We start from the raw sequence: 144,179 nt of genomic DNA, 5'->3' as shown, positions 1-144,179 counted from the left end.
TCTGTCCCTCTGATCTGGTGGTGACCAATTTGTTCCTGATGCTCCGGGGAATGCTGTTCGGCTGGGTTTATCATGAAAATATTCCCGCAAGCGAAGATTTCTGGCAAAATTATCCAAATCCTGATAAAACTGAAACTCATTAAATTTACCGCTTGCCGGACAGAATGTAAGGCCTTTAGCAAGAAGACTAATTTCGGAGGCCGTTAACCGGGCAGATGAAAGGTTAACTACCGTTGTTTCTACGCTGTTATTACTTGTGGTGGTCGCAGGGACGTTCGCGCTGATGGAAATCGTCTGAGGTATGCCATCCCGCTCTAACTTCCGACGCTTACGCTCTTTTGTCTCCCCTATTTTCCTATTTTCATACTCAACTAGGTCGTTTCCCTCTACGTCACTCGGCGACCGACGCAGCCACGGCAGAACTGACAATTTCAGGGTTCAGGTACGGTCCGCTCCCCTAAACCACGGTCACGTGCATTTCAGCAAATCAGGAAAACGATTGAGAAACGCGTAAAGTACAATCTTCACAGCACGACGCTTAAGTCATATGCAGCTTCTAATTTGGTACCAAAAGGCTTGTGTCTAAAGCTAAATCCGGCAATGACAACACTAGATCGGCATGAGCGGGCACAGTGGGACAAAACACTCCATGAAGCGTCGCTTAATCTCATGAAAATAATTATTGACCACAGTGAACGCAAATCTCACGAACTTGAACAAGCTGAACACTCACTGAAATGCAAATCAGATCTCAGCGAAATAGAGGGAAACGACCTAGTTGAGTATGAAAATAGGAAAATAGGGGAGACAAAAGAGCGTAAGCGTCGGAAGTTAGAGCGGGATGGCATACCTCAGACGATTTCCATCAGCGCGAACGTCCCTGCGACCACCACAAGTAATAACAGCGTAGAAACAACGGTAGTTAACCTTTCATCTGCCCGGTTAACGGCCTCCGAAATTAGTCTTCTTGCTAAAGGCCTTACATTCTGTCCGGCAAGCGGTAAATTTAATGAGTTTCAGTTTTATCAGGATTTGGATAATTTTGCCAGAAATCTTCGCTTGCGGGAATATTTTCATGATAAACCCAGCCGAACAGCATTCCCCGGAGCATCAGGAACAAATTGGTCACCACCAGATCAGAGGGACAGATATTTGGAAATGTATATATCCGCCGTCCAAAAAGATATCATGAGAGCATGCTCAAAAGTGAAACCCTTTCGACAAAACTTGTCGTACGAAGAGCGCAAATCGTTGGACTCACTGAGCCGTCGATCAGATGTTGTAATTAAACCTGCGGATAAGGGTGGCGCAATAGTAATATTGGATAAGGTCGACTACCTGAAAGAAGGATATCGACAATTAGAAAATAAGGAATTCTATACGGAACTCACAGAGGACCCCACTAAATTGTTCGAATCAGAAATATGCCGCGAATTAAATTCACTGCACAAGGAGGGGAAAATATCTAAAGATATGCTTAAAGCAATGCTGCCGATTCAGCCAGCCCCTGGTCGTTTTTATTTGCTACCCAAAATCCACAAAACTAACCACCCCGGTCGCCCTATTGTCTCAAGCAACGGCACGGTAACAGAAAGAATTTCAAGTGCCTTAGACTTCATAATTAAGGACATAGTCCCGACCATTCCATCTTACATTCAGGACACCAACCAATTTCTTCGCACAATAACTGGACTAGAGATCCCCGAAGAAAGCTTCCTGGTGACAATGGATGTAATATCCCTATACACAAACATACCACAAGCAGAGGGCATTGGCGCGACAGTCAACTGCTTACATGAACGCAAACACGCCTGTAAGTCTAGACGAGGACACGCTGTCAACGCTACTGCGGTTAGTACTAGGATACAATAACTTTGAATTTGACGAGAAACACTTCCTCCAGATAAGCGGAACGGCAATGGGCACGAAGATGGCTCCTAATTATGCGAATATTTTTATGGCATCACTTGAAGAACCTTTTCTTGCGGCCAGACCTTTGAAGCCGCTCATCTACAAAAGGTTCTTAGACGACATATTCTTTATTTGGCACCACGACGAAGAAAGTCTCCTTAAATTTGTAGCAGATTTTAATTCAGTTCATCCGTCAATCGCTTTCACTTACAGCTATTCTAAATCAGCTGTAAACTTTCTTGATGTCACGGTACAAATTAAAGATAATCGCATATTCACAACCTTATATAAAAAGCCAACAGACCGCCACCAATATCTTCATTTCAAAAGTAGCCATCCACAACATTGCAAGAAAGCCATCCCGTATTCACAGGCCCACCGATACCGCCGCATCTGCTCTGACGAGAAAGACTTCCAATGTCATGCAAAGGAACTCAGAACGGCCCTGGTGGCGAAGCACTACCCGGAACGTATTGTTGATGATGCTATAAGCCGAGCACAAGCCTTAGACAGAAATGAAATTTTGACTGGCTCAAAGCCCCGCCATCCGAAAAACCAAACCAACCTTATCCTCACCTACTCATCTACATTACCGCACGTGAACAACATCCTAGCCAAACACTTTAATATCATTCAGCAGAGCACACGTTTGTCTTCAATTTTCACAGAGCCACCCCGAGTTGTCTATCGCCGGGGAAGAAATCTAAGAGATATCCTCGTCAGAGCTAGGACAACCACGGTTCAAAACATAGAATCAGGCTGCAGACCTTGTGGTAAACCCCGCTGCAAGGTCTGTAAGCACATGACTTCAACCTGTCTTGCTAAGGCTACTTCCTCTGATTTCGCATTCAAAATTAAGGAACCTCTAAATTGTGACAGCAGCAATGTGATTTACATGCTCCATTGTGAAGTCTGCGACCAACAGTATATAGGCCAGACTGGAACCGCGTTCAGACTCCGTCTAAACAACCACAGAGCTCACACCCGCGCACTACCACATCTCCCATTCTCAAAGCATATCAGTCTGCCTGAGCATTCATTTGATAAAATACGTGTCACTCTTCTCCAGTCAGGCTTCCGCTCTTCTCGTGAACGGGAACAAAGAGAGTCATATTTTATCCACAAATTTAGAACAATCACGCACGGCATAAATGAACACATGGGAAACCTCTCGTTTCTTTGTCCATAAGTTAAATTAGCTAAAATCAGAACATCTAAACCATCCCCGCATGGGCAAGCCGAACACGTGTGTGATGTCGAAAGAATGCCCACTACCGCAGTGGGGGAGCGGACCGAACCACCCACATTATTGTGCCTTGCTTTTTAATTTTATGCTTATTTTGCCACGCTGTTACTATTATATTTGCAGGTTATTTCTTCTTGTTTCGTGTTTCTCGTGTTTTGCCCTTGCTTTTCAATTTCAACTTCATGCTGATTTCGCCAGGCTGTTACTGTCATATTTGCAGGCTGCTTCTTCGTATTTCGTGTTTTTCCTGTTTTGCCCTTGCTTTTCAATTTCATGCTGATTTCGCCACGCTGTTACTACATTTGCAGGTTATTTCTTCTTCTTTCGTGTTTCTCGTCTTTCGCCCTTTACTTTGTCTGGCACGACCAGGTCTTGGTGTCTTTCCTTTAACTCTCCCTTTTTTTTTTTTTTTTTTTTTTTTTTTTTTTTTTTTATGCTCAACTTAACATGACAGGCGTGTCTGCCAATTGTGCATGTGTAAGACGCTTACCAGCGACCTTGCCCTAAGCTTCGTCTGGCACGACCAGGTCTTGGTGTCTTTCCTTTAACTCTCTCTCTCTCTCTCTCCTTTTTTTAACATGACAGGCGTGTCCATCAATTGTGCATGTGAAACACGCTTAACAGCGACCTTGCCTTTTGCTTTGTCAGGCAGGACCAGGTCTTGGTGTCTTACCTTTAACTCTCCCTCCCTCCCTCCCTCCTTTTTTTTTTTTTTTTTTTTTTTTTTTTTTTGCATGTTCAACTTAACTTGACAGGCGTGTCCGTCAATTGTGCATGTGAAACACGCTTAACAGCGACCTTGCCCTTTGCTTTGTCAGGCAGGACCAGGTCTTGGTGTCTTACCTTTAACTCTCCCTCCCTCCCTCCCTCCTTTTTTTTTTTTTTTTTTTGCATGTTCAACTTAACTTGACAGGCGTGTCCGTCAATTGTGCATGTGAAACACGCTTAACAGCGACCTTGCCCTTTGCTTTGTCAGGCAGGACCAGGTCTTGGTGTCTTACCTTTAACTCTCCCTCCCTCCCTCCCTCCTTTTTTTTTTTTTTTTTTTTTTTTTTTTTTTTTTGCATGTTCAACTTAACTTGACAGGCGTGTCCGTCAATTGTGCATGTGAAACACGCTTAACAGCGACCTTGCCCTCTGCTTTGTCTGGCACGACCAGGTCTTGGGGTCTTTCCTTTAACTCTCCATTCTTTTTTTTTTTTTTTGCATGTTCAACTTTGTCATATATCTCTCTATCTCTCCTTTCTCACCTTTTTTTGGCGCCTTCTTTCTCTGCCTGAAGATATAAAAAGACTGTTGCAAGATTTTCCTGTATCCCTTGAAAAAGGTCGGTCCACCGACCGAAACTGTTGGGAAAATATTAAACCTAAGATAACCGCGAAGTTGTGCTTCTGACTTCTGATGAAGGCGAAGAATGGGAACCGAGGGACCCGATTATTATTGATCATATCATAAGATGCCATAAGTCAAAAGAGTTTCGGGATATGTTTGTGGACAACCCAGACAGGACGTCTGTACTTCCGCACGACATCAAACTAACGTCCTCAAAGGCAATGTGGTCCAAGGCGTACCGCGTTTCACAGCGTCAGCGCGACATTATGGAGGCCAAGCTGAAGAAAATGTTGGAACTGGGAGTGATAGCGGCTTCCGAGAGCGACTACAGCTCGCCTTTAATCTTAGTTTAAGTACTGGTAAGAGATCCGCCTCGTTGCGTCAATTACCGCGCGCTAACTCCATCACACATGATCAAATGTATTCTATTCCCAGCATTGAAGAGCGCATCGAGCGAATAAGCAGCGCCCAATTCATTTCCACTCCAGACCTATAGTCGGAGGTTATTGGCAGGTCCCCTCGCAGAGCAGGTTTCCAGATAGGCTGCATCCATTCCGCCATTGGGTCCTATTCGCCCTAGAGTATTGAGTTTTGGCTTAAAGAACGCGCTGTACTGCTTTTAGAGCCTTAGAGAGAATGTTGCGTGGAAAGGAGTTCACTATAGCTGATCTTGACGACATACCGGTATTTTCCGCTTCCTGGACTCAGCACATGCATTATCTGCGGGCTGAACTGACGCGCCTACACGAAGCAAGTTTAACGGTCAAGACTCCGTAATGTCAGCTGGCGCAGGCAGAAGTAATATACCTCGGACACGTGATCGGATGGGGCCGTCGCCGTCCCTCCGACTTGAAGGTGGCCACGATGCCGGATTCTCCGCCGCCGTGCGCGAAGACCGACATTCGGTCGTTCTTAGGTGTCGTAGGCTACTATCAGAAGTACTATCGACCAAAAAAGTTGGTCGGTAGACTTAGGTGTGTCAGACTGAGGGGTCTCACATATAGTCGAGTATCTCCGCAGCCTCAAACGCAGCCAGATATTCCCATGTCCAGCCTCTAGTGGTATATACGAACATTATGATGTGCGGTTTCACTCGCTACTTTTAAAGGCTGCTCAGATATTTAGCGTTTGCTGAGATCCCGTGAGCCGTACACTTTATTGCTCGATAGTACATTCCAAGGTACGCGTACCTGGCAAGTTATCTAACCGATGGCCACAAATCTTTCAAGGTACGTTACAATTTTAGCGAAGAAGAGACGCTAGTGGGTTCAACGCTACTGGATCAAAACGCTAGTGGGTCGAGCGCTCTTGATCGGCAACGGCTCTCGTGCTTGAAAGCTGTTACTGCGCTGACCGTTGACGTTGCGCTGCTCCAAGCTCTGCCGAATAAACACCTTTAGAATTGGTGGAGGTGCGGGGTAACCTCAGTATATCATCCTGGAACTCCGATCCCGTACCCTACCATCTGCCATGCCCCAAGATGCCTCCGAGCAAACGCCTCATGCCACACCCACTGCGTGTCCCGGGGTACCTCGACACCGCGACCCTCCGATCTACACAGGAGCGGACGACACTGACGTGGACGAATTGCTCACGGCGTATGACAGGGTAAGCGCCCATAACAAGTGGGACGAAGCGGACAAACTGCGCCATGTTCGGTTCTACCTTGCTCGTGTGGCCAGCCTGTGGCATAACAACCATGAAGCAGAGTTCCAGACATGGTCCGAATTTAAGACTTCCTTCGCCGATGTATTTGGTCGCCCTGCTGTTCGCAAGATGCGTGCCGAGCAGCGTTTGCGAGAACGAGCTCAACAGCCAGGTACATTCACCAGCTACATTGAAGATGTCCTCGACCTATGCCGGAAAGTCAATTCGACTATGGCGGAGTCTGATCGACTCGAAAACATACCGAAGGGCATTGATGACGACGCCTTTAACATGTTGCTGGCCAAAAATCCGCGCTCTGTGGCCGAAATTATCCTGCTGTGCCAGAGCTATGAAGAACTCCGCAGGCAGCGATCACTTACCCGTCGATCTCTACGGGACGAACACCTCGCTGGTTTGCCTGCCATGTCCGACCAGACAGCTTTGCTCGCAGAGATGAAGGCGTTCGTCCGCGAGGAAGTTGCCCGGCAACTCTCGTTGATGGATTTTGCACAGCCGCAGCCGGTACACGCGCCAACGCCGAGTTTTGGGCCTCCGCTTCGCCGCGCCATAGCGCAAGAAATCAACGAAGTTTTGCCTGAACACCACCAGCACGTTCCGGCGGCTGCACCACACAGCTACGCTGAAGTCATGGCCAGACCCCGACAGATCCCGACGGCTGTACCACTCAGCTACGCGGAAGTCGTCACCCAGCCCCAACAACTCCCTCAACGGGGCCCTCTCACCTACGCCAAAGGCCTCGCTATGCCTCGACCACAACCTGCCATGCAATCACTTCACCAGCCGCCCCGTCCAACCCGCCCTCCCACATGGATGGGACCTGTCGCAGCGACTCGGTGGCGTACAGCGGACAATCGGCCGATATGTTTTGCGCGCGGCTACGCAGGCCACGTCGCACGCCACTGTAGTCGCGTGCAGTCGCCTAGCGCTACACCATATGCGCCAAGTCGTATGGTGGATTCACCGCGCCCATATTACGATGATGAACCTCGTGTTGCGTCACCACCATTCCGCCGGTCTGCCACCATCCGCCGCTCACCTTCTCCACGTCGACGCTCCCCATCACCAATGCGGCCTCGTCCCGAAGATCGGGAAGAGGAAAACTAGTCTTCGCAGTCCATGAGGCAAGGGCTGCGATGCCGTCGAAACGCGAAAGTCCTCAACGTAGCCCGACCAATGTGATAGAAGTGTTAGTTGACGGTGTGCGCATATATGCCCTCGTAGACACCGGAGCCGCTGTATCAGTTATGGACGCAAAGCTTTGTCGCTTCCTTCGAAAGGTCACGACCCCCCTTGCTGGATTCTCCCTCCGCACAGCAGGCGCACAGCGTATTGACCCGATAGCGGCGTGCACTGCTCGTGTTATCATCGAGGACGTTGTATACGCCGTCGAATTTATTGTGATTTCATCGTGCTCCCACGAAGTTATCCTGGGGTGGGACTTCCTTGCCCGCCACAATGCCGTCATTCATTGCGCACGGGCCGAACTAGAACTGTCGCCGATGTCAGGTATGACGCTTGCCGATAATGCTCCTTTTGTGATCAAACTACTCGTCAGGCACGACACCAACGTGCCTCCCAACTGGTCAGTGATTGTCGCTATGCATTGCAGCAGCCTCTCCGACGCCGTCGCACTACTTTCTCCATCCGGCCGCATTTATAATCGAAAAAGTCTGCTGCTACCTTTTGCGACAGTGAACGTGAAACAGGGCTCTACTGCTATTTTCGTCTGTAACCCCTTGCCATACCCTGTGATGCTGCTTCAAGGCGAATGTCTTGGCTATGTGGAAGCGATCGACGCCGTACAAATTACGGATGCTCCCGAAGACACGTCCTTAGCCAGTTACACCACGCTCGGTTCTATCTCCGACCCTTTACCCACAGCCACAGATGTGTTCGATTCATCTATTGCCAATGGTCTCACCCCAGCTCAGCGTTCTCAGCTCCTGCGCATCTTAGAAGAATTTCGTTCTTCTTTTGATGTTGGGCAACCTTCCCTGGGCCGGACGTCTGCTGTCACGCATCATATTGACACTGGCTCCCAATCGCCATTGCGGCAACGCCCATATCGCGTCTCTGCCGCAGAACGTCGTGTGATTAGTCAGCAAGTCGACGAAATGCTTCACCGCGAAGTAATACGACCCTCAAACAGTCCTTGGGCATCTCCTGTCGTCCTTGTTACGAAAAAGATGGCTCTGTACGGTTCTGTGTAGACTATCGGCGCCTGAACAAGATCACTCGCAAAGATGTATACCCACTACCGCGAATTGATGACGCTATCGATAGCCTACAAGGAGCTGAATTCTTTTCATCTCTAGATTTACGCTCCGGCTATTGGCAAGTGCCCATGGCTGACGCCGATAGGCCGAAGACAGCCTTTGTCACACCCGACGGCTTATACGAATTTAACGTCATGCCGTTTGGACTTTGTAATGCGCCAGCAACTTTCGAACGCATGTTGGGCACAGTTCTGCGCGGCTTGAAGTGGCACACATGTTTATGTTACCTAGACGACGTGGTTGTTTTTGCCCATGACTTCACCACTCACCTTCAACGCCTCCGGCGTGTTTTGACGTGCCTAACAAACGCTGGCCTACAACTGAACCTAAAGAAGTGCCGATTTGCAGCGCGGCAGCTCACGATACTGGGTTACGTCGTCTCGAAGGATGGAATCCTCCCCGATCCAGCCAAACTTCGTGCCGTCGCCGAATTCCCGAAACCGACGTCCGTCAAAGAACTGCGCAGTTTCGTGGGCTTATGTTCCTACTTCAGGCGCTTCATTCGTAATTTCGCCGCCGTCATATCGCCCCTGACGAAGCTCCTTGGAAGCAACGGACCCCTCCATTCGTGGTCATCCGAGTGCGACGAAGCGTTCGCAGAGCTCCGTTGTTTGCTGACGTCTCCCCCATTTTGCGTCACTACGACCCAACGGTACCTATTGAGGTACACACGGATGCCATCGGTATTGGCCTCGGCGCTGTCCTAGCGCAACGCAAACAAGGCTTTCCTGAATGTGTTGTGGCATGTGCAAGCCGTACGCTTACTAAGGCCGAGACCAATTACACCGTCACGGAAAAAGAATGCCTGGCGATCATCTGGGCGCTTACTAAGTTCCGGCCCTATTTGTATGGTCGCCAATTTGATGTCGTCACGGACCACCATGCATTATGCTGGCTGTCGTCATTGAAGGATCCCTCAGGCCGTCTCGCCCGCTCGGCACTTCGATTGCAGGATTACGATATCCGCGTACTTTACCGCAACGGACGCCAGCATGCTGACGCTGACGCCCTCTCACGTTCTCCCTTGCCTGACGACAATGCCTGCGGCTCACTATCCCAGCTTGACGTTTCTTCCATCGACATTGGGACCATCGCTTCCGGGCAGCGCAAGGACACCTGAATTGCCTCCATCATAGACTTCCTTGCTGATCCGTCATCGCAGCCAACCACTCGTGCATTGCGCCGTCAAGCTCGCCATTTCTCCATTCGCGATGACCTGCTTCACCGACGCAATTACACCTCTGACGGAAGCCAGTGGTTATTAGTACTACCTCGAAGCCTCCGTTCGGAAATCTGCGCATCGTTCCACTCTGATCCACAGTGTGCACACTCGGGACTTTTCAAAACTTACCAGTACATCCGACAACGCTACTACTGGCGAGGAATGTACCACTACGTTCAGAAGTTCGTTCGCTCATGCCCCGACTGCCAGCGCCGGAAATCTTCACCCCAGCTCTCGCCAGCTGGTCTGCAGCCTCTACCCTGCCCTAACCGGCCGTTCGGTCGCGTTGGAATCGATCTGTATGGACCACTTCCTTTGACATCAGCTGGTAACCGCTGGGCCATTGTTGCAGTCGACCACCTCACGCGATACGCCGAAACGGCCACCCTTCCGGCAGCAACAGCGCGCGACGTTGCCACATTCCTGCTTCGCCGATTCATTCTGCGGCATGGTCCACCTGAAGAACTGCTCAGCGATCGCGGACGCGTCTTCCTGTCGGAGGTAGTTGAAGCCATCCTGAAAGAGTGCCACGTTGTTCATCGCACAACTACGGCGTACCACCCTCAAACGAATGGCCTCACGGAACGCTTCAACCGTACGCTCAGTGATATGCTTTCAATGTACATCGCCTCCGACCAACACGAACTGGGACGCCATCCTACCCTTCGTAACCTACGCGTATAACACCGCTACGCAGACCACCACTGGTTTTTCACCATATTTCTTACTGTATGGTCGGCACCCTTCGCACACCATCGACACAATTCTGCCGTATCGGCCGGATGCATCAGAGTTCGTGCCTATCTCTGCCACGGTAATACATGCACAAGAGTGCCGCAACCTCGCTCGGGCATTTACTACCGAAGATCAAGAGCGCCAGAGGAGCACTCGCAGTGACGCCACTTTCAAGCTCACCTTCGATCCGGGAGCGCTCTTGTGGCTCTCAGTCCCTTTGACTGCCCCTGGCCTCTCATCAAAACTGGTTCCGAAATATGAAGGCCCTTATCGTGTCATCGAACGGGCATCTCCTGTGAACTATGTAATAGAACCAGTCGAGCCATCTTCCGACATGCGCCGCCGTGGACGAGACATTGTCCATGTCGACCGTCTAAAGCCTTACTACGACCCACTCATTGTGACGAACTGTTAGGTCGCTGGACGGCTCCCTTATCGCTCCCGGGGGTGATTGTAGCGAAGAAGAGACGCTAGTGGGTTCAACGCTACTGGATCAAAACGCTAGTGGGTCGAGCGCTCTTGATCGGCAACGGCTCTCGTGCTTGAAAGCTGTTACTGCGCTGACCGTTGGCGTTGCGCTGCTCCAAGCTCTGCCGAATAAACACCTTTAGACAATAAAAAAGGGGACTCTCAACGGCAACGCCGATGGCTTAAGTCGAATCCTCTAACGCAGGAATGAGATTCGATGATATCTACCGTCTTTCTTCCCGACTCAAGTTTGGGAACATAAGCTTTTATTTTACTCTCTTCGATGAGAAAGCGTTTGGCCGGGCGGCTAATTCATGTGCGATTTTAGTGCTGCCGTGATATTTTGACAGATTAGCGTGACATTGGAATGAGGAAATAAGCCTGGTGAAGCTTAGCGAGAATGTCTCCTCGTCCGCAAGAAAGACTCCGGCGGTGTGCGTGCCATTACCTGTGCTCTGCCAGTGGCGATTAGAGCAACCGTTGAGCTTTCATGCGGTGGCCTCAAGCAAGGAGTGTTCGCTCTCTCCTTCCCCTGAGCGAGGGCGTTCCGGACTCTATACAGCCCGCCCCCGCCAACGAACTTCAGCATTCAGCTTTTCGGCAAGCTTGACTGTGGGTCGTTATCCGAGTGGAGGCTTGTAGAGCTGACCGCTCCGTAAAGATGTATTAAACCTTTTGTTACTCTGTTACGTGGATCGCCTTTCGTATTTGCCTGGGCGCCTTCATGCTGGTCGAGATCCACTCTGCTATGCCCGCGCCACCTCCACTATGCTGGGTGAACGGTCTTTAACAAGGCTCATAGAAAAATGTCTTACAAATAAGAAACAACACGCTGTACTCTAGCAGTGTTTTAACACGAAAGTGTTTTATGCCGGGGTCCACCAAGACTTCACTGACGTATTTCCGTCACGGAAATACGTCAGCTTACAATGTACACGAACATAATACAAAGAAAGAAACCAGAAGAAAAAGTTCCACAAACATGCAAAATTTGGAAATCGAACCCGCGACCTCTCGGTCCGCGACGATAGATCGCCGAGCGTTTAACCCATTGCGCCACAAACGCATTTGCAGAGAGCTACACAGACGCGCCTTATATATCTAACACTCCTCCGTGTACCCGCGCTCTTGCTCGGGGCGGTGCCGCCGCCTACGAGCAGAAAAGAGAAGTACTGCATTATGACACTAACGCGCACCGACAGTGAACGCTTCGGTGGTCTCAGCACTACGACGCCTCGATGCCAGCATTCGAAGGGATGCTGGCATCAAGAAGCACTACCAACGCCACCTAGGTGGCGTTCACCGTACTCAGCACAGCGGAGCGTGGCCTCCGCAATTAGCTCTGAAAATGTTTCTGAAGTTGATCGCGGAGGCTGCAATTACGACGCGCTGTACGCGCTGATTTGACTCGGTGACGATTCAGTTACGTGCTTTGTCTTGCGCGTTGTATTAGTGTGTCAGTTACGTGCTTCGTCTTTCGCGTTGTGCTAGCGTGTGCAGCGTAGTGCAGCTTCCATATGCACGACGGTTGCTCATGGTCATCGACGTTGGTAGTCGTGATGGAGGAGACGTGCCACCAGGCGTCAGCGTGGGTGCATCAACGCCTAAGGGCGCTTTAGCCACAAAACACCAATAGACATTATATATCAATGTGCAATAAACATTACACTACTTCTGTGAAGACACGTTTCACTTTCGTGTTCTATACCGATTCCTATATAAGAGGGATCAACCACATTTTTTACGGACACTGATAGTTTTTATTTCTAGTGATCCAACTCAAGTAAATTCATAACGCTATAAAAATAATGAAGAGAATGATCTGTGTTGGGAACGTTGTAAATAGAGGATATCAACAGCTAATAACGCTGCCGTTCTCTTATCTAAATTTGCAGATATCTTGCACAGTTCGTTGCGTCATAAGTGATTGCAGTATCAAATCACTCTGATGTAATTATTGCGATCTCCGAGAGAGCAAGAACGATGCCGAGAAGCACAAAATGCAAAAGATGTTTGACTCAGAAATTAAGGTATGCGAGAATTACCACTGACATTCTTTTCAATTTGTTTCATTTTTTTTGGTCGTCTTCGCACTCATCATAGCCGCGCCATCGCGCATTGGCACTGGTAAGTACCTTAGTCGAGTGTCCTACTTGCAAATGTCTCCCCATACATTCATTGCGAGATGCTTGAGGACACTCACAAACTCTGTATTCAAAAGACGAAGGCATACTTTCCCTTCTGCAGCACGGTGTTAGGATTAGGTTTCCTGCAGTCATACTGTTGGTTCACGCTCTTGCGAGGATCCTAGATAAATCAGGACAGGTTTATTTATTTTGCTTGGTTTTAGTGATCACTTCCTTGTTTCACATACTAAGCTCATTCAGAAGAATTGACAAATCATCCCCCATTCCTAGTTAATTGGGTTACAGCATATTTAACTATAACCGCGCGCACTTTGCTGCTAATAGTTTTGCGTCTCGCCCATTACCCATTTCATCTAGCATCCCTCAAGGAAGAGTTCATCAACCCTTACAGAATTTTTATTTTTTAATAATTACAATGTTTACGTAGTTGAACTATAGCAAGTTGAAGTCATGATCTTTGCGGATGATTGTAGTTTGTATTCTGATAACTCATTACCACCAATCATCAGCTACTTTAGGCACAGCCTTCCGTCTCGAATTCTATCGGGTTGATGAACATCAGTATCAAGGTGCAACGATAACCAGCGAGCTAAGTTTGAACGCGCATATGTCTAATATTTATGACTCAGCGTGTCGCAAACTTTGTCTTCTAAGGCATAAACTAAAGCATTCTCGTGCAAAACTAAACCTTTAGCCTATGTGTCCATCATCAGATCTAAGTTGTAATAGGCGTACATTATTAGGGAGCCTTACACAAAAACTAGCTTCGACGAAATCGAGATTATATAGCGCAAAGCTGTTCATCTTACCAAAATATCGACAAGCAGGCTCTGCCACACCACTAATGAAAGGACAGGGCGTCCGAACACTCCAGACAAGGCGTAAAATTTATAATAATTCTAACTTCATACAACTAACTCCATGTAGCTAGAACGGCATCAAGCTCAGAATGCTAAATATGTTCGAATCGGAGATTAAGATATGCAAGAAATATCACTGATGTCTGTCTCATTTGCGTCATTTTATCTGTCCTTGTCCTCTCGCTCATCATAACCGTGGCCACAGGCGCACGCACGGGTAAGCACACGGGGTCAAGTGTGCTACCTCCAAATTTCTCTTTATGTACTAACGGAACCTATAGCGCGGCCCAAACTCCAACGCCGCATACTCCAACAAATGCAAAACGCTAAACTTTTCTGAGGTAACCCCGTGGCCGAGTTTCTACTGACTGCTGGAAGTGTCATTTTGATTTATGGCCGAAGCTCATACAGGAGCTTGTATAAAAAAAATATTCGTCCAGCTAGACAAGTTTAACTGTCAAAACTTGGACAGAGTTCCTTGCCTTTACAAAGAACTCTAAACGATTATACAACAAGCACATAAACGTTACGGTACAGCACACAAGGTGTGCGAGAACATTGTGTGCTCCGCATTACTTTTATGGGCATTGGTGACGTCAAAATTAGTTTCGAGGCGTCATGAATAAAAACAGCTGCACAGAGAAAAGCATTGGGTCAATTTTGCAATATTCTATAACAGATGAGGCAACGTTAACATGTACGTTAGAACGCGAGGTACTGAATTTTTTTGATGAATGCCTTGCAGCATGCATTTTGCTTCGTAAGGTTACGACTAAAGACAAAACTACGGCGATATCGTGTGAATGATACTGACACACAGTCACGTGAAGTTTGAGCTCCGGCCCAGTGCCCGTGTTGGTAACGGCCTATACCCTGCACGGCTGCACTGACATGCGAAATACTGGTTTAATAAATACCAGTAATAGGAACAGTGTTAAGCTATTCAACTTTCAGTGTTAGCTATTCAAGTAGGCACCGCTCTGCTGTCATGGGGGCCCCTTTTAACATGTTTCACCCAACAAGTTTTAGCCCAAAACCAACGAAGCATTGATCGTGTTAACCCGCCGTGGTTCCTCAGTGGCTATGGTGTTGGGCTGCTGAGCACGAGGTCGCGAGATCGAATCCCGGCCATGGCGGCCGCATTTCGATGGGGGCGAAATGCGAAAACACCCGTGTACTTAGATTTAGGTGCACGTTAAAGAACCCCAGGTGGTCCAAATTTCCGGAGGCGTGCCTCATAATCAGATCGTGGTTTTGGCACGTAAAACCCCATAATTTTTTTTGATCGTGTTGTTGCGTACGCCAGTCGTCTGCCGCAGGCAGAATGTCTCTCTCGTAGCGATATAAAGCCCTACTGGGTGGGCTACATTTTTTTTCAGTGTCTTTAGCGTCCAAGAACTGTTGCAAGATTATCGCTTGGCTCAAGATACGCCCGCATGTACTTGAAGTTCCCAGAATGTTGTCACCTATTCAATATCGAGACAGCCTTATCTATTAGGACTGCTCGCGTGAACTGAATACTGGCGCTAATTCTCGGCTACACGTGAGGGCTCAGCCATTGAGTTAGAATGTACAAGCATTCTGATTAACCGACGTCGTGACCCGCACATTTGACTCCGTTGACGGACGTCATTGCGCGTAGCCATGCTTGTGCCTTAGCGTCACGTCTTTTCCACTAGTATGTCTTGTAATGAGTTCCTTTCCTTCTTTCTTGCATTCATCGTAGCGGTCCCATCTTGTGGCGCCACTGGTAAGCATTTCCATCGCCTCGCCTGAATATATATATAATTTTGAAGTCACATGTCACTATCAGCGACGTCACAGCACGGACATACATGTACGCTACAGGCTCACTTCCGCTTATACGTCACCTCTCGGTTTGGGAGCGCGGCGCTCGCGAAGAGAACGGCAAACCGCACTTGGTTTGAAATTTAAGCTGTTTCTGCGGTGCGTAGCGATGTAATACATATCAGACACGACCGTTAGTGCTCGTTGTATGCACTGCGCGTCCCCGCTCACGATGGCCTGACCTGCATGGTGAGAGGCGCTGCTGTTCCCCTCTCATGGAGGCACTACCAAAAGTTCATCAAGACGGCATAGAAATGACGCCGAACTTTTCGTACTGTAGTAGCCTCCATGAGAGGGGCACAGCAGCAGCGCTATATATATATATATATATATAGAGAGAGACTGCATAGAAATGGCGATGAACTTTTGGTAGTGTAGTAGCCTCCACGAGAGGGGCACATCAGCAGCGCCTCTCACCATGCATATATATAGAGAGACGGCATAGAATCCTAGATTTTACTGAAGCTTTCGACCTTGATTCACATATTAAGCTAATTCAGAAGACTGTAAGCCTTCCCCATTCCCAGTTCATTGGGTTATCGCATACTTAACAGACCGCAGTTTCTTGTTATTGATAGTTTTGAGTCTAACCCATTGGATTAATCTCCGTCCCTCAGGGAAGCGTTCTCTGGGCCTTACATTACTTTTACAATTTAATAACCGCGTTGTTTACGTAGATGATGAACCACTTAAAGTTCAAGTCAGTCAGGCTGTTTGCGGATGATTATAATGTTCCCTGAAGTCACTACCGCCAATGATCAGTGCAGCTTTCCGTGTCTTGAACTCAGTCAGGTTGACGAATACAATTATCAAGGTCTAACTATAAGCAGAAACCTAAGTTCAAACACGCTTACGTCTAACAATTATGACCCAGCGTTTTGTAAACTTTGTCGTATAATGCATAAACTAAAGCGAGGCACCATCACAGCCACTCCACACATCTGACTCCATAAAGCTAGAACGGCATCAAGAAGCACGAAATGCTAAATATGTACCACTCGGACAATAAGATATGAGAAAAATGCCATCTTTTTATTCGTGATTTTTTCTCGTTGTCGTTTCTCGTTACTTATCATAGGGGTGGATGCGGCTGCGCGCACAGGTAAGTACCCTGGCACGAAGGTCCCACCTCCGAATTTCTCTTTTATAGTAAGGAAGCTTTAGCTCGTTCCCAACTCCAACGCCACCTGTTACAATACAAGTAAGCGCAAAAATGCTTTTCTGAGATAGCCCCTGGGACACGATTTTAAGCAAATTTGCCTTTTGCATCAGCTTTTTAGTCTTTTTTTAGCACATGAAAATGTGCATTACTGCCGATATGACCAACATTTGCCCCATAAATGAATAAATATTTTTATAAAATATAAAGATAGAAAAAAGAGATAGGTGCGAATATGGGGGCATTTGAGATAAATTCTAGTGACTGTTCGAAGCACGAAACAAATCCGCAGCTCTGCATTTAGAACAAATGTCGGAGTTGTGTGAATTGCATCCTTCAAAACATCCAAAGCAGACAAAGAAGGTTTTGCCAAAGTGCTTATTACTTATTAGTAACATACCACTTATTGGTGGTGTATTTGAGATTCGTGTATCTTACGTCCACTTTATCCGGTTTGGAGGTACTATTATATGCAACTAAGAGAATTATTATCTTAATTTTTATTACTCAGAGTTGCAAACATGATTGTTTCGTTGTCTTGAAATTGGAAATTTTCGAAAGTTTTATTTTAAAAATCCGCTTGGAACATTAACCTTTCACTTTGTTCTTTTAATTGCAACGAGCCAGTCTTTATTGGGCCAGTTTTTTAAGATTGGCGCAGTAGTGCAATAAACAACACAAGGATTACACGTTTGTCGTTATTTTATGCGGCTTCACAAACCTGCACGATGCACGACAATGTCATGGGCATCCTAAAACAAATGCTTGAGTACCTCGTGCCTGCCGGGGTTAGCTTGTTACGGGGTGCAGCGTGAGCCTATGAATGCGACCTGCGTTGACAAGCGGCGACCTTTCTCAAGAGCTGCTGCACAAACATGCGTTTTCCGGCTCCCCAGGCCTTCCAAATCGCTGTGCTATATCGCTGCAAGGAAAGGGAAGAGGAATATTTTTGAAAATAAGAATCTTCCAGCTGGTGCCGAAGGAAGCGCCGCGGTCGGAATCGCATGCCAGTGCTCTTACTGCTGCCTGTCGCGGGGCTGTTCCTCAGTGCCCTATTGGCGCATTACTACGGCCGCCCTGCATGTGACTATTGGCCCATAGCTCACTCTAGTAAAGAAGGGTGCCTATCACTGCGCTTCCTGCTGTACATCACGAGACGTGGTTAACTAGACAGGCTAAAGTAACTGAAATTGTGTGTTCCGAATTTTGATAAGGACTTTGCGCCTCCGGAAGAAGCCTGCTGTAGGATGCTAACACTCGGACGCGCCCGCCTACGGATACAGGAATGAAACTTTCACCTCACGACTTATCAGTGTCGTGAATACCCTGGTGGAACCACGAAGAGGGGTTCCCAGTGCAGTCTTTTTCTTTCTTAAATGTGCAGATATCTTGCACAGTTCCTTCAATCATAAGTGATTGCAGTATATCAAACCATTGTGATGTGGTTATAGCGATCTCTGAGAGTGCTACAACGGTATGAAAAAAGCGCGAATTCCTATAAATGCTACAAATGCGAGAATTAGCACCGATATTCCTTTTAATTCGTTTCATTATTTTTTCGTTGTCTTCGCCCTAATTATAGCCGCGCAGACGGGTGCGGCTACGGGTAAGTACGTTAGTCGAGTGTCCTACTTGCAAATTTCTCGTTACATATTCATTGTAAGATGGTTTTGCACACGGCGGAAAACTTATAAACTTTTTCCTTGGCAGCACTTTTTTAACCAAGTGCTTTCCGCAGTCACCCGGTTTGTGTGACGGTTGTTCACTCAATTTCGACTAACCTAGTTAAGGCAGGACAGGTCGATTCATATTCATTTATTTTAGTGAAGCTTTCTACCTTGTTTCAACATTACGCTCATCCAGAAGAATGTATGAGACTTCCTCCATTCCTATTTAATAGGTATACAGGATATTTCACTAACCGCGCGCAGTTTGTTTTTATTGACAGTGTTTCGTCTAAGCCTTTACTGGTTTCATGGGGCGTCCCTCAAGAACGCGTTCTCGTACCGTTGTATTATTTTACCTTTTCACTAATGATATTGTTTACGTAGATGAACCACTTTAAGTTCAAGTCGGGGTGTTTATGGATGACTGTGTTCTTTTCGGTGAAGTCACTTCCACCAATGATCAGTTCGGTCTCTTGAACTCAATCATGTTGGCTAATACAAGCAACAAATTCTAACACTAATCGGAAACCTATTCGTATGTGTCAAAAAATTCTGACTCAGCGTTTCGGAAATATTGTATGCTAAAGCATAAGCAAACACTGACGCACTAGAGGACACAGCGAAAGCTGTTGTCCAAATATCGACCAATCGGCTCTCTCACGCCACTAATAAAGAAACGGCGTCCCAACGCTCCAGAGATGCTGTAAAATTGAGATTAAGGCGCTTCTTCCAGCTTAAAACAACTTTTCTTAACCCAGAAGTACAGCTCCATATAGCTAGAACGGTATCAAGAAGCACAAATGCCATTAGATGTTCTACTCGGAAATAAAGATATACGAGAAATATCACTAGAGTGTTTTAGTTGAGCGTCTTTACGGTCCGCTCCGCTCCGAGTTGCCCCGCTAAGCCATAGCGGAGCGGCGGGCGATTTTCACGTTTTAGTTATGCGTGTAGCGTAGCGGAGCGGGCCTTTCGTAGTTGCAGCGCCCTCTGGCCAAATTCAGCGTAGTGAAAAAAAAAAAACCCGTTTTGTCACTTTTATAAAGTAAAACGAATATATATAACTTATGTGTTCATGAAGTATCTAGACGGGTGCTTGTAATGCGTAACCGCTCCATTTTATCGTGTGGAAAATGAAGCGTCGACTTGGTGAACGCCACGTGATAACCAGCAAGGTTGCATTTCGAATCCAGTCCAATCTTTTGTGACGCCAATGCACAGGAAACGTTTTTGTTAGCTGTGAGGTTCACTTTATTTCCTTAAAGAACCATTTGGAGGTGCATTACACAAGTTATTCGCGCTCGCGCGACTAGTACCTCGATGCAAGGTGCTTCGATGCACGCGCGAGAGAGGGCGCGTGCATCGCCCACCCTCGCTAGCGAAAGACGGCAGCAACGCTCCCCGCTCCGCTTAGGCAGCTTGTAAGCGGACCGTGTTTCTCGCTCCGCTAGCCCGCTTGCGGCTAAGCGGAGGACGCATGCGCATTCGTGCTTCCGCTCCGCTCAGCAGCTAAGCGGAGCGTAAAAACGCTAAACTAAAACTGTCTACTGACATTTCGTATTCGTTTGATTTTTTTGTCGTCTCAATCATTATAGCCGCAGTGACACGCGTGCAAACCGGCAAGTACCCTGGCAGGAGTGTCCCACCTCCAAATTTGTTTTAACACGAAAGTGTTTTATGCCGGGGTCCACCAAGACTTCACTGACGTATTTCCGTCACGGAAATACGTCAGCTTACAATGTACACGAACATAATACAAAGAAAGAAACCAGAAGAAAAAGTTCCACAAACATGCAAAATCTGGAAATCGAACCCACGACCTCTCGGTCCGCGACGATAGATCGCCGAGCGTTTAACCCATTGCGCCACAAACGCATTTGCAGAGAGCTACACAGACGCGCCTTATATATCTAACACTCCTCCGTGTACCCGCACTCTTGCTCGGGGCGGTGCCGCCGCCTACGAGCAGAAAAGAGAAGTACTGCATTATGACACTAACGCGCACCGACAGTGAACGCTTCGGTGGTCTCAGCACTACGACGCCTCGATGCCAGCATTCGAAGGGACGCTGGCATCAAGAAGCACTACCAACGCCAGGTGGCGTTCACCATACTCAGCACAGAAATGGCAGAAGCGGCAGAATGAGAGAAATGGCAGAAAAGCGGTGGGCAAGGAGAGTTTTCAGTTATTTGTACATGAGGAATGTTGATACAAAATGGAGGAAGCTGACCAGAAAACTGTCAATCAAATATTTGGACTGCAGGAGGGGTGCAAACCAGGAAACAGCGGTTAAGAAAAAGGTTAAGGAAACAGAGAGGGGTCTGTGGAAAGCAGGGATGCAGACGAAATCAGCACTGGGCACATACCGAACTTTCAAGCAAGAAATTGCCAAAGAAAATATCTACGATAATTCTAGGGGAAGCTCTTTGTTGTTTGAAGCCAGGACGGGAGTATTGCGGACTAAGATGTACCGAGTCAAGTACCAAGGTATAGACACGTTGTGCTGTGCGTGTGGAGAAGAAGAGGAAACGGCTGAACACCTCATACTTTTCTGTAAGGGGCTTAACCCTACAGTGCAAGGCAACGGGGCTGATTTTTTCAAAGCATTGGGGTTTAGGGACAGTGAAGGCAAAATAGACTTTAAGCGGGTAGAGATAACCAAACAGAGGTTATCTGATTGGTGGATAAAATTAAGGCAGGGGTGAAATTTCACCCACCACAAAGTACAAATTATGTTGATAGCCATGGCTAGGTGGCGTATGCCACCGCCCGATTTAAAGGGTTGAGCCTCATCCATCCATCCATCCATCCATCCACAGCGGAGCGTGGCCTCCGCAATTAGCTCTGAAAATGTTTCTGAAGTTGATCGCGGAGGCTGCAATTACGACGCGCTGTACGCGCTGATTTGACTCGGTGACGATTCAGTTACGTGCTTTGTCTTGCGCGTTGTATTAGTGTGTCAGTTATGTGCTTCGTCTTTCGCGTTGTGCTAGCGTGTGCAGCGTAGTGCAGCTTCCATATGCACGACGGTTGCTCATGGTCATCGACGTTGGTAGTCGTGATGGAGGAGACGTGCCACCAGGCGTCAGCGTGGGTGCATCAACGCCTAAGGGCGCTTTAGCCACAAAACACCAATAGACATTATATATCAATGTGCAATAAACATTACACTACTTCTGTGAAGACACGTTTCACTTTCGTGTTCTATACCGATTCCTATATAAGAGGGATCAACCACATTTTTTTCTACTAAGGAAGCTTTCACTCGGCCTACTCCGCCTATTCAAATACATGTTAACGCGCAAATGCTTTCAGAGACAGCCCGTGGAACAATTTTAAATTTGTGGATTTCATAAGCTTTTTAGTCTTCTCAGATTTATGAAAAGATGCCAAACCGTCAATATGATTTGAGCGAAAATGCTACATTCTCGAGACTGCTATAAGCGTAATTCATATTTATGGCCTGACGTTTTTACAAAAATTGCCAAACGTTCGTGAGTATGAAAAAAAAAGCACGAAGTTTACAAATCCAGAGCTCTGCACCTAGAACACATGTCGCAGTTCCGTGAATTGCTCACGCGAGAACATCCAAAGCAGACAGATGTGATATACGAATTTGTATCTGATGTGAATTCGTTGCAATGTTTAATATTTTCCCGAATACTCACCTTTAGTAGTGCATTTGAGAGCCATGCATCTTACATTTTATCCGCTTAGATGTACGGTGAGATGCAACTGAGAATTGCGATATGGTTTTCCATCGTTAAATAAGAGTTGTTACTCTGGTTTCCTGAAACCTTGCGACTTTCAGCAATGTTAACTATACAATTCACGGTCTAAATTAAAGAAATCGCCACCAACAGCATCTAGATATCATGTTTTCCTTTTAGATGCAGTAAACATCATGAAATGTGGTGCGGTCGTTGCCAAGAAAAGCAATTTCTCCGTTCAACACAGATGTACGAGATATCATTTAGGTGAACTTAAGATATTCTTAGCAATTGAGCTGCAGCGAATACGTGCTCATGCCCAGCAATTTCGGACATTGCCCGTGGGCATGCTGTGGACCTTCACCGCAGTGCGCCAGAGTAACTGATAGAGCCCAATATTGAAGGAATTATATTTTAAAATATAGGCCGAAATTCACATAAGCACTTACGGCATTTCCTCGCAACATTCCTACTGCGTCGGAGCAATCTTTCGGTGACGGATGAGTGGTGAAGTCACTCTAAAAAGCAAGTCGTTTTGCACCCTCCCGGCAGAGGCTGCCTTGATTTGAAGATGCCCCAAATCTAAACCGTAAAGCGATTTATTACAGCTGGAGTCGGAACACGGTATGACAGAGCGAGTGCCATCCTGTGGTTTTGCGCGCGCACAATTTGAGGGGCGGCAGGGAGTGAGTGATTCCGCGCCTGCGCGCTTTGAGCGTGCTTGAGCGTTCTTGCCTGGGTGTCGTCGCACGTATTAGGTTATGTTAGGTTAGGTTAGGTTAGGCATAGACAAGGGGTGTTCATGCTTTACTGTCAGAGTAACATAGCAAAGCATGTCAATGCGATCCCATGAGCGATGTCTGGATCCGCGGAATGCTCAGGAGCTCATCGAGAACATATGCGAAAAAACAAGTGAACAACAACACTGATACGACTTATTCCTTTTTTTACCTCCATTCATGCCTCCATCATAGTGGCTGCGACGATGGCACCTGGTACTATGTGCCCATGACAATTAAAAATCTAGTGTAGAAAAAAATGTACCTGAATGCTCCTTTCTGTCATTAAAAGATGCAGGTAAATGAAGACAAACTTCCGGTCAAAACCGCCCGTGTGCTTGCGTTGTAGTGCACGTTAAAGAACCCGACGTGGTCAAAATTAATCCGGAGCCCTTCACTACAGCGTGCCTCATAATCAGAACTGGTTTTGACACGTACACACCCCCCCCCCCCAAAAAAAAAAGATAAAATAATAAAAAGATAAAAAAATAAGAGTTGTTACTCTGGTTTCCTGAAACCTTGCGATGTTTGAAATCTGTTTGCAAACAGAGTTCGTGGGGGACTTCCGGTAAAGCTCCCTGGAACAACACCAGTTACAATAGCTTATATATTTTCTATGCTGGCACTAGTTCGGCAGTCGAGTTGGAGCGATCGAAAAGTTATTAACCTATTTCTTAACTAGTTATTAACTTTTTTAGTTATCGAAAATAATTTTATTAACTCCAACAAAAAGCACATACATGAGCTGGACGCATGACACACGTCATGATAAGTCATGTCTGAACACACCAAAAATATGTGCCTACATTATACTATGTGACAGAATACTACTTTTGTCCAGGACAAGAAGTTTTCTAGGGTCTTGAACACACTGCTGCCACAAAGCGGATAAAAGGGTCCATAGTTTGAAACGCAGCGCGCCAGTCGTCAGCGATAAGATAACGAACAGATATCATGTTGTTTTTTTTTGGCTTCGCAAATACACTTGCACCCTTTAAATTATTTACGCGATAATTTCCTTGCGAGCTTTGAGATTTCGAGGCGAAGTTAATTATGGCATAAATGTGAAATATGCTTTTTTTTGCGTAGTCAATAATGCTTGACATTTCACCTGGTAATATCGCTTGCGAGGATAAAGTTTCTTCTATAGGTATATCTTTTTGACACATGACGCAATGGCTTTTTGCTATAAAGAAGTGGTAAATAATTTAAATTGAGCTGATACCTCATTGTCAGCTCAGCGTCGTCGTATCAATGCAAATAAGAGCTAACAAAACACCAACATTGGCGGTACGAAGGAAAAAAAAAAAGATCTCCAATGGACGAAATCTCCACTGCCAGCATCCCTTTCAGTGCATGAGCGTTGTCGTAACTCAATATCCAATAGAAAGCGTCATAGCAAAGGTGAAGCCGTTGCGGCAACGTCCATTTACACTGCAGTTATAGTGCATTTTTTGACCAATTTTTTCGAAATACCTGCAACATTTATTCCAATTTCATCACAAAATATGCAATATCTATGCCGCAAATATATCTCCGGTACATGTTTATTCAAAAAATTTAAGGCAGTCGTCAAATTTTGCAATGAATTTTTAACTTAAAACTGACGATGTAGACGGGAAGCACTGGTTGTACACTGCATGTATCTACGTCAGGTAAACATTGTTAGATTTTTCAGAAAGCTTCAATTAACGATTCAGAGTTCCACGCGTAGTGCATCATGGTTGTGGAAAAGTTGCTGTGCTTTTCTACTGACATTACTAAAGGAAGAGTGCCAGCGCAGACAGTCACAAAAGTATGGTCAAACAAAGTGTTTCAACGCGATTAGCAAGAATGTCGGATCGATGTCTTCAATCACGCACTGCGGAAGGGTTGATCGATAAATTTGACATGTAGAACAACACGACAAGCTTGGCATCGTCAATAGATTTACGCGGCAATTCTTGCTACGCGCACTATTTGTTTGTCACTAGAGCTCACGTGTGGCTCAGTCTGCGGGGACAACGAAGCGGCTGTCATGTTTTTGGATTGCAATTAAAATTCACCATTTGCAAGGTGCACCTTAATTCACTGGGACACCCCAGATGAGTTTATTTAGAAAACCAGTGTTAACCTGTGTCATCGATTGTGATTTCTTAGGCGCACTGCGCAGGTACGTTTTTGCGGTCATTTTTGGCGTTGTGAATTGAATTGCGCGGCAAAAATCTGCGCTTCGTCGCCGCTTCTCGTGTTGTTCAGCAACAGCAGCGCGCCAGTCATCGGCGTTGATATCGAGGCAGCTGTTATGAATCCAATTGCCCACTTCGAATTCGCTTAGGAATTCGGACCTTGCTTGCTTGTGAATTTAATTGCAATTTTTTTTCTTCTAACTTAAACAGCCGATATTTGCTGATGAGATAATACGACGTCTCAGGGCTGCGGTGGCACCATGCTGAACATATCTGATTAAGAAATTTCACCTTTCAACAGCGACCGCTTTTCACCGGCTAACAAATGTTAAACGTTATCGCCCGCCGCAGGACGCGCCTGCATGTATCGGGAAGTTTCTCGAACGTTATCGATGCTTCAATCCGTTGTCTGTTGTCGCCGACGCTTACGTAATCTGATTGTATGAACGACGCGAATTGTCTAGTACTTTCTGAAAGACTAGGGACGCGATCTTGTACGCGTTCCAAAATGGAACGGAGGCGTTCCGTCCCATCGAGCCGCACACGATTGGTCAATTTGAACGTCGCGGTTGAAATTGACCAATCGTGTGCGGCTCGATGGAACGGAACGCCTCCGTTCCATTTTGGAACGCGTACAAGATCGCACCCTAGGGCACCAGGGATTACCGTGGAACCTTCGATGACTCGTGTAGAAAAGCCGACGCGTTTCGCCGCTGATCAAATTTAGACATCGCGGGATGTGTTCGCCGCTATCGTTGTGCTTCGAGTGCAGCTTGCTTTTGTGGGCACAGGTTCGCCCAATAAAAAATCAGTTTCGTCATACGCAGGTTTACCACTGTTTACGTGCAATATGCAAATGCCATCGTAATCTCCCTCCTTATGCTCTTATTTCTCTCCCTTTTTTTCTCGCATCCATTAAAGCCGCCGCAGCCGCCGCCGCCGCCGCGCCCCCTCCAACCGGAGGTACGTACATTGGTCAATAAAACTGCGGTATCATCTCTCCTACCTCAAAATGATCTGCATTGGTGTAATAGCTTTCATCACAGCAATGGGGCACTTTCCATTGCTTGAGAACAGTTGCACACCACTGCCACTTATGTGTCATCAGATTGCCTCATGCGGCAGGCGTACTGTACAAGTCATGTTTTTACGGCGATTTTGTTATTGTGAATCAACTTAGGCGACATTCACCGTACGCCCGAAATAGTGGAGCTTCAACACTGCTTTCGCATTATTATGGATTTTTACTGACGTCATGTTTATAACGGGTTGGTGACAGCTAATGGGCCGTTTATTGGGAATTCGCTGTCTTAATGACACACTTCAGCGTCGTCCTATTGATGGTGCTCATCGAGTATATCTGACGCCGACTCCGTGCCAATATAACTATGTGCAAATATTTGCTTCTTTGCCGCTAGAAGCTTGCACCTCAGGTACAATGCCTAAAACAGTGCGAATGTTGTTTAAACAATGCCAGACCAAGCCTGTCATAGTATTTGGGTCTGCGCTACTGATACTATTCCTTCCAATAAAAAAATGTCATTAATACAGGAGGAAAAAAATGTTGCATTTATTTATTTCTGGTAGACGGTGTGGGCAATTAGGATAAATAGTTCGGATATATTCACTGCAAAAGTACACTGCTTAGAAGGGTTGTTTTATGCATATCGTTAATGGAAAACGTTTGCCACAGTCACAGCAGCATAACTGTTATATAAATATGAAAACATTTCACAAATCTGACGCTCGAAAACAAGTTTTTTTTATGACATCTGCGTTTTCGAACGATTTCTTCAAACCAGCAGCACTGGAAAAAAATCTGCTGAAATGTTTTTGCCTTCTTGTTTCTGTTTTCTTGCATTCATTACAGGCGCCCGGGAGCCCGCGCGTGAGTACCTTGTCAAACAAACCACGACATTGAAAATCCAATCTCCCGAACATTGAAGGACAGAAGTTATAAATCAGCATAGCACGCCAACCTGAAATAGCGCTAAAAGCCTAGTTAGCCTGAATACTGTAAACTGGGTGATGCATAACTTTTTCCCTCCTATACTCTACATAATTTTTGTGCCATGGTGATTGAGACTCCACTGAAAGAAAATCAAGCTGGTAGAATGACTCTTCGTGCATTTTGTGATGTCATCATAATTAGTCATGCTTCATAAGGAAGACTGAACCACCCGCTCAAATAACATGCAGAAGTTATTTATTGGTCATAAGCATTTCAAGGAAGAAAAATATTTAGAGCTTGCTACCGACATGCCGCACGTCAAACGTCACGTAAAACACGGTAGTGACTTCACCAAAGTGGTACTTTGTAACGATACAAATTAGTCGGAAGCAAAATGAAAGTAATATAGGTTAGCAGAATGTTGAATTTACCCTAAGCTTAACGTTCGTGCTCTATTCCTTGCTATTGCTGCACAGAAGTGGCAAAAATAGGTCGGGTCCACTAATGTGGATGCCGTATGTGAAGGGGATAATTAGGAGCACCCTAAAAACCAGCAATACAAAAAAAAAAAACCCTACTGAAACGTGTTTGCCGTTTTCTTATCTCTTCTTGCTTTCATTACAGGCGCGGAAGCCGCCGCGCGTGAGTACTTTTGTCAAACAAACCATTGCATTGAAAATCCACCCTCCCGAACACTGAATCAGCATAACGCGCAAACAGCGCCCTAGAATAAGATCTAAAAGCTCCGTTAGCCTAAATACTATAAACTGAGCGACGCATATCTTAGGCCTAACATAATAGCCCATTTTTGACTAGTCCTTTTAAAGAGCCTTTCACCAGCTTCGGATATTACAAAAAAAAAAGCAATAAAAGAAACTCGGTCGGTAGATAACGCAGTGCGAACCGCGGCTACAAATATGAAATGGCTGCGTGTTGCGACAATGCTCTAAACTGGTCCTTCTCTAGGGAGCCGCAGTTCCAGCAAGAGTGAGTCACACGCACAAATGCCTCAACACGCGAAGCACCACTTGCAGCCTCACTGATTCGCTTATTAATCCACTGCGGTGTGCGCAATGCCAGCTCTGGAAATGCACCGCGAAGCAACATAACAGAAGAGAGAAGAAATAAGAAAATATTACTACCGAAAATATAAGGGGCAATTATGGTGGTGCTAAGCTGAGCGTTATTTCCTCTTTATCTGTTTTATTATGGTAGCGCTGTGTATGTCTGGTTATTTGTGGCCCCTGACGCAGAAGCAATGCTCACCTTTTCTGGGTGGAGCACTTTGCTGACTCTGATGTGGCCGTGGTAACCAAAGGACCAGTGGCGCACCAACGCGGAGCGGGGGGGGGGGGGGGGGGGGGGGGGGGTTGCACCCGGTTACAACAGAGCGCAACGTGGAGCACGACTGAATGACGAAGTAAATTTTGCGGCCCGCCGGCATTGAAGCGCTAGCGACATCGACGACACAGACGCTCTTTTTGCGGCCAGTTTCGGTTTCACGGAGTCTGCCAAGGGAAACTAATTGTTCGCGTAGCTCCCCCATGAACTCCGCTATTCAAGTTTTCATCGTTGGGATAGGTAGTGTCCAGGACGTGCCCCATAGTACTCATTTGCTGTAGCCACCTGCTGTTGATAATTTGAAATTACCGTAACTTCGCTAATTACGCACGTAAGTGCGGAAATTGCTCTGTATCCAGAGGCCGCCAATCCGTACACTCGAATGCTAAAGATAACGTGACCACGATTTATACGTTTCTAAGTTTACAAATTTGGTGCAGCTAAAAAAACAAAACACTGTATATTAGAAGGCCTAGTTTATTATTGCTACATTATTTCGCCGGATTGTTAAGCGGGGAATTCTGTCAATTCATTCCAAGTGGACACGCCTGACAAGCTCACCGGCTACAATTCGTAAATTGCAATATGTGTCGTAATGTAATTCACTAAGAAGTTAGTTAATGAATGTTTGTTAATTAATATGTGTTTCGATTGCTTGTGCTTCTAATGTCCGCCTCATCGAATAACCTAGCTCAATGATAGGAGTTATGCCGGCTGCCACAGGCCATTCTTGAAAATTCTGTAAAGCTTAAAAATGAGTATGTGCGTGTGTGTTGCGGGGGAGCGGGGGGGGGGGAGGGGCAGTAAACGTTTTAAAAATTAAATTATGGGGTTTTACGTGCCAAAACCAGTTCTGATTATGAGGCACGCCGTAGTGGGAGACTCCGGAAATTTGGACCACCTGGGGTTCTTTAACGTAAATCTAAATCTAAGTACACGGGTGTTTTCGCATTTCGCCCCCACGGGCAGTAAACGTTGTCGAGCCCTTTCGGCACGTATACGACATCGCTTTCCCGACTGTTCTTTGCTGAGGATCCGTTTCAACGTCATTCTTGAGCTTCCATTGCTTGCCGCCCCGATTTTTCGACCAACCACCGCAATCTAAGTAACCGAAAGCGGACCAATCGGAGACCGCGGCACCACCCTCTTCATCCAGTTATCTATTTTCACTGCGCTCCTTCGGCACAATCAAAACCGCCTCTACTTGAGCGTGCTCCTCGCCTCTTGTCAGCCAATTCGATAACAAAAACCGCTTAGTGTAGGCGATGTTATTCGTTTTGGAAGCGAACAAAGGTGACCCCCTCTAAACGAGGACAGTGTTTGATTAGGCTGTTCAGACAACGCCGCGGGTCACCACCCGATGCCTGCGTCGGCGGTTACGTAAATTTGACGTCAGGAGATTGAAATAAAAGCACATTGGATTAGTTTTACGTTATAGGACCCCAGGAACGTGACGCGCCTGAAAACCTGTTAGTTAATGAATGTTTGTTAATTAATATGTGTTTCGATTGCTTGTGCTTCTAATGTCCGCCTCATCGAATAACCTAGCTCAATGATAGGAGTTATGCCGGCTGCCACAGGCCATTCTTGTAATTCTGTAACGCACGCGGAACTCATGCCAACATTGGCCTTGGTGGCAAGATTTGTAACCGCCTGAACGTCGGCGATCTCCAGCTGAAGATATGACAGCATCGCATAATTTAAGCTTTGCATTGCGCATCAGAAAATTTTAAGCGTCATCTGCCATTGCCATAAGCAAATTCCCGACTTTGCCTTTCTTAGATATTTTTTCGTTTACTTGCTTACGTGTATTCAATATCTGCTCGACCGGCCTCTACAATAGCCAACGTGTAGCGGCGCACTCTGCGTTAGTGTCTGCTCTACACACTTCATTCATTTTTGCGTCCAAGAGTTCAAAACATCCTATAGCCTTTATTCTATGCCAGAATTGACGGCTACACTCATAGTCGCCAGAAACCTCGAGCATCTCCTTCGTCGCACGTGTCAGCAACAGTTTACTCGCGAAATTTCAAGCCCAGAGAGCCATCTACTCCGGCGGGATTCCGGTGCTTCCGTGTCAGCAATTAGTTGTGTGCACCCATCAGCCCTATTTCACCTGTTTCAATTCCTGCATCTGTCCTTTTGTGCTTGCGTGGGCAGCACATTAAGGTTGTGTGGTGTCTCAATAAACACACCCGTGAAATCAGCGCGTTTACTCCCTGCACTAATTTTAACACCATTTTTGCTTTCGCAGCTTGTGAACCGGCGCAAGCCCCAGTGCCGGAGCAGTAAGCACCATTTGCCTCTTGCATAGGCGCGATCCTTGCAATATTGTCACATTGAGATGCCATATAAGGTAGACCATGGGATATAATGAGTCCCGTCTATGCCATGCACGGGTTTAATTCGCACTGTATTTCGTTGGTATGACTTGATACTGCAGCCCACTGCTTCGGACATAGCGCGGTACGTTTTGTGTAAAGAGAATATTTATGTCGTAAGTGGTTGAAGGATGGCGCCATGGTCCTGTGGATCGCTGTTTTGAAGGAGTCCCAAAGTGTCCTTCAAATTCAGAAACATCAGCACATCAGGAACCTTACTAGGTAGGGAAGGCGCTAATTTCGCAATGGACGCTATAATAAAAGTGTTTTTATACGAGACTGGCCCAATCGCCTTCACAAGTATGTTTGCTCTTATGGTTAGGTTTTAGTGGACCGAGCACGATTCCTGTAATATAAGGAGAATGACGATTCGCTGGCGTCTATCCTTTTACAAACCGGTGCTTACTTACAAACCCCTATGTGAATGTGACGAACGAAGTAGTGGGGGATTCCAAATTAATTTGGAGCAGCTGGGCTTGCTTACTGTTACACAATGCACGGTGCAGAAACGTTATTACAATGTGGCCCTACGAAAATGTGGCAGACGCAGTGGTGAATCAAACCCGCAATTTCCGGCTTACCACTGCGAAGCCATACCCACTAAACTACTTCGGCTCGCTTCACAATGCCTCTAAGCGGCTTCTGCGTGAGCCGGCGTTCCGTGCGTAGCCAAACCACGGCACCACGGCCGTGGATTCGAAAGCCTTAATTCTACCTTTATTGACTATACCTTCACCTTAACACCCCCTGTGCTCCAAGGGGGTGTTAAGGTGACGGTACATTTAATTAAGGTAGAATTAAGGCACTCGAACACACGACCTTGCGTTGTGCGAACCTTGTGACGAACAACGTTGGTCGCGTGACGTTCGCGGCGTTTGTGCTGACGTGTCCGCTCGGGTCACGTGACTCCGCCAGTGGTGCCCCCGGACATCGCCGCGCTTCTGCAGACGTGGTCGCAATGCTGTCGCATTCGTCCACGTAGGGATAACTTAAGTGCCTCTTCAGGTATTTTGCTTACCTTCCACTTTTTTATCTTCTTTGTACAATCTATCTGGTTTACTACTCTTTTTTTCCCATTTCATTCATCTTCCACGGCGGCCTGGGTTAACCTGGTGTTAGGTTACCAGCCTTGGTTACAACATAAATGGTTATAGTGACAATGTACATCGGCAGGGCTTGCTTCCCCACATAACCTGCCGTCTCCCGTCATTGGGCTCCTTGTTAGGTAAATGGCACTGACCTCGAATATCCGATACATTTTATGAGATCTTCCAAACACTTCTCCACTGATCATTCCTCAAAAAAAGGGGGTGCATCGATGCTACATTCCAATTATTTTTAGAGAACACGGAGACATCCCCAAAATAGGACAAGAAAGCCAGAATGATTTTGCTTTTTGCTGTCCCATTGTCTCACAGAGACCATTGTAAGTTACTATGAAGCCACCGAGTGAGCCAATGGGGACATTATACCTAAAGTCGGAGACCAATCGCCGTGCGTTAAGATAACAACAAACCTTGTGTCCTTTGGAGATGCCCTTATCACCGTAACAACACACCGAGTCCTGAATACTGTCAAAGGCGTAAATTCAGAGAATGAGCTGCTAGTTGATTGCGTTGTCATCCTTGCAGGAGTTCCTGGAAGGATGAAAACGCAATCTACAAATGATCAAGATCAGACTCGACGACTAATAGCTGCCAACTAACTATTCAATCGTCAAATTTAGTTCTAGCAGATTGCAGGAGGCAGAGAAACAGGGTACATACTCCAAGGTCAGAGTACGACTGTACATTCCAAATCGGTGACAATAGTTTTAAGCGCCAGTGTTTTGGCCATGCTTCTCCGGTCTATCGAGGGTAGCTTACCTGTCCGAAATGTGGTATTAAGGAGCATTCAGCTGACGATTGGGATACCGAACTCCATTACATCAATTGTGATGGTGGCCATGCTGCATACTCTAGATGATGTGCAGTTTGAAAGAAGGAAAATAAGATAATCGCATTAACAAAGCAAATGAAAACATAACGTCTGAGAAGCACGACAGCAACATTTGCACAGAGCGCATCCTTCGCCACAGTGGCGCATCGGGGGGCAGCATCACAACGGCAGTTGGCTGCCATCCGGGTCACGCTCAGCGAAGCAGGCGGCATCGCCAACGGCCTCCACGGTAGGAGCAGCCGAGGCTACCCTACCTTCCCAGGACTACCCCACACCACTGGCCTCTGCTAGCACTGGTAGCACAGCTCAGAGGCTAAGGTGTAGGGGTGTGCGATTAGTGCACTCCTTCATCGATTTGAGCATAGCATATCCTACACTAAAGCCGTACCTCAGGAGGAATGTAAGATCCTTATCGCAGCGAATACTTTACTAGAGTGCTGAACACAAAGTAGGATAAATGATCGCCACACGTCCTCGGTTGAAGGTCGAATTCGCTGACTGGAAGCTGTTCCGAGAACTGGCACATTTATCGAGGGATGACAGTTGCGCCTTAAGGATAAATGTTTTTGCATACTTCACAGCTTTTGTTACTTGTGCTGCAGCGAAATACGTACATCGCAGAAAGAAGGTAGTGGCTACCAGAGGGCGAGTTCCATGATGAAATGATGAATGTACGAAAGCGCAGAAGCAGGAAAACGTGCGGACGCTTTCGTAATTTTGGAACATTGAAAAACTAGCATGGTAAAATCACGCGGAAAAAGTCACCCCAATACGGTAGGAGGCACAACTATCTCCGGTACAAATACTTATACGGACAAGTGAAAATTATGGAATAGAGATAATAGAAACCAAGGCCAGCAGGCAAACCTATTACATTCGGTGAATACGGAAGTAGATACGGAAGATCCGAGGTATTTTCCGCGTGTACATTTTCAACACGCGTGTACATTTTCATCTCCAGCGCCTTGAACTTTTCCGGAACAATCCTGAGCTCAATACACACAAGCAGAACCGTAGTCTTTCGAAAAAAAAATGCGCACCAATTGACACATACAACGATGCATAAGCTTAGCGGAGCCCCAGACATCTTGAACTGCTGTAACACTGCTCCATTATCCCGCCAAATTATTGATGTAATAAGACACCGATACACTGAACCCCAGGAAACTCTCCGGTCTCTTATCAACGCCATATGGTCTTCAGAGTATATCCCATCTTCTTGGAAAGATATAATCCCAATTCTCAAAGAGGGCAACGGCCATGAATCTGGTACCAGTTTTGCTTGAAAAAAACTAAGAAACTATTGACAACGAATCAGGGACACTGAAATGTAAAATGAGCTGCTTTTAATTGATCCGGATTGGGAATGTTCATCTCCAATAACAAAGAACGACAAACTGAGCTAATTTTGTCGCGACCTTTTACATATCGGCATATTGCACACGCTCTTACTTCTTGAGTAGTGAGGAACCTCCTATCTGTGGCAAGTGTGACTATACGTTGACCGTACTCCACGTCTTGTTTAAATGTCGGGAAGCAAACAATTAGACAAAAAAGGACTTGCTTGTAACTTAACGACAGCAAACTCCACTACATCCGGCAATACTTGTTGGCACACAACCTTTTTTTTTACAGTGAAGCAGCTTTGAACTTTACGCACGGCAACTGCCGATTTTACCTTGGCTTCCGCGAAGTGAGGAAGCAATGGTGTGCCGCTTAGGCTTGGGCGTTGCATTCACCAATGCATATACGTGTTTCATTGGAATGGGTGATAGCGCCAAGTGCAATCCCTACAGTGTCGTTTAGAACATCTACTGTGATACTGCCCATCTTTTGCAAATGAAAGACATCTGTACAGCTCTGAATTACTTGGGTAGACAACAGTTCACCTTGAACAGGATCTTGGGACCATGACCTCCAATAAAAAAGTACGATTGGATCGTTGCTCGCTTGAAAAGCGCTGCTGCGATGTTTAAAAACTGCCGTATTGAGTGGCCGTCTGTGATCCGGACTGGGTGACTGGAACGTATATAGAGCAGAAAACTGTTACCACGTCGGCGATATCCACAGTGGATTTTCTCTTTTTCTCCTAATCTTTCCCTCCCCTTTTCCCTTTCCCCAATGTAGGGTAGCCAACCGGGCTCAGTCCTGGCCTCCCTGCCTTTCATTTATTTTCTCTCTCTACACGAGCAAAAATATTCGGAACAGATGTTCTCACTGAAGGCTGCTGCTACGATATAACGCTTTGTAGTTCATGTGCTTCCATGCCCTTGCGTTCAAGGGTCCTGCCTAAGCGCATATGTTTTAGTATCTCATCCCATCGTTGCATATCCTTTATATGTATCACACGTCTCGCACCTCGCGTGTGATTTTCATAGTGTTATTAGCTATTTTACGCACTTTCCAGCGAATGCATTTAGGCCTCTATAGAGCCGCGTTGCATCTACCCATCGAAAATCATTTCATGCACCACTGGAATGACTTACCCTATGCATTTGAATCATCATCACCTTTGCATACATATAAATATCAACTTTAAATTGTATAAGTAGTCGTCCTCTTACACACTTTGTACATAAAGTGTGTACTTCATTTGTTATAAAGTTTGTACAATTTGTATTGATAATGTGCGTAATTTTTATTTACATGTATGACTCCTTGTATATAATCGAATCTATTCATATCCACTACTACGTTCACAATATATTTACTTGTAGATTGCATATTATTTATACTCCTCTATCAATCATTTTGTAATCTTGTTAACCGAGGGTCCCGCTGCAGTCATTGGACTTTGAGAACCTCGCCTGTTTACTACTAACAACCAACCATGCATCTTATATCAATAATAAACTGAAACTGACAGCTAGTCGCCATAGACTTGGCGCTATTTGGCCATATTCGCCCTTGCACTTATAACATCAATAATCATCGCCAATGCTTTACGAACGGGGGTCTCAACTTCCCAGCGTCCTAAACAGTTGAGATCTCCTTGTCTAGTTTAATGGCCCAACGTAATACCGTCGGTACATGAGAGGGGGCGGCTAGATTAAGATTCATTTTGCATGCATAATGCAGCCTCCGTCGAGAAGTGTTGCAAGCTAAATTAACCTACTGTTGTTAACTGGCAATGCAGGGACCGGTCACAGTACGTGACCTGCACTGTGATCGTACTCTGCCTGGTAGCCCTGGCACTGGGCTACATTTTCGTGACCACCGAACGTAAGTGAAAAACTTCAAGCTTCGTTAAACGGCGTTATGCGGCATTGACTGAGAGGTAGGGGGAATGAAGGAGGGGAGGGTTATACGACTTAAATACTGCGTGTCGCTTGGTAGACTGCGACAAGTTTCTGCACATGAACTTGTGCCACGATAACGAGCGCAAATGACGCTCTTACATTCTGTGCTTACGAAGGCTTTCAAGAGTATAGAGCGGGCTGGGTTTTATGGAGGCGGGTGTATCTTTACAAAGAAGGCGCTTTATTCCTGTGCACATGCGCTATTTAGGCGTTTGTTCATTCGGTCGCTGACGCAGCAATAATGAGGAGGCCCTGTGAATAGTTTTAAATAAAGCTCGCATTATGTGTCAACTTGTCCGCTGGTCGGCGACACGTGGCGTATACGAGCAGGCCAGGACTATCGCACTACTGTCGGCAAGCTGCCCCACCTAACCTAATCTTAACATAACACAACCTAAACTTATAGAACGAATCGAAAGAGTGAAATAGTTTTAATTCTCTCGCAATGTTGTCCCCGAATAACTGGATAACGCTCATACGTGCTTTGCTTTACATTGCTTTTGAGAGTATACAGGGGTTCATTTTCAAGAACACGGGTGTAGCTTTACATAGGGAACACCTTATAACTATAACAACTATAACATGGTTCTCTAGGAAGTATTGGAATTTGTGTATCTAAACCCGTTTCTGGTGTGTTCGGGTGAGGGTTCTGGTAAATATCACTGCACGGTTTCAAATTTGCTTTCAAAAAATGCCGGAAATGAGGCGTTTTATAGTGAATATTTTCAGTAAGTCCTGCAAGCGTTCGCATTCTTTGATACCTACCAGCCCTTCAAACGCACGCGGCTATTTCAAGGGCATGTGACCTGCGTTCTTGAAAGATCTGTAAATTTGTGTATCGTAAAGAATAATAAAATGTATAGGTTATCCCTGTTCCTCGAACCTTCAACGTTATTCAAATATTGCAGCACCAGAACAAAAAAAAAAAAAAAAAAAACGCATATTGCGTTTTAGGAAGGGAATAGCGATACAGCTACCTCTAAATTTGACGATGTGGTGAGTATTGTGGTCAGCGCGGCCTGAGAAAACTCCACATCCCACGGGCAGATTACCAAAGGCATGCATAGCCACACATTATTAGGTGACTGGTTTCAAAGGGCTATTTTAATTCATACATTTTAACGTTACAGAGCGTTCCGGTAGAGATAGTGGCATATAGTGGAAAGCTACACAAAGCATATTTAATTTGTCAATATTAAGAAATTTTTGTGTCCGGCTTCTATAGGGCCTTAAGGCTTGCGCTTCAAGAACTGATTAACGACGGAACACATCCTATTTCTCAAAATATCATCGTTTTCGACGTCAAAGGGACGGTGTGGGATTAGCAGCTGCTGCGGTCCGATTCGTGGGGATCGCATGTCTGCCTCCAGTACATGAAGTGAGCCTGCATAGTGTAGGAAAAGTGGAAAAAATGTTGATGATGATGACATCATCATCATCATCATCCTATTTTATGACCACTGCAGGACGTATATCTATACGTATATCTGGTTGCAAATATATTGAAAGGCGTCTTATAACTTTGCCTATATTGTATCACAGGCCCAACGTCCACGGCTACCACAACAGCGGCTATCACTACTCCAGCACAGCTGGAGACGACCAGCTCGACTACCACGACTACCACAACTACCATTCCAGGTGAGAGTTGACAACACGACGCATCGCAAAGATTCGCGGAGCGATAAATAGTAACGGGAATTAGAGTGTGGTTAGTTTAGTTAGGCGCCAACGGACGGCACGTTCATCCACGCAACACAAAGAGAGCACATGCATAGACGGGCCCATGCACAGCACATAGTGCTTCGTGTGTGTGCCTCTTTTGCGCATCAAATGCGATCCCGTGCAGCAGTGTGGTTTTCTTACGCGCGAGCGTATAAGACCCCCCTTCCTGTGAAATCGGCGAGTTATGTGTGACCGCGAGGGAAGCAAGCGCCGGAGAAGAGAACCGCCGCGTTTGGTTCCTTTTCGTTCGTGCTTCGACGCCATGGTGCTCGCTGTGCATGTTCGCGGTTTTCATACGCTTGCGCGTAGCCCGCATTCGCGAAGTGAAGGGTCACTAACTTTTTTATTTTTTATTTCTATTTTTTTGTTTAACTTTTTTAATTTTTATTTATTTTTTAATTTTATTTTTTTATTATTTTTTATTTTCATATTTTTTATTTTTTATATTTTTTATCTCGTAGAAGCTTTATTTAGACGCTTACTATACTGAGAAAGTGTCTTCATGTTGGTATTATTAGCAGGCACCTTTCGCGTGAATAGATTTGCATGGATAAATAAAGAAACCAGAGTAAGGCCTAAGCAACGTAAAATCAAAGTGTTATATATATCAATGAGAAAATGTTTAGCAAGATCAAAGCAAATGTTTCAAATAACAATTGTCCACGTAAAGGAAATGACCATGCTGCGCTTGCCTGAAACCGCAATACTTTTTTAAACCACCCCAGTCAACACCGGATGTGTAAATGCACACGCCATGAAGGTCCCGGCTGATTTTTATTTAAAAAAAACGTGGACAATTGTTATTATTTGAAACATTTGCTTTGATCTTACTAAACATTTTCTCGTTCATATATATAAGACTGATTTGTATGTTGCTTAGGGCTTACTCTGGTTCCTTTATACCGAGTATATAGCGTTCACAGATTGCACTAGTAAAACACCATAACACATTTGTCCCGACATAGGTACAGGCGACAGGCGAGAACTCTATATTGCGGGATCTGCGAGCGCTTGCCAACTTGTAACGTGCCAACTTCAATCTTGGCAACTTGCGCTAGCCAACTTGTAACGAAGCATGCGCACCGTGTCGAGCCATGTCATGGCGCATGCGCCTTCTGGTCAGCCCGCTCATCAAAATCGTGTAAACAGTGACATTTGCTACACTGCTTTTCTTTCTTCCGTGAACGAAGAAGCAACCAGCAGCACTGCAGAAAAGGGAGTTTTTTTTGAAGTCAATCGTTTTTTTTTTCTGTTTATACAAAGGCGTTCCTACGTTTGTTTGCTCAGTTTATCCGAATTTGTCCTGCTGAAGGCAATGGTGTGGGTACAACTTCCTTCAGCGCTGGCTGTACTGCTCTGCAGGCAGACGAAAATAAGCTCCTGTACTTGTATTAAGGTAAGCGTAAAGAAAGGCTTGTGGTATCGCATATTTGATAGCCTTCATGGCGGCAATTCATACAGCGGTGTTGCCGATTTGAGGCATGCCGGCCGTGGTTGCTTAATGGCTTTGGAGTTGAGCTGCGAAACACTAGGTTGCTTAATCTGACCCCGGCTGCGGTGGCTGCATTTCGATGGCCGTGAAATGCAAGAACACCCGTGCATCGTGAATTGAGCGCATGTGTAATGTGCTCAATTCCGTGTGCATGTAAAGTTAAAAAAAGAGCAAGGACAGGACGCCTCTTTCCTTATTATGCGCTACCTTGTACGCTTGATATTTACGATTTGAATGTACACTTACATTGTGTGTCTGGTCTGTTTCTATTAAGTTATAAAACCAGAAAGATCGCAAGTTCAGCAGCAACATCGACATGGTGCTCTGAATGGCTTGCTGTCACTGAATATATTGTAGAAATTTTGAGGGAACCTAATACTGGCGTGCTTGCAGCGAGGTAAATTTTGCCCGTTGATTTTGCTCGTCTGATAAAGAAAGCGCCTGAACAATGCGGTTTATTTATGTAGAAAATTTAAGGGAACACAATACTTGCATGTTTGCAGCGAGGTAAATTTTGCCCGTGTTGATTTTGATCGGTTGATAAAGAAACCGCGTAAACAATGCGCCAGCTCTGCACGGGCCCCTACAGAGCTGGGACAATGCCTCGGCGCTATGCAAGAGACACAACATAGTTTCATACTTAGTTTCCCTTAATCACAGTCGATGCCTTTTATACCCTAAAGCTTCACATTGTTTGCTTCGTGATATAGCATACACGATGCAATTAAAAAACAAAAATGAAAAAAAGATTCCCCAATGTACAGAGGGGTTCACTGTTAAAGGGAACACCGGAGCGCGTGGCGTCTGCTCGGCGCCACCGCCGGTCGGCGGCCGCAACGAGTGTCGCGCAGGCGCAGTGAGCGCTGTGGGCGGTGCTCTTTCGTTGTCTGCTACGGTCAGCTGCCGTGCTTCGGATCGTCGCGAAGCAAGCAGCTCGCGTAACTCGTGTTCGAACGCAGCAATTTTCTTTCCAGCAGGAAGGAAAGTGGCTGGATTGATGCATACTCACATAAATGCGCTAAACGTCAGCAACAGTGAGAGTGCCCGTCTTTTGTTTGCCTTATCGTTTCATAAAGATTTGCCCGCCTCAAAAATTTGTTTACTGTGCACGTCGATTCCCATGATTCAACGATAACTCGTGTGATAGCTCTTTATAAATTAATATGCTCATTAAAGGCGTTTGTGGATTATTTGTGCAGCCTACGCACTGCAGCGACTCTGATATGCAGTAGTACAAATAAGATGGCCACTACACACGGAGAAGTATTTCTAATATAGCTGTGCCACAAAGAGACATCCGTAAAAAATTGCAATACGAGGCTATCATGTTTTTCTTGTAAGCTAAACGGCAAAAATACCTGCTTGGTAATATTTTGCCTGTCTACCTTTCCTTCAGCTTTACAATAACTGGCTATCAGTGTGTGGCCATGCACTCACCGGCCAGGCGTGATCGGCTTGCTTCTCTGCTATTGTAAACGCGGCAGCAGACGCCACGCGCTCCGCTTTTAGTGCCCTCAAATGTAAGTTGAACGAATAAGCAAAGGCTGCTCCGCGCAGAGAGTGTTACGTGACAAAAGGGGCGTACCGTATTAAGAAAAAAATTCTACGAAAAAGTGGCCGCCACGTGCGAATGCGACACGGGACCGGAAGCAGCATTTGACGCAGCGCAGGCATTTTTAACGTTAAGGGCCCCGTGTCACAGAAATTCCGGCGTCGGCTGCGGTGTCGGCGTTAAGCATCGGCGTCTGGCTGAAATAATCATGCCGAACCACATCATCCCGAACCACCCCGACCACACAGGCCCTCCGCGTGGCGCAAGGTGTTAGTGAACAAAGTTATCAAAGTAAAATTCGTCAGACAAAATTCTAAACTACGACTTAACCACAACCTACAGGCGTGATAGCCTCGTATTGCAATTTGAATACACGAGAAATGAGCCTGATAATAAGCAGCCAGGGATCTTTGTATGCTATCGCGTTCCACTCTTAAAGGCGAAGCATAAACGTCCTCCATTGAGCAGAGTGTTGAAAACCGAGCCTATCTAAATTTTGGACACGCGCGCGCCGCGGGACGACAGCAAAAAGGTCCTAGGCTCTTCCTATTTTGATATAAGACCACTTAAATTGCTCCTGTAGAAATGTCTTCCCAGCAACGCATTTGTGTTTAAAGGTAAAGCCAACTTTAAGGGTATCAGTATAAGCTTGGTCTTTCTAAGCTGGCTTTCCCACGTTCTGTGTTGCAGTGAAGCCTATTCATAAAGAAACATGTCATTCAAACAGAGCCCGATAACGCTATCGCGTTCCACTCTTAAAGACGAAGCTTGAGCGTCCTCCAATCTTTCTTATTTTTAGGACCAATGAAGAAGCACGATGGAGGGGGAGAGGGTGACAGTGTGATGAACGACGGAGATAAAAACCATGATCGCAGTCACCGACAGCCTCTGTGCGCGGAGCAACCTAAGTTAGTTCGTTCCAACTTACATTTGAGGGCACTAGAAGCGCGGCGCGTTAGCCGGCAGTCACGTGGTATTTTTTAAATTTCGCGCAATTTATGCAGTTATCTTAGCAGAAATTAAATATTCCGATGTTTCTGAACAAGCGCTACAACTCTTGTAATTGATTATTTTTCACTAGAGTTAATAACTAAGAAGGTAATTAAGTAATCTATTGTATTTTTAGTATTTGGCTAACGTTAGCTAAAACACACTGTTAAGCGGATACAAGAAATTTGTCCCCTCGCATCAATACCATGCCTACAAAAATCTTGCGCTATGAAATGTCTGGTTTATGTCGCAGCGCTTGTTCTGCAAAATTTCGCTCGTCCCAATTAGACACTGCCACATTTGCACGGAGTTAAACACTAGACATTGCGTGAAGCACGAAGCTAACATATCCTCTGCGCTACCTTTACGTAGAACTAGCGAATGCTTTGCAATATAAAATTGCATGTTTCTTTTGCAGTGCTTCATGTTGCTTCTTAGTTATTGGAACTCCGGGAAACAAACGGAAACCAAGAATAAATCTGCCGCCCATGTAGCTACCCATGTAGCTACAGCCCTCCGCGTGGCGCAGGGGAGCTGATGAACTAATCGAATTTTTGTCAGAAAATCGAATATCGAATATCGAATAATTTAATCGAATATGTGTCAGAAAAATCGTAAAATCGCGACGTAACTACAACCTTCAGACGTGATAGCGTCGGATTGTAATTTTGATATACGAGAAAACATAATTTTCTTGCGCGGAAACTCAAACATGAACCCCTTCTCGAGCATTTCTACCACTCGTACAGTGGCGCGCCGCGGTTTGCTTCTTGCAAAAATATCATCCAGATTGCGCTTGCCTCCTCGGCAGCCTAGGGACCCTACATGCAACTCAACGTTACATGTAGGCTCGCTACGGCAGCCGCATGCGGAGGCGATGTTAGATAAAAAAGATGCTGTTGCCGGGAAGTCTGATAAGCAACCAGGGATCTTTGAATGTTATTGCGTTCGACTCTTAAAGGCGAAGCTTAAGCGTCCTTCAAAATTTTTTGCTGGATTTTATGCGTTTGTGATCTTTTCTTTGCGTCAGAGAATAAGTACTTTTATATTTCCAGTTAGGGCGCGTTGACTAGTGACGCTGCCTTTTTGCGGGCGAACGCAGTGGAGCACCTATAGATACTCACGCAGTAACGCGACGCGAGTATCATTGTCTGAGTGGTAAGAAAGTCGCTATCTTTGATGATGTCTAAGAAGACCGTGGGCTTTCAAGGCATGCTGATGTCGTGACACCATTGTCGGCATTCTTTACCACCATGCAACAATGTGCCTGTTCAACTGTGCACAAATGACTTGGATTCACTGCGCAGATTGCGCCTATATCAAACAAGTGACATTTCAGCTCACCAAGACAAACAGTGGAACAGAGAACATGCTGTGGATGGCTATTACGATTACGGTCATAGTTCCGATGCGCTTTCTGCTTCTCCCTTCTAGAGTTATCGCGTTGCCATCGCGTCTAGTAATCAGGCTTGACCATACATTGAAGACTACACTGACAAAAAAAATATTGCGTTAAACATTTCTTACTGGCTTTCGTAATAAAAGTACTTCACCTCTAATGGTATGCCTTCAATTCTGCTACAATATACATCCTTCATTACCGGTACTGTCCCTTTAATAAAGGTTTATGCACGAAGTAGCAAACATACCTGAAATATCGATATAATTAGTCACAATCTATGGGTGGAACTATAAAAAAGCTCTTTATTGTACTCATTCTTTTGCGAAATAAGTTTGTCAGAATTTGTTCTTTAAAGGAAGATACGCCCTGCAATGTCACGGGATACAATCCGCAAGCTACAATATGTGGCTTAAATGAATTAGTTATGAACGTGATTATTTTTGCGCATTCTATTGTGTATGTCCCTTTACCGTAGCAGTAGGGTTGGCCTGTTTTTAGCATTAAAGTTACGGTACATGCAACAGGTGAAGCTTTAGAGCACAGCGCGTAGGCGCCCGTTGCTGTGACGAGCGTCGGCGTCGGCGCCGTCACTTGTAACCGAGCGAACGAGGGCAGCGGAAGATGACAGCGAACGCTGAGCGCCGCGCGAAAATAGAAAGAGCGGAAAAGGCGCGAGGAGGAAAGTGGAGGCAGAGCAGTGGAATCTTTAGGCGGAAATGGGGGGAGGCGAAAGCGCGCGGAGAAAAGCGTAGTGGGGCGACGTGAATACAAGATGGCACCAAATTCGTTTCAGCGTGCGAAGTCAAGCACAAGCTTCGTACATTCATTGGCCTTCACAAACACCAAATCTCAAGAACTTAATGCATCCTTTATGCGTACTACCTTTCACAGAGGCTGGATCTTATTGCTAACCAAAAGCATTAGACACGATGACGATAGTGCAGGAAAATTACCTGTTCCGGTTTACAGAATATACATCGCTTAGCAAAGTACTTGCTTGAAGACGAGCGAATTAGGTTTTCTTAATACGGGCACACGCATCTGTCAGCAAGCCCTATATTTTATGTTTCACCAAGTATTTTTACAGGTACGTTGCGGTGCAGGTTCTAAACGTTAGCGAGCGCCACTTATGATTAGAGTGCATACGGCAGGGATTACCAAATCCCGACCGGGAACTTACCACTGTCGTTGAAAAGTGTACAATCATTGCATTCTACCGGTGCTAACATATGGGGCAGAAACTTTGAGGTTAACAAAGAATCTCGAGAACAAGTTAAGGACACAAAGAGCGACGGAGCAAAACAACGGTAGGCCTAACATTAAGAGACAGGAAGAGAGCAGTGTGGATTAGAGCAAACGGGGATAGCCGATATTCTAATTGACATTAAGACAGGCCATGTAATGCATAGGATGGATAACCGGTGGACCATTAGAGTTACAGAATGGATACCAAGAGAAGGGGAGTGCAGTCGAGGACGGCAGAAAACTAGGTGAGTGATGAAGTTAGGAAATTTGCAGGCGCAAGTTGGAGTCAGCTTGCTCAAGGCAGAGAGGCCGTCGCAATGGACATATAGTGTGATGATGATGGCGATAATCCACACAAAAGGCCCCTTCTCAGGTTGTGGGAAAATGTGTGGCGTAGACGAAGAGAACTAAGGTTATTGGCATGTAATAAACCTCTCGTTGCGAGGCATCGCGTAATCGACTACATGATGCATACGTGAATATCTTGTTCTCCTTTGTTCTCCACAAGAAAAGTATGAAGTTGCCTATCAAGAAAGGGGTCAGGCAAGGAGACACAATCTATCCTATGGTATTCACTGCATGCTTAGAAGTATCCAAGCAGTTGGACTGGTAAGGCTTAGGGGTGAGGATCAACGGCGAATATCTCAGCAACCTTCGGTTTGCAGATGATATTGTCCTATTCAGCAACAATGGGGACAAATTACAGCAAATGATTGAGGACCTTAATCGAGAAACTGTAAGAGTGGGGTTGAAGATTAATATGCAGAAGACAAAAATAATATTCAATAGTCTAGCAACGTAACAAGAATTCAGGATCGCCAGTCAGCCTCTATATAGTCTATAAATGAGTAAGTTTGTTTAGGTGAATTGCAAACATCGTACTTTGATCATGAGGGGAAGTTTACAGAAGAATAAAATTGGGATGGAGTGCATACGGCAGGCATTGCCAAATCCATGACTGGCAGCCTACCACTGTCGTTCAAAAGAAGTGTACAATCATTGCATTCTACCGGTGCTAACATACGGCGCAGAAACCTGAGGTTAACAAAGAAGCACAGTCGAGGACGGAAGGAAACTAGGTGGGTGATGAAGTTAGGAAATTTGTAGGCGCAAGGTGGAATCACCTAGCGCAAGACGGGGATCGGAGGGAGAGGCATTCGTCCTGCAGTAAATCTCTCGTCTCCATGCAACGCTCGCATCAAAATTTCCCTCGTGCTTTTTGAGCAATAGATTTATCAGTCGCATGTTAGTGATAGGACAGGGGGGGGGGGGGGGACATCTGGCAGCATCGCATGTGAACTACATTTACGAAAATGTTTCAGGCACTATCATCTGTGTGACGGCAGCGGTCAGCGATCCCGACAACAAGGCGGAGGCTCTGAAACAGCTATGTTCAAAAGTTCTTGCTTTGATCAGCTTTGACACACGTCAAAACTCCGTAAAAGGTAAGAGCACTCGGTGCAAAAAGCCCTCTCGTTCTGTTATTCCTGAACAGAGCATGCGGGAATATGATATAGAGAGATCCAGTTTTCACCTACACATTAACGCCAAAACTGCTGATAAATTGGCGCCCTCATCTCGCGTCCCTCAATTTTTGTGTAATTTTGTGGTTTATTTGGTGCTGGTAAAATGTTTATTTATTCAGTGAAGGATCGTTTCAGTTGATGCAACTTGTTTTTAACGCGGCAGCATTAAGGCTCCCGTGTCCCATTATATACAGCGTCGGCTTCGGCGTCGGCGTTAAGCGTCGGCGTCTGGCGGAAATAATCATGCCGAATCCCATCATCCCTAACCACCCCGACCGCGTGGTGCAAGGGGTTAGTTAACAAAAATTGATTGAGAAAATCACTCGGTGCAAAAATTTTTGTTAACTAACCCCTTGCGCCACGCGGTCGGGGCTGACCCATCTCACGTTGTGGGAAAATGTGTGGGCGTATAGGAAGAGAACTAAGGTGATTAGCATGTAATAAACCTCTCGTTGCGAGGCATCGCGTAATTGACTACATGATGCATACGTGAATATCTTGTTCTCTTTTGTTCTCCTCAAGAAAAGTAGGAAGTTGCCTATCAAGAAAGGGGTCAGGCAAGGAGACACAATCTCTCCCATTGTAACTTCCGTCATCTGCCGAGCTTCGGGTGAGGAGCCGGGAACTGCCTGCGTCCCAGCTGGTAGTGAGCCGTGATGTCGTGAAAAGTAAGCAGCGGGTCCGTGGTCCGGTCGATCCCCTGCGAAGCCGGGCCCCTCAGACCGGCGCGGTTGACGAGACCTCGCGCCTGGTCGTGGGCCAGCTCATTGGGGTTGATCGAGCCGGGAGAGACGTTCCGGCCCATGTGAGCCGGGAACCAAGTGATGACGTGACGGACCGTGCCTGGCTTGCGGGTCCTAAGCACCGCCGCAGCCTCGGCCGAGACCGAGCCGGCGAGAAAGGCCATCGCCGCCGACCTGGAGTCTGTGAAGATCTGGGTGCGCCCGGGATCGCACAGAGCCAGCGCCACTGCGACTTGCTCTGCGACGGACGCCGTCGAGTGTTGGATGGACGCTGCGTTCAGGAGTTTGCCCTGGGGGTCAACCACCGTGGCCGCGTACGAGTTTGATCTGGGATACTGCGCCGCGTCGACAAAGGACACGAGCTCTGGGTTCTGCAGGGCAGTCTTGATGAGTGCTCGGGCCCTGGCTGCGCGCCTGGCCTCGTTGTGTTGTGGGTGAACGTTCCTCGGGAATGTGGAGACTCTAAAGGCGTCCCTTTCTTCCTGTTGGAGGGGGACGGCGCACGACTCCGCGGCCATGGCGGTGAGGCCCGCCATCTCGAGTATTCGGCGGCCGGACTTGCTGGCAGACAGGCGAACGATCTGTGCCGTTTTCTGCGCTTCTACGATTTCGCTCAGGGTGTTGTGGACCCCGAGCTGCATCAACTTATCCGTGCTGGTCGTCACAGGGATACCGAGCACTCGTTTAATGCTCTTCCTGATGAGTGCGTCAATCTTGTTTTCCTCAGACCGTGACCAGTTTAGTGCGGAAGCCACGTAGTTGATATGGCTCATGAGGAAGGCGTGGTAGATCCTTAGGAGGTTGGCTTCGCTGATGCCACCCCTCCGGCTCGTCACTCGTGAGACGAGTCTGAGCATGTTTTCCTTCCGTCAGAAAAATTGTAAATTAAGACTTAACCACAACCTACAGGCGTGATAGTGTCGATTGTAATTTGAATGTACGAGAAAAAAGCCCGATAAGCAGTCAGAGTTCTTTGAATGCTATCGCGTTCCACTCTTAAAGGCAAAGCTTAAGCGTCCTCCAATTCGGATGGTGTTTCGCTGTCATTGAACCTTTGTGCGCATGGGTGAATTTTTTCCCGCCTGCCGATAGCGGTAGTCGCTGGGACGCATCGTTTGAGTGAAGTAGTGCACAATGCTTTCGTCGGTTTCTTTATTGAAAGGAAAATGACAGAGCGACTGGAGCTGCGCTATTGCATCGAATTTTGCCAGCTACTTACGGCCGTCACTGCGCGTTGCATAGCGCAGCTTACAATTCGACACTATCACGCCTGTAGGTTGTGGTTAAGTAGGCACGCCGAGTTCTAGGCAACATTGAGGGGAATGTTGAAAACTGAGCCTTTTTAAATTTTGGACACACGCGCGCCTCGGGGCAATAGCAAACAATTGATGAAAAGAAGCCGACAGATCCCACGCCCTGTGGACATCGATGTTATGTGAAGCAGTGTGCGGGGAGCCTACCAAGTTTAGGTGGCTCTTTCATGACCTGCATGACACGCATGTCATGATATTCATGTCATGAGTCCTCAGGAGTCCCTTTAGCTATACCTAGAGACCGTAAGGTCTCTAGGTATAGTAATGCTCATGACTATGACTCACCATCTTTTAGTGTTTCCTTCACTCAGTACCAACGTCAGAACCCATTTTAGTGGCTTTTGAGTGTTGATCTTTTTTCGCTAAGTCATTCACGTTCTTTCTGAGTCATGCTCATGACTACGAGGTCTGTTAGAAAAGTATCCGACCATAAACCTGGCACAACTGGAGCGCCGGAAACCTAATCACCCTTAAAGTAGTCTCCTTAGGACTCCACACACTTGTCCCAGCGGTGCTGCCATTGTTGGAAGTATTTCGAGAAGGCTTCTTTCGGAATGGCGTTTAGCTCAGCTGCCGTTGCAGCCATAATGTCCTCTCTTGTCTGCTTTCAATAGCCTCTTCATTTGGGAAACAGCCAGAACTCACAGGGGGCCATAATATCACGAGAGTAAGCAGCCTGTTCAACTAAAGAAGTCTGGTTTTTCGCCAAAAAACTCTGAATAAAGTGCGAGGAATGTGCAGGAGCATTGTCGTAATGAATGCGCCAATTTCCTGTTGACCACAACTCCGGTCGCTCGCGTAGCATCGCGTAGGCGACGGAGGACATCCCTGTAGTACTCGCCCTGTAGTATTTCACCCTGTGGTCCGTACTCGTGGTGTACCACACCGCGGGAGTCAAAAAGAGTCAAAGAAAGAAACTTTGACGTTGCTACGCACTCGGCGGGCCTTCTTAACCACAACCTACAGGCGTGATAGTGTCGAATTGTAAGCTGCACTATGCAACGCGCAGTGACGGCCGTAAGTTGCTGGCAAAATTCGATGCAGTAGCACTGCTCCAGTCGCTCCGTCATTTTCCTTGCAATAAAGAAACCGACGAAAGCACTGTGCACTACTTCACTAAAACGATGCGTCCGAGCGACTACCGCTATCGGCAGGCGGGAAACAATTCACGCATGCGCACAAAGGTTCAATGACAGCTGATGCAAGCGCGTCTGTTTGAGATCCATCAGGTTTTGGGGAAAAAATAAGGTCGGATACTTATCTAACAGACCTTGTATGATTTCTGCCATCATCCTTTATTGTTTCCTTCACTTACTGCCCATGTCCGAAATTATTGCAGTGGTTTTTGAGTGTTAATCTTTTTTCGCTGAGTCATTGACATTTTTCCCGATTCATGCTCATGACTGACTTCTACCAGCATCCTTTAGTGTTTCCTTCACTTAGTACCCACGTACGAACCAATTTCAGTGGTTTTTGAGTGTGAATCTTTTTTCGCTGAGTCATTGTCATTTGTGCTGCAGTCATGGTCATGACCGACTTCTACTATCATCCTGTAGTGATTCCTTCACTTAGTACCCACGTCAGAACCCACTTCAGTGGCTTGTGAGTGTTAATCTTTTTTCGCTGAGTCATTGTCATTTTTGCTTAGTCATGCTCATGACTATAATTTCTACCATCATATTCCAGTGATTTTCGAGTGTTATTTTTTTTCGCTGAGTCATCGTCATTTTTGCTCAGTCATGCTCATGACTATGATTTCTATCCTCATCCTTTAGTGTTTCCTTCACTTTGTACCCACGGCAGAAACCCATTTCAGTGGCTTTTGAGCGTTAATCTTTTTTTCGCTGAGTCATTGTCTTTTCTCTGAGTAATGCTCATGACTGCTTTCAACCATCATCCTTTAGCGTTTCCTTCATTTAGTGCCCACGTCCGAACCCATTCCAGTGGTTTTTGAGTGTTAATCTTCTTTCGCTGAGTTATAGTCATTTTTCTGAGTCAAGCTCATGACTACGACTTCTGCCAGCATCCTTTAGTGTTTCCTTCACTTAGTACCCACGTCCGAACCCATTCAGTGGTTTTGAGCGTTAATCTTTTTTCGTTGAGTCATTGTCATTTGTGCTCAGTCATGGTCATGACTATGATTTCTACCATCATCCTTTAGTGATTCCTTCATTTGGTACCCACGTCAGAACCCACTACAGTGTCTTTTGAGTGTTAATCTTTTTTTTGCCGAGTCATGCTCATCACTTTGATTTTTACAATCATCATTGATTGTTTCCTTCACTTGGTACCCACGTCTGAACCCATTCCAGTGGTTTTTGAGTGTTATTTTTTTGCTGAGTCATTGTCATTTTCGCTCAGTCATGCTCAAGACTATGATATCTACCCTCATCCTTTAGTGTTTCCTTTACTTTGTACTCACGGCAGAATCCATTTCAGTGGCTTTTGAGCGTTAATCTTTTTTTTTCTGAGTCATTGTCATTTATGCTGAGTCAAGCTTATGACTACGACTTCTACCAGCATCCTTTAGTGTTTCCTTCACTTAGTACCCACGTCCGAACCCATTCAGTGGTTTTGAGTGTTAATCTTTTTTTGCCGAGTCATGCTCATCACTTTGATTTCTACAATCATCATTGATTGTTTCCTTCACTTAGTACCCACGTCCGAACCCATTCAGTGGTTTTGAGCGTTAATCTTTTTTCGTTGAGTCAAGTCATTTGTGCTCAGTCATGGTCATGACTATGATTTCTACGATCATCCTTTAGTGATTCCTTCACTTGGTACCCACGTCAGAACCCATTACAGTGTCCTTTGAGTGTTAATCTTTTTTTGCCGAGTCGTGCTCATCACTTTGATTTCTACAATCATCATTGATTGTTTCCTTCACTTGGTAACCACGTCTGAACCCATTCCAGTTGCTTTTGAGTGTTATTTTTTTACTGAGTCATTGTAATTTTTGCTCAGTCATGCTCATGACTATGATTTCTACCCTCATCCTTTAGTGTTTCCTTCACTTTGTACTCACGGCTGAATCCATTTCAGTGGCTTTTGAGCGTTAATCTTTTTTTGCTGAGTCATTGTCATTTATGCTGATTCATGCTCAATACTGTTTTCTACCATCATCCTTGAGTGTTTCCGACACTTAGTGCCCACGTCCGAACCCACTCCAGTGGTTTTTGAGTGTTAATCTTTTTTCGCTGAGTTATAGTCATTTTTCTGAGTCAAGCTCATGACTACGACTTCTACCAGCATCCTTTAGTGTTTCCTTCACTTAGTACCCACATCCGAACCCATTCAGTGGTTTTGAGTGTTAATCTTTTTTCGTTGAGTCATTGTCATTTGTGCTCAGTCATGCTCATGACTACGACTTCTACAAGCATCGTTTAGTGTTTCCTTCACTTAGTACTCACGTCCGAATCTATTGAGTGGTTCTTGAGTGTTAATCTTTTTCGCTGAGTCATTGTCATGACTACATGATACGCGTTTATGACGTTCATGTCAAGACATATCATTTATGTTCGTCATATGCTCTTGTCATAATATGCTGATTTTGGTACATACGAAGTTAACGAAACGACCATGAGAGCACAAAGTCGTAGGCGGCTAGATAGATACTGTCAAAGTAGCAAATGTTTGCCAATTTATGCTTCGCATTTAAAATAAAAAAAGTCCTAGGGCCTTCACATTCTGATATATAAGACGGCTTAAATTGCTCCTTAATGCATTGCTTCCCAGCAATGCATTTGTTCTTAAAAGTGAAGCCGACTTTAAGGGTATCAGTGTAAGCTTGGTCTTTGTTAGCTGGCTTTCCCACGTTGGGTGTTGCAGTGAAGCCTGCTCATAAAGAAAAATGTGATGCGAACGGAGCCCGATAACGCTATCGCATTCCACTCTTAAAGGCGAAGCTTAAGCGTCCTTCAAGTTTTCTCGCACCAACTTGAAAGCTGTGAAAAGCGAAGACCCATGTGAAGGGAACCGTCAATGAAGCCAAGGAGAGGAGCAAACCGGAACGTTCTTTTGATGAAAAAAATAGATCGTGGGGATAAACTTGCCATTTCGGCACTCTGCCGTGACTAATCTGAATATCTGGCCACGGTGCGAAACGAAACCTAAACCCGATATTTCGTGTGCGTAGTGATACCAATAGGCCCATGACAGCGGCAGTTCGTATGTCCATTTCCGTGGGTGGGCATGTAACACAGCGAGTTAGTGTTTGCCAGCGCCACTGATGGTTATATTGGCGGATCTGCAACGTCGGTCGTTTCAGCCTCGAGCGTCACAAAGAGCTCAACAGCAGAGACTGAGCCGCTCCTGATAAGACTTCGAATGAGGTTGCATTATAGTCTGCACTGAAAGTTCCCACTTTGGGTCTTCAGCGCAACTTTGTATATTTGCCAGCTTTACCACGATAGCTTTAAGATGAAGCTGTGCGGAGAGGCTGTTGCTGTTGATAAACTATAGACGGCACCAATGAAGTAGGTCATACTGGTGTTATCACTTCTTTTCAATAATTATACGGGAAGTGATGATTAATGCTCAATTATGACGCTTTTTAATTCAGTAGTTACAAAGGCTACCGTTTGCACATCTGTCGTGAATATTGACGAAAGGTGTACGCACTCGTACCATGCTGAAGGAAAATGTTTTCATACTCGTGCACTTGCAGATTCGGAGGCCCTGGAAAATATGGAAAAGTACTTCTCAGGCAAGTTCCTTACTGGAATAAAGAGTGAAGAGAACCAGGAGCTCAGTTTTCTGGACGTTGTGGTGAAAACCACAGAGTGGCGACTCACCATGTCGCATGGAATTATGGAAGTGAATCTGACACAACAAACCGCCAGCAACTTTAAGGTGGGTTTATTAGCACGCAAACCACTTCGAGTGTTAATTTGCGTTTTCCATCCATAGCAGTAAAATCAGCATGACGTAAAACGGTTATGCGGAGCGCTTCGTACCCGCGGAGAAACAGCGGTTCTACTCAGAAGTGCCGTCAAGGTTCCAGAATCAAAGTATTAACGGGAGCACTTTGCTGAAGGAAAGTGCTTGTTATGAAACTGTCAACGCACAACGGTATTTAAGCGCTATTTGCTTCACGGTTAAGCCGAGTTTTAACCACCTAAATAAAACACGCGACAAACGAAGCGCTGGTAAGCTCTTTATTGCGGACAAAATGGGAGCGCTTCATTAGGTAGAAATCCGTCTCGCACTAGCGGGAAACCGGCGTAATTGCTGTAACTGTAACTGGTTGGGTCGCCGAATCGTACCGTGTCTCTTGCGAGTAGACGACCAGCAGCCCATGGACGTCGACAATATTCGCGGAGCCGGCATAACGTCAGAAGTCGAGAAATCATTAAACTCGCCATATCGATGACTAATACCGCAGGGGCTGCCAACCGCTGACACCTCCAACATCCCCAGGAGTATGCACCACAACGTACCGTGTCTCTTGCGAGTAGACGACCAGCAGCCCATGGACGTCGACAATATTCGCGGAGCCGGCATAACGTCAGAAGTCGGAGAATCATTAAACCGCCATATCGATGGAATAATACCGCGATGCCATATTCGCGGAGCCGGCATAACGTCAGAAGTCGAGAAATCATTAAACACGCCATATCGATGACTAATACCGCGAGGGGCTGCCAACCGCTGACACCTCCAACATCCCCAGGAGCAAGCAAACTTTATTTCAAAAAGAAAATTAGGCAAGCGTGGTTGGGCCCTCAGTCCAGGGCTCCACTGGCGCGAGCAGTTCGCTGGGCTTGGTACAGGAGCCACTTGGCTCTTTTTTCCATCGTCTGCAAGCCATATAGCCCCCACTGCCCATTTAACATAAGTGGTTGTGCTATTATGTATCGGCTAGTAATATGTGAAGGCCTTTCCAGGCTATGTTGTAGTGTGGGTTTGTTAGAACACCATGAACAAACGTCCAGAAATCTAGTTGGGCTTATTTTATTGAAATGATGCAGTTTGGGAAAGCTGTTTGTTTGAATGCGTTGCCATCCCTATTAGGACTGCTGCTTTTTAAGGGCCTTGTTAGCTTGGAAGAAGTTCGGTGTGCGGCCCGGCCGCAGCATGGTTCTTGAGTTCTCAAGCTATACGGTCTGCCACAACGTTACCCTCCAAGCCTTTGTGAGCCGGACACCAGATACTGTCGTGGTGTTCCTGTCAAGGTTTGTCCCAGAATTATGCGTACCATATTGGGCAACGTCCCATTGAGAAACAGGCGACATGCCGTCTGCGAGCCGGATAGCATTACTGCCGATTCGTTTCTGTGTTCCGTGTCATCGTTATTGTAGCCACTTCCGCCACGCACGTGGATCGATTCTGGCCGTCTTGATACGTTGTTGTTGGATAACCGCTAGCGTTCTCTACTAGCTCTGCTAGCGTCTGCGTAGTACGCGGCCGAACCTTTCCCAAAACAATTCTGCTCGTCTTCTAACGGCATGGTATGTCGGGTGAATATTCTTTGGTATCGGTGCCACCGTGATACGAGATCTGTAGTTCCTGTCCTGTAGCACTGTATTCTCGTCGTAGTATAATGGTCGCGGTGTGAAACCGAGCTTTTCTAGAACTGCACGTCCCTGGTTCATTAAGCAGAACAGCTCTCTTTGAGCTATGAGGACCACGCTCAGGTATTCCTCAAAGGTGTTGTAGAGGCCTAGTTTCTCGACTTTTTCCTTGTTAGCACTTTCAGGGATGCTAAGCGCTGCCTTGAAGGCTTTCCTTAAGATTCCTTATGGTTTCTTAGTGCTTGGTACGGCAGTTGCCTACGGTCACACTGCGAATTATAAAGGCTTGGACCAGCCTAATTAGCTATCATTCTTATCATACTGCCTACGTTCCCTGTTCCTTCCAAATTTTGGATGTGTGTGGTGCCTGCGTTCTGTTGTACACACATTGCCAGAATGCGTAGGGTTTTCACCTCCCCGATGGGACGTCCATCCAGACGTATCGTTATGAAACTGTCAACGCACAATGGTATTTTAGAGCTAGTTGCTTCACGCTTAAGCCAAGTGTTAACCACCTAATTAAAGCACGCTACAAAGGAAGCGCTGGTCTACGCAGCTTTGGAAAGGAAGCACGATCGCAGGGCTCATCCGCAAAATCTCGCGTTGACAAAGCGGCATTGTAGTAGAATGCGAATTTCACATTTCGCTTGTAATTCCAGTAATTTCGGGTTGCAAATGTAAAACGTTTTCTGACAACAAAAGTATTGTTATTTTACTGAGAAGTGGTTTACCTTGAACATTAGTTGGGCACCACGAGCTACCGTTACCAATTTCCAAGCATGCTTTGCATTATTTTCTTGCTAATAAATCTCAAACGTTGCGCATACTCATTAGCTTGATGTGCTAGCTGGGCTTTGGGTATTGTCCGCGTAAATAGACGCCAAAATCTTGGTCCTCCTGTAGTTCAATGGCGAGCTTACGCATGCGCACATTGAAGAGAATAGGAGAAAGGATAACTCCTTGTGGGGTGCCTTTGTTCGCGAGGTCGAAAGTGTCCGACCTAGTCGATCCCAAACCTATTGTCGCAGTTCGGTGTGTCAGGAATGACCGAACGTAGGCGTATATGCGGCGACCACAGAGTCCAGGCCTTTCATTATCGAGTCATGTATCAAAATTGTTTTTGATACAATCACCCATATAAAATTGGGCGATATATAAAATTGTCATTCAAGCGCCCATATAAAATTGTCATTCGAGCCACTGATCGGTTTTAGGACGTCGTACTTCAGAAGGAGGAACCCGTCATGAGCGTCGAGCGTTGCCTGAAGCCAAACATGTTGCTGGGTAGCTTTTCCCTCTATATAGTTGGATTGTCTGGTGAAGATCACTTTTTCACACAACTTGCCCACGCATGATGTCAGCGAAATTGGTCTTAAGTGCGGCATATCCCTGGGGTTTACCCTTTTCGAGTATTAGTGTGTTCCTGAGAAAGTTCCACTTGTTCAGTCTGTCTACTATTGCTGTCTAGCAATCATTGGTGATCTCGGGATTTGTCTTCTCAATTCTCAAACTGCATGCCCGAGTTTTCCGCCCACACCAGGCTGTCTCGTTAAAGAAGTCCATGATTTCTGTTAGGGCAGCGTCACTCAGGTTTCTTATGGCATTTAAAATTTTATCCTTTATTGGAACCATGTTTTTCCGAAATGATTGGGCCACCGCGTATAATTCCAAAGTTATGGGTGCGTCTAAGTCAGTCTGCTGTATTCCTGTGTATTGTGTGTGTAGAAATAATGTAGTATGGTTGTGCCCGAAAAATATCTCCTTGATCATGTTTGGTAACGTGATATCGTCCCCTTTAAACTCGTTATCTATGATCTTGAGTGCCCTGTTCGTCATTTTTTGTACCTCCAGTGTAGGTCATGCTTCGCAAGATGGGCCATGTCCGCGTAGTACTGCACACTGCGAGTAGACGACTGATACTTCACAGGAAAATGGAGATGGACTGACAGGGGCAGAGAAGTAAGAAACATCGAGAAAGGAACTGGGTGAACGGCCATAAACAAGGTAGAATAGCGAGTAAGCGGTTGTGCGTTGTATTCCAATTGTATCCCAATTTCTATGGTCTGGTATCATATCCGAGAGCGTGCGATGAAACCGCTCAGTCAAGCCGTTGGTCTGAGGATCGGAGGACTGAGCAAGCCAGTAAACTGTCTCCAGTTCGCGTCACTCAAACGTTGCACATACTCATTAACTTGCTGTGAGCTCGCCTTTGGGTATTTTCAGCTTTCAGTTAAAGTTTGTCTCATCCAACGTTTGGTGAGGCTCCTTCTGCCATCCAACAAATGAAGTAGGTGTCGATCGACCACCGGAGTTTCAGCTTTCGTTACCTTCGCGTGTGCCTTTTTGATTTGTGCTGTCCATGTGCTGACGTCGGTCAGTTCGCCGTGACGTTCTAGTCCTTCGCAGAATTTCACCCAGTGCAAGATTTTGGATTTCCCGATCCCCCTCCTTTTCCTGACAGCACTGAGCGATATTCTCAAAATGTAATGGTTGCGGCCAAGATTCACCCCTAGATTCGTTCACGTCGTGTTCCTTGCGATGTTCGTGAATGTCAGATCTAACACAGTTTTAACGATGCGTGTGGGGATATCTGGCTGTGTAAGCTGGTATAGGTCTTACCTTTCCACTAAGCCCGCTTGCATTATTCCTTTGGGGTTCTCTTTACTATATCTCCAGTTAGCGTGCTGTGCGTTAAGGTCTCCCAGAAATATGTTTGTCCTTTCCTTTCAGAAGGCCCAGGGAGTGCACTATTAAATTCTAGAAGTTGGAGAGTGTCTCTCTGACTACACGGCCTCAAATCTGTAGAAGACAATCAGCAACAACAGCGGAATGTCTGGGGCGAACGGAGCAGGCGACCGAACACGTTGCACGCGTTGAACTGACACACTATTAAAGCGCAGGCACCGTAGCTGAAGGCCGAATCCCGTAGTATATTAAAAAAATGGCCATGAACTCATTATGAGTGCGCCATCAAAACTGAACAGCAATGGCGAGAAGTCAATGCCGTACACGCACGTATACACCCGGAGACTAGCAGACGACGCCAGGAGCAATCCACACTGGACATGGTGTGACGACTAGTCGGTTAATTCGCAGTGAATCGTGTCCTGGAGCATTTCGTACAGACTGGTAAAAAAACCTGCAGACTCTGTTTTCAAAAACTGGACAGCCAGTGGAGCAAGACAGCCGACAGCTATTACCTTCACGTAGCAAGCAAGCGCGCGGCGCGGCACCGGAGTCCCCCCCCCCCCCCCCCCCCCGTTGACGTCACGCGAGAGGGCGCCCCTCAAAGATCTCGGGGCGAATAGCAACGACTTTAGACAAAAGTGAGCGCATACATTTTATAGACAATGGACGCGTTCGTCCATCAAATCTCAAATCCTTGAGAGTTGCTATGGTACGCCGCGCAACATTACCAAGTCGGCTAATTTGCATTTGGTGTGTAAAACTAAGTGTTTTCTGCACACTCGGAAGAGGGCAAGGTGCCGTAGCTGCAGAAACAGGTTGACGTCACAATCATGCACAATCCCAACAAACTGCTCAAAATAAAGAACCCATTTCCTTGACATCGTTTGCAGAGAAACTATATATTGTGACGTCACAGTAGGGGCGGACTTTTATTGAGGCCGACAGACACGGCGAAGAAGGGTGGCATCAACAACCGGCATGAACAGCCTACGGCACAGTCCACGCTCATGATGCGCCCGCACGCGCGATGAAGATGATGGGCACACGCGTGATGACGAGAATATACAGATGAAGTGCACAATAAATGCCCAAACTAATTTCCCTCACGCGATAGCGCCCATCCTTGCCGCTGCCTAAAGGTACGGGGAACGCGGCGTGAAGGGTTTCATACGAGTAACGTGGGCCACTTCGGTAGAGCGGCAACGGCAGTAAGTTGAAGAAACAACAGGGGTCACACGATAATTAACTGGACAAGTCATTTCCAGGAGCGTGTAGGGGCCAATAAACTAAAACTGGAACTTCTCCCACAACCCAGGAGTGCGAACTGGTGTCCAGAGCAGCACTTAATGAGCAACACTTAATCGCCAGGATGGTAGAATACTGAGATGCGTCATAATGATCCTTCCTGTCCCGTTGTCTTGCTGTGGTGTTGACGCGGGTAGGCTGGCGACAATGGACGAGGCGGGAAACATACTCTTCACAGGAAAATGGAGATGGACTGACAGGGGCAGAGAAGTAAGAAACATCGAGAAAGGAACTGGGTGAACGGCCATAAACAAGGTAGAATAGCGAGTAAGCGGTTGTGCGTTGTATTCCAATTGTATCCCAATTTCTATGGTCTGGTATCATATCCGAGAGCGTGCGATGAAACCGCTCAGTCAAGCCGTTGGTCTGAGGATCGGAGGACTAGATGTAGTCTTCTGAGTGGTGCCAGAGTCTTTGAGCACTTCTCGTACCAGTTGGGAAAGGAATGTCTTTTCGCGGTCGCTCAGAAGGGCACTAGGGGCGCCGTGGCGCAGGATTATGGTTGTAGAATGAAGGTAGCAACTTCGGAAGCCGATGTTGGCCTTATACAAGCGGTTTCGGCATAGCGCATCAGATGGTCGACGGCTGTCGCTACCCATCGATTACCGGCGGGAGTCATCGCAAGTGTCCCATAGAGATCGATACCAACAACCTCGATTGGTTCCGCAGGACATGATACTGGTAGTAGTAGCCCGGCTCGAGCTGATGTTCGCCGTTTTCAACGCTGACAAATGGCGCAGGAAGCGACTGGTAGGAAGCGCAGGAAGCGACGTACTCGCCACACTGGTAGACAGGCCCGGCCAGTAGAAGCGACTTCTTATGCGGTCGTAAGTTTTCTGGATGCCAAGGTGGCCAGCAGTCCAATCGTCATGAAAGGCCTGAAAGACACGCGCACGAAAGTAACGAGGTAGTGCGAGCAACCAGCGTCGTCCATCAGGATGGCGGATATAGCGGTACAGCACGGAGTTTTCCTGCTTGAATTGTGTCAGCTCTCGACGAAGCCGGGCGTTATACGGGCGCGAAGCTCCACGAAGGTGGTCTATAATACGTCTGCAGTAGAGTGGGCCAGTTGTGTTCGTGCGAAGTGAGATGATCAAGAGCGGCGAAGGATAAAACCGCTGTAGAAGACAAGTCAGTGCGTCACTGGAGGTGGTGGCGGAACCATTTATGAGTGGGCTGTAGGAAGCGGGCAGCGAGAAAGTCTGCGTCTTCATGCTTCTTACCAGACTTACAGATTTCAACGTCATATTCTTGCAGAAGAACAATCCAGTGACCAAGACCTCCTGACAAGTTGAGTGTGGAAAGCCAGCATAAGACGTGATGGTACGTAACGATGGTGAAATGGTGGCCGTGGAGATAAGGGCGAAATGTCTGGACGGACCAAACGACAACGAGGCACCCCAGCTCGGTGATGGTATAGTTCTTCTCGGCAGGTGTGAGCACGCGGCTGGCATACGTAGCGACTCTCTCACGCGAAGAGTTGTCTCGCTGGAGGAGCACAGCAGCGATGCCATGGCCGCTAGCATCCGTGTGCAAGAGTGTGGGTGCAGTCTCATCAGAATGACACAGGGCAGGTTCGGATGTGAGGGCGCCCTTTAGCTGGTCAAAGGCAGATTCACATTCTGGTGTCCACACGAAGGAAGTGCCAGAACGAAGCAAGTGGTGTAAAGGAGCCGCTATACAGGCGAAATCGCGAATAACTCGGCGAAAATAGGAAGCGGTGCCAAAAAAAAAAAAACTGCGTAGGTCATTGGTCTTTTCTGGACGAGGAAGGGGAAGCACCGTCGAAATCTTGTCAGGATCATGTCGAATACTATTCTTGCTCACAATATGACGTAAGACCTTGATCATCTTGCTTGCAAAATGGCACTTTTTGGCGTTGAGCTGAAGACGGCCGTTTGCTATGCACATTGGAACCTCGTCCAGACATTGCAGGTGCTGCGCAAATGGTGACGATAAAATAACTATATCATCCAGATAGCACAAGCGCGTCTTGCACTTCAGGCCACGCAGAACGGTGTCAATCATGCGCTCAAAAGTTGCGGGAGCATTGCGGAGGCCGAAGGGCAAGACGCTGAACTCGTAAAGACCATCTGGGGTTGCAAATGCTGTTTTTTCTTTGTCGACTTCGTGCATCGGAGTTTGCCAGTAACCTGAACGCAGGTCAAGACTTGAGAATTACTCGGCACCTTGCAGTGAATCGAGGGCATGGGGTATACATCCTTGCGCCTTATCTTCTTGAGCGCTCGGTAATCGACACAGAAACGCACGGAGCCATCTTTTTTTCGGACCAAAACGATGAGAGGCGACCAAGCGCTAGCAGACCGGCGAGTTATCTCACGTTTCAGCATGTCCGCGATGTCTTCCTCAGCTATAGACACGCGATACGGACGGTGCCGAACGATGGATCTACCGTCTGTCTGAATCCGATGAGCTGTCACGGAAGTCTGTCAAAATTTCGAAGAATGGGCCTCAAATGAACCTTCATGCTTCAACAAGGCAAGAAGCTCTTGCGTCTGCGAAGGGGTCAAGTCCGAACTGATTACAGTAGGAAGCGCGGAGGTAGAGGCAGAATATCCAGCAGGAGGAATTTCAGGACAGCCTTGAGAGGCTCTGAATCAGCAACGCAAGCCATAGTGGTGTCTTTTAGGAAGTAGAATTATGTGTGGTGTTCCTTGCGGCGAGATGCGCAGAACCATTATCAAATTTAACTAGGCCTTAAACAATGAATATTCCTTATGTGATCCAACGCGCAGAAGGATACACTAACACATCGCCATGGTCGGTGACGTCGGACGTGATGGTAAGAATTTGCTGGCAGCATTGAGATAGCTCGGTATCTTTTGCAGCGAGTAGGTGAAATGGCTGGTACGGTTCATCGCCGGGCGAATAGTTGGTGTCGGTCATACGTACGACACCTTGCCCACAATATAGCAGCAGAAGCAGAGGCAAGGAAATCCCATCCTAAAATGAGCTGGTGGGAGCAGGGCGACAACACAGCAAATTGTATGTAGTGGACGTTGCCATCGATGAATACACGCACTGTACAAAACGAGGAAGGGTGGATTGTGTTCCCTTGAGCTGCAACAAGCACGGGTCCATCGTAAGACGTCGTACCTTTTCTGAGCCGCCTACACAAATCAGAATGCATAACAGATAAAGTCGCACTGGTGTCCACCAAAGCTTGAACGTGCACGCCTTCAACAAACACGGACATCATATTACAAGGGCGCGCTGGAGGAATTGTAGTCCTGTCGGTGAATGCAGTTTTTCCTAAAACTGAATTACTTAGTTTTCCGGGTGGCGGTCAGAGGTGAATGGGGCATGCCGAAACGGTGACGAGGAGCGGCGGAAGGGCGAAGGTGAGCGATGTCGGGTGGTGCGGTAACCAGTCGGCGTCTCAGTCGTTGCGGGCGGATATGGCGTTGAGTGGAGGGGAACGTAACGACGGCTTTGATACAAGGCCCCACCATAATACGCATCACGTTCACACAGGTCGTACCCGCGACGCTCATCTTGTTGGCGCTTGCAGCAAAAACGTGATATGGCCGTGATTACCGCAGTAATTACAGGTAGGACGAGACGGTCGCCAAGGCGGGTAGTAGGGGCGCTCGGTGCGCTGTGAGGCATTGCGGTCAGATGGGGCGATTACGGCTCAAGTGGTAATGAGTGGACATTGGTCGTAGGAGTGACACCAACGTACGCCTATGTGGTATAGATGCAACGTTGAACGTACACTGGTTGGAGGCGCGGTAGCAACCTGCGCTTATGTTTGCAGGGGGCAAGGGGCTGGAGGATCCACATGCGCAGAGAAGGTCATGGACGCAAGTTCCTCCTTGATGACGTCGCGCAACGCTGCACCAGAAGGCTGAGCAGGAATGACCAACATAGATGACAAGCCATGTCATGTCATGGACACCTGTCCGACACTGTTAGAATTCAAACTGCATCTACACAGGACATCTTACTACAAATCAAATAACAAGTAATCGATATAGGGTTTTTACGTGCCAAAGCCACGATCTGAGACCAGGGGTGCAGAGGACGGGGAATGAAGAGGCACCTCCACCACATGTGATGTCACAGTAATTGCGGACCTTTATTAAGCCTGAGAGACGACACGGCAAAGGAGGGCGGCATCAACAACATTAGGCACGCCGTAGTGGGGGACTCTGGAAATTTGGACCACCTGGGGTTCTTTAACGTGCACCTAAATCTAAGTACACAGGTGTTTTCGCATTTCGCCCTCATCGAAATGCGGCCGCCGTGCCCAACAAGTAATCGATCACCTCCAGATCCACAGCAGGGGAGCAATCTTCGCATTGGATGCCAACGGAGTATTCTATATCTCACAGAATATATATTACATCACCATGAAGACGTATGTCCCGGACATTCAGTTACATCCCGCCCGGATCATCATACGCAAGTCAGGGTCTGCCGCATAGAACGGTGTTCACAGAAGTCCGGCTGCAAGCGTACGGGCTCGAGCTCGGCGAGGCGCTGGCACGTCAAGACGATGTTAGCGACGTTAGCCAGGTTCTTGATGGCGAGCGCGTTGAAGGCCACAGTCCCAATACCTTTAAGAATGTGGCGTATCTTGTCTGACTCAGCCATTGCATCATTGACACGGTGACAGAGTGCAAGCACATCCTCGATGTACGATGTAAAGGACTCGCCGGAGTGTTGTTTGCGAATATCCAGAGTTTTCTTCGCAAGGGCGGAGCCAAAACCTTACCGAAGCTGCTGATTGAAGTTCGCGCAATCGGAGAAATCAATCACATGGTTTAAAAACCAGGTGACCGGTAGGAGCCACACCGGTCAGGTAGAACGAGACCTGGCTGAGATCGAGGAGATCCCACCGATTAGCAGAGCTTAGGCGCACGTAATCATCCAGCCAGTCCCCGGCATATTCACCGCGAAGACCAGCGGACAGATAGGGATCACGCTGGTGGCCGCTGATGATCACAGAAGGTGCGGTCTGTGGAGGCGGGATGGTTAGGGTAGAATTGCCAGGCTGCTTGTCCTGGGACATGATGGCGGACAGTGGGCACAATCGGCGACCTGAACGAAGCTCCAGGGAGTAGACCAGGGGTGCAGAGGACGGGGAATAAAGAGGCACTTCCACCACTTGTGATGTCACAGTAATTGCGGACCTTTATTAAGCCTGAGAGACGACACGGCAAAGGAGGGCGGCATCAACAACCGGCATGAACCGCCTTCGGCACAGTCCACGCTGATGATGCACCCACGTGCGCGATGATTTAGGGCACACGCATGATGATAAAGTACAGCTGATAAAGAATTGCGCAATAAATGCCCACAATATATACATGACATTGAATAGACTGACGCCGTACCCTGAAGACAATGGACACCTGCCTCACACTATGTTAAAATTGAAACCGCATCTACACGGGACGTCTTAGTCCAGATCATCCCCTCCAGATACACAGCAGGGGAACATTCTTCGCACTGGATGTCACTGTGTATGTCCTGTTCGATGTTTCACAGGACATACACATCCCCATGAACGACGTATGTCCCGGACATTCAGTTACATCAAAGACTCCCTAACAGACAGAACGGCAACGGTACGAGTGGATAACCTCTGATCCGACAAGTTAAAGGTACACCTCAGCGAACCGTTATATCGCCGCTGCCATTCAACCTTGCAATGAGCTCCTGATCCACGAGGTCGCTCAAAATCGAGCGTAATAAGACGTGCACTGTACGCAGGCTATCTGATCGTTTGGACAAGTGGTTCAGTCCCACAAGATGCGTTAGAAGTTGCTGTCAATGCGACGGAAGACTATAGTGTGGAATGCGGGCCTTGTAGAAATCAGAGCTCCTGGTTCTTGGAAAGCGGGCGGCTCCAAGAGATACCGGACGCAGAGGTCACAGTGTGAAGTGCTGGCATCCCCAATGTAACAACTCTACGCATCCTCGGCCTAATTCCGCACAAAGGTGTGCAGAGGCGTAGAAAAAGACGACGGTGACAAAAGTGACACACCTCAAGAGGGCCACAGTAAACCGTCATGGACTAAAGGGGGAAAACTATTAGAACTATTATTATACATGACTGCTGCCATGTATAAGCACTCGCTACAAGCAGAATAACATGCGGCACACCGTTGCCCTTTTGCCTATTTAGTTTGTATTCACACCTAGTCCTCCAAGTAGGCCATAAATACGAAGAAATTCAAATAGACAAGGCCAAGATTATCATACCACAACTTTTCAGTTTAACCAGGGGAGTTTCACCAACTGCCTCGACTGAGTTGCTTGTCAAGATAGTTGTTCACAACAAAACTTATCGAGGCGCAGAAGGTTAACGAGTTGGAGCGACTTAAGCTAAGAATAGCGTGCGAGCTGTGGGAACAAGATTAGAATAAACTACAGAAGACCTGCATCAACCCCAGCATGTACCCTTAGAAATAGGGCAAAAGATTCACGTCTCCAACATACCCAGGAATATGCACCCTGAATGACAAACTAGCACGCACGCGCAATGACGGAAGACACCAGATACACCGATGCGGCAAAATATTGAACAGTAAACAGACACGTTATCAGCGTGGTTGAAGAAGAACCGGAACTAATCGCTGCATCCACACCGGCTAAAGGCCAAAGTGAAGCGGGGGAATCTGCTATTGCTCTCGCTATAAAAACATGCGACAAGACATTCATCACCACACTCACAATGAGCCTGCAGAAGATACAGAATGGGAATATTGTTCTTCAGTAATTTACCTGCTCAGAGGCAAGCGTACACAAAAAGCATACATCCTCCTCCTCCCGTGACATGGTGAACCGAGCGGCCCAGGCCGCAGACGAGATCACGTACGTCGGGCTAGCCCACAGACAATGTCCTCTTAATGACATCGAAAAAAGCATACCAACCAAGTAGGCGGATATAGTAGAACCAAGAAAAGACGGAAATACTACGCAGGACCACACAGAAGACTAACAAGAGTACAAGCAGAAACATACATACGTTGTACTCAGGGGCCTATCGGAGACGCTACAGATACTCCGCAGCCACACCCAACACCACCACTAAAACGAAGACAAGTGCAGGCAGTCATTAGAAGACCAATTGGAGGGTCTGTTGGCCAAGCTTGGGCTGGTGGAGAGGGCCAAGCTATCAGAAGAGCCATCCTACTACGACGAGAAGAGCCTGGTAGTCACAATAAAGTTTGATAAAATTAATTTCCGCATTCTGACAACGACCGTTCTGGGCCTGCATTATGACGTTCCTTCATGACATCCCACACAGCGTAGTTCCGCAAGGGGCTGCAGTTTTATACGTGGCTATAGGCTCAGCACAGGGCAGATGCATGAATTATAAAATATTGTAGTATAACTTACCCGAGGAAAAGACGACGATCTCTTGTTCGGAGGGCTGCTACAGACCCAGAACCTTTGGCGCTCGAGCACTTGCGCTCGTCAGAATTGCAGCCGCCCTATGATGTCTTGATCTTTCATATCTACAAAAGTTGGTTATTCACTGCGCCTAAAACACAAATTACCGTCACCACTTGTGCTGCCACTTTTCGCAGCATTTGGTGGATCATGTGACCTTTGTGGTTAATGCGGCACAGAGCGGCGCAAGAGCTCAAGGCCTTGGGTTAGAGATAATAGCAATTAAATATTCATATAATATATTTACATTTATAAAAGTAAGTTACAGAGATCTCGTAAAGACATAAGGTGTGGGAACTGTTTTACCCGCATCTGCATTAATCACTAAGCGTTCGTGTGGTATTTTGGTGCGTCTTGTCATGCATAAAGCTTTGTGTAGCGCTAGTTGGTACATGCTTCATACACCGAAAAAGATGCAACACACCAATGAAGACAGGGTAAAGGAAAGGGTGTCACTCGCAACTAACTTTGTTCTTAGAAAATATCGCAACATATTTGCTGGGCCTACTGTCCCTCGATCATGCAAAGAGTTGATGCCCTATGATGCGGCCCATTCAAAGGTCAACAGATGTATTGGTTCTGTGTGCTTGGAAGGGGCACTGGTGAGATCACACACATGATGGCGGAGAGCTTTGACATTCAGGTCAACCAGCTTGACTCAGGCTCGACGACACCTGTGCGGTGAGTGTGGTTCATGAAAGCCGCTCCGTTGCGGCGGGGCGAGAGAGCATGAACTTTCCGCTCGCGCGTACCGCGTTTCTAGGTGGTTCCGTTCACCGAGGGCGCTCGAACGCAATCATATGGTTTGCACGAATGCAACCCCTTGGAAGCGTGGCCGTATGGCTGAGTGGTGACGGCGCTCGCTTGACACATTAGCCTGTGTACTACAAATCCTGCAAGTTTAAGGCAATATCAGTACTCAGAGTATCAGCATTTATGGCTGAATCAACGAGGTGCTGGCGCGAGAAATGTTAAAGCACATAACAGAAGAAAAAAAGATCTGCATTAGCGATACGTCAGTGGTGTTGCGTGGCGATGAGTTAGAATTTTTTAGATTCTTTGATATCTAGAGTGGTATGATGCGGGGAACCTTTCCGCGCATGTGTGTCTTGGCTATATATAGCGATGCTTTCTAGCAATAAAGTTAGTTGCGTGTGACGCCCTTTCCTTTCGCCAGTTTTTTCCTTGGTGTGTTGCGTCTTTTTTGTCGTCTTATAATTCAAAAGTTTACGCAGTCTAGGAATAAATGTTCACCGTTAATGGTGTTACTTACGTTTCAGGAAGCAGCAGTCAAACTGAAACAACTAGAAATAATTGGCCTAAGCTCGACATCTGAATTAGATGCAGCCCTGGAAAACCTGCCGCTTATCAATGAGTAAGTTCTTGTCCATGAGCTTCAGTTCGGCGTCATGAGCGCTCAGTCAACGCGTCAGGATGCAGGTGCATTGTTAAGAAACCAAAGTTAATCATTAGTTTTAGAATAGTGTGTTTCGGCTTTCGTACGTGAAACCCATTTTTGCTGGAAGTTTCGTGCCTGTCATTTTATTTTACGGGAAGGAAAACATAAGGGAGACGTTAGAAGACGTTAGATGCCTTGTGCCCAATATATGCAAGCTAAGATATTCCATTAGCAACACTTTTAACTGCGCAGCCAAAGCAGGGTATAAAGCTGTTCTTGCCTTAAATCTCTGTCGGAATGCGCGCGCCGTTGCTGGCAATCCAGCCCATGACGACGTTCTATGCAGAGTGTATTGACTAAGCAGAGCGACTGTGAAATGAAAGCATCGAGTTTGAATACGGGTGAAGTGACACAACTCGCCTTATGTTAAGTTTATTTCAAATTTTGTTGCTTGTTAACTGTCAAAACAGTATATCTTCTCTAAATGTTCTCACCTAAAATTAGGCTTCCGAGATTGACAGGGTTTGCCTTCACGTGAAGGTTCATCTCTATTTTGTATTCTTACAATTACCACTTTAGGAAATCAATTGCACACCCCTTTCGACATATGTTGTGGCCAGCCGCAGCGCGAGCGGAGTGCAGCTATCAAAGCCATAAGCGGAGAGGACGTCCGTGACCAGCCGTGTGACTTCGCTTGGCTCCTGCATGCGTAATAGAAGCGTTGGTTTCGACGGAGAAACGTGACGGGAGGCTGTCCGCTCGATTAGAATTTGCATGTCGCTGAACACCTAATAAGCGCTCGCACATCTAACCCGTGAAGGAAAAAGTAACCATCCAATCATTTGCACTTATAACGTGCGGCATTGTAACGTGTGGTTCAGTGTGATACAATCTTTTACTTCCAGACTGAAAATAATCACTGTGATACCGGAATGTGAAGCCTTCAGCTGGAATGAAATGAAAGTCCTCGTAAGTACGACGTTCTATGAGGGAGTGAATGTTGTGCTATTTGCCGTTTGTCGATGGTGCTCGCCACCCTTGCATGGTGGCCATGGTGTGCACGAAAAGGCAGGGCAATCTGTCGGTTACAATGGACCATATCGTGGAACTGTCTTCTTGCCTAATAATGTATGGCTTTCATCGATTGGAAGAAGTTCCGGCTTCATGACATTTCTGAGGATTGAAGGCTACATACCTTGCCATACATTTCATACCACGATTTCGTGCGCAATACGTAATTCAGGCTAATACGTAATTCACGCTAATTCAGCGCAATACGTAATTCAGGCTAATTTATCAGCGCTTAAAGAGAGACTGACCTGGCAAGTCCAACAGACAGCACTATTTGGAATGCAAGTAAGCACAAGTTCCTTATTTAAGTTTCTTAATCAATGATGTCAGTTCTACATAAAAGTATATACCATATTATTACACAGAGGGCCCCAAGTTAAGAACTGACACGGGGACTCGTATACATAAAAAAACAAAGAAAATTACACCAACCTGTGGTTACGGTAGCCTAATTGAGAATTGCAAAACTCGCACAGTTTTAAATAAAGGTGACGGTGCTCGCCACCCTTGCATGGTGGCCATGCTGTGCAAGAAAAGGAAGGGCAATCTCAACGTCAGTCACAACGGACAATTTGTACACCAGATTTAGCCTTTCGTAGCACCCTTCTAACCAGTGTACATTTGTCGATGTGTATGTGTGTGTGGGTTAATTATTGTAGCAACATGACAAGAGGCATTTTTACAATCACAAATTTGTGTACCTTGCACTCAAGGCACAATGCTAAAGAGACAGTGGAGCTGATGGGCACTAGCTACTCCTGGCTTTTGGGCTATAGGCTAAGCACTACCATGTCATCCGCAACATTTTCCGGAATTTATTGATTATTGATGAAAGATCGATTAGCTACTCATTGGCTATCGATTGGCTATCGCAGGATATTGGCCACGTATTTGGCCTAGGCTACGCACTACCAGTCATCCTGACTATTTTCCGGAATTTATTGATTATTGATCGATTATCCATTAGCCATTGATTGGCTGTCCATTGGCTATCGCAAGGTATTGGCCACGTATTAGGGCTAGATTAGGCGCTACAATGTCATCCCCAACATTTTCCAGAATTTATTGAATATTGATCAATTAGCTATTGATTGGCTATGGATTGGCGGTCACAAGGTATTGGCTACGTATTTGGGCTAGGCTAAGCACTACCAAGTCATAACCAGCATTTTCCGAATTGATTATTGATCGATTACCCATTAGCCATCGATTGGCTATTGATTGGATAAGCTTTAGTCCCAACGATGCTTAGCTAGACTTAGCCACGCTCAGCTTCGATAGTTCACAGGGGTATGTGCCATTGCGCTTGGACCCTTTCTGCACAGCCGCCAGGATCTGCCCACATTTTCTGTACACGACTCACGGACTAATGGTCGGCTTAAACAGCTCCGCTGTTAAAACGACAAAGCAGCTACGCCAGAAAAGCGTAGCACCGATTGCGATAAATTTTTTGAGTGATAAGCAAGCAAAAGAAAATACAGAAATTACACCAAGCTGTGGTTGTGCTGGCTCTTTAACATTGTGCCTCGAGTGCAAGGTACACAAATTTTTTCATAAACATAGACAAATACAACTGGGTTAATTATTGCAGCAACATGACAAGAGGCATTTTTACAATCGCAAACGTCAGTTGTCAGGATGAAGAGAGTTGTTGAATAAAAGAATTCTTGACATGTCTGTTGAAGACATGTTCTGTAGTTCATGACTTCAGAATTCTATTCCACATGATATTAAGTTGATATTAAGTTTAGAATTCCCGAAATCTAAAGTTTGTTTGCCGCTGTTATGGTTATGAAGTTCTCATAGCTATTGCGCATTAATGGTTATTAAGCTCAAATAACGTAGCTATGCTAGTTTGGCCTACAACACTTGTTATATCTGTACAGTTACGAAATAATTTATCTAAGACTACTGGCCATTTCAAGAAAAAAAGCAAATAAAGTAGAGCGATATTTAAGCTGCACTAAAGTGGGCTTACATACGATAAGAAACGACGGAGCCATAAAAAATCGCCGATTTGATGTTGGCTGAGGTGTGAGAAGTATGTTACCCTAAGGGGATAAAAAATAACAAAATGACTGATTATGCGCGTGATGAAGCCACAGGATCATATCCGGCTGCAATATGCGGGAGTGTTGATGATGGAACTGGCACAAAAAAAAAAAAAAACGCCTTGCGCACAGGCTTTTCTAGGGGTGGTCGATCGATATTTGTATTCATTTAACGAATAGTCATTAATTGTTTAACCGTTAATCGATTAATCGGTTTTGGTGCAGTGTTTTTCATTTTCCGAAAATAATTGATTATTGATCGCTTATCGATTCGCTACTTATTGGCTATCGATTGGCTTTCGCAATGTATTGGCCACGTATTTGGGCTAGACTAAGCACTACCAAGTCATCCCTAGCATTTCCCGGAATTTATTGATTATTGATCGATTATTGATCGAAGGCCACTGGTGCCAACACAGGCACTTGGAGCACAATTAAACAACTTGAATTGCACTAGTAAATCCGTACCGTACAGTTAGTCAAGAAATAAGCAAAATTGCAAAAGTGAAAAGTGAATTCGAACTAAAATATACAAGACAACACATGCTCTTTTCTACAACGCGAAGGAATGTCAATTGGCTGGGGTGTTTGGTGGAAGCCGACACCTTCTTCGAATGGCCACGCAATCAACATGCGAGACTAGACACTCGAAAGCTATAGATTTGCTGGAATCGACATTAACTCCATCGATATGTTAAATGTATGCTCCGAACCGGCGCGAATGCTGTGCCATGCCTTTAATGGAGTGGTAGTGACACGACGATCAACTGGGTTGGTATAGTATGCCTTGAATTGCAAGGACACTTTAAGCCTCCGGCTTCGGGTAGCGTGTGCAGTGTGGGGGAGGAGAAGGGAAGCGCTAAAAAAACACTCGACAGTCGCTGCACAATAGCCGCACAGTTCCTGCTAGCTCATGCTCCGCCATTTTAGTATGATTTCAACATTTTCGCGCTACTCCTGCGAAACTCTAGAAAACGATTAATCGATCATATATAATCGGTTAAGTCGATTAAATGAAAGGCACACATCGATGAGGATTATTAGCTTTGCGGGATACGTTTAAATGATTGATTAATCGTTCATCGATATTAGAGCTGCCATTACAGCTGTATATTCAAATACCTCGCCATTCGATTGATAAGCGTTCCGAGCTTTTAGCGCGAACGGCGATGCAGGAAAAGGTCAGCCGTACGGGTGTCGAAATCGCATCCCTGCACAGAGCATACTTTCTTTGGAGGCCGACGAACGCTTTGGGCGTAGACTTCTCGTCTTTCGTCGGATGCCAAGCCTGTCGGCCAGCGCTGTTGCACGAAAACAACTAAAGTAAGCAATGATCTTGCGGTCGCAACTCACTACGTTTGGCTGATCAGGTTGCAACACTCCATGTACTAGTAGGTACAGCGTTTGACCGCTGGCGCCACGCTGCGCCGCTCGCGCGTACCGCGTTTCTAGGTGGTTCCGTTCACCGAGGGCGCTCGAACGCAATCATATGGTTTGCACGAATGCGACCCCTTGGAAGCGTGGCCGTATGGCTGAGTGGTGACGGCGCTCGCTTCGGGATCTTGCGTACGCGGGTTCAAAACCCGCTCTGGCTACATTTTTTAGGGGTGAAGCTCCTTATAGCGGCACCCGTTCGTCCCCGTCGTCGTAGTAGTAGTGTGTAACCAGTCTAAGAAAAATGAGAAAAAAAATTCCGAAGTTGTGTCCGTAGCGCGGAATCGAACCAGGGACCCCTCGCTTCCGAGCGCGCGGCGTTAGCCCACTACGCCACGAAGCGGACATGGACACACGCACCACGATGGCAATAAATACCCAACATTAACGAAAGGCCGCGTTTCTAGCGCGCTTCTAACGCGTTTGTGCTAGCGCGTTACGGTCCGTGTAAGAAGCTGGTGTAAGACGCTGTGGTCTCTCCGCCTTACCTTCAACGCGTTTCGAACGCGCTGCCCAAAGCGGTGGCAAGTCAAGTTCAAGTCGAGGAGCGTTTATGAATACGGGGGGTATACTCTCTCAGCAGTCGTGTGATGGCGTCGGCAAACGCGGTGCACGTTCCGGCATGTGTAAATCGCTGCGTTAGACGCTGTGGCCGCTCCCCCTTACTAGAGAGTACTGCACGTTTCTAACGCGTTTGTGCTAGCGTCCCCTTAAGCGGGAGATCCGACGATTCCCTCCGGAGCTTCGCCCACTCATCATCATTCACCCCGTGGATATGCTGTGATTTTTTTTCTTAATATCACGCTTATACCTTTTTTTTTCTCCCTCTGTTTGCCAGCGCGGTCGCTTGAACCCCGGCGCCACGGCGGCAGCCGTGGTGCCTGGCGCCGACGCGAAGCGGCGGTTGTTGGGGTGTTGCGGAGCGCAGCGTAGCAACACCCCAAATAAAAAAGATACTGCTCCAGTCAGGTAGACTGCTCCCTCCCTGATAGTGAGATTATATTTGGATCATCAAAACAGTGATGCGTTTATAATACCGCCGATCCCAACAGCAGGCTAAGTCACCACCAGCCCAGCGTTTTCTCCGTCAACGCCTCCTCCGTTCCAACGGCGGCGGCTAGAAACATGGTACGCGCGAGCGGCGCAGCGTGGCGCCAGCGGTCAAACGCTGTACCTACTAGCAAATGGAAATACGCGACCAGGTTAAGAAACAATGAAACGTCGACAAGCAAACAACACATGTGAAGACGGCGTATTGTAACAGGTGAACTTAAGCAGGCCTTTCTGCACACTTCAAGAGGTGCATTGCATTGCAAGTCATAGCGGCAAAGTATATGTGAACTGGTAGCGTAGCTTCCAGAAGCCCACATGTCAAGAAAATGGCGGCTCGTTGCAACCGCACCATCTACGTAACGGGGGGACAACTAACGTCACAACCGGAAATGGCAGTGGCGTTAAGATCTTACACTGTTCGGCGCAAATGCTTGAATTTCTTCAGCGTCCGGCATTTCGACCGCAACCCCAGCAGTTATTTTTCTTTTGAGGCTGAGGCGAGCTTGCGACTCGCCTCAGCCGAAGCGGGTCATTAAACTATAGGAGTGGTGTATGTCTTAATGTCATCATAATTAAACTGTTATTGACGGCAATTGCTCCAGCAGGTTCCTTAGGAAGGTGAGCGAATAGGATGAAAATAAATGACAGTTCCACAGAGGTTACAGGAAAACGTCATTTTATTCTTCTAGAATAATTGACCAAGCAAAACTTGTTTCAATGGATGAAAAGTACTATGCCCAGCACACAGTCGTAATGTATAGCAACATGCAAAACCTTTTCAGAGAATCATTCGCAATTCCGTGCGACACCTTGTATTCATATCCAACAGTTATCAGACAACATTGCACCACATTATCATTTAGAATGCAATTGACTTCCCGTCGGATACTCAGAGCCTGTGTTACGGATAGTGAACGAACATTGCAGCGACGTTTATTCGCGGCACCTTGCGCATTTATCGTCACGACGAGACACAGCGCGTCGGATGCCGCGTGAACTTACACGATAACAAGAAACCTGCACTCACTTTCGCCAATGAAGGCCACGCAAGGAAATAAAAAAACTCGGATGAAACCGCCACGTTCTCGTAAACAACGCCATTCCGCCCGACATAATAGCTTCTTTGCACAGTCTTAGCAAGTCTTGCGCCAGAATCAATGGTTGGTAGGGGTCACCAATATAAGTTGTTAAATGAAAACAAAATGAACATTTGTTGCTTTAGTATAGCAAAAATATTTGAAACGGAATATTTACGCGTATGACAGTATTCTGATCAATTTTCGAACATTTTTTTTTCACATAGGTTTCCTAGTTTCAGTGTTCGTCCCCCCCCCCCCCCCCCCCCATCACCTAGTCCAGCTTCAATCGTGAACCACTAACTGATATCTCTGGCAATAGGTTTTGGCACGCCTTTCGTTCCAAGCTTGACGACCTATTTAGATGGACCTTGATAGCGGCGTCAACGCCCGCCGCTATCGTTGGGTGCTCTTACGGTGGGCGCTGAAAGAGTATTTATTCATAATGGTCAAGTAAAATAGTTCTCTATCCTTTTCTCGCCATGCGTATATAAAATTGATTAGGAAATTTATTTTCGTCGAATGAAGCTAACTCTGCCTTTCTTGAATTAAAAAACTCTTCTTTCTTTCCCAGTGTTTGTTCCCTCCAAACATAGTCGCGCTTCAGTCGCAGCTCCCTTAACCACCCTTGCTTGATGTCGGGGACAATTGGTTCTGAAACGCTTTTCGCCCAAAGCTTCGCGACCTATTTGGAACGACTTTGGATAAAGCGGGCGCGGCCACGGAATACGCAGTTGCTGCCGGAGTACAACGTCCCCTCCCTTTTCTCCGGCACCTTTCGCGTTAAAGTAGACGACGTGTTTCCTCTCCGCTTTCTTTCCTTCCACGCGCGAGATTCAGCAGCCTACATCTACGGCGCGCGGCGACGGAAAGCTTTTTAACATCGGAGCTGTTGAAGCCGCCCGTAATGTGTGCCACCGGCCACTGCGTTGCCTAGCAACCACCTCGCGGAGCGGCGTGTGCTTCGACTACTCTCTGTGCCGCGCACATGTTGCTTTGGCATGGGACGTTAAGAAGAGGGAAGGAGAGCATGCGCACGTCTCGCGCTATGCTCGCGAGAAAGAGAAAATGAAAACGAGAGAGAGAGCGCGCGTCACGCGCTATGATAGGGGGATATAAAGAGAAAAATGGGAGCGAGTGAGAGAGAGAGAGAGAGAAACAAAATATAGCGGCACCAACGACTCAACGCGCAGAGGTGCTGCCGACGCCATCCGCGCTTCTCCATTTCCCCGTATTAGCGCCGAACGCTCGCGGTATCCGTGACTGCAGCAGGCTCCTCTGGCGGCAGCTCGGCCGAGCTCCCACCAGCTGCGCGCTACTGCGCATGCGCCGTGACGCCAGTCGTCTGCTGCGCGCCACCCAAACACTGTGCATAGCTTTCGCCCCACTTCCCTACGTGTGCTCGGTTCTTCTTCTTTTCTAGGGTTTTACGTGCCAAAACCAGTTCTGATTATGAGGCACGCCGTAGTGGAGGGCTCCGGATTAATTTCGACCACCTGGGGTTCTTTAACGTGCCCTACAACGCAAGCATACGGGCGTCTTTGCATTTCGCCTCCATCGAAATGCGGCCGCCGCGGCCGGGATGCAACCCTCCAATTGCTAGTAGTTACAGCGTTCGACTGCTGGCGCCACGCCACGCCACGCCACGCTGCGCCGCTCGCGCGTACCGCGTTTCTAGGTGGTTTCTTTCGCCGAGGGCGCACGAACGCAATCATATGGTTTGCATGAATGCAACCCATGGAAGCGTGGCTGTATGGCGGAGTGGTTACGGCGCTCGCTTCGGGATCATGCGTACGCTGGTTCGAATCCCGCCGTGGCTAGAATTTTTTTTCTTAATATCACGCTTTCTTTTTTTTCCCTCTCTGTTTGCCAGCGCGGTCGCTTGAACCCCGGTGCCACTGGTGGCAGCCGTGGTGCCGCGCCGACGCGAAGCGGCGGTCGTTGGGGTGTCGCGGAGCGCAGCGTAGCAACACCCCAAATAAAAAAATACTGCTCCAGTCAGGTAGACTGCTCCCTCCCTGATAGTGAGATTATATTTGGATCATCAAAACAGTGATGCGTTTATAATACCACCGATCCCAACAGCAGGCTAGTCACCACCAGCCCAGCGTTTTCTCCGTCAACGTCTCCTCCGTTCCAACGGCGGCGGCTAGAAACGTGGTACGCGCGAGCGGCGCAGCGTGGCGCCAGCGGTCGAGCGCTGTATCTACTAGCAATTGGAAATGCGCGGCCGGGATTCGATGGAGGCGAAATGCTCGGACTGCAAGTGCTTCGCGAGGTGTTCCCAGATGCTACGGACCACGAGGTGAATGCTTAAACACTTCGTATAAAGCATCACTTGGCATTACTTTCTATAACTTCGGCATCGCTAAGCGTATAGCCGGGACCAGCTAGGAACCGATTAGTTCAGCTGTGTCTTTAGCCTTGCGCCACTAGTGCAAGCTATCCCAAATTCTTTTGTTGCGGATGAAACAAAATACGTCTTCTGCTGCGTTCATTACCTGCTGCGTGCCGCAGTATCAACACTGAATGGACCGAAAAATAGTCCACCATGCGGGAAACAACAAAATATGCAATTATGTACTCGTTTATTATTAAATGTTGCAGCCCTAGTAGGCATTAGCACAACTGAAGCCAGTAAAGATGGAAATGCATCTTTTCACGCACCGAAGGCGAAAACAGTAGTCGCTTTTCCGCATATCTCAAGGCTGAATGGAGCAAGAAATAGTTCACCAAGCGGCAAACAACAAGTTATGCAATTATACTGCCAAGGGCCGAATAGGAACAATCCTGGATATTTAGCCTGACGCGTTTATTGCGCCATCAGAAAATGTTCGTGCATATTTGTTTTTTTTTTACGCCCCTCAATCTGGGGCTAATGGCGTCTGATCATCGAGCAGCACGTTGTTCTGTGCATTGAGGAGTTCTTGAGAAATAGCTAGCGGATGCCATAGAACAGAATCGCTGATCTTTATAAAAATTTCATCCTACTGAGCCACAAGTAACGAGAACCCGGTTAGGAATTTCATTCACTTCACACCTAAGGCCACGAAAGAAAAAAGAAAATACAGACAACTTTCTCGATGGTACGTTTGCTTTTAAAAATACTACTGTCATCTTTTCTTTGATCACTTGCAGGCACTCGCTAATGCAATGAAAAGTCAAATTCAGAAATCCTTTGCTCTATCTCTTTCTGCGGCACTATGGGTGCCTGGAATTCCGGACAGTCAAGGCGCAAAATGTGAGTGGACAGACCGCACACCGGGTATTCTGGTAAGTGTTTTACAATGTTATCATAGCATCGAAATATTACCGATCTATAGACAGCGTGGGCGCAGTAATAAAGAATGGCGGATCATGTTCCCAGAATGAAACAAAGTAGATATTGTTGACTGTAAGCTGAAAAATCCCCAGTATTTTTTTTTTGGTGACACATAATTAGGATAACTATGAATAGTGAGGCTCTGACAAGACGCTAATAAGGAACTTGTGTAGAGTTAAAGGAAATATAGAAACACTCGGCCTGTAAAACGAAGAACAAAACTCCCACAAAACACAACGCGCGATTACGCACGTTCCCATGGATAGAAACAATGGCTACTTTTCACCGTAAATTGAATATTCTCGGCGATTGTGTACCAAACAACCCGAATTCAGTATTGGCGCACAAATAAAGCTATGACAGGCAGCTGAAAGATATCAGCGTAAACAGGTACATGAGGAGCAACACCCAAGCAATCACGCCTAATTTTACGTGGTTAAGAGCGCAAATAGGCACACACGCTACCACGCACATACCCACACACTAAGGCACACTAGATACGATCTCCAGACACAGCGCTCACTTCGAGGTGTATTGTAAGCCCAGATTTATACAGAAAGCTGCATGTGCGAAAAAAAACCTAATTGAAGTCACCATGACAATTACTCACGCTGGCAACAGCCTCTAATCCAGAACTATTATTAAGATCTTTTTATCGATTTTAGAATTCTATCTGAACTTAACTTTTATTATATTGACAAGCCCTACCTGCAGAGCCAGGGTATTAAAGAGCAAGGACGAGGCCTTAACTTTACGGTCGAGTTACCGCAAGAACGTTGCCTGCAGTTTCAGATATGCGGCTCCCGTGAACAGGGAACACGTTTGCTGATGTTGCCATCCCCAAGTTAAAAAATACTTGTTCCAGTTCAATCCTGCACGTTCTAAGATTGCAAAAGAAGTGTCGCTTCTTTAGCCTGATGGGCACCGGCATCCATGTCCGCCAATTTATTACCACGAAGGCAGCGCGCATGTCGGCATACATTTTTCTAATTCGTAATACACTTAGATAAAGTCAAATAATAAAATAAAGTCAAATAAATAATAAAGTCAAAGTTAAATAAAGTCAAATAATATACGAAAAGCTATAGAGTAAATAAATAGTCAAATAATATACGAAAAGCTATTTTAAGCAATAAGTATGCGGCATTTTAAAGTTTGATTTATTAACACGCGACTTACGTACAGTGATCTTATATACTGCGTCCGAAGTACGAAGACTTCGCGGCTAGGCCACGCCACTTTACGTTTTATTGTTATAGCAATTATATGGACACTCCAAAGCAGATTTCTGCCGTCGCCGTCGCCGTGAGGTTCCGTATGACGTCAATGGAGATGAAATCGTCGCCGCGAGCCGAACGCTGTATGTGCGAGTGAAAGGGCGCGAGGGACGCGCGCTTTCACGGGGAGTGAACCCACGGCAGTGAACAAACGCGCGTTCTGCGCCGTTAAGGGCTGCAGAAGTAGGCGTCTCGTCCCTCCTTTACAATCACCATATATGTAGAGAAAACGCGCCTTCTTCGGACGCGCGAAAGGCCGTGGCGGGGGGGGGGGGGGGTGTAGGGGGAGGGAAGGGAGGTGACGTTTAGCTGCGGCACCAAGTGCCTATGTATATCAGAGGCTCCGGCAACAGTCACCAACGCTGCACGCATTTTCTGCGAACGCGGGCAAAACGCCGACGGCGTCGACAACAGTTCTGCGTGTTGCCGGTGCTGCTGCATGTCCATGTTTATACAGCTGATAAAGCTACTCTCATTACTCCGTATAGTTCTCTACAAATTTGCTATCGCAATTGATGCTTCGCCCTTCGGGTGAAACTGCGACAACCTTTTTGAGAATTTGTCTGCCATGATTTCAATTGATTTCTTGAACAGGGTGCTGCATTCTATCTCCATTTATAGTCATTTCTTTTCGATCAACTTCCTAGAACATATTCTGGCCAGTTGTTAATCCCTTTTAACATTCGTGCAAGAGTATCATGGTCATTCCATTTTCATAAAACGCCTCGCAATAAATTCTGGCAAAAAGTCCCTTTTAACATTCGTGCAAGATTCGGAAACGTCGAATGTTTTGTCTTGTGTCCTGATTAATGAATAAATGGACTGCAGTACGCATGAAACATGAGATCAGCGTCGCATTTCTCTCAAATGATATACAGCAAGATCGTGCTGATTTAATTTGTTACTGCATGCAACATAACAATTTTATCCTTAGTTTCGACATTGCGTAAATGCTATCCGTGTTTTTTCATGTCACTTTCCTTTTTATCGCACTTTTATCATCTTCTTTTGCTTCAACAAAATGTGAAAGAGGACTGCCTACGAGACTTTCGTGCAGCAGGCATGCTGTTATTGCATCTAAGAGAGACGATTAAGACCAGTAATTGCCGAAAAACACCAGGAACAGTAAACTATAACTCGGGACTCGAGTTCTCAGTAAACTGGCATTTACCATCTCTGCATTCAAGTCCGAGTCGCTCACGGGTGCGCTCGGCATCCAAATTCTTGTGGTTCTTAGGCGAAAAGGAAGTAGACAAAGAAGTTTCGTGTACTTTTCAAATATGGCGGGGTCTCTTCTTGAGCAAGCAGCTAAGTCTCCTATAAAGGGGGTTGAAGAACCTGCAATAAAATGATTATTGGAATATATGAGCATAGGCAAACCACCGCCATGACAAAAGGATCGCCGCTCGTGACAATATAAAGTTACATATACAAGGTGTCCCAGCTATCACGCAGCACGATTTAAAAAGAAAGAAAGGAGTTATGCGAAGCAAACCTAGTGCGTATTGTTTTCAGTACAGTGGAGTAGCCACTAGTAGTTTTTTCATTACAGAGATTTATTTAGGATTTATTTAGAAACCCGCGAATACACGCATAATTTCCGCGCGAGTGGCCGCTCGAGGCATTTTGCGTGTATTCGCCGGCTTCTTTCACGCTCGGAAAAACACATTTATGTAGCAGATATTGAGCATCAGAAAGCTTTATCGGGAGTATTTCATGTTGCCCTACAATCGTCTCATTGACACTTTGATAGTTAGGACAGTAATTCTCGAGTTAGATTATTACAATTCCCTAAATATATCTCTGTAATGAAAAAACTACTAGTGGCTACTCCACGGTACTGGAAACAATACGCACTAGGTTTGCTTCGCATAACTCCTTTCCTCTTTTGTTTTTTAAATCGTGCTGCGTGATAGTTGGGACACCCTGTATATATATGCAGGGTGTTTCAGTGTAGCTGCCCCAAATGTGTTAACATTGCCTGTATCAGATTGCAGAATTATAATCTTGATCGTATCTAGTGTGCCTTAGTGTGTGGGTATGTGCGTGGTAGCGTGTGTGCCTATTTGCGCTCTTAACCACGTAAAATTAGGCGTGATTGCTTGGGTGTTGCTCCTCATGTACCTGTTTACGCTGATATCTTTCAGCTGCCTGTCATAGCTTTATTTGTGCGCCAATATTGAACTCTATGAGGGGGGGGGGGGGGGGAGCAAGCGTCTGCTTTCCTCTATGTGACGTGTTCGATGTTAAATATCGGTAGTTAAATATCGATATAGGATATAGGATGTTAAATATCCGTATAGAGTCTGCTTAAAGACATGGGACTACTAGTGATGCAGGAATGAACTCCGGTCTTGTTCAGTGCATAGTGCACATAATCAATTTCTCAGGACGCGTGAACTCCGACGAGAACTGTCGGCGCCTGCAACAAGTTTCCTTACGCTGTACTGCGCACAGCAGTAATCCATGCTTGTCGATCGGCTGTCTGCTTCGTGCATTCTGTTGCGAATCAGTGGAATTTCACTGCTGGCATCAACCCCTTCGTGTGTACATTGCTGGTTTGGGATTCCACAACACAACAGCAACTACCAGCCTTCCGTAATTGCTGATTTGGGATTCAACAACACAACAGTAACTACCAGCCTTCCGTAGGGGCGCAATCGCATACAAGAGACGTTTAGAGCGCAGACTAAGGCTACGTTCACACTTGGGAAGCGGCAAGCGGGCGGAAAGGCCAAAGCGGCAGGAAACATTTTTCCACGCATGTCCAAGTTGTTCACATTTGTTTTGCTACCGCCGCGGCCGCCGCTGCCGCTTTCGTCCACTTCCATCTAGTCTGCGTACGTTTGTCGGCGTGGTGGCGCTCATTATCGCATTTCGGGCGGTATGTTCATTCTTTGACCCACCCGTCATCAAAAGTGCTCACTTGCGCAACTTCGCGTGTCATCTGCGACCTTCGCTAAATTCCCCGTTGGCGTTCCGTAATTCTCCTCACACGGGCGCGGTAGCGCTGTCACAGGTTGGTGCCTAGGCGTGATTATATTTCTTTATTGGATTTTATTTACAAGTTGTAATAACATTTTATCATTTCGTATTATTGTCGGCGCCTCCAGGACACCAAAGCGGCAACGGGAACACCGAAAGCTAAAACCCTGGCTGGCCCTTGTCTTGGGGCTCGCCGAAGCCTGCGCGTCCTACGTGAGACCTACGCTCCCAATCTATCGTCGCGACGAGAAAAGCACCCCGCGACCATACCGTACACGTGCGAGGAGAATTATGGAGCGCCAGTGAGGAATCTGCCTAACTATTGGCTGCCATGGAAGTGGAAGAAGAAATGGCTTTTATACTTCTGCCTAGTTGTTTTATAGAAATGGACAATGAATAAACGCAAGACGCGGACACCTCGGAAACGGCAGTGGTGGGTTTGCCTGGCTTTGCTAAAGTGTTAGAAGTTGGGTCACTCCAAGGCTTCATTACCGCACCTCCGGTCGCGCGACGTTGCATACTATCGCGAGTATTACTGACAGTACGTTTTAGTACCACTCTTGTCGTAGAGCAAGGGGTGGTTCTTGATCGCGTCGATCAGCATTGCAGCCTACACTTTTGGTGCCCTGTTCAATTTTACGACCGGATTTTTACATGCTAGTGTAGCTTCTGGTCGAGCAGAACGACTTTCCGCTGCGTTTCCGCTTCGCCTTGGCGAAAAAAAATCGGTTCGAGACGCGATTTGGCTCGCCGCCTGTTTTTCTGCCCGTTTTGCCGCCTAGGCGGGCGGATTTTTGCAAGATTTTGCCGCTTCCTCCAGCTTCGAGACCAAGTGTGAACGTAGCCTAAGATCCTGCGCGAGCGCAGCCTAACCGGCACCTGAAAGGTAGCGGCGGAAATGTATACCGGAAATTTATACCACCTGGGGTCTTTAACGTGCACCTAAATCTAAACGGGCCTCGAGCATTTTCGCCTTCATCTAAAATGCGGCCGCCACATTCTCGCCCAAAACCTCAGAGTGTCAAAGCCTTGACAAACACCGTGAGTTTTTTTCCATATGCAGACATGATTCGCTGTAAATTACCAACCCAAACGGAAGCGCCCAGGAATGAAATTGGGATAGTAGCACCGGTTTCTTGAATTATGTCAGCGCGAAGCGACGAGAAAAAAGGGTGGGTAAGTGGGGAGGGGGGGGGGGGGGGGGCTTGGGAAAAAATTTTCGGGGGGGGGGGGGTTTGAACCCCCCCAACCCCCCCCCCCCTCTGCCTACGCCCCTGCTATGAGGGGACCACTACTTCCACCAGTAATAACAATGCGTAATTGAATAATAATTAACATAGTTACGCTAATGAACTTTCTAATTATTTATTTTACGCCACATCTTTCGATCTATGAATTATAGCCGCTGATTTCGCAAGGCGTATCTACTTGCAACAAATTCTCAGGGCCCAACCAGTTCTTAATTAATTTTGAAAGTGTCCGATTAACGACACTTTCGTGTCCGTTAATGCCCATGCATTTCGTCGGACACTTTGAGAATTAATATCTCGAAACTGGTTCAGTCCTGAGAATTTGTTCCAAGTGCATACGCCTTGCGAACCCAGCGGCTGTAATTCGTAGATCGAAAGATGTGCCGTAAAATAAATAATTCAAAAGTTAATCAACGTTATTAGGTTTATTACTCAATGCTAATTACTCAATTAGGCGTTTTGATTTCTCGTGGAGGCAATTTTTACAAATTTAGGTGCAACTAAAATCAAACACCCTCTATACTGTAAGGACGAAGTGCACGTGGGCTCGAGCGCGCGCACGGCGGGAGCGACTAAATGGCGTCAGACTAAAGAATGCGTCCGAACCGACGCCGTCTTGTCTGCTTCTCTCTGTGAGAGTGGCGTAGTTAATAGGGGCAGCTTCACAATAAGTGGTGCGAAGACTGGGCAAACAGCGAAGCTGGTGGCCCTTCTCTAGCTTTAACTTTCCTTTGCTTAACTAGGTTTGGCTTGGCTGGTTCTTAGCTTTGTCCTTACTTTCCTTTGCTTAACTTGGTTTGGTTTGGCTTGCCTGGTTTTTCGCTAAACCCCGAGTATCGGAATTATACGCGGGGTCGGCGCGCAGTCCTTGAAGTACTACTTTATACGCGTTAGAGTTGACGCGCAGGGGGACGCCAGGCCAGCGAAAGTACAGCACCTCGCCGAGCGATGACGTCACGTGCGTCGCCTAGCAACGCCTAACACCAGCTCACAATGAGGTGGCGGCGGCAGTGGCGGCATTCAATGCAGCCGAAACCATGGCTTGGGGATGAGATCCATGGCCCAGAAAGCGTGGATGGCGTGGTTCCATGAGAACTGGTGTTAACAACGGAGCTGTTTAAGCGTTTGGTTAGGCCGCGTAGTGCGACCAAAAAAACTGCGCCTGGCGATGACTTCACCGCGCGTTGCTGGACTACATCATTTCAGCCACATCCGGTTTCCCGCCTGCAACCTTACCTTCGCGGGCTGCCTCTGAACTACCGGAGTTCCGCGGATTTCAGAATGACCCCAGTCGCTTGGTACATGAACCAACGCACTCGGTGCTCATTATGCCTTTCCAGGCAAGATATGGCTTGTTACAACGGGGCGGATTCGAGGTGACGCGCAGGCTTGAGGACACATCACTGAAGGCCACAAGCACTGGTCCGAGCAGAATGGAGCGCGGCCTTGATGGCTGTTTTCCACCTGACCAGCGCTGCTCTATAACTTCAGATTGTGAGGTAGACCGCCATGACGCAGTAGTCATGGCTAACAAAAAAGGTCCGCAGGCTGCCCCACCCAGACAGCAGCTCATCGTGGTCACCCGACACGGTGGGAAGCGCACGGCAACCACAGCTCCCACTTCAGCCCACCACGAGGCAGCGCATCACACACCAAAGCCAACGGCTCTACCACAGCCCAAAAGCACGCAGCAGACATGCGGATAATTTTGTGTGCTAAGATAAAAGCCCTGTTAAATTTTTTTCAGTCCTTCTTTAAAGTCTGCGAAATTAAAAAAAAATACCACGCAACGAATTGGAAAAGGCTGCTCCACGCACAAAGGTTGATTCAACACGCTGTCGGTTACTGCGGTTAAGATGCAAAAGGGGCGTACTGCTTTAAGAAAAGAATTCAACGAAAAAGCGGCCGCCACGTGTGAATGTGATACAGGACCCGAGGCAGCATTTGACGCAGCGCAGGCATTTATTTTCTAGGACCAATCAAACCCGATGGAGGGGGAGTGAGTGGCAGCTAGTGTGATGAAGGACGGAGATAAAAATCATGATCGCAGTCACCGACAGCCTGTTCAATCGACCTCTGTGCGCGGAGCAGTCTTTGCTAATTTGTTCAAGTTTGCGGGCACTGACAATAAAAGCTGCGGTGCGTTAGCCGGCAGTCACGTGGTACTTAAAAAAATTTCGTGCACTGTAAAGAAAGGTTGGAAAAAAGTTAAACAGGGCCGACAACAATATTGCGCCAATGCGACACGCGTAGCACCTGTTTTTTTTTAATAATTGTGCAAGCAAGTTAGCTGAAACGCCCTATATATATACTGGGCGTTTCAGCTTACTTGGCACATGTATTTAAAAAAAAAAAAGGTGCTACGCGTGTCGCATTGGCGCGATATTGTTCTGGGCCCCATTTAATTTATATATTGCAACTGATTCTATCCAGATATCTCTTCAGTAGGACGTTCTGGCGGGCTAGTTGGTTCATAGCTTTTAGACGTTTTTAAACTGCGCAAGAAAACGAAGACACAAGAAAGAAAACACACATGACACCACGAGCGCAGTGGTGCCGTGTGTGTTTTCTTTCTTGTGTCTTCGTTTTCTTGCGCAGTTTAAAAACGTCTAACAGATATCTCTATACTGTAAATGTTAAGTGTCTCACATTACAAGAACCATTAACGATTGCGGATAGGGTACTGGGCTTCACAATTTGTTCGGTGTTCTTGCAGACATGCATGAAAGAAGGGCGCGCCTTCGATCAATGCAGATTCGAAGGAATGGTCATGGTCGACAATCGTACCATCTTTGCACTGGTAAGGACTAATGTTATCAATATATTTCAGCATTTGTTGAATTTTGTGGCAGTGGTCTTGCAACACGGCATCAGAAGTTTTTCTTGAATAAAAAAAAAACTGTTCACATGCCGTATACGATGACCAGCAGTTTCTGCGGGTAACCATTTACGCTCAGAATACTTGAAATGCCCAAGAAACCAACACCCTCGGCAGCTCGACTTATTCACCGTCATTACAACGTGGTGCTCTGCAAAACCAACAAAACTAAGATTTAGGAGCCGTTCCCGTCTGTGAAGGTGGATGATCAGAGAAGCTGTAGCACGTCACACAGGGTTAGGCAAGAGTACATGTATCTATTTTCATCATTTAGTAATGGCAGTGACGATAGCTTTGGGATTACTGAGATAAGCACGTATTGGTTCGGTTGCAGCATTCGACAGAATATTGGCTAAAGTTAAATCTATACACGACCTATATTCGTCGAGAACGGCAGAAAACTAGGTGGGGTAATGAAATTAGGAAATTTGCAGGCAGAAATTCGAACCAGCTAGTGCAAGACAGGGGCAACTGGAGATCGCTGCGAGAGGCCTTCGTCCTGCAGTGGACTTAAAAATAGGCTGATGATAATAATGATGAGAAGTTGAGTGACTTGTATTGGTGCGGCACTTCAAACCAAACTCTGCGAACCATTTCTTGCCTAGTTTTGAAATGTCCCCATTGAAATGTCCAACAATGGTCACAAGGGTAGAGTCATCACGGCTAAACCGTGCAATGTGTGTGGTCATGAACTTCTAGATATCCCATTCGAGTGTACCACGAGTTATATACACAATGGTTATCACAATTGCGTATTTCGCTTGTACGGCACAGCAATGCCTCCTGCTCGGGAGTCCACGCACTGTTGACAAACTATTCAAGTATGTCCATTGACTTGAAACCATACATTCAGATTTATTTGTTTCAGTTATAATTATTTTAGAACAGGGGTAATTAGAGATCGTAGGGAGAGGCCTTCGCCCTGCAGTGGACATAAATATAGGCGCCTCCGCTATTGGGCCACATTTTTGCCCACGGACAAAAATACATTGCAGGGTAGAGCTATACAGCTTTGATGTAAAAACATGATCGCGGGAAGCATAATCGTCCATTGAAGTCTACCGGTCAGACTCGCTATTTATGCATCACTTGTCGCACATTACAGCGTGATTGCTGGCGCTGACGCACGTTCTAGAGTGTACACCACTATTTGCTTCGCGCACGCAACCTTTTTGGGCAAAGATGCAATCGCGACTTGCACGTCAGCTGGTAAAAATGCTCACCGTAAGAAGTATTAACAATGTGCACGTGTCAGTATTCATCTCGTGCTCTGTCGAGATGCAGTGGGATATTGCATCTAGATTTCTCTGGACATTGATTACCAGAGTGGACGAAGACACAATGAACAATCCCGAAATATTACGGCTAGCTAAGTCACATCCCATCGAACTGATTGACGCATAAGTTGAAGCCTCTAATTGACTGGTTTTCGTGCGCTTTGTCTTTACAACAGTCCTGTCGCACCAAAAATGTACCCTTTTCAGCGATTCGTCCCGTGCAGCTCGTAGAGAGCCTTGTGCGGTTGTATATAACAATATTATATGCGGTTGTTCAATGTAAAGGTTATCGCTGAAATTTAAGATGCCCTAAGACCTAACAATATTTTGGGCCCGTGTAATATTCCCGCAGTATCCCAAAATGTGATAAATTTGTATGTTTTAATATTAAAAGTAATGTCATATATTAGTTTCGTAGGAAAGGGCAACTTCAGAAACAAAAGAATGCATTTGTTGTCTTTTGCATAAAATATTTCATGTAGTCTTTACATCAGCCAGTGTATAATTTGAAAACATGTCTGTACTTTCAGGTGAACTATGCAAGGTCAAAGAACATCAACACCTTTTGCATACGGAGCGCTCAAAATATCTTGGACACACTTTTCCTCAACCGCCCGTTCCGACTGTTAAATTTTACGTAAGAGAATGTTTTCCCACTGCCTTAGAAAATTGGCTCATGGCTTCCTTATATACAGGTTGTTTCACGTAACTTGTGCCAAACTTAAGAATATACAAATGCCGCGTAGTTGGACAGAACCAAGCTAATATTGTTTGCCGTTGCTAGGAGATACTCAGGTTATTTTTTGCATTGTGCCTAATTACATAATTAGGCCCGCGAATACACGCAAAATGCCTCAAGCGGCCAGTCGCACGGTAATGTTGCGTGTATTCGCGGGCTTTGTTTCGCGCTTGGAAAAATACCGTTATGTAGCACGTATTGAGCAGCAGAAAGCTGTATCCTCTACTACTCCAGGTGCAAACTCGGAAAACGCCTGGTTCCGTAAATCTGACCTTAAAGCTCAGCCAAGATCAAACTTGAAGTTACCCTGGCACTACCGGCGGCTGCTGCGCACACCGCGTGGGCGCCCATATCTTGAAGGCGATCTGAGATGTTGACAAAGTGCGCGGTTGCGCGGGCCTCATCTTCAAAGCTATCTGCAATGTGTACTAAGTGCGCCGTGTGCTGGTAGCTTCGTATTCGCTGTGTACTCGCGTTGAAGCGAGACGCAGCACGAAGGTCAATTCGCTCACTGCTGCTGCCGCGCCGAGTAGCGTCAGTGTGTTGTTTGTGGTACAAGTGTAGACACGGTAGTTGCTGACGCCGCCGAGCAGCGTCTGTCCTTTCCCAAAACAAGCCAAACCGTGCTTTCGCTCGATGAATATGGTTTAACCGCGTTCAACAACGGCTCATTGTTGGGTATGAATAGGGCACTAGATGCACCCTATTACGCACAAGCACCGCTGTGGGTGTTTCCACGACGTACGAGCAGGGCTTCGAGGATGGGCTTCGAGGGGCCACCCACACCGCATCTCCCGGCTCCTAATGTCTTCGTTTTGGCACTTGACATCGTCTGGCGCAGGTCACTTCGGTTCCAGGCGGTCTACTGTCTTGGGAAGCCTAGTTCGCAGGCTTGAACGCGCGATGCATTATATACATCGTCATCATTAAAATCACCCTATATTTGTCCACTGCAGGACGAAGGCCTATCCCTGTGATCTCTAACTACCCCTGTCTTGCGCTAGCTGATTCCAACTTGCGCCTGCAAATTTCCTAACTTCATCACGCCACCTAGTTTTCTGCCGTCCTCGACTGCACTTCCGTTCTCTTGATATCCATTTTGTAACTCTAACGGTCCACCGGTATCCAGCCTACGCATTGCACGGCCTGCCCAGCTCCACTTTTTTCTCTTAATGTGAATTAGAATATCGGCTATCCCCATTTGCTCTCTGATGCACAGCGCTCTTCCTGCCTCTTATTCTAGCATATTTCGTTCCATCGCTCTTTCTGCGGTCATTAACTTGTTTTCGAGCTTCTTGTTAACCCCCAAGTTTCTGCCCCATATGTTAGCACCGGTAAAATGCAATGATTGTACACTTTTATTTTTAACGACAATGGTAAGCTCCCAGTCAGGATTTGGCGATGCCTGCCGTATGTACTCCAACCCAATTTTATTCTTCTTTAAATTTCAGTCTCATGGCCAGGGTCCCCTGTGTGTAATTGACCTAGATAAACTTACTCCTTTACAGACTCTAGAGGCTGTCTGGCGATTCTGAATTATTGTTCCCTTGCCAGGCTATTGAACATTTTTTTGTCTTCTGCATATTGTATTTCCACCCAACTCTATGCCTCTATGACTGCTGGTATCTTCACTGAATCGAATGCCTTTTCATAATGTATGAAAGCCATATAGAGAGGTTGATTGTTCTCCACAGATTTCTCGATTACCTGATGATGACATGGATATGATCCATCGTAGAATATTCCTTCTTGAAGCCAGCCTGTTCTCTTGGTTGACTGAAGTGAAGCGTTGCCCGGGTTCTATTGGAAATTATCGTTGCGAATAATTGTTACAATACTCAAAGCAAGCTAATGGCTCTAAAATGCATCAATTCTTCCTTCTTATGGATCTGCATAATGTTTGCATTCCTCCAGCTTTCTGGTACACTTGAAGTCGTGAGGCATTGCGTGTAAAGGGCTGCAAGCTTTTCAAGCATGATATCTCCTCGATTTTATGAACTGTTATTCCATATACTATATATATATATATATATATATATATATATATTGAAAGACGGAAGACGACCAGGACAGGCAGCACTGGCAGACCCGTTTATTCCACCAGCACGGCCGAGGCTCAAACACGAAGACGAAGAGAAACAGGGAGGATGATGGCTATATACAAATGAGAACGATGAAGTACGTGAAATGTGCTTACACTAATTTCCCCCCCTCGTGGAAGCGGCCAACCTGGCCGCAATCTAAAGATCGGCTGAACGGGGAATAAAGTGCTTCATGCGGGAGACGTGAACAATTTCTGCACTACGACGACGGCGGTCCTCGACGGAGTGAAGCGGAGTGACTAGATAGTTCACTGCGGAAGTTTCTTGTAGGACTGTGTAGGGCCCAATGTACCGGTGAAGGAATTTCTCGCAAAGTCCAGGGATTCGAACCGGCGTCCATAGGAGGACTTGGTCTCCAGGATGAAAGGCGATGTCGCGGCGTTTACTGTCGCAGCGACGTTTTCTTTCTTCTTGGGTAGCGGCGGTGTTGCGACGAGCAATTTCACGGCAATGCGCGAGTCGAGCTGCAAACTCTTCTGGGAGGGAGGTGTTAGGCGAAGCAGGAGAGAAAAAGAATTCGGTGTCGAAGACGGAGGAGGCAGATCGTCCATACACCAGGAAGAAAGGGCTGTAACCGGTAGTTCGTTGTGTCGCAGTATTATAAGCGAATGTAACACAGGGAAGGATGTTGTCCCAGTTTGTGTGGTCAGGACGTAAGTACATAGAAATCATGTCAGAGAGCGTTCGATGGAAGCGTTCAGTAAGGCCGTTGGTTTGCGGGTGATATGTAGAAGTGGTTTTATGCTTCGTATTAGTCTGCCGCAAGACTTCCTCGAGGACATGGGACATGAAGGCTTTGCCATGATCGGACAAAAGAACGCGAGGAGCACCATGGCGCAAGACTATGGATTGCAGGAAAAAGTCAGCAACCTCAGAAGCAGCACCAGATCGAAGAGGCGCAGTCTCGGCATATCTTGTTAAGTGGTCTACCGCTGTGACGATCCAGCGGTGACCGGAGGGCCTTAACGGCAAGGGACCGTATAAGTCAATTCCAACGCACTCGAAAGGTTCGGTCGGACATGGCAGAGGCTGAAGAAAACCGGCAGGTGGGGATGTGGAGCGTTTGCGGTGCTGACACAACGCACATGAGGCAACGTATTTGGCTACCGTTGTGGACAATCCAGGCCAGAAGCAGCGGGTCTTGATGCGGTCGTAGGTCTTGTGGAAGCCTAAGTGGCCGGCGGCAACGTCATCATGAAATGCTTCGAAAACTCGAAGACGAAGGCAGCGAGGTATGACTGGGACCCACGTGTTAACCGTAGGATGATAAATATAACGATGAAGCACCCCATCTTGAAGGCGAAATTGCTGAAGCTGGCGGCGCAAGCGGCTGTTGGGTTGTTTAGTTAGGCCGCGAAGGCGATCAATGAGAGTTCGACAGTAGGAGTCTGCGTGCTGAAGGGAAGCTAAATCGGAGCGTGAAGAAAGCTGAGCCTGATCCAGTGACATTAGCGTGAGCTGGTGGGCGGCAGGCGCAGCGTCAGAGCGACGTGGTAGAGACGGGGAGTGCGCATGATCGATAGAAGGCGAAATCGGGCATCGAGACAGTGCATCTGCATCATGGTGACATTTGCTAGACCGGTACGTTATCGTGAAATCATTCTTGTAAGCGCAGTATCCAGCGTCCCAGGCGTCCTGACATGTTCTTCATAGATGACAGCCAACACAGAGCATGATGGTCGGTGACGATCGTGAAGTGGCAACCATAGAGATACGGGCGAAACTTCTGAATGGATCAAACAATAGCCAGGCATTCCTGCTCTGTGATCGTGTAGTTCCGTTCAGATGGCGAGAGGGTCCGGCTAGCATACGCCACAACCTGCTCTTTAGACGCGGGACCCCGTTGCAGGAGCACTGCTCCGATGCCTTGCGCACTTGCGTCAGTGTGGAGTATAGTGGGTGCCCTCTCATCAAAATGGCGAAGCACCGGTCCGGAAGTGAGATGTTTCTTAAGGGCTTGAAATGCCGACTCAGTCTTCGGACCATGTGAAAGAGGCGCCGGTGACCTGGAGCTTATGTAGAGGAGCTGCTATTGTAGCAGAATTGCGTATGAAACGGCGAAAGTAAGACGCCAGGCCGAGAAAGCTGCGCAATATTTTTTGATTTGATGGGCAAGGGAATTGAAGCACAGCAGCAATCTTCTCAGGGTCAGGTTGGACGCCGTCTTTTGAAACGACGTGACCCAGCACTTTGATGCTTCTGCTGGCGAATGTGCACTTTTTAGTATTAATCTGGAGGCCAGCATTTGAAAGGCATTGGAGGACTTCGTCTAATCTCTGTAGGTGTTGGCTGAAGATGGAAGAAAAAAACAACGATGTCATCCAGATAACAGAGGCAGGTCTTCCACTTAAGGCCACGAAGAACAGTGTCGATCATACGCTCAAACGTGGCTGGAGCGTTGCACAGGCCAAATGGCATTACATTAAATTCATAAAGTCCGTCCGGCGTGGTGAAAGCGGTTTTCTCTTTGTCAGTTTCGTTCATGGGAATTTGCCAATATCCCGATCGCAGATCAAGGCTGGAAAAATATTCCACTCCTTGTAGTGTATCTATGGCGTCGTCAATTCGAGGCATGGGATACACATCCTTGCATGTAATCTTATTGAGCGTTCGATAATCAACGCAAAAGCGAACGGAATCATCCTTTTTCTTCACCAGAACGACAGGAAACGCCCAGGAACTGGATGAAGGTCGTATAATATTTCGTGCTAGCATGTCAACTTGTTCTTCAATTATCTTCCGTTCCGAATGCGAAACACGATATGGGCGACGGCGTATAATTGCAGAACCGTCGGTTTCGATGCGGTGTGCAGCTACGGAAGTCTGGCCCAATGCGGTGGCACAGCTATCAAAGCAGGATTTGTGCTTAGCCAAAAGGGCGAGTAACGCATCCGACTGGGCAGCGGTTAGGTCAGAACCAATTAGGGCTCGGAGAGAAGAAGAATCCAAACCTGAGGTTGGTACTGGTGACGAAGGGGAAAGCGCTGCGACAGAGATCAGTGGCGGGTCGGTGAAGGTTGCCACGGTCATCCCTTTGGGCAACAATACAGGATCTGGGGTTGTGTTGCAGGCGTACAGGAGAGCTCGGCCACATGAAAACCGGACGAGACAAGGGGCGACTAGAATTCCTCGTGAAGTGCAGCGTGAAGAGGGGGTAACCAGTGCGTCTCCATCGGTTAGCTGGCCGGATGTGACAGCTACAATGTGTTCGTGGCCAGGGTGCAGGACGTAGTCTGCAGCGACAGCCAAGTTCAAGATGGAGGGTGACGACTCCAAAATAGGTGCATCCGTGGTATCTGTGATGTGGACGACTTTCTCCCTACATGATATAACAGCGGGGGCAGAATGCAGGAAGTCCCAACCGAGAATAAGTTCATAGATGCACGCGGGTAGCACAATCATCTCAATGTGGTGACGAATGCCGTCGATCAAAACACGAGCCGTACATTGTCCGTCGGGGTGAATGGGTACGTTATTAGCGCCGCGTAAAACGGGTCCAAGATAAGGCGTTCTGACTTTACGGAGCCGTGAGCACAGATCACGACGCAGAACGGAAACAGCGGCACCAGTATCGACGAGAGCTTGCACAGGAACACCTTCGAGAGTTACAGATAGCATATTGGCCGGGCGACAAGGAGGTATTTCCGAAGTTCGACAGGACGCAGTTTTCCCTCCAAAAACTGCAATCCTTAGTTTTCCGAGTGTTGGTCAGCAAGGCGGGAGATGGGGCGAAGCGGTGATGCAGAGCGGCGGTAGGGAGAAGAACGTCGTCTAGCCGAACGGGAGCCCTGAGGCAGACGTGGAGACGCTGGAGGAGATGGAGAACGACGCTGCGTAAAAGCGGACGGGCCTGGGTAGTAAGCGTCGTGTCGTCGGTTCTCGTCTCGCTCGAAATCGGCATAGCCTCGGCTTACATCCAGCTGGCGGCGACGGCAGTAACGCGATATGTGGCCCGGTATACCGCAGTAAAAGCAGACCGGACTAGGTGGACGCCACGGAGTATACGAAGGTGCAGCAGGTGCTTGGGCGCCCATAGAGGCCAAATGGCCGCAGGTGAGGTCAGGAGGCCCAGAAGGGACAGTAGCAGGTGGCATTGCAGCGACTTCCGCGTATGTGGGCATCGGGAACGCTGCTGGGGCAACAGACGTTGTCGGTGTCGTCATGGCTGCCAACTCCTCCTTCACAAGGTTGCGCAATTCGAACGTTGGCGACGGGGCGGGAACAACAGTGGATCGCCGCTGTTGCTGCTCCTGAAGTTCTTCGCGAATAATAGAGCGGATAAGAGCACGTAAATCGGAATGAGGTGGCATTGGAAGGTCGCTGTCACGGTGAAGATGGAGGGCCTGAAGCTCGTCCAAGCGCTGGCACGTCGATGTAATATCTTGAACCGAGGTAGGATTTTGGACAGCTAAGGCGTTGAATGCGATGGAACCAATGCCTTTAAGAATATGGCGAATGCGTTCGGCTTCCGTCATTCCAACGTCGGCGCGGCGGCATAGAGCCAGGACATCTTCGATGTACGATGTATAAGACTCTTGTGGAAGTTGAACACGCGCAGCGAGCTTCTGTTTGGCGACTTCTGAACGGCCAGATGAAGACGCGAAAATTTGCCGCAAGCTGGTAGTAAACGCTGACCAGTCGGCGAAGTCAGTTTCGTGGTTAAAATACCACGTCTTCGCAACGTGGGTCAGATAGAACGCGACGTTAGTCAACTTCTGTCTATCGGTCCACCCATTGGCCGAACTCACGCGGTTGTAGTTGTCGAGCCAGTCGTCGACGTCTTCCCCGCGGAGACCCGCAAAGACTGGTGGATCACGATAAGGGGTGGTAATGGTGCACGATGTCAGTGCAGCCGATGTCGTAGGAGCAGGAGCGTTAGGGGTAGCGATAGGGCCGGCGGCCGACGCAGGCGTGGTCATAGCTGTGGGGGTGGCCGGGCGCAGGCGGCGACCGGAACGTAGCTCCAGGTAGGGCAGGAACGCAGGAGGACGTCGGGATCTTGACGCGCCTCCACCACTTTGAAAGACGGAAGACCAGGACAGGCAGCACTGGCAGACCCGTTTATTCCACCAGCACGGCCGAGGCTCAAACACGAAGAAGAGAAACAGGGATGATGATGGCTATATACAAATGAGAACGATGATGAAGTACGTGAAATGTGCTTACAATATATATATATATATATATATTGTAAGCACATTTCACGTACTTGAAAGACGAGAGAAGGCGGCTGGCGTAGGTATTGACACGGTCCTGGTCGTTCTGGCGTTGGGCGAGTACTGCACCTACGCCGTGGCCACTAGCGTCGGTGCGAACTTCTGTAGGTAGACGTGGAGACGCTGGAGGAGATGGAGAACGACGCTGCGTAAAAGCGGACGGGCCTGGGTAGTAAGCGTCGTGTCGTCGGTGCTCGTCTCGCTCGAAATCGGCATAGCCTCGGCTTACATCCAGCTGGCGGCGACGGCAGTAACGACATCTATATATACGTCTTTCACGTATATATATATATATATATATATATATATATATATATGGTGTGACGGGGCGTCAAATAGATAAAAAGGGGACAATATTTAATGTACAGGGATTGTTGGCAGAGATGGCCACGATGGCTGAACACGCGTGGCGTTTCCCGGCGATCGTCGTCTTCTTCCTTAATGCGAGGCTGCCCGTAACATCTAACCGCCCCGGCGGGCTGAGCGCCGTCTCGGCGCAGACTAATTACACGAGGAGGCGACGGAAAAGTACGGCTTCAGTCGGGATACGTGCACGACGTCACGAGATGGCAGGGTAGATGGTGAAGATCACTAAGTTGCCGTAAAACCTTATAATGTCCGGTTTAACGCGATAAAAGCTTTTCGTCGAGACCGACGCGACGAGAAGGAGTCCATAGAAGCACAAGAGATCCCGGAGAAAAGCAGACGTGCCTATGGCTGCGGTCGTAACTGTCCTTTTGGCATAATTGTGAGTCGAATAGTCGCTCATGAGCTATCTGACGTGCCAGATGGGCTCGCGCGGCAGCATCGCGTGCATACTCCGTGGTATGTTGTAGAAGAGCAGGTAGGAGCGTGTCAAAAGGCAATGCAGGGTGGTGGCCATACAGGAGGTAAAACGGCAAAAAACCGGCGGTGTCGTGACGGGAGGAGCTGTACGCGAACGTGACGCATGGCAAAGCACTGTCCCAGTCCCGATGATCGTCAGACGCGTACATTGACTGCATATGGGTTAAGGCGCGGTTCAGCCTTTCGGTGAGCCAGTTGATCTGCGGGTGGTACGCAGTAGTGAGCTTGTGCTCCACAGAACAGGACCGAAGGAGGTCATCTACAACTTTCAACAACAAGTAGCGGCCTCGGTCTGTGAGCAGTTGCCGAGGAGCACCATGACGAAGGATGACGTCATGAGAGGGAAATCAGTGACGTCAGTGGCGCAACTAGTCAGCAAAGCTCGCGTGATGGCAAAACGCGTAGCGTAGTCGGTCGCAACTGCGATCCTCTTGTTCCCTGAAGCAGACGAAGGAAATGGACCGAGGAGGTCGAGACCGACGCGGTATAATGGCTCCTGGGGTATGTGAATAGGATGCCGAAGGCCTGCAGGCAACCCTGAGGACCGTTTACGTCGCTGACAAAGGTCACACGCAGCAACGTAGCGTCGAACAGATCGGCACAGACCAGGCCAGAAAAACCGGCGCCGCACGTGATCGTATGTGCGGGATACGCCAAGATGGCCAGCCGTCGGAGCATCGTGGAGTTCATGGAGAACAGTAGCACGAAGATGCTTAAGGAGAACAATCGGAAGCTCGGGGCCGTCGGAAGTGGTACTACGACGGTAAAGAATATCGTCGTGAAGCTCAGACGAAGCGATGGGTCGGGCTGACGAGAATGGAGGCGGTCAATTATAGATCGTAACGTGTTGTTCAGCGCGTATGTTGGCCAGATCTGCAATAGCCATGACGAAGTCACCGATATCACGTTCGGTGGTGTCGGGAGGGTGGGCAGGGTAGCGGGATAAAGAGTCAGCATTTTGGTGCATACGGCCAGATTTGTAGAGCACGTCAAAGTTGTACTCCTGTAGTCGTAACGCCCAGCGGCCAAGCCTTCCTGTAGGATCCTTGAGACGAGAGCTAGCAAAGGGCATGGTGGTCCGTGACAACGGAATACGGTCGGCCGTACAAATAAGGGCTCAATTTTGCCACAGCACAGACCAAAGCCAGGCATTCACGCTCAGTTATCGAATAATTGCGCTCCGACGACGAGAGAAGGCGGCTGGCGTAGGTATTGACACGGTCCTGGTCGTTCTGGCGTTGGGCGAGTACTGCACCTACGCCGTGGCCACTAGCGTCGGTGCGAACTTCTGTAGGGGCCGACGGGTCATAATGCGCCAAAATGGGCGGTGAAGTCAGTAAACTGACAAGCGTGGTGAATGCGGCAGCTTGTGCACGACCCCAGGAAAAAGAGATGTCCTTCTTGAGTCGGTCAGTAAGCGGCCGGGCACTGTCGGCAAAATTCCTGACAAAGCGGCGGAAGTAGGAACACATGCCGACAAAGCTCCGTACATCGCTAATTGAGCGAGGAACAGGAAAGTCTCAGACGGCGCGCACCTTGTCGGGGTGAGGTTGGACACCGCTAGCACTAACAAGGTGACCGAGAACGGTGATGTGATGCTGAGCGAAACGACACTTGGAGAAGTTGTAGGCCAGAGCGGCGAAACACATCAAGAATGGCCGACAGGCGGGCGAGGTGGTCCTCAAAAGTAGGCGAAAAGACAAACACGTCATCTAGATAACATAAGCACGTAGACCACTTATAGCCCCGAAGGAGAGAATCCATCATTCGCTCGAAGGTCGCGGGGGCATTACACAATCCAAAAGGCATAGCCATGAATTGGTAAAGTCCATCTGGTGTGACGAACGCAGTCTTTTCAAGGTCCATGGCATCAACAGTAATCTGCCAGTATCCGGAGCGCAGGTCGATGGAGGAAAAGTACGTGGCGCCATGGAGGCAGTCCAAGGCGTCATCAATTCGGGGCAGGGGGTAGACGTCCTTGCGTGTGATGTTGTTGCTGTCAAAAGCGCCAGCTGCCGTTTTTCTTTTTTACTAGCACCACAGGCGACGCCCACGGGCTGGAAGAAGGTTCGAGAACGCCTTTTGTGAGCATCTTGTCAACTTCACCTTCGATCACACGACGTTCGGCGAGCGAGGCATGATAGGGACGGCGACGGATAGGGGTCGCGTTCCCCGTGTGGATGCGATGTTGGACAACAGACGTTTGGCTCGGAGAACGATCGTCGAAGTCGAAAATGTCGTGGTAAGACTCCAGGAGGCGGCGAAGGTCAGTAGCTTGATCAGAAGGAAGGTCATCAGGGATCATTCCGACAAAGACATCGCGCGGCGAACTGCTTGTGGTGCAAAGGAAGGACGAACTGGAGGAACTGGTGGGATCCAACGCACAAATCTCGCAGTCTTCGGCAGCAGTGTTGGCGGCGAGTGACATGCCTGCGGGACTCAGTTGAGGAGAGGCGCTGAAGTTTAAGATAGAAATGGCGATGCGGTTGCCGGTGACACTCACGAGGGTGTTAGGCACGGCGACGTTCTTGGCGAGCAGAACGTCCGTTACTGGGGATAGCACGTAATTGCCATCAGCGACAGGAGGGCTCGAGACCATGGCGATATACATGGCGGCTTGCGGGGGCATGCGCACATAGTCGAGAGAGCAGAGACGGGCCGAAGGCGTGGTTGGGGCATAGGCTAGGTGAGGTAGTTAGAGCTGCAGGAGGTGATATAATCTCGACCGGGTGAGGTGGGTCGTCACCGCAGGAATCAGGGGACGGCGATGAAGGCGGGCACCGTGATGATGAAAAACAGAAAAGATTGTATTCACTTCATTGGTACATGGTTTTGACTCTATCCAAGTCGCGAGCGGTTCTGATTAACACTGGGGCCAGGACGGCCTTAAATAACTCCTCGTGGTCTTTTGGTAGCCGATGTCTCCTTCGGGGAACTTGTGGAAGTGTCAGTCCTCTCTCCGGTGGTCAAGTTGACGACCTTCTCTCCCTCGGGTCCTCCTTCTTGGTAGCTCCCCGTTTTCGTCTGCTCAGGTCGTAGAAGTGAGACGCTTTCTCGGGGATGGGATTATCTCGTCACGGGAAAAGCGCTCGGGCTTGCTTCCCACATTTGAGAGGTACAGTTTCCAGGAAGATCATAACCTGCCGATGTTTCCTTCGGGGAACTTGTGGAAGTGTCAGTCCTCTGTCGGGTGGTGAAGTTGACGACCTCCTCCCCCTCGGGTCCTCTTCTTTGGTAGCTCGCCCTTTGCGTCTACTCAGGTCGTAGAGGTCTGACGCTTTCTCGGGGATGAAAGAGGATTATCTCGTCACGGGAAAGGCGCTCGGGCTTGTTTCCCACATTTGAGAGGTGCAGTTTTCAGGAAGGTCATAACCGCCTCTTGGGGATGAAAGTAATTGCCCCGACACGGGAACGTGCGCGGGTTTGGTTTCCCACAACTGAGATGCAGAGTTCCAAGCCGATCATAACAGAGGCCAGTTGCACAGTCAATTAGGGCAGAAGGAGTTGCGAGAAAGTCCAGACCAAGAATAACGTCGTACGGACATTGTTCGAGAAAGGCAAATAAAACAGTAGTTGGGTGACTGGCGATTGTGACGCGGGCGGTGCACATGCCAAGGATGGTGGGAGTTCCTCCATCGGCCACTCTTATAACGTGGGAAACAGCAGGTGTGACTACCTTCTTTAGGCGACGGCGAAGACCAGAGCTCATGACAGAAATATAAGCCCCGGTGTCGACAAGTGCAGAAATCGTCACGCCATCAACGTCAACGTCCAACACACAGCGTCAAGTCGGCAGAGCAACTAGAGGGTTTTGGGGCAGAGTCGTAGATGCAGCGTTACCTCCGGGCGCTGCATCGTTTAGTTTACCGGAGTCAAGGAGCCACGGTTGCTCGGCGACGGGTCGCGGCGAGGTGGCGGGGAGCAGGGACGGACGGCGGTACGGTTGCGAACACGACTGGTGACCTCGAGGTGACGGGGAGCGGCTGAACCATGTCGTGGTAGCGTCAGGATTGTAGGGGTGTGCCGCAGGTAGGGGTTCAAAAGGGCCGCGATCAAGGCGGCGAGCATGGCCAAAGGCGGAACGACCAGCGGTTGTGACAGTAGCGAGCAACCTGCCCGACACGGCGGCAGTGAAACCAGATAGGCCAATCGTCTTCAGTTCGCCAATCAGCAGGGTTTCGTGATTCATGGAGCGAACCGTGGATACAGAGGGAACGATGTCGGGCCCCGGAAGCGGATTTAGGGCTGACAACGGCGCAAGCAGCGTGAACCCAGAGATTTGTGAGTTCGTTTCGCACGATGGCTTGGACGAGTGAAACCGCTGGTGTGCTCGAGTCGCCGGCGTTAGAGCTGGTAAAGAGGATAGCGGGAGCCATTGCCTCAATTTCACGGCGGACAATCCTCGTCAATTCGGCCGACGGCGGCGAAAGGCTAGATTGCGGCCGCTCTTCACACGAAGACGTTGCAGCGGTGTTGGGAAGCCGGGCGAATGGTCGTTCAATACGGCGGCTCTTATCCTGCTCGAAGCGCTGACACTCCTCGATCATGGCATCGACGGTAGCACAATTTCTGCACATGAGCAGATTGAACGCGCCGTCCGCTATCCCTTTCAGGACGTGACCAACCTTGTCAGACTCTGGCATGTTACTGTCACCTTTACGGCACAGAGCCAGCACATCCTGTATGTAAGACAAATATGATTCCGTGGACGTCTGGGCGCGAGTTGACAGCTGTTCCTTCGCAGCGATTTTTCGACTCTAGGCCTTACCGAAAAGGTCACGGAGCTTTTGTTTGAATGTATCCCAGCTCCCAAAGTCGGCCTCGTGATTGTCATACCATAACTTCGCCGTTCCACTGAGATAAAACACCACATTGGCCAGCATGGCTGTCAGGTCCCAGTGATTGGAGTCGCTCACCCGTTCGTGTAGCGTGAGCCATTCCTCAACGTCGATACCATCGGTGCCGTTGAACGTTCCAGGGTCTCGGGGTTGGACTACTACAATCGGTGTCCGCGGCGTAGAAGCAGATTCCGGTTGGTGTGCCATGCATGGTGGTCGCACCGCAGTGCCGACCACTTCGGAGCTTCGTCGTCTGGCGAGAATACCCAGCACCTCCCACCAATGTGTGACTGGCGTCAAATAGATAAAAAAAGGGACAGTATTTATGTACAGGGATTGTTGGCAGAGCTGGCCAAGATGGCTGAACACGCGCAGCGTTTCCCGGCGATCGTCGTCTTCGTCCTTAATGCAAGGAGGCGGCCCGTAACAATAGGGTGTCCCAGCTATCATGCAGCACGATTTAATAAAAGAGGAACGGCGTTACCCGAAGCAAACCTAGTGCGTATTGTTTCCAGTACAGTGGAGTAGCCGCCAGTAATTTTTTCGTTACTGAGATTTAATTAGCTTATTGTAATTAATTATCTAACACGAGAAGTACTGTCCTAATTATCAAAGTGTCAATGAGAAAATTGTAGAGCAACGTGAAAAACTCCCGATGCAGCTTTCTGCTGCTCAATACGTGCCACATAAATGTGTTTTTCCGGGCGTGAAAGGAGCCCGCGAATATACGCAGAATTGCCGCGCGACTGGCCGCTGGAGACGCATTGCGTGTATTCGCGGTCTTCTTTCACGCTCGGAAAACACATTTATGTAGCCCGTATTGAGCAACAGAAAGCTGTATCGGGAGTTTTTCATGTTGCTCTACAACCGCTCTTCACGCCTGGACTGTTAACACAGGTGTTAACAGTCCAGGCTGGCGCTCCGGCAGTCGCTTAAACTGTTGACACGCTTCGCAGCTAGCAACGTAGGAGCGCACATTGCTTTGCATCTTCGGCCACCAAAAGCGTTCTTATAGCTTGCGGAGCGTGGCTCGTTGACCAATGTGCCCTCCTTCGGGGGTGTCATGAATGGCTCGCAGTATCTCTGTGCGAAAACATTTCGGAACGGCCAGGAGCTGAGGTTCTTCCGAGCGGTCCTTTTGCCACCAACGACGGTACAATGCACCATTGCGTATTGCAAACGTCGAGTTTGTTTTTGTGCCAGTTATGGAGGCAATAATTGTCGCGAAGTCTTTGTCCTCTTGTTGCGCTTTGGTCAAGTCTACTTGGGCAAAAAAGATGTGATTTTGCCTGTTTCGTTCCAAACGTTCGAGGGGATTGCGTGATAAGGCATCGGCGATGTTATTCAAGGCCTCGGCACAATGACGCACGTCGAAATCATATTCTTGAAGCGTGATAATCCACCGGGCGAATTTGTGCTTTAGCTGTTGCTTAGAAAACATCCACGTAACGCAGAATTATCAATTACCACGGTAAATCTGCGCCCGAACAGATAGTGTAGAAATTTGTCATCCACGCTCCACACCACTGCCAGACATTCCAGCTCATTGGAGTGATAGTGGCGCTCGGTGTCGGAGAGTTTTCGGCTGGCATAAGCAACGATGTGTTCGATGCCATCAGGATCGCGTTGCACGAGCACTGCCCCTAGACCGACTTGGCTAGCATCGGTGTGCACTTCAGTGGTCCAGTCATCATTGAAGTGCCTTAATACTAGACAGACAGTGAGCTTTTGCTTTATCGTCCGGAAAGCGTTTTCTTGCGCGGCGCCCCACTTAAACTGTGCGTCCTTTTTAAGGAGATGACTCAAGGGAGCTGCGATCGAAGCGAAGTGTGGAATGAACCTCCGCAAATACGAAGCCATACCCATAAATGACTGAACCTGTTTCAAGCAGGTTGGTGTGGGACATTCCGACACTGCCGCAATGCGATCCGGGAGTGGCTGAATACCGTCAGGGGAAATATGTCCAAGGTACGCTATCTTAAACAGACCAAACTGGCACTTCTCGTGGTTTAAGCGAAACCCCGCCTCGTAAAGTCTGTACAAAACTTCATCTAAATTGCGAAGGTGTTTATTTTCGGTGGTTCCAACAACCAGGATGTCATCTAAGTAGACCACAGATGCTCGGTTTTTCAGAGACCCTAGAACTGAATTCATCGCGCGCTGAAATGTACTAGGGACCGTTCGCAGCCCAAACGGCTTGCGATTGAATTCATACAAGCCCAATGGAGTGCGAAAGGCTGTCTTGCACTTATCTTCTTCAGCGACGTTGATCTGCCAATACCCTGCACGTAAGTCGAGCGACGAAAAGAACCTGCAGTGGCGGATTGTGTCAATAGCGTCGTCAATGCGGGGTAAGGGGTACGAGTCGGGCGTCGTACACCTGTTCAGCTGCCGCTAATCCACGCAGAAACGCAAGGACCCGTTTTTCTTCCGCACGAGCACGACGTGCGCTGCCCACGGACTTACGAATTACTAATTACTAATTACTAATTACGAAGGCCTAATTACGGAGATACGGAGCGTATCTTCTCAATGGTACGCATATCGGAGAATGGTTCCCTGTCGGTATTCGATGCAGGAACATTTTTGTGCCCGGGAGATCGGTGGTAGTGTCAGTGAACACCGCTTCATGACGAGCCCGCATCGAATTTAATGTAAGCGAACGAAGCAGCTCACCTCTTTGCGTTGGCAGGGGCATCGCAGTAGTCTCAGTTAACGCAGGCCAGATTGGTGCATATCCGCGATCGATGGTGAGTTGAATGTCGTCGGACAGTAGAAAATCTCATCCGAGAATCATGTCGGTAGGCAGGTCCTCTAAGACGGGAATGGCCGGGAGAAACTTCGTCCCTGCTGTTGTCCGGACATAAACGTCGAGCATGCCCACTGGCATCACACTACCTCCTAGTCCGTGGATTGGAGGCTGCGTCCACGGGCAAATGGTATCGGGAGCATGAGGCTGGCGTAATGCCGTTCGCTCGGCGCCGGTATCAATGAGTGCGGACAAGTCGCCTATTCCTTCGACATGTACTGGTAACAGTGGAGTTGGGTAGGCCTGGTACTGAATTAGGGACTGCGGCGATTGGGCGGAATCCCCTGACGTGGTGTCCAAGACGTTCGCAAGAAAAGCAGCGCCGGCGCGGGGAGAGGGGTGCTGACTGTCCGGCCTGCGGCCCACCGGAAGTGAGACGGCGTCGAGTGCACTGCTGCAGTTCCGCTGCCTTGTGAGCAAAAACCAGGGATGTGATCTCAGGAGACTGAGAAGACAGGATGACAGCATGAGTAGGGAAGCACAGTCCGTCAATCACGTACTGGCGCGCAGCTGGAGACGGCCATGCGAGGCCACAGTCGTTGAGGAGTCGGAGCTTATCGTAGGCGACCGCATACGCATGAACTGGTCATCGTATGTGGATGAGAGCGGGCTGAAGGCAAGCACTAAAGCTGCACTCCATTCTACCCAAGTTTGGTGCTTCCAGCCATCGTATCGATGCCATGCTTTGGCGGAATCGCGAAGTCGGCTCTCATCAATCATGATGATGACATTTTGACGTCGTCAGGCCAAGAGTGCCGACTGGCCAGGTAATTGATGTTTTGCAGCCAGAGTGTCGAGTTATCGAGAAACCCTCGAAATTCCGGAATTTCTGTGAGAGATGGCGGAGGCAGCGCGGTACGTGCCAACGCTGCGACGACGGAAATGTTGGCGTCTTCGAAGTACCTGGTCATAGCAGCGATTGCCTGTGTGAATACGGCGGGGTCGCTGGAAACCACATTCGAGGTAGGAGTTATGCTCTGGCGTCGATGCTGAGGTCACTTGCGGCGCGGTACGGGAAGCAAAGCCCAAGGGAGCGTGTACGGCGTCCCTTGGCGCCGAGATAGTTTCCATATCCACGGCAGTTGAGTCGCTGACCTGAGCTGTGTTGACGGTTGCAGACAGCGTGCTGGTTGGACAGGGCGGTAATGAGCTCGATTGCAGAAGCCAGAGTAGAAGCAGCGGCACGCGGTAGTGTGCGTCCGCTCCGCAACACGGTGTCCGACTGCAGGTCGTCCAGCAGAGGATTGTTGGTCGGCTGCGCCTTTGTAGCGGAATGAGAGACACAGACAGCACCCGTTCCTGGGCCAGCTGTTCCATTAGGGGCGAAGCTCCTTATAGCGGCACCCGTTCGTCCCCGTCGTCGTAGTAGTAGTGTGTAACCAGTCTGAGAAAAATGAGAAAAAAAAATTGTCGCAGTTTCACCCGAAAGGCGAAGCATCAATTGCGATAGCAAATTAGTAGAGCTATACGGAGTAAGGGTAGTAGTTTTATCAGCTGTATAAACTTGGACATGCACCAGCAACACGCCGAACTGTTGTCGACGCCGCCGGTGTTTTGCCCACGTTCGCACCGAACGCGAGGAGCATTGGTGACTGTTGCCGGTGCCTCTGGAGGTGGCTCGGAGGTTTTCGACGAGATCAGAATGGAACACTCGTCGAGCTGCGTCGGAAATCTTGGCCACCTTCTCGCCTGGCAACGTTTTTATATAAAAAGTTGTCGCAGTTTCACCCGAAAGGCGAAGCAGCAATTGCGATAGCAACTTAGTAGAAAGCTATACGGAGTAAGGATAGTAGTTTTATCCGCTGTACAAACTTGGACATGCAGCAGCACCGGCAACACACAGCACTGTTGTCGACGCCGTCGGCGTTTTGCCCGCGTTCGCACAAAATGCGTGCGGCGTTGGTGACTGCTGCCGAAGCCTCTGATATAAATAGGCACTTGGTGCCGCAGCTAAACGTCGCCTCCCTTCCCTGCCCCCCCCCCCCCCCGCGGCCTTTCGTGCGTCAGAAGAAGGCGCGTTTGCTCTACATATATGGTGATTGTAAAGGAGGAAAGATACGCCTGCTTCTGCAGCCCTTAAGCGAGCACGGCGCAGAACTCGCGCTTGTTCTCCGCCGTGCGTTCACTCCCCGTGAAAGCGCGCGTCCCTCGCGTCCTTTCACTCGCACATACAGCGTTCGGCGGCGCGCGGCGACGCTTTCATCTCCATTGACGTCATACGGAACCTCACGGCGACGGCGACGGCACCGGCGACGGCGACGCCGACGGCAGAAATCTGCTTTGGAGTGTCCATATAATTGCTATCGCAATAAAATTCCGAAGTTGTGTCCGTAGCGCGGAATCGAACCAGGGACCCCTCGCTTCCGAGCGCGCGGCTCGGAAGTTTCGCAGGAGCGATAGGAAGATGTTCAAGCACTGGAACACCCATTTGCTCACTTAAATTCCTTACACGTGGTTTCCTCGCTGCAGGTCGGTTATGGAAAAGCGCAGCAGCGGTCATATCGTTTATGGTGGAATAAGAAGGGTGTTCATTGTTTGCTTGTTTGCCATATCTTGTTGGTTTGTGGGAAAGAATGTTATCGGAACAACTCTGCCACACTTCGACTTGACGCTTGACAAAGGGCTCCTGCATGCACGGCTGCACGAAGATGCCGAACAAGAAAAACGTGAACGAGGAGACTAGTTGTCTGGGCCAGTCGCTGTTCATGCAGCGAAACGCAGGTCAGTGAGAAGGCAGTCACGTAATCAAGCGCCGGGATCAAGAGAAACACTCCTCACTGGTGCGCACAGATCGTGTCACTTATGCGGACGAGAAGAGCAGCAGCATAAAACTTGCCAACAAAGCTGTCTGCAAGTTTTGCTAAAAGTACATTTCTAAGCAGTTTTCTTAGCTAAACAACGCCCGCAAAACCGACAGTCACATGTCATCAAGATGCATGCTGTAATGACCAGTCATGAGGCAAACGTTAGGTTGTTTCGGTCTACGTGAACTGAGTGCCACTCAAGTTCAAGGGTGACTCAGGAGCGGAAGTTACCGTCAGTTGCATTACTTTCGGGAGTACCGCCGCGACTTGAAGAACCGGAGGGTCATCTTACTGGTACAGTAAATTATCCTTAGTAACTGGCCAACTCACAGCTGCGTTGAAGTGGAAGAGCCGCACCTGCGTACAATCAGGGTACGTCTTGCCTTCGCAGTCTAGACCTCTGCTAGGCTACCCTGCTTATCCAGTACTTTATGCCAACCATTTGATTGCGTTCGAGCGTAGTCTTCTTCGTCCACAGTACACTATTTGACTCAAGCCAAGTACCAGGCCATTTGCTCTCAGTGTACCTCGCAGAATTACCATTCCTCTGTGTAACCAGGTAAAGCAAGAGCTGGACCAGATGGAAATACAAGGTGTCATAGGTGCATTACGAAGCCGACGGCGTCGTGTGCCGGTCTGATCGCGGTACGGAAGGCATCAGGCGACATCCGAATATGTGTGAATTTAACAAAGCTCAACAAGTTCTCCGTGAAATGCATGTGATTCCAACGGTCTAATGGTTGCTCAGGCAACTGGGCGAAGCCAAGGTGTTCTCGAAGCTGGACGCTACAGCAGGATTTTACCAAGTGTCCCATGAATGCCAAGAATAAACCACATTCGTCACACCATTTGCACGCTACTGCTACTGTCGCCTACCTTTTGGCCTGACTTCAGCGCCGGAGTATTTTCAGAGACAAATGGCCCTAATTCTGGAGGTGCAACCGAACTTCAACATGATAGACGACGTCCTGGTTTTTGGAGAAGACCGAGAAGAGCGCGACAAGCGACTTGTGGAGGTTCTTGGACGTCTGAGGAGAGCCAGAATTACTCAACATCGATGCCAACGGCATCTCGCCAAGTCCCAGTAAACTCGAAGCAGTCCACAACTTGGAACCACATAAGGACAATGCTCGGATTAGGTGCTTAACAGAGAAAGAGGAGCTGGCGGTAGTATGGCCAGTGCACCGTTTTTACCTATATGTGCGTGGCCTAAACTTCTCCGTAGAAACCGATCTCCAGCCTCTGGTAACACTACTTGGAATGGCTGACTTGAACATGATGCCCCCAAGCTCCGCATCAAACTTTTGTGCTACAAATTTAGCGTATTCGACGTTCCTGGTAAACAGCTAGCCACTGTGGATACTCTTTCAAGGGCTCCTGATGAGAAGTGGACGATCAGTCTGGTGCACCAAGAACAGGACTGGGAAAGCAACCGGCTCATCAAATACTGCACACAAGGCTGGCCTCGTTAAGACAGGCTTCCGGAGCACACCAAGAAATACTGGAGTCATCAATGTGATCTTTGTGCAACGGTGTCCTGCTAAAAGGTAATCGCTTTGTCAACTCGGCTTCGCTTCCAAAGGATGCTTGAACTTATTCATAAAGGCCACCAAGAAATTACCCGATGCCACCTAAGAGCCCAGGATTCCGTATGGTGTTACGCACTTTCGCAGCAAATGCGGAACAGTCACTCGCTGCAGACAGTGTAGTCACACGAGCGCAAAGAGCCATTCGTTGTAACGAAGGTACCAGCGCAACCATGGCAAGATGTAGGAACGGACTTGTCTAGTTACAAGGGACACAACTACCTACTAAATGTGATTATCGTTCTCGCTACCCTGAAGTCATCCACATGGAAGCACGAGCTTTGAGGCGGTCTTCAATGCAGTCAGTTGATTTTGCTCGTTTTGGCATTCCCGCAGTAGTACGAAGAGATAATGGACCGCAGTTTGCTTATGCCTTTGCATCTTTTGCGATCGAATTGGGAAGTTGAAAAGACGGTACACACGATCAAAGAATTTATTAAAGCAGACGATCCTTTACTGCTTCTTCGGGCATACATAGACACTGCAGGCGTCACAGGGTTCAGCCCAGCGCTGCCACTGTTGGGCCGCAGCCTGCGCACCAGGCTTCCCAAGACAGTGGACCGCCTTTAACCGAAGTGGTCTGCGCCAGACGACGTCAAGTGCCAAGACGAAGAGGTGAAAAGGTGGCAGAAGAAAGACTTTGATTGCCATCATGCCATGACCGTCCTTCTTCCGCTGCAGTCAGAAGATGCGGTGTGGGTTCCAGACATCAAGGATACGGCGTGAGTTATCAGGCCAGCCACCAAGCGCCGCTTGTACGTCGTGTAAACGCCCACCGCGGTGCTTGTTCATAATAGGCTGCATCTAGTGCCCTATTCAGACCGAGCGATGAGCCAACTCAACGTTCAGTCAACCCGGCTCCGATTCACTTGTTAAGCATGAATATGTAATTAGGCGGAATGCAAAAAAAATTATCTGAGTATCCCCAAGCGAAGGGCAACATTACCTTCGTTCGGTCTAGCTACGTTGCATTTGCATATTTTTACTGAAGTTACGTGGAACACCCTGTATATGTAGGAAATACTCTACGTAGTGTTTTTTAAGTATAAGCGATTTGAGTGTCTCTGTACATTGCCATCCTGCCGGCTTCAGCTGCTTGCCCTTCATGATTCGTTCCTCATTCTGTTACTTAATGGTGAATTAAGCCATCATTATGGCAGCATTTTATGAAGTCCGACTAACAAAGTTGTATCTCGTACCTATTACTGCTGTGTTTCCCATTTCGAACTCTTTACTTACTGACACGTTACCTCTTATGCACATGTATAATAGATAACATATAACATGTATATGCATAATATGTGTATATGCATTACTTAGGAACGCGATAAGGCTTTTTATCATTTCTGACGCACAGGCATAAATATTGCAATGCCAGTGACGTAATAGGAAAATCCAAATTCTTAAGCCCGCAAGAAAGACTATGGTTCTCAAATTCTGCTATTCCTGGATTCTAACACTACAATTCCCAAGGAGCAGTATGTATTTCAGCCTGGAAAATCGACGCAGGCAGCTTTGCGCGAAATCAGAAAGTCTGATTCATAATACTGAACATAAGCTTTTCACTGTTGGAGTATTCCTTGACTGCTACAAAACCTTTGATTCTATTAAGCACGACGTTGTACTTCATTAATTATACAGATCTGGTATTCGTGCGACACGTTACAGGTTACTGCAAAGCTACTTGTCAAATCGCACTCGGTAGACGCGACTGTATTTTTTGCGCTGCGTATTATCAGTATCAATAACCAACTAGCCCAGTCAGCCACCTTAACATAGTAAAGCTTTCGTCTTATTCTAACTTTGTTAACAGCAAAGCTGTTTAAGCCAGCCGTAATTCGCGGTTCGTGGTTGGTATCAAAGAAACCCCGTACCCTCGGTCTCAAGGCGAGCGTCGTAACTACCAGGATATACAGCCACGCTTGCAGAACACTTATGAACACTTATGAACCATGCGAACAACTTCACTTTATGCCAACCATTTGATTGCGTTCGAGCGTAGTCGTCTTCGTCCACAGCTGGCGCGTTCGCACGCACGTGCTCTGCGAGGTGAGGTTTTGCGCGCTATGAGAGCGAGAAAGAGATACGCATTCACGGAGTGAATCTGCTGGAACGCGTTTTCGGCAATGAGGTGTTGGTGTCGAAAGTTCCGTTATGCAACGCGCAGTGACGGCCGAAACCAAGACGCACGAAAAGAAATTAGCATCATCATGATTAATAAGATGAAAAGTTAGCGCGCACTTCCGGAAAATGCTGGGCTACGATCGCCCATCTCGCTGTTTCAAGCGTTTCGCGGCCGTGTGCAAGGTTAAGCGTTTATTTTTTTTTTTTGGTATTTGCGAACTCGAGCGTCGTTCCGACTTGAACATCGCTGTGGCTACATGAACATCGCTGTGGTTTGCGGTGAACAAATTGAAATCAAATGTTAAGAAAACAAAAGTTATGCTTTTTCTGTCATAAAAATAGGCCGACCGATTATCGCATCCAACTCCACTTCAAGACTTTCCTGACTGAATCCGTAACTCTTGTAAATTCTTAGGTGCATTTTTTCGTAGTGAGCTAGGTTGGGATGACCATGTAAATCCCGTCCGTTTACATGTAGCTCGATCTATTGGTGGAATCCATCGCATTAGGTACCTCTTGCCCATGCTGATTAAAACGTAGTTGCATTTTGCTCTAATCCATTAACAAGTGGTATACTGCAATTTATTCCGGGGCCCACGCAACAAAACGGATTCAGCCAGATTATTTTTATCACCCATGTTTGATCCGAAAGGCGAAGTAAGGATAGTAGTTTCATCGACCGTATAAAGTTGTAAATGTTCGCTTACTAACTGAACAAGCATGGTGTCACGCGTCGGTAGGTAAACATGAACACATCTCGCTCGATGACAGCGGAAACTAGTCTAAACGCTGGAGTGAGAAAGCGCGCCAGCGGCAGCGAGCAAATTGATCCTCACGCTGGCTCTCGCTTCAATGCGAACTAAACGTCGAAAGCACATCGCATACAAAGATTTGTACCTATCGCAGATCGCTTTGAAGATGAGGTGCCCGTGGGTGCACACTTCGGCCACATCACAGATCGCTGTCAACATACGGCGACAGCGCGGCAGCTCCGTGAGCAGCAGCCACAAGAGCACAACGCACCCCCCCCCCCCCCCCCCCGGTCTCCATTGCCGCCTCCCCGTGCTTCGCGTCTTCATTGCACGGCCATACTGTACCAGTTATTAGCATTGAGTACTTCATAGCGCAGTGGGCTGCTGTACAAACTTAACACAATTTGAAAGCGAATGTCGCGCCAACTTTGGCCACTGGGTAACTATGTGCCGGTTTTTCACGAACCTCTTTGATGCATCCGTTATTCTCTGGCCGTTTCAGCGGTGAAGACGAGCTTGTAAGCTCTTGTTGCATCAAAGGCCCTCAATATCTCGTAGGTTGGCGCACCGCAAAGTGTGGAGAGAACCACTCGCTTCATAGAATTTTCTGAGATGTTGTTCGGTTCATATTGTATCTGCGTCACAAAACTCGAGGGACAAACTTGTACGCAAGAACAGTAAGAACGGACGGCTTTTCACTGTCACTGCTTCGCTGTCAGTGCTTCGCTGTCACTGCTTTTCTTCTTCTGTTTTTGACAAGTGCCGATGTGTTTTGTTATCGTCGTCGTCTTTGCGAACTAGAGACCGTGGCAATATTATATTTCCAGGCATTCTACCCTAAATGGCCTTTGGGGTTCATGCACAAATAGTAGTATCTTTATGTTAGTATCGGTTGGCTTCATAGTCTGCCAAACACGATTACTTCAACGGGTCTCGTTCCCTAGTCGCTGATATCTAGCCTCCTTTACGCCATCCCTGGAGAACTTGCTCATGGACTGTAAGGCAAGCCTACTGCGTCACGAGAGGTCATCGGCGGCGCCACGTCGTCAGCTTCGCTTGCTCGTCTTCGCGCTATATTACAAATAACCACAAGCCACAGTGACTCCAACATTTAGTTTGAGACACAGTTTGCACAGCACACCAACCCGCTGCTCTACCTATTTCACCAACGACTGCCTAGTGAGCCATGTTGGTGGGAAAAGGTTAGGCGCGGGCACATATAATTCGAGACAGACATACCGCAAACTGACTGAAGCTCCCCCTGAAATGCTTGCGCCTGTGACACTCTCGGTAGATTATGATTAGCATTATTAGCATTATGAGCATTTATGAAAAGAAGAGTTAATTTATACTTCCGTGTTTTAACGTTTAATTACAATTTAGAACTTATTCTATTAGCAGCATGCAACTTGTTGCGATTAGCATTATGAGTACTTCATAGCGCGTTGGGCTGCTGTGCAAACTTAATACAATTTGAAAGCGAGCGTCGCGCCAACTTTGGCCACTGGGTGTCTATGTGCCGCTTTTTCATGAATCTCTTTGATGCCGACATGCGTGACTGGGGATGCAGGGATGGGTGTGTACCACTTCTCTTTGACGCTGAATTGGAGCACTGTGTATGTTCCACTCGTTGTGTGCTACTCTTCTATGCACCTCTGTGATACCACCCTTGGTGACAGGGAGTGTTCCAGTAGGTGTGTATCACTGTCAAATAACCATCTTTGACGACATCTTGGGTAATGGCCACTGGGAATGTGCCGCATACACTAACGAGGTCGTCTTATTCGCTGCTATGCTCGGCAGAATGAAACCTGTGCCGAGCGCTGAACCTACGCCATTTCCCTCATGCGTAGGGCTGCACAGAACCAGTGTTGCCAGGTCCAACGAGGTGGCGTAGCCAAAAGCTAGAGAAGTTGTAGCCCAAATGTAGCCAACCAGAAAAAAAGTACGAAATATTTCGTAGCCAAATATAGCCATTTTTATTTGGAGTTTTATTTGTGTATACATTTTCACATTCGACTACGGTAATCCTTTTACAACCCGTCGTAACAAAATGTCCCTGCCACCGTGACATCGGCCCTTGATATCAAAAACAGCGACATTATGCTTGCGCAGAACACCTTTTGGTTGGTCGGGCCCGAAAGCTCTTAAGTTCAGCGAATCGCTGCAGATGGCGAAATCGGTGCTTTTATTTTATGACAAATAGTACTAAGTTATTATATTTAGTTATTTACAGTAATATTAACTACTAACTCTGCTTTTTAGCTGTCGTGAACGCAAAATAATGTTAAGCGTCATCGATCTCTCACGTCATCTCTTCCTACGCCGTAGAAATTCAGCTGTCCAGCGATCTGCGACGGCGACGTGATCACGGCTTCTTTCTTTATGAGCTAAAACAAGTATTTCGCGATACGATATCTCACTTTTTTCTCTCATCGTCCTATATTGATTCTCGTTTTTTTTTCGTTTTTTTTAAATTAGCGTGGCCCGGATTAGCTGGGACACACACTACCTATTTAGTGTCAATTACATCAACCTGGCCGCCATCATAGGTCTCTAGCACGCCAAGAACATGTGGTCAGAAAAGGGACAGGCAACAGATGCCACTCACTGACTGAATCGGTGTAAGCGAAGCTTTAAAAGATTACTGCGCAAAACGGCACACCCGGGTAAGAAGCGCGCAGTCGTTTTGGGTGACGAGCACGTCCCAACCTCGCTCGAAATGGTAAAAGCCGTGACGGCGCACATAGAGCAAAGGTAAACAACAAATTGATAATAGTGGTAATGCTGTGAAAACCGGTTACTGTCAAAAAGCAAACAATGTTGATAAAATAATGTAAAATTATAAAGTAAAATAAAATAAAGTAAAATAAAATGTACCATTTTATGAAAAGAAGAGTAATTTATACTTTCGTGTGTAACGTTTAATTACAATTTAGAACTTCTTCTATTAGCAGCATGCAACTTGCTGCGCTTAGTTTTGAGTAACCAACTTTACGTACCTTCACCCAGCCAAGTCAATCCGTGTTAGGCCTAGGAGCCATGAAATCGAAAATTGAATTCGGAATCAGCGGCGTCTAATGAATCAATCTTCATTACACATGTTAGTTGAGAGAAAGCGATAACCGCAATCACTTCTCCTAGCTTACCAACTTCACGCGTTACCACGAATCGAGGCCAGTTTTGCGCTAGGTTAGAGCTAAGGAGGTTTAAAAAACCTCCGGTGGTGAGATTTTACGTGCCAAAACCACGATATAATTGGGAGGCATGACGCAGTGGGGGACTCCGGATTAATTTTAGCCACCTCTCGTGTTCTTTAACGTACACCTAAATCTAAGTACACGGGTGTTCCTGCATTTGGCATTGAACGAAATGCGGCCGCCGTAGCCGGGAATCAAACCCGCGTCCTCGAGCCAGCAGCACGACACCTCACGAGCTAAGCTAACACGGTTGGTGAAATTCATGTGACGTGGTGCACTGATGTCATCGTGGCAAACATGCATGTTTCGATATTAGCAGAATGAGTATCTGCATCCGTGACGTCACGGTCAAACCATCTAGAAGTAAAAGCACCAGGACCCACCTTTGCCTCAGGGTCTTGCTCTCATTACTTTTTATACGTTCTCACATACTTCCCCATGTTTGGATTCTCCTCTCTGAGGAGGATCCGTTCTTACGTCCAACCTATCGAAGTGAATGTCGAATGTAAGCACGAAGAAAAATTCATCTACCAGGAAAAGGAAAATGGAAGAAGAGCTTTGCGCCAGAAACGTGGAGTAGGTCGAAATCTGTGCCCGGCGCGATACTTCACCCGGAAGACATGGCCATGCACACACTGGAGCGTGTCATCCACCCGTGCTTCCCTTCTTTCATGTTGATGCCACGATCGCCCGACGGCCCCGACCCTATGTTATTGCTCTCCCTTCCTGAGCATAGCCATGTTAGTACAGTGTACTGAGAAAAACCCACTACTCCCTGGTTCATCCCGATGCCCGGGAATCGGGTGCGTAACGGTCAAGCGAGGTGTTATGTTTAAGTTCATCAAAGATCAAAGCCACCGGCTCAGACAACGGCGCAGAGGGGGAAGGGAAGGCGGGGTGGGGAGGGGGTCATTTCGCACACGCACTCAGCCAGCTAAAACAGCCTTGGAGATTTGCTTCTAGCCTACCAGAGCCACCTCTGGAGCGTGGATTAGGGTGCCACTTATAGCCCAAACAAAGCCAAGTCGCAGATTTTCAGTAGCCCAAATATAGCCACATAGCCAACTCGTCCAAGTCAACACCAAAAATTTTTTCCCGTAGCCCAATTTGGCTCTAAGTAGCCAAACCTGGCAACACTGCACAGAACCAAACTGTCTCGTTCTAGTTGCTGTTATTTACTGTGTACATACGTACCACTGTCGATGACCTTTTCACGCTGACATGGGTCACTGCATAAATGGGACTGGGTAGGTACCACTGTTCAAAGAAACTTTTTGACGGTGATTTGGGTTACTGGAAATGTCATTGCGTCTATGCTGGCATCCCATGAGCCGCTTTGATGCCAACTTGAGCAACTGTATACGCGCCGCGCCAGTACATATGTGCTTCATTGTTCGCGCATTTCTGGCTATCGATTCTGGGAGAGAGAAAACTGACGTGCTGCTATGCCTTTGTACGCAGCTTGTCACCTGTACCGGCGAAAAATCGGCTGGCACCAAGCATGCCTCTACGGGAACTGGGTCTCGATGATTCACAATCAAGTGGATCGGGCTTGCCAGCCAGTGGGGCAACCTCGATCAAGGTGTCCGACGCTGATCCAGAGGGAAGTGGAATGTCTTTGGAAGCCGCGGAATACCACGGCATGTCCGGCGTGGCGAAAATGTCCTCCTCGGATGCCAAGTCTGCCAAGCGTAAGCAAAAAACCTCCGGAAATGGGTCAAACATCGCTGTCGCTAGAGGGTCCGCTCCGCAAAAATCTCAATCCTCCCAATGAGAAAAAACGGCATCCTAAAGATGTCCAATAAGTGTCCTCTCCGGGACATTCTGGAATCATATTTGGATGTTACATAACATATTCTAGTGTTTCCGGCAATTACTAGTGCATGCGACGTTTAAGGGCACATAGCCTTAAATAGAGAGAATTCTCTTTTGTAAACTTGTACATTTCTTCATACATTTGTGAACTTTAATCACCCGAAAGTACTCTCCATAACATATATTTAGAACATCACACACATCTACCTACGCAGCACTGACTGTGTTGCAGCTCCTAACGTAAAATGGAACAATGGAAACAAGAACTTGGGAGATGCTTTCAGGACAAGGAACAGGTAAATAAGCAAGTGACAAAAGCACTGAACGCCATTATACTGTAACAGTTCTGGAGCAGAAATGAATAATACCGAAAGCGTTAAGAAAGTGCAGTGCATATCAATGAGTTTCCTGAAACTGTCGAAATTAAAGAAATCTTCAGGCAAAAAAAGTAAGCAGAAACTCCACAGGAGTTTTGTATTTATACATAAGCATACCCCCAAATTGGCCTACCCTTCGATAACAAGTTGGCCAACCCCTAAATTTCAAGTGGACCCACTCTCACATTGGCCCTACAGTTACCACAGTTGGCCCACTTCCAAATTTAAATTGGCCCGCTCCCAAAATAAATTTGCCTGCTCCCAAATTCAAGTGGGCCCGCTTCCAAATTTAAGTTGGCCCCCTTAAAATTTAGGTTGGCCCACCCCTAAATATTAACCTGCCCCACCTCCAAACTTCACGTTGGCCCATGCCTAAGCTTTGCCGTTTCGCGCCAGCGGCCCGAGCGCTCATCGCGGCGCTGTACAGGAAAGAGAATGAGGCGCGCGCGCTCGGTCATTTTCATACCACGGGACTACCGCCAACCCCACATATTTTAAGTTCACCAACCCCAAAATTTCACTTACACCAACCCTAAATTACAAGTTGTGCCACACCCAAATGACAAGTTGACCCACCCCCAACTTTAGGTTGGCCAACCCCAAAATGGCCCACTTCAAAATTCAAAGCTGGGCTACCCCTAAATTTCAACTTGGCCTGCCCCCAAATATTAGGATGTCCCACCCCCAAATATTAGGTTGGCCTACCCCAAATTTTAAGTTGGTCCATCCCTAAATGTAAGTTGGTCCAACGGAAAATTTCAAATTGACCTACTCCCAAATTTAAGTTGGCCCACCCCAAAGATGCCACACCCCCACAGGTTTAGGTTTGTCATGCCCAAGTTTCATGTTGGTCCGATCCCGAATTTCCAGCTCAACTGCTCCCAAATTTGATGTTGACCTGCTCCCAAATTTAATTTGGCCCACCCCAGATATTTTAAGTTCGCCCAGCCCCGAATGTTATGTTCACCCGCACCCGAATTTAAAGTTCGCCCACATGCAAATTTCAAGTTTGACCACCACCAAACCAAGTTTTACAACCCCCAAAGTTAAGTTCACCCACCTCCATAATTCAAGTTGGCCCACCCCGAAATTGAAGTTACCAACCCCATATTTCAACTGGGCCCACCCCCAAGTTTCATTGGACTCCCTCCTACTATGCATTAAAGCATTGCTTTGCTATGAATTTTCTATAGAGCCATGTGTATAGCTATGAGTGTTATATCAATGTTTTACAGCGGAAGCAGTTACGGGCTCATTCCAATCGCCGTTTCACTTCGCGTTGGTGCCCGCCACCGCCACCGCCACGTAACCGCTATCGCCGGAAATGCGAAAAAAATTACTCCATCGCCTGCTAAAGGGAACCATCTGTGGATGCGAAGCAGCGCGGAGATGGTTAGCTTGAGCGGGAGATGGTTGACGTTTCAATTCGGCTTCGCGTTGCCGCGCCGCCTCGGGAACCATCGCTCGACGTTAACATTTTGATTGCGCTTCCCGAGCCTGGAGTTCAGGGTCCGCTTGCCGCCGTTCACGTTTCCTTTCGGCTTCGCGAGCCCGAAGTTCGGGATCGCCACGTCGCCGCTCCCGTTTCGAGGCAGCGGCCCGAGCGCTCATCGCAGCACTGAACAGGAGAGAGAATGAGGCACGCGCATTCGGTCATTTTCATACCGCGGAACTACCGTGGCGCCCCCAGCAGAGTATGCAGCAGTCGCACCACCTGTCGTGCGCTCGGGCCGCTCATCGCGGCGCTGCACAGGAGAGAATGAGGCGCGCGCGCTCCGTCATTTTCATACTGCCGAACTACCGTGGCGCCCCAGCGGAGTATGCTGTTGTCGCCACCTGCTGTGCGCGCCGCTCCGTAGAGTAGAGGATTCCTAGAGAAGAGAAAGGGGGAGCGTAGGAGAGGAGAGAGAGGGGGACGGGTGGCGTATGCGCTGTGCGGGTGTGGGACGCGGGCGCCGCTCCGTAGAGTAGAAGATTCCTAGAGGAGGGGAGCGTAGGAGACGAGAGAGAGGGGGAGGGGACGCGCATTCACTGTGGGGGTGTAGGACGCCACGGGACGGAAGGAGGGACGGACAAAGCCCCCGCCATAAGCTGCTTCGCATCTAAAAAAGTACCCGGTCTCCGGTACCCGCTGCGCGGGACCCGGAGACTTTACCACTGTGCCACGCAAGCGCTTGCTATCAGGCAGCAAAAAAGGCCCTATAAACGCGCCGTAGGCAGGCGCGAAGGCGCGGACGACACGAGGCTCCGCCTAGTATCGTGGCGCCATCTAGTGAAGGCACCTACAAACTCTGCGTGCGCAGGCGAGATACGATTGCAGACGAGGCGCGCAATCAACGCGATTCCAGCCTCCACCAGTAAGGAGGCGCCATCTAGTTAAGGTGCTTGCAAATGCAGTGATTCGATTCAGACGAGGCGCGCAATCAACGCGATCCCGATGTGAGATGTGCGCCACGTATTCTGGGGAACTATCGGTACATGTTATGGCGTCTCCTCGCAAGGTACAAACCGCTGCTGAAGAAGCGAATCGTAGAGCTACGTGCGCGCATACAACCAGGCATCATCGGGCTCAGCAAACTGCTGTGCAGAGAGCATTGCAAGCCGCAGCTCGCCGTCGACGCCGGGCGGACAGTTCAGATCGTTCTCGTGAAAATCGAGGCGAAGACACTTTGCCGCGAAGACCCTGTTGTGCGAGGTGCCGAAATTGCTACTCTTAGCCACTCCACCAGCTCACGCTGTGACTGTGCTGCGTGTGCCTCGCAGGCCTGTAACTTTTTTTCTTTAGCTTCAGTTCTGTATCGCTTATAAACCTACCAATCATCTACATTTACACTGTTATAACGTATACACTTTTTATGATAGACAGATTTTCCTCGAGCACTCACCAAGCAATCCTTTTGCATTAATTTAATTCTTGTGTGCGACACCAATGTCCTGCTGTACAATACACTATAAAATAGAGAATAGTTCACAATAGTTTAACTGTTGCATGTATGCTTCCCATAAAAATACACATTAGTCTTTAGTATTTGCTATATTCTAGCACGTCTGTCACATTGAAGAAATGCAAATCTGGGAGATCAAGAGGGCGCGAAGGAGCACTCGCTGAATTGTTGAGCAGCTGATTAAAGCACTGCGAATGGGCATGCTTAATACCATGCAGTATGTGCAAGATCCTTTCTATGAAAGCTGTAAGAAAAGAATGGCATTAGCATAATGTGAATTTTCACTTTAGTACTATAGCACTATTTCCCACATCAAAAACTACTTATTGTAGCAACGCTTGGAAGCAGTTTACGTAGAATCTCCGCGGGGAGTTAATGTGAATAATGCGTAAACATTTTGTAGTAGCGACGTGCTCGCACTCAACAGTGCTGGTAATCCTAGCCCTGCTCACCGGCTGCGGTTATCTTGGCGCTATTACGGTAAATTCGACCGTGTTGCGGGACACGAAGGTGGAAGGTGGCGCAACATGAATTGATAAGGCAAGCAAACTACTGCAAGTGGCAGCACCAGGTGCGCTGGTGTTCCGATCCAAAGCCACTGGTGCTCCACAGTTCTGGATTACTAAAGGTGTACATAATGCCAGCCTGATTGCACGCGTCACGTGGTGAGACACGCTCTTGCTTCTGCTCACGCGTTCGTCGTCGTCTTCTACAACAGCTGGCTCTGATACCGCTCATCACGCCAGCGTTCACAGTATCGCCACACTTGTGAAAGAGTCATCGGCGGTGGCGAAGGGTATAACAGTGGGCCATCCATCATCCGTTTTGACACCTGTGCTAAGACACAGCTGGCTGGAAACTGCCACGCACATGGAGCCAACCACCAGCACATGCAGCCAAAATTTCTTAAGCTACTTCCGGTCTATCTATTTTCGTTGCCGGACGCGATCTCCTGGAACCTAGTATATAAGTTTCGCTGTAAAATCCCATAGCTCCTCAGTGAGTGTAGAAACGCTTAAGACGCACCACGTGGACGACTTCAGGTCGTGCGCGGCGCCGGTGCGATTACTGAACGCCATCTGGTACAACCTCTTACTTCAGCACGCCTATACGTCGGATCTTGTAGGGTCCGAAATAACGTCATGAAAGTTTCTCACTAAGACTTCATTGGCGTATCGCGATCCATACCCTACCAAACACGGTGGCCAGGCTAGTATCCAGCATAGCGTCATCGAAAAATCGGCGGCTGTCTGTCCTTTGCTGGCTCTTGATGCGCAAGCGGGCAAGTTGTGCTTTGTAGGCGCGCTGTAGATAGGCGGCGAAGTCGACATGTTCTTCGTTGTTAACATGTGGAAGTGTGGCGTCGAGAGTCATTGTCGGATTACTCCTGTAAGCCAGCTTTAACGGCAGGATCTCCGTTCTTTCGTGCACTGCCATGTTGTATGCGAAGGTTACATACGGAAAGATATCTAACGTTTTTTGGTCGACGTCGACGTACACCACTAGCAGCAAGTTGGCGAAGGTCTTGTTCGCCCGCTCCGTAAGATCATTCGTCGGCGGGTACCAGGCAGTTGTCCCTTTCTACGAAAAATATTTTACGTTGCAGGGTCGGTCCAATGCGTCGTCTATCTATGGGAGTGGGTATACATCCTTCTTGGTGACCTTTGCAGCGACGATGGTCGACGCAAGAGAGTAGAACCCCATTCTTTTCCAGCAAGACAGCAGTAGACGCCCACGGGCCTTTCGACGGTAGGACGATTTCGTCGCGCAGCATTTCTTCGACTTGTTGCTTGGTAGCTCTTCGTTCTCTTCACGAAACCGGGTAGGGGGCTCTGGCGGAGTGGTCGAGCGCAATCTTCAGTTTTTATGGCGACGCCCAGCTATTACGTTTGTCGAATCTTTGATGACGCCGCAAAGCACTCTTTGTACCGGTGGAGTAGACTTATCCTGTTGATGCCTGGGAATGGGTCGAGATCCAGTGAAGCGGATGTAGATGCAGCAGAATCCGAGAGGACAAATGTATTGCTGGGTTCCACAAAAAAACCTATTTATAGTAAATTATTTAGGGTGCTCAGAGGTTCGCCATTATTTTACAGTCAAGTTATTACCTTCTAGTTGCTGGGGATTTGTCGTCTCGTGCTCACCCAAAATACGTCAGCTGGAAAAGGGGTTTGTGGTTTATCGTATATTCTAATTACAATCCGATGCTATCACGCTTATAAGTTGTGTGCAAGTCGCACATTAAGAATTTTGTGACAGTTTAATTGTAGAAATTTGTTCAATAACGCACTTGCGCCAAGTGAAGGGCCTACAAGAATGAGGATGTATGGTGCACTTCCGCAAACGTGCGTGCGCGCGTGACGTACGTCGCTTCTGTTGGTGGTGCTGGTGGGATGTCATCTAACGGCTTCGCTATACATCAACTTTCCCAGGGTCGAATGGAGGCGATTTTCTTCCCTAGCGTTTTGGACGTCATGGACTTTCAATTATTCACGCAGAAATTACGCAGAAAAGGGCACAGGCAACCCTGTCTCAGCACTAAAACATGTCAGTCTAGTGTATGTTGCCCTATTTCTGCCATTTGAACGTCGTTATTGCAAATGGCAAATAAAACTTCAGTGTACTAGAGAGTATTTATGTGCCCTCATACTTTTGCCGAGCTATGGGCTATCTCGCCAGGGAAATAATCAATCCTGATTGTATACGATGCTGCAGGAATCAAGAATCCCCGGAGAGGTTCCATGGCGTCGTCGGTGCCATCTATTCCAGCGATTCATGAGACTGAAAACTGGCCGGCACCTACTTCTGCAACGCCGGTGTCGACGGCGTCGTGCGACCCTGCAGAAGGGTGTACGCAGACGTAACAAGTTTCATCTGCAAGATTGTAGGGTCATCGGGTACACAATTAACTTCAGCCATGGTTTTGTCCAAGCACAAATAAAGCGAAACACTGGCGGCTTTTTATAGGGTGATCTGTGCATGAGGACACCAAGTCCAGGGTATGTTTTAAGCGGTCCTAGTGCAACATACGTCGTGAAATGTATAACCCAGTGCCTAGGAGTTGAAAATATTGCAGAGGTTTGTCATTTTTTGCATAATAAGTATACTTTAACGGGTACCAGCAGTTAGTCAAGCAATCAGTTATTAGTCAATCTCGTATTTCCACTCGCAAGTGACGAAGCTTTGAGATGTCACACCCATATTCAAAAATGCTCTTCGGCTCAAAGTGTTTAACTATTCAGAGTATTGTCCATGTAAATGCTTCCGAACTCGATCTGGAAACATTAACAGTGAAGCTGTTTAAGCAAATCCGTAAAACCGTTCTCGTCGACCGAAAAAACTTTGAGCGATGAGTCACCTGGGTTGCCTAGCAGCCACCTCGAGGAGCGGTGTGTGCTTCGCCTCCTCTCCGTGCCGTGCGCATGTTGCCTTGACATGAGACGTTAAGGAGAGGGAAGGAGAGCATGCGCGCGGCGTGCTCTAAGCTCGGGAGAAAGACAAAACTAAAGTGAGAGAAACAGGGAGAGAAATAAATTGCAGCAGCACCAACGAGGCAACGCGCATAGCTGCTGCCGACGCCATCCGCGTGTCCCCGTTTCTCCGTGTTCGCGCCGAACGCGCGCGGTGTCCGTGACTGCAGCAGACTCCTCTGGCGGTGGCTCGGCAGGTTCCGACCAGCCACGCCCCGGCAAGTTTGGAGGCGCAGCTTGGCCGTGACATCACCATGCATCACCAAGTCATTATGAAGAAATCGCTTCGTGTAACCTGCTTTTTCACCGCGTAGTCCGGAGCCGCCGCGACTGCGGCTGAACTCTCGTCGACTCTGTGGCGAGTACATGTAGCCTTGCATGCCACTCAAAAGGCAACGCCTAAAACCTGACAATGTGCCCTCGGTCTTCTCACGAAAACGCAAGGCAGAAATGATCAGCGGCGCGTTTGAAAAGAAGCAAAAAGATGTAACATGGGATGACCAAAGATCAGGACACCCGAAGAAGCCGCTAATCTCGAAGCGCGTCGCACGGCCAAGCGAGAATCTGCGCGTCGGCGGCGTGCCGATTCGGAATACCGTGCCTAGCACCACTTAGCATTTCCAAGAAAAACATAGCCAAGCCTAGTAAAACCTGGAAGAAGTTAGGTCGATCACCAGCTCCGTTGTTTACTCCAGCCTTACACCACTAGTGCTAGCTGCCCACGTTTATATTGCGACCACCGCACAATTTCTGAAGGCGTGCAAGGATGTTCCTTGGATATATATGAACATAGTGTCGTAATCGGGCAAAAAGACAGTTGCACCCGAGAGGCGATGCTTCCAAGTAAAAACTACGTATAAACTAAATTACGCGTAAACGTATATAAGTTTAACGTAATACGTATTAACTAAATTGACAAGCATAGTGTCACCCGCGCACAAGCAAACGCATCTCACGCGATGACCACGGAACCTCTCCGTCAAAACTCTAAATGTGAGGAAGCGCGTTAACAGCGGTGAGCGATTTTATCTTCGTGGTGCCTCTCGCGTCAACGCGAACTAGGCGGCCAAAAAGCAGGTTACACGAAGCGATTAAAAGATAAAAGGCCGCGTGGCCAGGTGGCCGCGTGCGGCCGCTGCCATACGCAGCAGCCTCCGGAGTAGAACCCCCCCCCCCCCCCCTTTCGCGCCTTGAGTGTGACGGAACACGGTGCCCTTCTTCCCCGCTAATGCTCTCTCTCATTTCAACGCGAACTAAGCGCACACGAACCAATCAGCACTCGGTGGAATGTTGCGCCCCCATCGCAGATCGCTTTCAAGATAAGACCCTCGCGGCCCGCTGCTCCCTATGCAGCAGCCGCTGTAGTAGAACGCCCCCTCCCCCTCCCCCAGTGCCTTGTGCGCGAAGGAAGACGGTGCGCTTCCTTCCCGCTTTCCTCGCTTGCGCGTGAGATAGTGCAGTTATTAGGTAAATTAACAACATATATGGCGATGACAAAGCGAGGACACTATAGACCACAATTCGTTACTCTCAGAAAAAAAAGTTTTCACAAGTTTTCCTCGGTTTTGATGATGATGATGTATGGTGTTTAATGGCGCAAGGGCCAAGTATGGCCAAAGAGCGCCATGCCAGTGCTTGTGAGTTTGCAGTGAAGCGATGAATTCTGAGAAATAGATGTGGTGTGGCTGTAAAGGGGCCTAAAAGAGTCGCTGTAAAGTGCGTAAAACATACATGTATTAAGATCATGGCAATGGCTAAATGAGGTGTGCTATGAAAATGAAGAATGCATTCAGGGAGAATGATACGATTTACAAAATATAACAGATGCAAGAATTGGCCAGAAGCACAATTGCCTAAACAAAGCCCTTGAAACACAAGGGCCTGAAGGCACGTGCTATAAAAATAAACTATCACAGCAGCATTCTCTGGAGAGAGGATGCGCTACGAACTTATTGGGCTAATAACGTGTAGTACAACATCGTTCAAGAAACGGAGAACTACTTTGGCGTTAAAAAGAGGTTCTTCACCAATAAACATCGTAGGATGAAGAGGGATATGATAGTGGTATGCTACGGGGAAATGTTTCCTTCGCTCTGTTTCGGCTTCCCGACACTCCAGTAAGACGTGGAGTACGGTCAGCCTTTCCTCACATCTGCCACAGAGGGGAGGTTCAGCACCAGTTAAAATATATGAATGTGTATCATATGTATGTCCTATTCTAAGGCGGCAGTGTGTCGTGACTTTGTTAATGATGGCCAGTTGCCCAAAAGGGGCTTAATTACATGGAGTTTGTTCAGTGTTTGTTCATCCCATAAGTGTTGCCAATAGTTTCTGGGTTTTTTGCGTAGAAATGGCTTTAAGTCTGTGGCAGGAACGGGTATGGAAAAATTGCTAGGTTTTGTTGCTATGGAAGTTGCCATTTTGTCGGCAAGATCGTTACCCTCTATATACCTGTGCCCAGGCACCCACCATATTACAACGTGTTGATTAGAAGCATACATATTGCAGAGTAATGAATAGAGGTTATTTATAACAGGATTTTTCTGTTTTCGTAGAGATTTCAAAGATTTCACGACACTTAAGGAATCTGTGAATATAATGGCCTTTGGGAGCTTGGCTTTCTTGATGTGTTTAGTAGCCGACAGTAAGGCATAGGCCTCTGCCGTGAAGATACTGGTTTTAGGATGTAAAACGTCAGATTCAGAAAACGATGGGCCAACAGCCGCGTAAGAGACGCCGGCTTGTGATTTCGACGCATCCGTGTAAAACTCTGGGCAGGTGTACTTCGACTGAAGCTCTCGAAAGTGCATATGTATGTGCGCCTCTGGGGCGTGTTTTGTTACATCTACAAATGATGTGTCGCATTCAACGATTTGCCATTGCCACGGCGGCAACAGCTCTACTGGAGCCATCAGGGAATTTTCGAGGATTGGGACATTCATTTCATCGGAAAGTTTTCTGACCCGCATTGAGAAAGGCTCTCTCACTGAGGGTCGATTATGGAATAGTGCAGCAGATGCCATATCGTTAAGATGTTTGTAGCAAGGATGTCGAGGGTTAGACTGTACTTTGAAGAAATATGTGAAACTGCTGTATGTTCTTTGTAGGTGAAGGGACCACTCATTTGATTCTACGTATGGGATGATGAGGTTAGGATGATGAGGTTAGGATGATGATGTTAGGAAATTCGCAGGCGCAAGTTGGAATACGCTAGCGCAAGACAGGGGTAATTGGAGATCGCAGGGAGAGGCCTTCGTCCTGCAGTGGACATAAATATAGGCTGATGATGATGATGATGATAGACTCTCAATAGGGCTTGTTCTGAAGGCGCCTGTGGCTAATCGGATACCCAGATGGTGGACGGGATCCAGTATTTTTAGCGCGCTTGGCGCGGCTGAGTGGTATACCATGGCACCATAATCCAAACGTGATCGAACAAGGCTCTTATAGAGGTTAATTAGGCACTTCCTATCACTTCCCCATGTTGTATGAGAGAGAATTTTCATTAAGTTCATTGTTTTTAGGCATTTTGCCTTCAGATATTTGATGTGCGGAATGAAGGTCAATTTTGCATCAAGTACAATACCTAAAAACTTGTGCTCCTTGTTCACAGGTATTCGTTGCCCAGACACTTCGATACTGGGATCTGGGACTACTCCTCGCTTTCTTGTGAAAAGGACACAGGAACTTTTCTGGGGGTTAAGGTTAAATCCGTTTTCGTCTGCCCATTTCGACACTTTGTTTAGGCCTTGCTGTATCTGTCGTTCACAAACTGCGAGGTTACAGGATTTAAAGCCTAATTGCACATCGTCTACATAGACAGAATAGATGATTGCTGGAGGTAGTGATGCACGGAGCGAGGTCATCTTAACAATGAACAGCGTGCAACTGAGCACCCCTCCTTGAGGTACACCAGTTTCTTGTGTAAATGGGCGGGACAATACGTTGCCAATTCTGACTCGAAAAGTACGGTTAGACAGGTAGCTTTCTATAGTGCTAAGCATATTACCTCGAATGCCCATGTGCGACAGGTCTCGTAAGATACCGTACCGCCATGTCGTATCGTACGCCTTTGCCATATCGAGAAATATAGACAAGAAATACTGACTGTGTACAAAAGCATCACGGATGTTTGCTTCGATGCGAACGAGGTGGTCGGTTGTAGATCGACCTTCCCTAAAGCCACATTGAAATGGGTCAAGCATTTTGTTAGACTCTAAGAAATGTACAAGACGGCGATTGATCATTTTCTCAAAAAGTTTGCAAAGGCAGCTCGTAAGTGCTATAGGCCGGTAGCTGGTCACCAATGATGTATCATTACCGTGCTTTAAAATTGGGATGACAATAGCTTCTTTCCATTTAGCTGGCAGATACCCAGCGGCCCAGATAGTATTAAAAAGTGTGAGTAGTGTGATTTGCGTGTCGGGGTGCAAGTGCTTAATCATATCGTACATGATTCGATCCGGACCCGGTGCAGAGCTCTGACATGCTGACAAGGCGGCTTTAAGTTCGGCAACGCCAAAAGGACGATTATAAGGGTTATTTGGGCTGCATTTTCGGTTTAGTGGCTTACATTCTTCTGTTGCTTTGTACTTCAGGAAGCTCGCTGAGTATTGGGTGGAGCTAGACACATGCTCGAAGTGTTGACCAAGTGCGTTGGCCTGGTCTTCCAACGTGTTTCCTTCTTTATCCACCACGGGCAACGGATGAACTTGTTGTCCCTTAAGCCTCCTTAGTCCGTTCCATACTTTTGCCTCCTGTGTGTATGAATTGATGCCGGACAGGAACTTCTCCCAGCTTGCCCTTTTAGCTTGCCGTCGCGTTCGCCTTCCTTGTGATTTTATGTTTTTAAATTCCATCAAATTTTCTGCAGTTGGGAATCGGCGAAGTATGCCCCACGCTTTATTTTGTTTTTTACGCGCCTCCTTGCACTCATCATTCCACCATGGAACTCGTCTTCGGGATGAGCGACCGCTTGATTGTGGAATGAACTTCTTTGCTGCCTCGATGATAAAATCGGTAAAATACGCTGCCGCGTCATCTATACTAAATTCGCTGATAAAATCACGGGATATAAAAGTCGATTCCTTAAAACGTTTCCAATCAGCAGAGGCTAGTTTCCATCTAGGTACATGTGGAGGGGAGTCACCTTGCGTTACTAGGCTTAGAGTTAATGGAAAGTGGTCACTTCCGAATGGGTTTTTGATTACATTCCATTCTAAGTCAGGAAATAGGGAAGCAGATCCAATCGCCAAGTCTATCGATGAATAGGAATTGTGGTGAGGATTATAATATGTTGGCTCCTTCTTATTAAAGAGGCATGCACCGGAGTTTACTAAAAAGTTTTCTACGAAACGGCCTCTCGCGTCGCATCGTGAGTCTCCCCACAATGTATTGTGGGCGTTAAAATCTCCCACGAGTATGTAGGGCTCGGGAAGTTGATCGATAAGATTATAAAAGTCTGTTTTCTCGAGGTGATGATTTGGGGGTATGTAAATAGAACATACCGTGACCAATTTGTTAAATAGGATAGCCCGAACAGACACTGCCTCAAGGGGCGTCCGAAGGGCGACGTGTCGACAAGCTACGGACTTGTCGGCAACTATTGCTACACCGCCGGAGGCGTTAGCCTCGTTACGGTCTTTTCGGAAGATGGTGTATTGACGAAGGAAGTTTGTGTTTGTAGGTTTCAGATGTGTCTCTTGAACACACAGCAACTTTGGATTATGTTTGTGTAGGAGTTCTGTAATGTCGTCGAGGTTGTGAAGAAGTCCTCTGACATTCCACTGAAGTATTTGTGTCTCCATAATGACAGATGTGTTTGTGCTGTGTGTTTAAGAGGTGAGGATTAGCTCACGGGGCCCTTTGCAGGCGCCGTGATACGAGATTTTTCTTTTCTGGAGCGGTCGAGAGATTCTCGCCGCTCCTTAGGCGCTGGTGGCGCCGTCTGGCCGGTTGTTGTGTCCATCGCATCTTGCGAGGCGCTGGACACGCGCTCTTGCGAGCGGTTAGTTTGACGTGAAGGCCTCGTCTCGAGGGACGAGACCTTGGAGGCCACCAGCCCTGAGGTCGATGGCCCCGTGTTCTGAGATGGCGGAGCAGCCTGAGCTGCAGCCGCCGAGGGGGCGGATGGCGTCGCTGGCGGCTCACTGCGTGTGAGCCGGACAGCCGCCGGAAACCGTTGTGTCGCTGCCCCCTGACGCGTCACATCGGCAAAGGTGTTTTTGGGCAGGTATGATACCCGCCTACGTGCCTCATTGAATGATATGTTCTTCTTTACTTTGATTGATACAATTTCTTTTTCTCTTTTCCAGGTAGGGCACGACCGCGAGTATGCGGCGTGCTCCCCATCACAGTTTACACAGTGGAGAGAGTTTTCACATGATTCAGAGAGGTGTTCGTTCGCACTGCATTTCGCACAAGTCTGACGGCCTCGGCAGTTCTGTGAACTGTGGCCAAATCTTTGGCATTTGAAGCAACGGAGAGGGTTGGGGATGTACGGCCTTACTCTGATTTTAATGTAACCTGCCTCGATGGTTTCTGGCAGCACACTGGAACCGAATGTGAGTATTAGATGCTTAGTGTCAATTTCTTTACAATCACGCCTCATTCTGATCCGTTTTACGTTGATTACATTCTGTTCTTTCCATTCTTCCAGAAGTTCAATCTCGGTAAGCTCCATGAGATCAATATCGGAAACTACACCGCGGATGGTGTTCATGGTGCGGTGTGGGGTCACTGAAACGGGTATGTCCCCAAGAGACACTAGGTTAGATAGTTTTTCATGTTGCTTTTTGTCGTGAAGTTCCAAAAGAAGGTCCCCACTTGCTAGTCTGGATGCCTGATAGCCTGGGCCAATTGTCTGAGTTAGACATTTGGAAACGAGGAAAGGCGAGATCATTCTCGTTGTCTTTCCTGGTTTCTCACAGTGAATTACTTGATAGCGGGGGAAGTTCTCGGTGTTACGGCCAAAAAATTTAAATACTTCTTCGGTGCGCCCTCGTTTCTGAGGGTGATCAGGGAGTTTGGGAAAGGATCTATCCATCCAAATTTGCAGTTTTCGGCAGTAACGCCAGCCGCCCACCATGGAGCGCAACAAGGGGACGCCACAGGTCTTATAGAAAACAAGTCCTGCGGACGCCAACTGTACGTCACCACTATAACCGAATATGAAGTAACCTAGGTTGGCTCCTCACACAGGGTTAACCCTCGCTGCCAAGAAGGTCGGAAGTAATATAGAAGAGAGTAGATGACAGGAAAGATAAAAAGGCGAGAGAGAAAGACGAAGACTTGAGAGGGGGACAGGAAAAGGCAACTACCGATTTCCCCCGGGTGGGTCAGTCCGGGGGTGCCGTCTACGTGAAGCAGAGGCCAAAGGGGTGTGTTGCCTCCGCCGAGGGGCTTGAAAGGTCCAAACACCCGGCATCGGCTCAACCCCCAGGATCCCCCTTTCCCCGGACACGGCTAAGCCGCGCACGGCTACACGCGGGAGGGTCCAACCCTCGTGTGCTCGGGTACGTGGTGTCGCAACACACCAAACGCCTGCTGACGCAGACGCCCCTGCGGGGTTTCCTCGGTTTTAATTCCGGAATAAATGTCCTACGACGCACTGACAGCCCTGGTGTTTAGTCTTTCGCAATTATTGGTTACGTCTTTGTCTTTCTTTAATGTGGTTACACACACGTTTGGCTCCGACGGAGAGCCAAAGCCCGTCGCATCGTCGCAACGCTCAAGCCCTCTTTTGCCGCCCAATGTTATTGATGTCGTTGTTGAAGGTGTCTCTGTGCTTAGCCTCATTGACACAGGTGCCGCCATTTCTGTGATAGCCGAAAAACTATGCCGCTCAATACGAAAAGTCACGACGCCTTTCTTTGGTCCATTGCTCCGCACGGCCACAGCACAACACGTCCAGCCGGTGGCTGCGTGCACCGCCAGGCTTGAAATTCAAGGAGTCCTCTACATCACCGAGTTCTTCGTTCTTCCGCACTGTTCACGCGATATTATTTTAGGTTGGGATTTTCTCTCGCGTCACCAAGCTGTCACTGATTGCTCCCGTGCCGAAATCGCCTTCTCTTCGCTTGGTAATGCCATGTCTGACGACGTTTCGCTTTCCTGCACCAAGTTGTCCCTCACTGACGGCATCCAGATACCTCCGCACGCATCTGTTCTGGCACCTGTATCCTGTTCCGTTGCCTCCGACTCTACCGTGCTCTTCACACCTTCCACTGCTTTCGTTCATCGCCACATCTCGCCACTCCCAACCGCGCTACTTGGCCTTCAAGCAGGTGCGACTCACCTTCCTGTATACAACCACTTCCCATTCCCGATTACGTTGCTTTGCGGTGAATCTGTCGGCACTGTGGAACATTACGAGACCATTATCACGTTGGCACTTCCTATTGGATCGTCCGAGGTCAACACCCTCTCCTGTAGTCCCGTACCTGCCACATCGCCTGAAGACGTTTTCATTGCGCGTATCATCGACAGAACGCCGCGTCATTGATGAGCAAGTAGATGAAATGCTACAGCGTGGTGTCATTGAACCGTCCGACAGTCCATGGGCATTGCCAGTCGTTTATGGATGGCTCGATCCGCTTTTGCGTGGATTATACGGCACCTAAACAAAATACACCGAAAGGATGTTTATCCATTGCCGCGGATCGATGACGCCTTAGACTGCTTACAAGGTGCAGAGTGCTTTTCTTCCCTCGATATACGTTCTGGTTATTGGCGAGTGCCTATGGCTGCGGAAGATAAGCCTAAAACTGCTTTCATCACACTAGATGGCTTATACGAATTTCGTGTGATGCCATTCGGCCTTTGCAACGCGCCCGCGGCTTTTGAGCGGGTGATGGATACTATTCTTCTAGGCCTCAAATTGAACACGTGCTTGTGTTATTTGGATGATGTAGTAGTGTTTGCACCAGATTTTCCTACTCAGCTTCATCGCTTGGAGAAGGTTTTACGCTGTCTCAGTGACGCTGGCCTCCAACTGAACCTGAAAAAATGTCACTTTGGGGCGCGCAAGCTGACAATTCTCGGACATGTCGTGTCGAAGGACTGGCGTTCTTCCCGATGCCGCAAAGCTCCGCGCTGTTAAAAAATTCCCAAGGCCAACGTCTCTAAAAGACTTGCGTAGTTTCATTGGCCTCTGCTCGTACTTCCGCAGCTTCTTTCGAAATTTCACTTTGATTATGACACCCTTCACATAGCTTCTTCGGGGAGACCCTAATCTTTCTGCGTAGTCGCCGGCTTGCGACGAGTCCTTCGCGACGCTACGTCGCCTGCTTACACCACCGATACTGCGCCATATCGATCCCACTGCTTCCACGGAAATCCATACGAATGCTAGCGGCGTTGGTCTTTGCGCTGTGCTCGCCCAGCGAAAGCCCGGCTACCAAGAATGTGTTGCATACGCGAGCCGCACTCTCACGAAAGCTGAAGCTAATTATTCAGTCATGGAAAAAGAATGTCTAGCGATCATCTGGGCCATTACAAAATTTCGTCCATACCTGTACGGCCGGTCCTTCGATGTCGTAACCGATCACCACGCACTTTGCTGGTTGTCGTCCTTCAAGGATCCCTGCGGCCGCCTAGCCCGGTGGGCACTGAGGCTCCAATAGTACGACATCCGGGTTGTCTACCGCTCAGGCAAGAAGCACGCCGATGCCGATGCTCTTTCACGCTCGCCTGTCCACGCCGACATTGTCAGTGTCTCCGTCCTAGACGACAGACTTCCCCCATTCGCTTCTGTCGAGATGGCTTTGGAGCAGCGCAAGGACTCCTGGATTTCATCTTTGATAGATTACATCTCTGATTCACCTGCACGCCCACCATCCCGAGCGCTACGCCGACAAGCTTCGCACTTCGCAATCCGCGACGGAATCGTCTATCACCGTAACTTTAGTCCCGACGGCCGCAAATGGCTGCTTCTCATACCCCGGCAGCTCCACACTGATGTATGCGCCGCTTTCCACACCGACCCTCAGTGTGCACACGCAGGTCTCTTCAAGACCTACACCAGAGTACGTCATAGTTTTTATTGGCGCGGTATGGACACATTTGTGCAAAAGTACATTCGCTCTTGCACAGAATGTCAACACCACAAGCCTGATCCTTGCCGCTCCTCTGGACCAATGCAACCTTTCCCATGCCCTTCATGACCCTTTGACCGGGTTGGAATAGACGTATACGGGCCTCTGCCATACACGGCTGCTGACAATCGCTGGGTCATTGTAGCTATAGACCACCTCACGAGGTATGCAGAAACGGCCACTCTACCAGCCGCGACGGCTTATGACGTTGCCTCCTTCCTGCTTCAACGCTTCGTTCTATGTCACGGCACTCCCCGCGAACTCCTCAGTGACCTAGGCCACTGTCTTTCTCACCGATGTCATTCAAGCACTTCTCACTGAATGCCGCATTATTCATCGCTGTACCACCGCATATCTCACCCGCAAACAACTGGATTGACAGAGCGCTTTAACCGAACTCTTGGCGACATGCTTTCGGTGTATATCGCCTCCAATCACACCAACTGGGACCTCATCCTTACCTATGTCACGTTCGCCTACAATATGGCACCCCAGGCAACGACGGGCTTTTCTCCTTTCTTTCTTCTATATGGCCGAGAACCATCATTTCCCATTGACACTATTCTTCCTTACTGTCCCGACTTATCAGAGGGTACACCGGTTTCCGAAGCCGCTCGGTATGCCGAAGAGTGTCGGCAACTAGCTCTCTCTCTCTCTAAGCACGCAAGAACAAGCGCTACAGAAATTTCGTCATGACGACGGGTGCCCCCACAACCAGTTTTCGCCTGACGCTCTCGTTTGGTGGTGGGTGCCTCCTACTTTACACCAGGTGTCTTCTGCAAGTTTGTCTCCCGATATCATGGACCCTACCGGTTTCTCCAGCAAGCTTCTCGGGTGAACTATGTCATCGAACCCTTCTGACGCCCCATACGGACCTGCGTCGCCGCCGCCGTGAAACTGTCCACGTCGATCGGCTCAAGCCGTATCACGAGCCCTTCGTCCTCACGACGCCTTAGGCCTCCTGTGCGGCTCCGTTTTCCGCGAGGGGGTAAGATGTAAGGAAGAAGTGCAGATCTCCGCAGCCGCATCGCCAGTGCTACTGAAGTGAGGCTCGGGCTCGACGCTATTCCTGGTGCGCCTAGCTAAGCCTACGCTGTTGTGTCTTCCTGTCGGCGTCCTTCGTGTCGGCCACAGCCATGGCTGACTTCCTTGTCATCATCATCATCATCATCAGCCTATATTTTATGTCCACTGCAGGACGAAGGCCTCTCCCTGCGATCTCCAATTACCCCTGTCTTGCGCTAGCGTATTCCAACTTGCGCCTGCAAATTTCCTAACTTCATCATCCCATCTGGTTTTCTGCCGACCTCGACTGCGCTTCCCTTCTCTTGGTATCCATTCTGTAACCCTAATGGTCCACCGGTTATCCATCCTACGCATTACATGGCCTGCCCAGCTCCATTTCTTCCGCTAGAATATCGACTATCTAGAATATCGGCTATCTATCGGCTAGAACTAGAAAATATCGGCTAGAACTAGAATATCGGCTATCCCCGTTTGTTCTCTGATCCACACCACTCTCTTCCGGTCTCTTAACGTTAGTCCTAAGATTTTTCGTTCCATCGCTCTTTGTGCGGTCCTTAACTTGTTCTCGAGCTTCCTTGTTAACCTCCAAGTCTCTGCCCCATATGTTAGCACCGGTAGAATGCAATGATTGTAACGTGGTGTGACGTGGTGTGGAGCAGAGGTAGAATACCCGGCTTCAAATTCCTTGTCATACTTGATCTAAACTACTCGATGAGGCGGCCAGTACTTCCACGAGAAATCAAAACGCCCAATTGAAGAATTAACATAATTAATAAAAAAGTTAATTAGCGTAATTATGTTAATTCTTCACTTGGGCGTTTTATCTTACGGCCGCCCCTCTTCTGGTGCCTGGTCATCACCGCTACACATGGTCCCCAAGTCATCAGGGGACTGAAGACTGTGCGGTGACTATCGCGCCCTCAACAAAGTGACGGTACCAGGACCCCTACCCGATACCACACATCCAGGACTTCACGCTCAGTGAAGTCAGTCATGGTCAGTGGTCTAATTGATTGATGCTTGAAGGACGACAACCAGCAAAGTGCGTGGTGATCGGTTACGACATCGAAGGACCGGCCGTACAGGTATGGACGAAATTTGGTAATGGCCCAGATGATCGCTAGACATTCTTTTTCCATGACTGAATAATTAGCTTCAGCTTTCGTGAGAGTGCGGCTCGCGTATGCACCATATTCTTGGTAGCCGGGCTTTCGCTGGGCGAGCACAGCGCCAAGACCAACGCCGCTAGCATTCGTATGGATTTCCGTGGAAGCAGTGGGACCGGCCGTATGATTAAGCGTCATTATCTTACGGCACATATTTGAATCTACGAATTATAGCCACTGAGTTCGCAAGGCGTATCCACTTGGAACGAGTTCTCAACACTAAACCAGTTTCGAGATATTAACTTTCAAAGTGTCTATGGCGAGCCGTCAACGTCTCGACGACGACGACGATGTTGCGCCTCGGCTGCTCCGCACGTTCGAGCTGAGCGCGAGAGTAGAACGGCGACAAGTCGGCAAGCACGGCGGCAAGAGCAACAGCGTCCTGTGGTAGTGCATAAATAAATGTGGGCAACCAAACGCCATCGCGTCTTCCCACAAGTGGTGACCCTCGACTTCCGACGGCAACGCGCCACCTGCTCATTCCTTCGCCAACGCACCGAGCGTCCATGGTAAACACCTTCAGCCTCGTTCCTTCCGGCTGATCATAGACACCACACCCAACAGCGACGTCACACCGAATCCCGCGGTACCCGAACCTGTCGTCGCTACTCTCAAGCTACCGGAGTTTTGGCAGTCGGACTCAGAACTCTGGTTTCTGAGCGCGTCAAGCCTCTCTTCCGACGACATCGAGTAACATCGCAAACAGCAAGGTACGACTACGTCATCGGTGCTTTACCACCTGCTGTAATCGTCATCATAAGGGACATTCTGCGCTGTCCGCCTTCTGACACACCCTACAGCACTCTTAAAACAGAGCTTATACGCCGGACAACCGAGTCCTAAGAGCGTAGGCTGCAGCAACTACTCACCGCAGAGGAACTCGGTGACCGAAAGCCCACGGAGCTTCTGCATCACATGTGGCATCTGATCGGGCACCAGTCTGCTGCATTGGACGCATCCATTCTACGGGAGCTCTTCCTACAGCGACTGCCACAGCAGGTGCGGATGATCTTGAGCGTGTCCTCCACAGAAACCCTCGACTCACTGGCACAGATGGCCGACAAAATTATGGATGTCGGCACCCCGGCCATATCTGGAATCGAGAGACAACGTGACTCTTCCCTCTTTGCGCCGGTCCGCGACGACCGCTTGGACCATCTCCTTCAAGCTAACGAGGAGCTCAACCGCAAAGTGGACCAGCTGGCCGCTGAACTCAGCTCGCTCAAAGCAGACCACCGAGGCAGTGCGTCACGACAGCGACACCAAAGCCGTGACAGATCACCACAAGTCTGCCTCGCAGCGTCTGCTGATACCACCGCCGATACGGAGCACACGCTCGTCAGTGCAATCAGCCATGCCAGTTTGCGGGAAACGCATGGGCCACGCACTGACGGCGGCCAGTGTTTCCGGCCCAGCATACAGCCACCTATTCCACGTCACTGATCGCGTCACGTAAGTACGGTACCTCATCGACACAGGTGCCGAAGTGTGTGTCGTTCCTCCTACGCCGACGACGTCAGACCACGCCGCCTGTCACTGCTGTCAATGGCTCAACCATAAGGACCTTCCAGACACAGGTCCGTTACGCTTGACATTGGCTTGAGACGCACGTTTCGATGGATTTTCTTAGTTGCTGACGTGCGTGTACCAATCATCGGTGCAGACTTTCTTTGGAATTTTAAGCTTGTGGTAGACCTACGACATAGCCGTCTCCTGGATTCTGAGACCCACCTAACAGTTCAAGGCGTGACATCAAGTTTACCACATTTGCGTCTCGTGCAAGCTCATGCCAAAGTCTCTCCGCCGTGGTCTACACTTCTGAAAGAATTTTCCGATCTCTTCCGTGCTCCATCTCTTGAAGACCCTGTACGCCACCATGTCACTCACCACATTGTGCCAGTAGGAGCGCCGGTGTTTGCACGGGCTCGTCGTCTCGCTCCTGACCGTTACAAGACAGCAAGGAAGCATTCGAGCATATCCTTGAGCTCGGATACGTCCGCCCCTCTTCTGGTGCCTGGGCATCACCGCTACACATGGTCCCCAAGTCATCAGGTGACTGAAGACTGTGCGGTGACTATCGCGCCCTTAACAAAGTGACGGTACCGGACCGCTACCCGATACCGCACATCCAGGATTTCACGGCATTGCTGCACGGTTGCACCGCATTCAGCAAGATCGACTTAGTGAAGGCATACCACCAAATACCTGTCGAGCTTTCCGACGTACCGAAGACTGCCATAATAACACCTTTTGGCATGTTTGAATACATACGTATGCCGTTTGGTCTACGAAACGCCGCACAAACCTTTCAACGGTTCGTGGACCAGGTTATTCGTGGTTTGACGTGCTGCTTCGCGTACGTCGACATCCTCGTCTTCAGCACCTCAGAAGCGGATCACGAACTTCACCTGCGTTAGGTTTTCACGCGGCTCCGCAAGTACGGACTAGTCGTCAACGGACCGAAGAGCGAGTTCGGAGTTTCTTCACTGGACTTCCTTGCCCATCGCGTGGATTCCCGTGGGATCTCTCCACCAGCCGCGCGCGCGGAAGCTATATTACAGTTTCCACGACCAACAACTCCGAAGAAACTGCGTGAATTCCTCGGGCTTGCCAACTATTACCGGCGGTATATTCCCCACTGCGCTGCTATCTTACAACCGCTCCATGCACTTCTGTCCGGTCAAACGAAACCGAACGCTTCCATCTCCTGGACAGGCAAAGCCGAGACAGCTTTCAGTTTCATCAAGGAAGCGCTCGCCAACGCAACACTCCTCGCGCTCCCAAAGTGCGACGCCAGCACGTCACTCACCGTGGATGCCTCGGACGTCGCCATTGGAGCAGCCCTGCAGCAGTTGGTCGATGGAGTTTGGCAGCCGATCGCTTTCTTCTCCCGGAAGCCCTCACAGACCGAGCGCCGTTACAGCACATTCGGTCGCGAACTGCTGGCGGCCTATTTGGCTGTTAAGCATTTTCGCCACTTCCTCGAAGGTCGGCAATTTCATATCCTCACTGACCACAAGCCGCTCACCTCTCTTTCGACCGCTACCAACTCTTCCCACACTCCACGTGAGATCTGCCAACTTGCCTATATTTCAGAGTTCACCAGCGATATCCGACACATCAGTGACAAAGACAATCCTGTTGCAGACGCACTATCCCGAATAGAAATCAACGCAACAGTGGAGGAGCGCCCGCCGGTCGATTTTGAAGCCATGGCTACGGCACAACGCGAGGACAGCGAACTTCAAGTTCTACGACTCCAACAGAACTCCCTCAAGTTCGACGATGTCCAACTTCCAGGCTGCGCAATTCCACTCATTTGCGACACCTCTACCGAACGTCCTCGCCCGTATGTTCTAGCGCCATTTCGCCGCAGCATCTTCAACGCCTTCCATTCCTTGTCGCACCCCGGCATACGTGCGACTCAACGCCTCGTCACAGAGCGATATCTATGGCCACGAATGAACATCGACGTCCGCCGCTGGACACGTGCTTGCCTCAAACGCCAGCAAACCAAAGTCCAGCGCAACACAGTGAGCCCACTGGGTACCTTTACGCCTCCAGACTCGCGGTTCAGTCACGTGCACCTGGGCCTCGTAGGCCCTTTGCCCCCATCGAACAACAGCCGGTATATGATAACGTGTGTTGACCGGTTCACGCGGTGGCCTGAGGCACTATCGCTCACCGACATCACGGCAGAGTCAGTTGCCCGCGGACTCATCACCGTGTGCATAAGCCGTTACGGAGTTCCCAAGACCATCACAAGAGATAGAGGTCGTCAATTTGACTCCACGCTCTTCCGCACTTTGTCCCGAATGCTTGCTGTCAACCACATCAAGACGACGGCCTACCATCCGATGTCGAACGGCATGGTTGAGCGATTGCACTGCCAACTCAAAGCCTCGCTCATGGCCTCACGATCACTGATACCCTGGACGGAGCGACTACCACTCGTCCTGCTCGCCGTTAGCAGCACGATACGTACGGACGCGTCCAGCTCCTCAGCTGAGCTTGTTTTTGGCACGACCTTAAGGCTTCCTGGCCAGTTTTCTGAGGCGTCACCGATACCACCACTGGACGTTGCCGATTATGCCAGTCACCTCGGGAATGCCATGAGAGACGTGTCTCCTATTCTGCCGCGTCAGCACTCACGCCCATCTTTCACCAGTCGTGCTCTCCGCGATTGTACACATGTATTCGTACGGCACGATGCAGTCAGACCACCACTGCAGCCGCCTTATGACGGGCCCTTTAAAGTCGTCGAGCGTTGCCCGAAGCATTTCGTCCTGCTTCTTCATTTCGTTCGGCTGCTGAGCACGAGGTCGCGGGATCGAATCCCGGCCACGGCGGCCGCATTTCGATGGGGGCGAAATGCGAAAACACCCGTGTACTTAGATTTAGGTGCACTTTAAAGAACCCCAGGTGGTCCAAATTTCTGGAGTCCCCCACTACGGCGTGCCTCATAATCAGATCGTGGTTTTGGCACGTAAAACCCCACCTCACCTTTTTTTTATTCTTTTTACACATTCTTTAGACATTTCGCATAAATAAGAAGTCTTCGAGCGCGCAGCCTTCAGCGCCGGATTTAGCAAAGTGGTGCACTTGTTTACATTGACATCTACAGCCACAGATTGTTGTTAGCGTCAAATATTGTGGAAAAGGTGTATCGCTGATATGAAATAATGTCAAAACGTAGAATAAAACACACACATCTGCGCATACTGAGCCGCGTTGTTCCACCGTGAGACGAGTCAGTATGAGCTGCTGAGCCACTTTAATAACGGTGACTGTGATCCAGTTACATATATCGTACTGTTAATTCATTCTCTCTTTTCTTTAACTTCATCACACTTACAGCTTGCGTGTTTCATAAAGCATTATTATAGAAAACTGTGCTCGCATAAGCGCTCATTTAAACGCCGTGTTGTTCTCCGGCGAAAACGCGGATGCCATCGCTGACACCGTTGGTATATAGAATAGAATAGAATAGAATAGAATAGAATCCACTTTATTTCCAACACACAAGTTGGGGGCCCCCCAGGCAAAAAGCTGTCTCAGACAGCTTTACGGGACCTAGGGGCCTACAGAGAGCAACAGGCAGCTGATTTCACTAATTCGAACAATTATACAGTACACAGTACATACATACAATCAATATGAACAATTATTATAAACAATACATACAGTCATTATTAAGAAGAAATGAACTTGCTTGATACAGGTACAGCATACATGGTGGACACTATCACAGAATGCATAAATACTATAACTGAGCGAGACCGTTGTTTATGCCACTGTACCGAATGTACCGTCTCTTGTTTCGCGTTTGACGCATAGAAAAACAGTACATCTCAGGAACTAAGAAATGTGTCAGCATGGCAACACGTACAGACCCACCCATCTAGGTTGCGGATGCGACCGGTAGCCTACGGGAACGGTGACGTAAATACAGATGTTGGCACAGCCATTGGGCAGAGCGCTCTGTTTGCGCTTGCAGTTTATTGTGTACTCCCCGTGTGAAGCGAAGAGTAGTTTATTTCAAATCGCTAAGGCCCCAAATGAACTACAAGAGCAGTTTCCTTCGGCCTAGCTGCTTACTTTTCAGTTCAGGTCCGCTGGAAGCGGGTGCACGAACTCGACGGCGCCAGGCCCAACCTTCGCTGAACAGGATCAACATTGGCTCAAACTTCATGCGCGTGGCTTGCGAGGGTTGACGCCTTGTGCACTTCAACTTCATAGGACTCACTTTGAGCGCGAATAATTATATGTACACACGAAGGCGTTGCGGCTATCGCGTTATCGGTTCGGCGGCCTATCGCATGGGGTTCAGTCGAACGATGATCGGCTCGCTGATTTTATCGGTGCCGTCGACAAGAAAGCCCGTCGCAGTGCGACAACTCGCGCTCGTCGCTTGCGTCTTGTAAGCCCGGTATGATAAAATAGTCTCAGTGACACACTGTGCTTATTAGTCGGCCAATCGTTGGCGTGAGCGTCTTGTCGGTCTCGTATATCGACCCAGTGTTACCGCACCTGACTTCACCAGTACGTGAAGTCAGGCACACGCTGCCACCACCAACAAGCGAGGACGGATGCTGCAAGAAACATCCGTCAGCAATGTGATGTTTTTAAGTGTTGTCCAAGTGTAACGCAATATTATTATTATTATTATTATTATTATTATTATTGTTATTATTCTATTATAATATATTATTATTATTATTATTATTATTATTATTATTATTATTATTATTATTATTATTATTATTATTATTATTATTATTATTATTATTATAGCCATCAGTGCAAGGCGGCAACGTGGTTCCCTGTGCAGTCCGGACGAAGTCCTCGCCGCTTGCAGTCTTACGCTACGTAAGTTTTCAGTACCGCCCCGACGTCGAGCTACCACTGGAGTTTCAACGCGCGGTACACGGCACGGGTGTTTGCAGTAGCGAGGACTTTCCCCTGAGATGGGGCCGCGCGCGCGACCCTTCCAAAACGTTTCGCGACTAATCCGCCAGGGCAGGGCGCATGCACCGTCGGGCCGTGAAAAAGATGAATTGTAGCCGCTGAGTTCGCAAAGCATATATATGCACTTGGAACGAATTCTGAGGACTGAATCAGTTTCGAGATATTAATTTTCAAAGTGTCCGACGAAATGCACGGGCGTTCCAGTAACTTTTTTAGGAAAACGCTGTTTTATGTATTGAAGCACAAAAGTACCTGGCCTTAGCGCTAAAATAATGCAATAGTATCCACACTGGTAATAGTGCAATTGCAAAAGCGGTAACATGGAAATGGTTTGAGGGGCGGTTCTTTCTATAATTTATTTTTCCTTACGAGGAAACAATGTTCGTTTTTGTGGAAAAGGTTTTGTGGAAAAGTTCGTTTTCACTGGCGGCGCAATACTAAAGAGACAGCCGAGCTGATGGGCACCTAGCTAGTACTGGCTTTTGGGCTAGGCTAAGCACTACCAAGTCATCCGCAGCATTTCCCGGAATTTATTTATTATTTATTTATTATTGATCAATTATCGATTAGCTTTTGATTGGCTATCAATTGTCTATCGCAAGATATTGGCCACGTATTTGGGCTAGGCGAAGTACTACCAAGTCATCCCCAGCATTTCCCGGAATTTATTGATTATTGATTATTGATTAATTATTGATTGGCTATCGATTGGCTATCGTACGGTATTGACCACGTATTTGGGCTAGGCTAAGCACTACCAAGTCATCCCAAGCATTTTCTGGAGTTTATTGATTATAGATCGCTTATGGACTAGCTATTTATTGGCTACCAATTGTCTATCGATGACTGACTAAGTTTAGGTAGTCGCCACCATTCTTAGCTAGACTTACCCAGGCTCAGCTTCGCTAGTTCACAGGTGTATGTGCCATTGCGCTTGGACCCCTTCTGCACTGCTGCCAGGATCGGCCCACATTTTTGGATTCAGCAGACACATTACGCCCGGCTGAAACAGCTACGCTGTTAAAAATGAGAATTTCATCTGTTTTGCTATTTTCTTTGATAAGATATACAGTCATCTTGCACGTGGCACTTCAGCTTCGCACAGAATGCATTGAACCATGCAATGCATAACGGTCACGTGTGCTCGAAGGCTTACTTAGGCCCTTTAATGAGCTGGCCCGAGTCTGGCCCGGGCCCGCGGCTTTAAGCCCGGGCCTGGCCCGAGCCCGCCGACACACGCTTTGAACGGCCCGGCCCGGCCCGCGGGCTGGCCTGGGCCGGGCTTTCGGGTTGGCCCGGGCCCGTGCAGTGCTCTAAGTCACATATCTCCGTCATAGAAGCGTTGGTTAGAGCGGCTGGCAGCCTTCGGCGACAGCACATATACGTAGGTTTATAACGCGTCACATCGGCGCTCATCCCTTGTATTTCTGGCACTGTAGACACGAAAAAATGGTGTGTTTAAAAACACCGATGGCAATGCTGAAATATTGAGTGATTTGTCCTCGTTAGTCTTGCTGATTCCTGAGCCCACACGGGCCAATAAAGTGTAGACGGACTCGGCGGGTACGGTAGGCCTAATGTTCGGTATCATAAAGAATATTTTTTAGGAGTCTAAAAATACGTTATTTTTGTTTTCAATACATTTCCAACTTACTCTCCCTCAAGTTGGGAATATAGGGCAATGGTCTTTTATGCTGTGCTCAAGGACTCCTACTGTAATCTCGGCAGGAAAGTATTAGTTCCTGCCATGTCACGTTTATTGGGAGTGTTGATTAAAGAAGCATGGTAGTAGCTAAGGAAACATCTGTGATTATCCGAAAAGGACTAGTTATTAGGGCCGATAATCTATATGGTCATGTGTCCGCAGATAATGACATTTTTGTTTTTGTCCGTAAAAGTGCAACCACTTTTCAAACTCTAGAGAGAACTGTAGACAGAAGGATGAAGGAATGCTAGTATTGTGTTCCGGCGACCGATTGAAAAAGAACTGATCAAATTCTAACCGTATGTCTTCATAGAGCAGGTTCTGGACGTGAAGTTGTTGGGCGTTGGTATGTCAATCACAACAAAATAAATATGGCAGATCTATCTCCATGTGGCGTAGCACAATTGCAGGCCTCTGCAATATACCCAGATAGTGCAGCCACAGCTATGTCTCAGGTACGCTGATAAAACGAGAAGTCATTAAATACAGAAAGAAATGCAATAATATTTTCGTAAGTTTTACATAGGCTACAAAAATTCAAATGTATTAGTGACAACTTGGGACTGGCATCACTGAAATATTTTAAGGTCCTAACAAGAACAAATTCTCACAAAAGTCTAGATCCGCAACCATAAACAGCACTTACTGAAAACAAACACGCACGCAAGAGATGCGGTAGAAGCGGCTGGCATCATGGCCTTGAATGCGCAGTGGTCTGTCAAAAGATCTTTCCAGTCTTTTTCTTTTTTTGTCAATTCAAGAGCTTCCGCAAAGTGTCATTTTTTTGTTGGCGTGCAATGATGGTTTACATATAAGAGCTTCTGATCGTTGCTTGGAAATTCCACGGCCCCAATGGTCAAGCGAGCCTTGGGGGCCTTTTTAACGAACTCGGACTTTTTTCTCGGTGATAGAAGCGTGCGATAACACTTTTCTTTTTAGGCTGGTACGCGATGCCCAATAGAGACATCCTGAGGTGCGATCTTTTGTGCTGTAGAGTCAC

The 144,179-nt window shown here is 48.0% G+C and overlaps 1 protein-coding gene across 1 annotated transcript; it reads left to right on the top strand.

Moving 5' to 3' along the window:
• The first annotated feature begins 26,122 nt into the window (after window positions 1-26,122).
• On the top strand, window positions 26,123-122,199 carry LOC125940951 (uncharacterized). Its single transcript, XM_049657721.1, has 12 exons — window positions 26,123-26,159; window positions 35,944-36,029; window positions 37,649-37,747; window positions 45,835-45,957; window positions 52,761-52,945; window positions 67,305-67,399; window positions 68,329-68,392; window positions 77,247-77,381; window positions 85,659-85,742; window positions 87,628-87,734; window positions 115,575-115,804; window positions 121,966-122,199. The coding sequence occupies exons 5-12, from the start codon at window positions 52,781-52,783 to the stop codon at window positions 122,112-122,114; spliced, it is 1,029 nt and encodes a 342-aa protein (XP_049513678.1). The 5' UTR covers window positions 26,123-26,159; window positions 35,944-36,029; window positions 37,649-37,747; window positions 45,835-45,957; window positions 52,761-52,780; the 3' UTR covers window positions 122,115-122,199.
• Window positions 122,200-144,179: the final 21,980 nt, after the last annotated feature.

The sequence above is a fragment of the Dermacentor silvarum genome, chromosome 10, assembly GCF_013339745.2.
Source record: "Dermacentor silvarum isolate Dsil-2018 chromosome 10, BIME_Dsil_1.4, whole genome shotgun sequence".
NCBI classification, from domain to species: Eukaryota; Metazoa; Arthropoda; class Arachnida; order Ixodida; family Ixodidae; genus Dermacentor; species Dermacentor silvarum.
Note: the sequence above shows the minus strand (reverse complement) of the source record. Positions and strands in the feature narration are given on the sequence as shown.

What these genes read in the sequence shown, in the direction of transcription:
- LOC125940951 (XM_049657721.1), top strand. Translation starts at nt 52,781, where the DNA reads ATGGAAAAGTACTTCTCAGGCAAGTTCCTTACTGGAATAAAGAGTGAA. An exon ending in GGAATGAAATGAAAGTCCTC is followed by an intron (nt 68,393 to 77,246) that starts GTAAGTACGACG and finishes GATCACTTGCAG; the next exon opens with GCACTCGCTAATGCAATGAA. An exon ending in GGATGCCAAGTCTGCCAAGC is followed by an intron (nt 115,805 to 121,965) that starts GTAAGCAAAAAA and finishes ACGATGCTGCAG; the next exon opens with GAATCAAGAATCCCCGGAGA.